Source organism: Armigeres subalbatus, chromosome 3 (genome assembly GCF_024139115.2).
Source record: "Armigeres subalbatus isolate Guangzhou_Male chromosome 3, GZ_Asu_2, whole genome shotgun sequence".
Lineage (NCBI taxonomy): Eukaryota > Metazoa > Arthropoda > Insecta > Diptera > Culicidae > Armigeres > Armigeres subalbatus.
In genome coordinates this window covers 98,113,904-98,235,434 of record NC_085141.1, presented here as the reverse complement: position 1 = coordinate 98,235,434, position 121,531 = coordinate 98,113,904, and the positions used below count along the sequence as shown (strand labels likewise).

Here is a 121,531-nt window from a genome sequence, read left to right as displayed (position 1 = left end):
GCGCATCATTGCGCAATTGGTGCACATTGTTCGCAACCAGATGCGCTATTGGCGATTAAAGGTTGCATGAAGAAGAAGAAGTCGAAGGATGATATTAGAAAAATATTGCACGGGGAAGCATACGGATTTTTTTTAAAACTCTTCTCAAAAATTTTAGAAGCGATTTAACTAAAAACGGAAAGCAGTACGGGGTTGGACTTTTCTTGTACTGTGTATCAAGTATGATATCATAAAATAAAATTTGAAATCGAAAAATTGCGTTTATTATGCAGTACATAGAAGGAAAGTCCAACCCCGTACTGCTAACCGTTTTTAATTAAATTGCTCCTAGAATTTTTGAGAAGAGTTTTAAAAAACTTCTCGTATGCTTCCCCATGCAATATTTTTCAAATATCATACTTCGACTTCTTCTTCTTCATGCAACCTTTAATCGTCAATACAGCGCACCAGATGCGGAGAAAAATTGATTGTCGTGAGTTCAAAAATTCGGTTTTGAGCTGCACATATAATACATATTTAATTATACAAGTATATATTTTATATTATATTATATTATCCAAATCCAATCCAAATCCAATCCAAATCCAATCCAAATCCAATCCAAATCCAATCCGAATCCAATCCAAATCCAATCCAAATCCAATCCAAATCCAATCCAAATCCAATCCAAATCCAATCCAAATCCAATCCAAATCCAATCCAAACCAATCCAAACCAATCCAAACCAATCCAAACCAATCCGAACCAATCCAAACCAATCCAAACCAATCGAACCAACCAAACCAATCCAAACCAATCCAAATCTAATCCGAACCAATCCAAACCAATCCAAATCCAACCAATCCAAACCAATCCAAACCAATCCAAACCAATCCAAACCAATCCAAACCAATCCAAACCAACCAAACCAATCCAAATCAACCAAACCAATCCAAACCAATCCAACCAATCCAATCCAATCCAATCCCAACCAACCAAACCAATCCAAATTAAACCAAACCAATCCAAACCAATCCAAACCAATCCGATTCCAATCCAAACCAACCCAAACCAATCCAAACCAATCCAAACCAACCAAACCAATCCAAACCAATCCAAACCAATCCAAATCCAATCCAAACCAATCCAAACCAACTAAACCAATCCAAACCAATCCAAACCAATCCAAACCAATCCAAACCAATCCAAACCAATCCAAACCAATCCAAACCAATCCAACCAATCCAAACCAATCCAAACCAATCCAAACCAATCCAACCAACCAAACCAACCAAACCAATCCAAACCAATCCAAACCAATCCAAACCAATCCAAACCAATCCAACCAATCCAAACCAACCAAACCAATCCAAACCAATCCAAACCAATCCAAACCAATCCAAACCAATCCAAACCAACCAATCCAACCAACCAAACCAATCCAAACCAATCCAAACCAACCAAACCAATCCAAACCAATCCAAACCAACCAAACCAATCCAAACCAATCCAAACCAATCCAAACCAATCCAAATCCAATCCAAACCAATCCAAACCAATCCAAACCAATCCAAACCAATCCAAACCAATCCAAACCAACCAAACCAATCCAAACCAATCCAAACCAATCCAAACCAATCCAAACCAATCCAAACCAACCAAACCAATCCAAACCAATCCAAACCAACCAAACCAATCCAAACCAATCCAAACCAACCAAACCAACCAAACCAATCCAAACCAATCCAAACCAATCCAAACCAATCCAAACCAATCCAAACCAATCCAAACCAACCAAACCAATCCAAACCAATCCAAACCAATCCAAACCAATCCAAACCAATCCAAACCAATCCAAACCAACCAAACCAATCCAAATTAAACCCAACCAATCCAAACCAATCCAAACCAATCCAAACCAATCCGATTCCAACCAAACCAACCCAAACCAACCAAACCAATCCAAACCAATCCAACCAACCAAACCAATCCAAACCAATCCAAACCAATCCAAACCAATCCAAACCAATCCAAACCAATCCAAACCAATCCAAACCAATCCAAACCAACCAAACCAATCCAAACCAATCCAAACCAATCCAAACCAATCCAAACCAATCCAAACCAATCCAACCAATCCAAACCAACCAAACCAACCAAACCAATCCAAACCAATCCAAACCAATCCAAACCAATCCAAACCAATCCAAACCAATCCAAACCAATCCAACCAATCCAAACCAATCCAAACCAATCCAACCAATCCAAACCAATCCAAACCAATCCAAACCAATCCAAACCAATCCAACCAAACCAATCCAAACCAATCCAAACCAATCCAAACCAATCCCAAACCAACCCAAACCAATCCAAACCAATCCAAACCAATCCCAAACCAACCAAACCAATCCAAACCAATCCAAACCAACCAAACCAATCCAAACCAATCCAAACCAATCCAACCAAACCAACCAAACCAATCCAAACCAACCAAACCAATCCAAACCAATCCAACCAATCCAAACCAATCCAAACCAATCCAAACCAACACAACCAATCCAAACCAATCCAAACCAATCCAAACCAATCCAAACCAATCCAAACCAATCCAAACCAATCCAACCAATCCAAACCAATCCAAACCAATCCAAACCAATCCAAACCAATCCAAACCAATCCAACCAATCCAAACCAATCCAAACCAATCCAAACCAATCCAAACCAATCCAAACCAACCAACCAACCATCCAAACCAATCCAAACCAATCCAAACCAATCCGATTCCAATCCAACCAAACCCAAACCAACCCAAATCCAATCCAAACCAATCCAAACCAATCCAAACCAATCCCAAACCAATCCAAACCAATCCAAACCAATCCAAACCAATCCAAACCAATCCAAACCAATCCAAACCAACCAAACAATCCAAACCAATCCAAACCAACCAAACCAATCCAAACCAATCCAAACCAATCCAAACCAATCCAAACCAATCCAAACCAAACCCGAACCAATCCAAACCAATCCAAACCAATCCAAACCAATCCAAACCAACCAAACCAATCCAACCAATCCAAACCAATCCAAACCAATCCAAACCAATCCAAACCAATCCAAACCAATCCAAACCAACCAAACCAATCCAAACCAATCCAAACCAATCCAAACCAATCCAAACCAATCCAAACCAATCCAAACCAATCCAAACCAATCCAACCAATCCAAACCAACCAAACCAATCCAAACCAACCAAACCAATCCAAACCAATCCAAACCAATCCAAACCAATCCAAACCAACCAAACCAATCCAAACCAATCCAAACCAACCAAACCAACCAAACCAACCAATCCAAACCAACCAAACCAATCCAAACCAATCCAAACCAATCCAACCAATCCAAACCAATCCAAACCAATCCAAACCAATCCAAACCAACCAAACCAATCCAAACCAATCCAAACCAATCCAAACCAATCCAAACCAATCCAAACCAATCCAAACCAATCCAAACCAATCCAAACCAATCCAAACCAACCAAACCAATCCAAACCAACCAAACCAATCCAAACCAATCCAAACCAATCCAAACCAATCCAAACCAATCCAAACCAACCAAACCAATCCAAACCAATCCAAACCAATCCAAACCAATCCAAACCAAACCAACCAAACCAATCCCAAACCAATCCAAACCAATCCAAACCAATCCAAACCAACCAAACCAATCCAAACCAACCAAACCAACCAAACCAACCAAACCAATCCAAACCAATCCAAACCAATCCAAACCAACCAAACCAATCCAACCAATCCAAACCAATCCAACCAATCCAAACCAACCAATCCAACCAATCCAAACCAATCCAAACCAATCCGAACCAATCCAAACCAATCCAAACCAACCAAACCAACCAAACCAATCCAAACCAATCCAAACCAATCCAAACCAATCCAAACCAATCCAAACCAATCCAAATCCAATCCAAACCAATCCAAACCAATCCAAACCAATCCAAACCAATCCAAACCAATCCAAACCAATCCAAACCAATCCAAATCCAACCAATCCAACCAATCCAAACCAATCCATCCAATCCAAACCAATCCACATCCAATCCAAACCAATCCAAACCAATCCAAACCAATCCAAACCAATCCAAACCAACCAAACCAATCCAAACCAATCCAATCCAACCAATCCAAACCAACCAAACCAATCCAAACCAATCCAAACCAACCAAACCAATCCAACCAACCAAACCAACCAAACCAATCCAAACCAATCCAAACCAATCCAAACCAATCCAAACCAATCCAAACCAATCCAAACCAATCCAAACCAACCAAACCAATCCAAACCAACCAAACCAATCCAAACCAATCCAAACCAATCCAAACCAACCAAACCAATCCAAACCAACCAAACCAATCCAAACCAACCAAACCAATCCAAACCAATCCAACCAAACCAATCCAAACCAACCAAACCAACCAAACCAACCAAATCCAATCCAAACCAATCCAAACCAATCCAAACCAACCAAACCAATCCAAACCAATCCAAACCAATCCAAACCAATCCAAACCAATCCAAACCAATCCAAACCAACCAAACCAATCCAACCAATCCAAACCAATCCAAACCAATCCAAACCAATCCAAACCAACCAAACCAACCAAACCAATCCAAACCAATCCAAACCAATCCAAACCAATCCAAACCAATCCAAACCAATCCAAACCAATCCAAACCAATCCAACCAACCAAACCAACCCAAACCAATCCAAATCCAATCCAAATCCAATCCAAATCCAATCCAAATCCAATCCAAATCCAATCCAAATCCAATCTAAATCCAATCCAAATCCAATCCAAATCCAATCTAAATCCAATGTAAAACCAATCCAAACCCAATCCAAACCCAATCCAAATCCAATCCTATTAGAGCAGCGCAGTAAAACGACTTGCTCGAATGGTGGTTGATAACAGAATGAATTGAATTTATTATTTCTCATTGTTGGCATTAATTAACGGCTTACTATGGACGAATCCAAGTAAAAATAAAAAGAAGACACACGACGGTGTTAACTTTGACAGATCCTACAGCACAGCATTAGAAGATCTTTTTAAAATGCTTATAATAAATTCTAGACAAAATGTAATTAAAATCTGATTGAAGTATGATACGGAAAAAGTTCCGAACTGTATGATTGATATATTTTTGGAAAATATTCAAAAATTGAGATAAGCTTCCGAATATGTAATTCAGAACTTTTTCCGTATAGTACATGAATCAGATTTCAATTACATTTTGTCTAGAATTTATTATAAGCATTTTAAAATGATTTTCCTATGCTGTGCTGTAGGATCTGTCAAAGTTAACACCGTCGTGTGTCTTCTGCTTATTTTTACTTGGATTCGTCTATGATTAACATGATTAACCCCGCATAGAATTATATCAAACATGAATTTTTCCAGTAATCGTTTTTCGATTATACATTTTACGATTGAGTTATATATGGTATCGTAGTAGATTATACACCAATTGTACCATGAATAATGTTGATGATAGCCTCTACAATTTTTGGTTTTTGGATGATACACTGAACGGGTCGTTAAGTATCGTTACCATTCAAAAATGGCCTGTTTTGTGAACGAAAAAAAATCTGTATCATTGAGGTTACAACAAGGGGTGGGTCGCTGAGCACAGTTCAATTTGTGTTCATTACATTCCTTGTGACTCAGTGTGCCACAATGTGCCATAAATTGTGTCTCACCTTAAATATGACACATTGTCATATTGACAGTCAGAACTATCTGGCAACACTAACGACAGTAAACATCAGCAGAGTGAAACGCATGTCATTACGCGATATCGCGCGGGACAATGGCACGCTTCCCAACATCGTTTTTGCCCAAGTTTTTGCCTCTTGCTGTGATGGGATCATTGAACGCTCACTGCGGTTCATTCGCATCGATTGCATATCCTAATGCAAACACTAATTTTACGTTTCCTATTGGGGAAGATCCACGGAGTACGTTACGCAAAAATCGGTTATTTTCAACCAATCTGCCCCATCGTCACACTGTTTGCATAGAACCTCTTAATTTTTTGTACGAATCGTCACGCTGCTCGGAATCCCTTCCCCTGAAAGCGTGACATACTTAGTGGATGGCCGCTTGTTGAGCAAATGCAATGTACTTTTCACAAACAACGACTTTCTTTCAAGAAATTCAATGATTTGCATGATCGACTACTAGTTCATGATTTTCAAACAGCCTCTCCGGGAAGCACATAAAGATCTACACTAAATCGTTTTACTTCCATTTCTTTAATTATTATGTTCCCAAAACATCATATAAAAAATTGTGAACATTGCCCCCACGTGAACTCGGTCGCGGCCGGAAACATGTAAATATTGTCCTAATATGATGTCAGGTGACGTCACGCTGCATTCGTCCATAAGTCAACACAGAATTTGGCAAGGTTGCCGGTATTTTTTGTTCTGATCACTTAAATGTCAAAAGTGTGCCGCAGAGTGTGCCACACCGTGCCACACTTCCGAATAAAATCCCCAAAATGTGTGCTTGGAACATTGTGCTCAGCGTCCAACCCCTTGGGTTACACCCAAGTAACACCAAGCATTACAATATTGCACATATATCAATCACAAATCGGCATGCTAAATGCTAATTGCATTAGATCAGTTTTAACGATGCGAAGTTGCATTTATTCATCAACTGTCAGACAACAATACTCTAAATTAACATTACAAATGCAGCGATGCATTACTGATGCTTTATTTCAACATGTCAAAGTAATGAGCCATTAATTCGATCTTATAGTTGCCCTTTTCCACTTTAAGTCAACTTTTAGGGCTGTGTTTCTTACAAGCATATATAGCTTCATGGTTACTTGGGCAATCACTGTATGATACATTCGATGATTCTCTGAATAATAATCTTTTGGTGTATGATCGAGATTTAATAATTAATGATTTGACATTTTTCGTCTGCATCATAAAATCATAAAAGAGCTATTACTTGAAAAATTATCATTCCATGAATACACTGAGATCAAATCGACTTTACATTTTATGTGCGAGAACCATATAGAATGGATTCGACTGCTTTCCACTTGATTGTATATGCGGCTCTTGAATCTTATTTGCCAACAATAATATTTAATTGCTAAGCATATACAGGCATACCTCGATAGTACGTACCCTCGATAGTGCGTACCCTCGATAGTACGTACCCTCGATTGTACGTACATTTTACCTCGATAGTACGTACAAAAAAAATTTTTTTTTTTCGTTCAATTTTCTGTACGATTTTAGTAAAAAATTGAATATGCTTTGATCATGGCACATGCGGGGTCCTTCATATGTTACGTAATAATTTTACAACTGATTTAAACACCATCGAGTGGTTGTAACGAATTTAGTAGCAAAACTTTGAGAAAAGCAGCGTGTCAAAAATGTTTGCCAGTCTTACGTAACACATATTATACTCTCATTTAGAACAATTGAAGGAACATCTGAAACAGCTAAGCGATGCGGAGCGTGTCCAAGCCCTTATAAAGCAGAATATCAGTAAGAGGAACTCTTTTGTCTTGGACGCGTTCGCACACGCACTCGCGTGAGTTTGTCACTGGCATAAGAGTGTTATCAGCAATAATTGAAATTTTATGGGCATGATTTTCTTACAAAACAGATTAGCTATCCACTTAATTGAACAAATATTATGTGTATGAATTATTTTATCTATCAAGGAAATTAGTTCCAGTTCTATAACCCTCCTCCAAGCACTAGTTCATCTGATAGATCAGAAAATATTTCCCCAAGGAGTAAGTTAGTTTCAAGATTTGTTTCTTGAGAAACAAATTAGCAGCGTTACTAAAATGAGGAAAAATTTTGGTCGACAATTTCCTCTGAGACGTCTTACTGGGATTTCCGAAGAAGTTTATCCTGGAACCAGTGGCGTAGCCAGAAAATTGGTCTGGGCGGGGAAAAAAAGTTTCTTCTAAAAATGTTGTCTCTGGGGGGGGAGGTTATGTCCAAAACCACCCCCGTGGCTACGCCACTGCCTGGAACAGTAGTTCCTCCCTTGGGTTCTTCCTGGGATACCTTGGTAGTATGGTCGAAGATTCCATACATGTTTTAACTCAATATTCTATCTAGACCTGCGCGCCGATTAAAATTTTATCGACGGTGAGGCGTGATAGATCATTTTCACTCAATGGCAGTGGCGTGGTGGTGATTAGCGGCGGCGTGAGTCAGCGTGAATAAATTTCATGTATTTCAAGTTTTCCGGAATTTATCTGGATGTTCCTCCAGGAATTCCTTCGAAAGTTTTTTTGGGAATTCCTACGGGAGTTTTTCCAGATTTTTTCTCTGAAAGTTCCTCCGGGAATTCCTCTGTAGTTCCTTCAGAAATTCCTCCGGAAGTTCCTCTAGGAATTTATCCGCGAATTTTTACGAAATTTCTCCGAACATCCATCTTAAATTATAGCCAAATATTCCATTATTTTCTCGGTAATTTTTTCAGGAATTCACTTAGGAATTCTCTTAGAAATTTCCATATCCCCTTTCTCAGAACTTCCACCAGAAAATCATTCAGAAATTCCCATGTAAACTCCTCCGCGCTTTCTCTCTGGAGTTACTCCAGGAATTCCATCAAGATCTCTACAATAATTACTTTGAGGTCTTTCCGGAAATTCTCATTGAATTTCTTCAGAAACTCATGTGGAAGCCCTTGATACTCACTTTTCGGGAATTCTTCCGGAAATTCCTGCAAGAATTCTCCCGGAAAATTGTTACCGTTTTTTTTTTCATCGGGAATTCTCTTGGAAATTCCATGCAAAATTCGTCTGCAAATTCATCTGGCTACAAAAAATAAATTTCGTCAAAACCAGTGCTGGAAATACTCGCTTCACGAGTTAGAAAAGAGTTTTATTTACCAGAAATGCCATACTCGAGCGAATCTACTGCCTGCATTCTTTCTATAGGGCTTGATTTGTTCGCGTGTACGGGCAGAGCAATAACAAAAATCACGATCCGAGTATTTGAGGTTACTTCGAATAAAATGAATAAATTTCACTTTACATTCGCGAAGTCGAAGCAAAATTCTTCACACAAACAATGACAGTTCTTTATGGGTTTTTACAAAAGATATTTTAGTTACTAGATAAAGATTGTCGCTACTGTTCCCTTTGTTCTGCTGTCCGAAACATGTGTGGTACATACCTGTCAAATCGTATGGATTTTCCTTCTTTGACATTTAGCTCCCCTATCCTCGCCAGCAAAAGATGTTCCGGACAGCGACGACAGCGACAATCTTTATCTAGTAACTAAAATATCTTTTGTTTTTACAGTAGAGCAACAGAGAAGAGGAGATGGCGGCCATGTTTCACTCAAACTCTGACAGATACCAATGGGATTTCCCATAGGAGGGAAGAGCAGAATTTGCTTCGACTTCGCGAATAAACACAAAAACAATGAACAAATCTCGCGCTTAGTTTCATAGGGGCGTAACTGTATTGATCGATTTCTCTTAATCGATTTTATATTTTGTTAATAACTCAATTGTTTCAAAAGCTACAACCGTGATTATTGATTCTAGTGCGAGATACAAGCATCCTTTATCACACCAAACCATTAAATCATCGAAAAACTAGCGCAATTCAGTACAATAATAAAAAGAAAACATCGAAGAAATGAAATCGATCTATACAGTTACGCCCCTATGAAACTAAGCGCGAGAAATGTGTTCTTGCTCGAACATCCGTGAGAATCATGTTCCGAAGTTGGTTTATGACATTATTTTGCATATTAACCCGAATGACTCGCGAAGCTCCACGAACATTTTTCGGGGTTCGCTTTTCTGTTTTCTCTGCGAGTAGTAGGTAGACAAGAAAAGGCAAAACAAGTGTTCGCGAGTATTTTGCATGGCCTACTTCTTGTTTTATGAACAAGGTTCAAAGATTTTCATCTCTGGTCAAAACTCTTTCGGAATTACCTACACACTTAATCAGCATTTCGATGTTCGGTATTTTGTTTGCCGAGTTTCAACTGCAAAATTTTGTTTTTACCGAAATATCAAGCTCTATCTGGTAAAAGGGCGAATGTCGCAAGAGAGAATTCTCTTCGTCGACTTCCCCTCATTTGAATAAAAGTGACAAGCAGAGGATTTCTTTGCAGTTTATCACCTCAGAATGCAAGTTCGCATTGTTTTCTATCGTTCTGAGGTGATAAACCACAAAGAAATCAGCTGCTTGTCACTTTTATTTAAAAGAGGGGAAGTTGACGAAGAGAATCCTCTCTTGCGACATTCGCCCTTATTCCAGATAGAGCTTGATATTAGTTTTTTAGTTGACCACAAATGATCGTCAGTAATAAATTCCCGAGTTTCGGTAAAAAATTATCTTTATTATTCTGACGTTTACTTATTTTTACTGAACAAATCATTTAATCCCTAAATTACTGAACAACACAAAAAGTCGGTACAAATCTATACCAAATTTACCGAATAGTCATTAAAAAATGCTCGATGTTGTTTTCTCGATTCTTTTCCTCCGGTTGAGCTTCCATTTTGAAAATTATTTTCGTCGTGCTGGTTGACGCGTTTTAAAAAGTGAACTTTTCAGCCACAGATCGCTGTGTACAAGTGAAATGCATCATGAGAACCGGTGCTAGGAACCAATAACCTGCCGGTGCCTCCTACCTCTGGGAACTATTTTTAAAAGAATTTGTCATGGAGAATAACCCCTTGAATTATCGTAACTAACTTGCGGACAAAGTGTTTCACGGCATGCTAAGCACCGACGGTGTGACGGTGCTAAGGTCTGTGTGCTAAGGATGATGTCGGTGTGTTGAGATTTGTCGGTGTTCTAAGGATGATAAAAGACAGATTTTCTTTTTTATAGCCTAGGATTCAATCCCTGTCTGACAATAAATAATAAATTATAACCGGCCAAAGTCTTCATTTCTTCAGATTTATAGCCTGTTCAGATTACGATAATTTACGAGGTAATTCACGTGAAAAATGACAAGAAGTTAAATGAAAATACGATGAGTAAACATTGACATCAAAACACTCTTTATAATGTCAAATACCGCGTAAATTATCGTGATATGAATAGGCTTTTATATACTCGATTAAGTTGAAAACCGGAATACGGGACTAGCGAAGTTGGATTTTTCTCGCAATCCGTACGTTAAACCTAACTTCGCTAGTGGCGCGCTAGTCCAATTAGCGCCTAATTAGACTAGCGCACTTCTAGCGAAGTTAGGTTTTACGTACGGATTGCGAGAAAAATCCAACTTCGCTAGTCCCCATTTCAGTTTTCAACTTGACTAGCGATATTTCATGCAAAGGTATTGATTAGATATACTGTCCAGTCGGTTAAATATTTTCCAAAAAATAAATCCTCATTTACTGACTAACTCAGTTATTTTCATATAAACAATCATCCTTCATTACCGACTTTAATGTTTATTTGACATTTCTCGTTTATGCTGAAAACTCGGTAATGTAAAATATTGCTGTTGAAATTACTGGGTGATCCGTAGTCCAAAAACTCAGTAAAATTTTACCGACTCCGGTAAAATAAAGTAGCTGTGTACAAAAATTCCCCTAGAAATACCTCTAGAAATTATTTAAGGGATTCTCCCGGAAGATCCTGCAGCCATTCTCAAAATTTCTACGGTACTTTGCTTAAAATTTTTATAAAAAATCAGTATTTTTCGCAAGTAATTTTTTTCAGGAATTCGCAGCAATATCTTAAAAGAATAACCCGAAAATTATTCGAGAAACTCTCTCACTTTTTATTCCAGAAATTCCTCCATGTATTCCCCAAAAAATCCACCAATAATTTCCCCGGAAATTACTTGAAGAACTTCTTGAGAAATCTTTTTTAAAGTTCCCCCGAAAAGTTCTTCAAGAATTATCCGGGAATTCGTTTCGAATCCCACAGAATTTTCTCAAATTATTCTGCAGAAATTTCCTTCAAGAACTGCTCCGGGAAGTTCCTTTTTCAGGAAGAATAGGAGTATCCGAAAGGATTTCCTGAAGAATTTCCTAAAGTAATTTTTGAAAAAAATTCACTGTGGATTTCTTGGTTTGAGTTTCGAAAAATATTGATGGATTTACCTATGGATTTCCTGGAGATATTCTTGGAAAAAAATCCTAGAAAAATATCTGATACAAATCTAGGAGAAATTTGAAACTATGAAGTTTTTTGAATGAATTTCCTGAAGAATTTTCAGAGGAAAATATTTATGAATGTCAAAACAAATTTCAAATAAAGTTTTGAAATAATTTCAAATTAAAATACGAAAAAAATTCTAGTAGAATTTCAGAGGGTGTTCTTGGAGTAATTCCTTAGTTTCCTGAAGAACAAAGCTACATTTTTAGAAAAAAGTATCTTTATGTTTGGTCAGAGATCCACGCTAGTTGCAGTTTGTGAGTAGATTAACATCCAATGATTTAGATTCAAATACTTTATCGACAGACACCAGTGGTACCTCAATTCATCAAGCTGATACCGATCAAGTATATAAAAGTCGGCCCTCCAGGCCTCCTATCAAAAAATCGTTTTTGCAGTTTATAGCCTTTTCGTTACATATTGTTGAACGAGAAAGGCATAAATGATTCTAAAGACGAGAAAATTAAAATCGCTTTGGTATGGAAGCGTCAATGGAGCCAATAGAATCGCAACGACAGTGACAGTTCAGGACAACCTTAAAGCTTTTCATTTACATAAAATCTATAGGTGGAATCCATGAAATACGTCACGTAAAAATGTTGTGATCCACCCCCAATCGGTACTTTTTGTAGTAACATGCATATAATTATGCATGATGTGTAACATATCTTTGTAACGTCACGAATATCACGTAATTCATGGATGTTCCGAAGCATTAACATGCAATATTTCATGAAAACAATAGCCTCACATTTACAAGGACGATAATTTTGCGCAATGCTACATGTAGACATCATTTCAAGAAAAATCTGAGTTATGCTGGTCCGTTGTTATAGTACACAAATATAAATTTGCTTAGAATACAGAGCCTTCTATCGAAATTTTGGCTTCCAAGCGGTTTTATAAACATTACACCGCTCCCAAATAAATAGAAAGGCAAAACAAATTTTTTTTTTGTTCGGTATTTTTTTGCTTCGATAGTACGTACGCTTCGATAGTACGTACACTAAAATTACGGAGGTGTACGTACTATCGAGGTATGCCTGTATCATGTAAAGTGAATTTGTTTATAATTTATTAGATCGCACAATAAATTTTATATGCCTCGACCGATAGTTGATAACTATCAATCCTCGCACATAAAATTCAAAGGTATACAATAGACCTAAAATTTGTTCAAAACAAAATGGTTGATGGCGATTCCTGCAACGATTCATCGGAAGACAAAATTATGTAAGAAAATTCAATTTATTATTTACCAGAGTATATTTCCATGATATTTAAATATTGTTTTCAGTCGCGCTCTGATAAAGCATGCAAGGACAAGTGGTTAAAACGCGAAAAAAACGCAGGGCCTGCTGATGATGAATTTGAGCAAGCGTCATCGGAACAGCTAATTCTAGAACAATACTCACTCGCTTCATATGCGGATCAATTTCAGGACGTTTGTGAAGTGTGAACATCAGCAACATTGTGGAATCTTTGTGCCGGATGACAAAAGCCTTCTCCAAGCCGAAAAGCCCCGAAAAAAAGGCAACACCCGATAAGATAAAGTAATGGATCATTCCGCAGCACCGCAAACACCCGCTCGCAACGCTAATCACTCGAGCGCAATGCAACCGAATTACTCGATTTACTGCCGAATTACCAACGCTGCGGACGGGAAAAGGGTGTGCCGCCCAAATGATCCCTTTCCCTGTCATCTGTTTCGCGACTTTTTTGGCCTGGAAAAATACGCGCCTCTTGATAGAATCAATTGCCGCTTGCAGGTAAAAGCATCATCAATGCGACGGTTGTGTGTTATGTCGTTGAAAATAATGGCCAGAACACCTGATGGAGTCAGTTATGTTCCGAATGGTTGCTGCCAAAAATCTCCGGAGACCGCACCACATCGGAAACAAGTGTTAGCATAGAAAATAACAACCAATAATAAAATGTTGATTGCAAATCAAATGTAAATAAATTTCTCATACTTTATGTTTTTCTCAATATTTGTTGCATGATAATAATTATCAAATGAAACGAAACAAAAATCCAATATTTACTCTCAAAAGCAAGTCATAAATAACATTTACAGTCGCATATAAACTACATTGGACTTACCAATGAATAACATTCGATGGGCATTTATTTTATATTTGCGTTGCACATAAAATTGATGGGTAACAAAATTTCCAGTTTTATGTGCACGATTAATGAAAATTATTTGCAAAGCTTGATTGCAAAAATATATGTGCGTTGCACATAAAATTTAGATGGAAATTCAGCTCAGTGTAGGAACTGATTATTATCAATTTCCCACCTTATCGGCCGCGACGATTAGAAATCGTCGCAAAGCAAATCGTCGCCAGCAAAAATGCCCATAAGATCTGTCAAATCAACTGTGAACAAAATTGTTTGATTTTAATAATCACATTATTTCCCGAAATTGAGTACTTTTTTTCATACATATTTTCAAGGTTTGGCTTTGAACTAACACAGATTCAATTTAAAGATATTGGCGACGATTTTTAAGGTGATTAAAAAGTGATCAGCGCGTTTTGTTACCAGCAAAACTGACAATAATATAACCGATTCGATGAATGGTTCATTTCTATTCGGGATCACAACAAATCCAAATCCAATCCAAATTGGTCGATCCAAAATTGGTCGATCCTACTGACGTGAACCGATTTAGTCGGTAGATTTTTTTTATGGTGCTCCAAACGTCACTCATCTCACGCATCTCACGATGTGAAAAAAACGCCAGTGGAGTGGAGTCAAAAACAAAATTAGTTTTTGTTTTTCGCTCTATTTTCATGATATTTCATGTGATAAAGATACATGCAGAGTTTGTTGTGCATTGACTTGTATAGAATGAATCTGTGTTTAAATATTTAACGTAATTTTCTTGAAGCATGGCATCCAAAAGCGAGGACAACTTTTCCGCCTCAGAGAATGAATCCATTCCAGAATTTTCCGCCAGCGAAGACGAATGGGATCCGGCGAAGCATGATGTCAAATTGGGAAGGTGAGTTGGGTTGATGTTTTTTTGGCCTCAATGGTGTGTGATATTAAATATTAAATTTTAATGTCGAACGTCGTTATTATTTTAGGAAAAGGAAACCAAAATCCAAACGACCCCCAGCAAAACCAACGAGAGTTTCAAGAAGAATCGCATCAAAGTTGGGAAAAATGCTTCCGGAGGAACCGGAATGCAGTGCAGCTGTAGACCTGCCACCAGACCCTGTCGAGGATTCGGGTACGGAATCGTCAGAATCGGATAAATGTCCAAAGAGTAAAAAACGGAAACGTTCGGCATCCAAGATGAAAGGTGGGAGAAAAACCACAAAAGAGGCCAATGATGAACCGATTAAGTTGACGACCTTTACGGTCGAAGAGCTCTATCGGAAGTATAGACCAGACTTGGCGTGCAGCTCGAAGATGGATGTAATTTCCGAGAGGCGAAAGCTGGAAATTAAGAAGGAACCTGACGATGACGATAGCAGCGGCGACGATTATCTGGTCGATCCGGAGAAGCTGGATTTGAATTCGGACTTTTTTCTACCAAAGGGTGACTTTGAAAAGAAGCAGCTAGAGAGCCCTGCTATTCAGTTCGATTGTAACGCCGGTTTGGAGATGGATGATTCGGAAGAAGAGGTAGACGACGATGAAAAATCGTTGAGCACGATAAAATTGGAAGAAGAGAGCAATGGGGATTTTAACAAAAAGCTAATTCAACAAATTAATCAGTCCAGTCTCAATTGTGTGAATATGGTGAAGCTTGCAGAGTTTTCGCAGCGGCTGGAAAAAGATCGACAAAAACTGCAACAGCTTCGACAGGAACAAATATCTCAGAAACAGTCGAACGAAGAAGACGTTTCAAATATATTATTGGCAGGAGAGAAAATTGAAGTTAGAAAAGGTGACCCCAACAAGAAAAATAGTTTTGTTGCAGTGGACGAGAAAAAAGAATGCGAAGGGGAAAAAATGGTTCAAGTAACGCTCAAATTTGAATCAGCCGAAAAAGATAAAAAAGGAAAGAAGAGGGTTGACTTGTTCACTGCCCTCAAACGATTGATGAACCGTGAAAAACGTCAAAACCAAATATATCTGCATAAAGTGTCAGTTCTTTGCTGGATAGGGTATGGAACGTTTCTCAATCGAACGGTTTCTAATCCGTCACTCGTACAATTAATCATAAAACGACTACTGCCTTCGTCTGGCTGCCGACCGAAAGGTCTCACCAACTTGAACTATTTCCAACAGGTAACGCATTATTTCCGAAAGGTAGTTAAGCTGAAAAACCAGGATATGTATTTTCGGTCAAGTAAAATGCCACCACTCAAAGCGACTCTCAAATATCAAATCATGCAGCAATCGGCGTACTGCAAACGCGATTACATCTTGTTGTTTCTGCTGATGCTGCGCTCCTTGAATATTCACTGCCGGTTGGTGATGTCGCTTGTGGTTCCACCGAAACAGGTCCCAGCCAACGAACTCTATCGAATGACGCCTAAGACGTCAGAAGAGCTTCAAGCTGATCGGCGGTTGATGTTGGATTTTAAGCGAGCTCCCCGTCATAGTGTAGTATACAAGGCCCGTGAGAAGCTCTTTGAGCTGGTCTCTAAGAACTCGCAGCAAATGCAAAGGGAAGCAGCCAGGAAGCAACGTCGTGAAGGATTCAGTGCAACCTTTCCACAGTTGGATGGAGGTCACGATGATTTGTTAAGGCCACCTCGTAAAAAGCTGAAACTTATGGATAATTCGTTCATGAATGTTGAGAGCAATTTGTCAACGGTGAAGAAGTCGTCAAATGGAACCGAAGAAGAGAAATTTTCCGAAGACCTGGACGAAAAAGTGCGGCGACGTAGGGAGAGGATTTTAGCAGCATATCAAGCATCCAGAGTTCGGAACGAGCTGGCTAGGGCACGTGCTAAAGCAGAAGCGGAATTGTTGGGAGAGGGTACTAGTTCAATGCATAATGGCACGCGAGGGAGGCCCGGTTCCAAGCAGGCTGCTAAACGAAATCGTCCTGGTTTAGATCTTTGGATCGAAGTATATTGCGAACACGAGGATAAATGGGTTACGATCGACATCATTCATGGAAAGGTTTATTGCTTAGAGGATATTGTTGTTAGTAATTCTAAAATTCGTATGAAAATTGAATTTGACGAACCGAAAAAATACAGATTTTTTTCTTGCAGAATCAAGCCACTGCCCCTATCTGCTACGTGTTAGCGTGGAACAACGACGGTACGATCAAAGATGTCTCACCGCGATACATATCCCGTTTGGGCAGCAAAAAGTCCAAACTACGCGTTGAAGACATTTGGGTCGAGAAAACGCTCCAGCCTTACAGAGTGCGTCGGCAAACACGTCGTGATCGGACCGAAGATTTAAAGTTTGATAAATTGCTCAACAAGCGGCCCTTCCCGGAGCAGATAGGGGAGTACAAGAACCATCCGCGATTCGTTATTGAGAGGCACCTGCTGCGGAATGAGGCAATCTATCCACCGGATTCCGTCGTATTGGGCTACATCAAGGACGAACCGATCTACCCGCGGGATTGCGTGCATGTACTGTTCTCGCGGGAGGGCTGGCTGCGACAAGCCAAGACAGTCAAGATGTTCGAACAGCCCTACAAAGTGGTAAAAGCTAAAGCCAGGTATGATCGCTTCACGGGGACATCGGTAACTGGTCAGAAAATGGAGTTGTTCGGGAGCTGGCAGGTCGAGGACTACGATCCACCGACGGCCCAGAACGGGTTGGTTCCGCGAAGCGCCTACGGAAATGTGGACCTTTTCAAGCCTTGTATGCTTCCGAAGGGAACGGTTCATCTGCAGTTACCGGGTTTGAATCGAATCTGCAAGCGTTTGCGTGTCGATTGCGCTCAGGCTATTGTCGGTTTCGAATACAAAAATAACGCATGCCAAGCAATTTACGATGGCTTTGTTGTTTGTGAGGAATACCGCGACGAAGTCATTGACGAGTGGTACCAGGAGCAGGTCGAACTGGAACGGAAGGAGGATGAAAAACGCAAGAAGCGGGTTTATGGTAATTGGAAGAGATTGGTAATGGGATTGTTCATTAGGAAAAGATTGAAGGATCGTTATAATTTTGATAATATGTAATTGCAGCACAGTGTCCTTAGAGATCGTTTATTTGTGTATGATTTATATCTATTCTGTTAGATAACTTTAAGTAAGTGTAATTTTCTTATTAAATATATGTAGAACATGCTGAATGTGTCTCATTAGTTTTTTTTTTCGTACAATTGGACTTATTTTACGAGAGGTGCGACGTGAGGGTGAGAATCTTAAGATGAGATTGCTCAAATGGCGTAAAAATGTAGAATTATTCTCTAATTTTAACTACTTTGTTGATTCAGAGGTACCGAGAGATAGTTGTTGATGATTTTCACCAGGTAGCTTTGTACACCAAGCCATCATGTCAAACATTGTCGAACGCCTTATCGAAATCGAGTAAGGCCATGGCAGAGGTTTCAGAGACAAACTTGTTCCGCCAGAGGCTGTTGGTAACTCGGGTCAGTTGGCCAGACTCAAGTAACCGATGGTGAATCCCTTTCCCAACAACTTGGACATTCCTGAGAGCAGGTTGATGGGAGAAGGGGAAGGATCCTTTACAGGCTTCAATATGGGGATACCTTTCGCTGGACGATGAGAATTAGCTGAGACGGATTGATTAAAGATCAGCGAGAGACGCAGAGCAGTCTGAACGGCGTCGACCCGAGAAGGCGACTTCTTAGCCCAAAAAAGCGAAAGACACCAACCAGGCGCAATTCGCCGGGCCGCAAGAGGGTGACAGCAGGCCTGTGCCATAGGCACAAGGGACCGAAAATCCCTGGCAGCTGGTCAGTAGGGTAAAGCGGAAGTCGAACGCATCTTGACCAGAAGGACAGAGACGAGGCCTTGTCGGTGAAAACTTATAACGATAAGTACGCCGAAGCCCTTAAATCGATGCGTGCGGCCGAAAAGCTCTCGGCGCTAATGGGAAAAAATTGTCCATAACGCGAATAAATTCAATATCTCGGTTCGGTGCGGGCGGATCGCACTGAAATTTTGACACGAGTCGTGGATTTTTCTGGGGAATAATGCAAATGTGGTTAAGTTCACTACACGAAACTGCAAGATCTCGTTTTACCCTAATGCCCCTTAGTGGTTATGCTTTCCGGAAGACCGTTTGGCCTTTTGGGTAATAGTTAGAAAATAAAAGAATGTGGGGTAAAATGAACAATATGTTAGCTTCTTTAGTCGTGCGGTGGGCAAAAATAACTCCACTCGATTGCATGGGAAATTCTAGATCAGACTAGTAATGTGAGGTTATTAGTAGGCAATTTGAGGAATATGAGAATGAGAGGTAAAATCACCAAGATCTCAATTCCCAACATCGTACAGTAGACAGAGCTCACATAACATGATTTTGACTAAATTTGAGGTCAAATGTGGTTATGTTTTGAAGATTACTTGTAACTTCGAACTTGATGAATTACATACACACAAATTGTTGGAAGATGTATGCTCTGCGTGGATCGTGCGTGCGCTATGCCAACTCTGCTTGAGTGGCTACCGGAAGTCCTCCGGAGGATCCGGAACATCCGTAGAAGTGGTCAATTCATGGAACTCACCATAGAAGAGCGCGGTTTTTTCAAAAGCTTTCCATTATATAACGCTGAGTAACAAATGATTGTGGTGACCTATTGCGATGGACCTGAGAAGCCACTGGAGGTTCTCCAGAGGATCCGGAACATCCGTAAAAGTGGTTGTTGGCCTACCCCATTAGGCCAGCGCGCACACCTATGACTGTGGGTCCTATATTGCTTGCAATCCTGCAAGCAAGACGCGGCCATGACGGGACGGATGACAGGGAGTTACAGGCCTTCGGCCTGTCACCGGGTGAGTGGACAAAACAGAACAAACAGAAGGGGAAAATCTTTGATATAGCTGACGAACGAAAACGCAGTATTAATTATATCCTAAAAAAGCCTTAAAAATAGTGTAAAATTATCTAAAATTAAACTTAAGTCTAGTGAACTGGAATATTAAATTAATGCCTACTATTTACATGCTGGATTGGTAACCTAAATCTCGCCACGTCTCTCTTGAACTATTACCAAAATACGGACTACCACTATTTATTGCTCTACTGATACGAACACAACACAAACGGGAACTAAACGTGAGTAGATTAAATGTTCGATTTCACTATTAAAAACTAATAGAAGCAAGTGGAAGCAATATGCGTACATGGCTTCAGGGGTTCACCAAACCCATCTCGCGGAGCATTGCAAATTATGTACATATAGTTATAAATTTGTTTTAGAATTATGAATCATTATGAATTATTATGAATTATTATTATATATTCCCGATAGGAAAATTATATTCTCCCTCAAACAACGGATCAAGTGTTTGTCATTTCCGCGTCGGAGAATCATAATTACGGAAATATTCCCCCCGTTGGATATAATCCAACATAATATAATTTTCGTTTATCACACGAAACTAAACGTTCGCGACCATGTCAAGTCGTGGTGCAAAGTCCGACGGAAAAAGTAGTAAGCCGAGTGGTAGAAGTGATCGGAAGAAGCCGAAAGATGATCAAGTAGTTAGTGAAGTGACCTGTGAAAAGGAAGGTGATGATGTGGTGGTGGTGGTGGAATCGGACAAAACCGTCGATGGATACTCCTGCAAGAGTTGTAGAGGACCGGATACGGAAGAGATGGTACAGTGTGACAAGTGCAACGGATGGTATCATTACGAGCAGAAGCCTCAACAGCAACCTACTGGCCCGACGGCTGGAAATCCGAATCCTCCGCAACCATCAACGAGTGGGGCCGATCTGGGCTGCAACACGCACCAAACGGGTTCAAGCACTGTTTTATTCCGCTACCTTCCAGTGGTCCTATCCGGACCAGAAAAGACGATCCATACCTTCGCGTTTCTAGACGAAGGATCGGGAGCAACACTGCTAGATCAAGATCTCGCCAATGAGCTTCAACTAAGTGGTACTCCTAGTCCAATATGCCTTCGCTGGACGGGCGGAACTGAGCGATGCGAGAAGAACTCGTGTATCGTTCGCCTACAAGTCGCTGGACAATGTGAAGGAGCAGATAAGTTCACTCTAGAGGAGGTGCAAACTGTCAGGGAGTTGCTGCTGCCGCGACAAACCTTAGATTTCGCTGAACTGAAGAAAAAGTACCGTTACTTGGAAGGATTGCCTATCTCCTCGTACCACGATGCACGTCCTCGCATCTTGATAGGAACGAAGCATGCGCAACTCGGTTTAACTCTCAAGAGTCGAGAGGGGAAATTCGGAGAACCAATTGCCACCAAAACACGCCTTGGCTGGACCGTTTGTGGCAATCTGAGATCCGGAAACGCGCCGAGCATGTTCCACTACAGTTTCCATGTCTGTTCGCTGAACGGACAGTCCGACGATGAACTGCATCAAGCGATGAAAGACTACTTTTCGATTGACAGCTTGGGAGTCATAAGTCCGACAAAGCCACTTTTATCAGCTGAAGATGGGCGAGCAGAGACACTGCTGAAATCTTTCACACACTTCTCAGGTGACCGCTACGAGACCGGTTTACTGTGGCGCTATGACAACGTCCGTCTGCCCTGTAGTAATATATAGTCTAAACATTTAAAATATAAATTCTCAATATACCCAAATATTGTTTTGTAATCAAAATGATAATCGTAATAGAAAAAGAAAAATCGAATCAATTTTGGGAAGCGCCCATTTCTATATGACAAAAAAAAACGTCATACGACGTGACATCAGATCCGAACGATTGATGCGTCTACCCATCACTAATGCAACATGTTCATGATGGACATACATACGGGTACACGTACCACGGCTTTCTCGGTTTTTCGGCAGATGCTGACTGAAAGCATCCGGATGGAGAATGCTCCGCTCTGACATGGGTAAGCGGGTGGCGCCGCCCCCATTAGTCGGAGCGTGGGAGCTACAGAACAACCGTTCTGTGCAGGAGGACTGCTCCGTTCCGACGCGGGTAAGCGGGTGGCACCGCCCCTGTTGGTCGGAACGTGGGAGGTACAGAACAACCGTTCTGTGCAGGAGGATTGCTCCGTTCCGACGCGGGTAAGCGGGTGGAACCGCCCCTTTTAGTCGGAACGTGGGAGCCAACAAACAATTGTTATGGCTGAACGGTCCGGTTACGACATGCCCGATAGCCGAACAATGGCCCTGCGCCGTCACCGATGCCTGGAGAAACGCATGGAGAATGATCCTCAGCTCGCGGAAGTATACTCAATCCAGTTGAAACCCGAAATTGGGTGCTAGCGAAGTTGGATTTTTCTCACAATCCGTACGTTAAACCTAACTTCGGAAGTGGTTCGCTGAATAGCGCTTCACGATATGAAAACAGCGCACCACTTCCGAAGTTAGGTTCAACGTACGGATTGTGAGAAAAATCCAACTTCGCTATCCCCCCATTCCGGTTTTCAACTGGATTGAGAATATTGCATCAGAAGATAGCCGATTACACCGAAAAAGGTTACATTCGAAAACTGTCCAAAGAAGAAATTCAGCATCAATCCACCAACCATTGGTTCCTGCCTGTCTTCCCAGTAACCAACCCGAATAAGCCCGGGAAAGTCCGAATAGTATGGGATGCAGCTGCAAAGGCCCATGGAATTTCCCTGAATTCAGTTCTCTTGAAATGGCCCGATTTGCTACGTTCGCTGCTGAATATTCTGCTACGATTCCGACTACATACATCCGGTGGCGGTGACTGGAGATATTCGCGAGATGTTCCACCAGGTGAAAATCCGCCAAGAGGACCAGCAATACCAGTGCTTCTACTGGACGGGCAAGAATAGAGAGCTTGAGGTTTATGCCATGACCGTGATGACGTTCGGGGCGTGCTGCTCTCCTAGCAGTGCACAATTCGCAAAGAATATCAACGCGGAGCGGTTCAAGAGTAAATATCCAGCGACGTGTGAAGCGATCACTGACTCGCATTATGTCGATGACATGCTGCTTAGCGTAGCCACGGAGGAAGAAGCTATTCAGGTAGCCAAAGACGTTCGCCACGTACACGCACAAGGGGGCTTCGAAATCCGCAACTAGATTAGCAATTCAAGGAATGTCGTAGAGGCGCTGCAAGAAGAGAACGTGGATGAGGAGAAGAGTCTGGACCTGACAACGGAATTGGCCACCGAGAAGGTCTTAGGCATGTGGTGGAATACGGCAGCTGATGCTTTCACCTACAAAATCGGATGGAATCGCTACGGGGCCGAACTACTCAAGGGCGATCGTCATCCCACGAAGCGGGAAGTACTGCGTGTCCTCATGACCATATTCGACCCGCTCGGGCTCATCGCTCACTTCCTTGCCGATTTGAAGTTCTTGCTACAGGACATCTGGCGATCTAGTGTCACCTGGGACGAAGAAATCGGGGACGAGGAGTACGATAAGTGGAAGATTTGGCTGTGCGCCTTGCCGCAGGTTGAAGAACTCCAAAAACCTAGATGCTTCTGGCCTGACTACTCCATCAACCAAGTCGACGACGTGCAGCTCCATTCGTTCGTAGATGCTGGCAAGAATGGAATGGCCGCCGTGTGCTATCTACGGTTCAGGAAGAACGAAGAGATCCATTGTTCAATAGTCGCAGCAAAAACTAGAGTATTTCCGCTAAAGTTGACATCGATCCCTCGACTGGAATTACAAGCGGCGATAATTGGAACACGACTCTCTAAAACCGTGTGTGATACGCTGTCGATCCGCAATGTGAAGAAGTTCTACTGGTCAGACTCCCGAGATGTCCTATGCTGGATAAACTCCGATCACCGACGCTACAGCCAGTTCGTTGGATTCCGCGTCACCGAGATTCTCGAATCCACCGAAGCTCACGAATGGCGATATGTACCTAGCAAGCTGAACGTAGCCGATGACGGGACCAAATGGAAAGAAAGCTCCGATCTGTCCGCAGGAAACAGATGGTTCCGAGGTCCTAGCTTTCTCAAAGAAAATGAGGAAGCTTGGCCGCAATCTTCTACCCGCGGCAAACCAACATAATATAATCTAATTACGGTTCATAAAAAATTGTCGCCTGAAGACGGAACAGAAGCCTATCGAAGTAGGACCTCTGAACGCAGCCGAACTCCGTACAGTCGAAGCGCATCTAATCCGTATAGCGCAGCAGGAAGGCTTCCCGGAAGAACTACGTACTCTACGAAGCTTCTTCCCAAATCCAGTCCGCTGTACAAGCTATACTTCCGTGGATCGACGAGACCTGTATCGCAGCGTGCCAATATGCCACCGACGACGCGAAGAATCCCATCATCCTTCCAAGATATCACCACATTACCACACTAATAATTCACCACTACCACAACCGATACCATCACCAAAATCACGAGACAGTGATAAACGAAATACGCCGAAAGTATCAAATCTCTCGCTTACGTTCATGCTACAGTCAAGTTCGCCGTGATTGTCAACGGTGCAAGAATGATCATTCAGTACCAAACACTCCGATTATGGCTAACCTACCACCCGGTCGCCTAGCAGCGTTTTGTCTACCGTTTACTCACGTGGGCATCGACTACTTTGGGCCCATTGAAGTTGCTGTAGGAAGAAGGCGTGAGAAGCACTGGGGAATGTTGGCAACGTGCTTGGCTGTTCGTGCAGTACATATCGAGCTTGTCAACCCCGGAAGATCTAGAGCGACCACGGCACCAACTTCGTCGGCGCCAATGCAGAGTTGAAGAAGCTATTGACAATTATCAATCATGATGCCATGATGAGGGAGTTCACGACCACAAAGACCGAGTGGGTATTTAACCCACCGTTGGCACCACACATGGGCGGTAGTTGGGAGCGGCTCATACGAACCGTCAAAAGTAATCTGATGGCTGTTTGCACCACCAAAACCCTCTCGGATGAAGTGTTACGAAATCTACTGATTGAGATCGAGAGCGTCGTCAACTCTCGGCCCTTAACACACGTTCCAGTAGATGACGATTCTGGTCCAGCGCTAACTCCAAATCATTTTCTGGTTGGCTCATCCAATGGCTCGAAACCTTTAATCAGCATCGACGACACCGGCATCGCCCTCAGGCAGAACATGTGTACTTCGCAAATTCTGGTGAACTGCTACTGGAAACGCTGGCTAACAGACTATCTTCCGGAGATTACCCGCCGGTCCAAGTGGTTCCAGTCTGTCAAACCCATCGAGACCGGAGATATTGTAGTGATTGTTGACCCGAAGTTACCGCGTAACTGTTGGCCGAAAGGTAGAGTCATCGCTACGACTACTAGCCGAGACGGGCAAACGCGATCAGCGACAGTGCAGACATCCGTCGGAGTATACGAGCGCCCCGTTGTGAAGCTGGCGGTCCTAGACGTTCAGCGCGTGGAGTAGTAAGCCAACCGGAAGTCGTCGTACCCTGGGGGACTGTTGGCCTACCCCATTAGGCCAGCGCGCACACCTATGACTGTGGGTCATATATTGCTTGCAATCCTGCAAGCAAGACGCGGCCATGACGGGACGGATGACAGGGAGTGACAGGCCTTTGGCCTGTCACTGGGTTAGTCGACAAAACAGAACAAACAGAAGGGGAAAATCTTTGATATAGCTGACGAACGAAAACGCAGTATTAATTATATCCTAAAAAAGCCTTAAAAATAGTGTAAAATTATCTAAAATTAAACTTAAGTCTAGTGAACTGGAATATTAAATTAATGCCTACTATTTACATGCTGGATTGGTAACCTAAATCTCGCCACGTCTCTCTTGAACTATTACCAAAATACGGACTACCACTATTTATTGCTCTACTGATACGAACACAATACAAACGGGAACTAAACGTGAGTAGATTAAATGTTCGATTTCACTATTAAAAACTAATAGAAGCAATATGCGTACATGGCTTCAGGGGTTCACTAAACCCATCTCGCGGAGCATTGCAAATTATGTACATATAGTTATAAATTTGTTTTAGAATTATGAATCATTATGAATTATTATGAATTATTATTATATATTCCCGATAGGAAAATTATATTCTTCCTCAAACAACGGATCAAGTGTTTGTCATTTCCGCGTCGGAGAATCATAATTACGGAAATATTCCCCCGTTGGATATAATCCAACAGTGGTCATATTCATGAATCTCGCGCGTTTTTTTTTTCCAAAGCTTCTCCTTTTCGAACGCTGAGTAATAAATGATTGTGGTGACACATTTTTATGGACCTGGCTGGCCACCGGAGGTCTTCCGGAAGATCCGGAAAGTCCGGTAAAGTGGCCAATCCATGAAACTCATTATAGAAGAGCTTTTTATTGTCGTACTCTGAGTAACAAAAGATTGTTGTGACCCATTTAAATGTACTTGAGTGGCCACCGGAGGTCCTTTCTAAGATTCGGAACATCCGTAGAAATGTTCAATTCATGAAACTCACCATAGAAAAACGCAGCTTTTGACGTAAACTACGTCTAAGGGGAAGACTCGGATACAGGGTGACAAATGAAAATTTTCAAATTCGAGACCGTCACGAAATCATGTAAGATTTCAAACGATAATAGCTCTTTTATCTTTCAATGGATTTTCGAGATTTTATTATCAATCGAATCGGAAACTCTCCAGCAATTTTTTAAGCCCATTGGATCTATTGATTATCAACGTAAAAACATTGAAAATTCTAATTTTTTACCAACCCATTGAAATTTCAGTTTCGTTACGACCGCCGGCTGCGGTTGGTTCTTGCGCTCTACTTTTGTGCGGTGATTCGCACAAAAAGTAGGCTACAATAGAACCAGAGCAATGATCACGGTCGGAGCAAAAAAGTAGTGTTTATGAAAAAGTGCTACAGATGCTGGATATCAATCAATAATCAATTTTATACAAGGTTATCTTACTATTTAGGCAGCATCCCTTAAAATAACACTTCAAAAGCATTTAATCGCCATTTCATAGGCAATTAACTATGAGATGTATTAATCACTCTAAGTCGAATAACATTCGGAGAAAGGCATCATATCCACTGCGGAATAATAAATTTGAGATTTTAAATGAAAATTCTAAATTGTCATATCCAACCATTTTCATATAGTGAGTTACGTCAATTTTGATCGAAACATAAATGGATTGGTGTGCGATCGAACATGATTTACGGAAAAACTACATATTACACGCGGCAAAACGTTTACCAAAACGAACCTCGCTACCTTCCGACCCAATATATCCAACATCCCATTGGTTGTAATTTGACTAAGCACGCACGCGCGGTTTGAAATTTGTATGAGAATTACTATGCAAACAGTATTTTTTTTGGAAAACCGTTTTGCAACGTTGCTCATTAATATCTAAAAATATATGAGAACGTTGACAACATAGAAAATTTAGCAAGTGAATGAATCGTCTTTGCGAAACAATTTGCTGCTTGCAAGAAAAATTATTAAGGAAATACTAAATCGTGGAAAATTTAATTGAACACGTAAAAGAATAACATATCAATAATGAGCATTTTTCTTCTTTTTCTTCTTCTTATTGGCATTACACCCCCACACTGGGACAGAGCCGCCTCGTTCATTAAGCACTTCCTCAGTTATTAACTGCGAGGTTTCTAAGCCAGGTTACCATTTTTGCATTCGTATATCATGAGGCTAGCACGATGATACTTTTATGCCCAAGGGAAGTCGAGACAATTTCCAATCCGAAAATTGCCTAGACCGGCACCGGGAATCGAACCCAGCCACCCTCAGCATGGCCTTGCTTTGTAGCCGCGCGTCTTACCGCACGGCTAAGGAGGGCCCTTCAGCATGAGCATTTTTATTTTCTTTATAACTTTGCTTACGAAAATCCGATCGGTTCGCAACAACAACCGTCTTACAGATTTAGAAATATTCTACGAAGTCTTCGGGTTGATTATATTTAGGGGGAGATCCTCAAGTTCCGGACACATAAGCCATTTAACAACAAAAAACTCTAACTATCCGGATTATGTGTCTTTTTATACCTTACCAGCAGAACGTACCCTGCGTTGCTCGGGTCTTTACGTTTAATGTCATTTTCTGCGTTGATTGCGACGCCGTACTCTAGATAATTTTTCGAGCGATCGCATTAGGTTTTATCCAAACTCGCCGTAATATTGTATTATGACAATTTTCCCATTTACTAACCTTTTACATATAGAAACACAGCTGATCCCAACACGAATCGATTAGTGAGGAAATCTCGCAAATCGGTCATCCTATTCGTGAGTTATATTGTCTCAAAGGAAAAATAGACAGAAGAAAGATACACAAAATATGACCATTGACCATTGATGATTCATACAAACTGTATTTGGTCATTTGAACACGTTTTGCGACGTTTTGGTGAAAAAATTCACGGCTCAGAAAAATGTCTCCTAGTACTGGACACTATTGCATCATGTTCAAATGTGACTAAGTTCCTGTTACATGAGTAAAGACATCATTCAGAATAGTAATATTTTTCACGTGCTTTAAGTTGTAAATACTAAAAATTGTTAGTGGAGCTTATTTGACTCTTCAGCTAAATTTTTTTCATCCTAATCCAAATTCCCACCTTTTTCAATGTCCTCTTCAATTTCTGTTTCTGCTAATTTCTGTGGCTTTCTCTGCAAGAAGAAACAATTGAATTGAAGTAAGTGTAACAAAACAGGTGTGAAGAATTTTTATTCAACTTCAAATTTTGTACAAAGTTTATCACATGAAGATCTGATATTTCTTGCCGTTAGAAGCCTTTTCAATAGCTTCCTTTTGTACTTAATAAGATGAAGGAGGGACCTCTGCAAGTAGTATCGTTTTAATAAGTGTCCGATATTGGGAGGTGTCCGGCGCTGGGGGATCTCCCCCTAAATAGTTAATGATCCGCCTCACGAAACGATCTTTCACAGACGCCCCGATTTCTATAGTAATTTCCATACAAACTTCAAACGGCTCTACTCAGTTAAATTATAACCATTTCAGTTGAAAATTTAGAAGGTTCATCAAAACAGCAAATGTTATCGTTCAAGCATAGATCAGCGCAAAAGTCAAAATTTCAATCCCTCTAGGCTCTAACCAAAATAATTATCTTATGATCTGTTTTACGTAGTTTACGTTGGGCGGTCGTATCTTGTATATAACCCTTCTGATTTTTTCATAGCTTTTCTTTAACGTACTCTAAGTTATAGAAAATTATCGTGACCCATTCTTATGAACCTGAGTGGCCTTTAGAGGTCCTTCATAAAAAATGTCAACTAACAAAACTCGAATCATAGGAGCACGATTTAACAAAAAATCTATTATCGCACGCACTCTGAGCAAGACATTATTGTCGTAACCAGAGCGTTAACGAATAAAGCTTCCAATGAATGATTAAATTGGTTATGATTAAATAATTTAACTCTATGATTTAAGATTATGATTAATGATTTTTTTCGTTTTTGACAATGATAGATGATTATGATTAACGATTAGAATAATTTTTTACAATGATTAACGATTATGATTTATGAATAAAACGTTTGAAGTATGATTAACGATTATCGATTGTGATTAAATGTTGACAGAATATGTGTATGATTAATGATTAACGATCGATATGATTAATGAATAATGATTATGAATAATCAAATTGAACGATTTGCATAGTGATCGATAGTCAAGTAACCTTTCTTTCAAATTGGGTTATTGAAGGGTATAAAATTATATGATTATTATTAAAGATTAATGAATAAAAGCGATGTATGCAATGATTAAAATTGATGATTAATGAATAGACTCAAGAGAATTATGAATATGATTAGTGCTTAATGATTGAATGTAAAATTATATGATTAACGATTAGTGATTAATGATTAAATCGTGTTTGTTGTATGATTATGATTATTGAATAATGGTTAAATAACCCATTATTTATTAATCATGATTATATCTATGATTAATCACTAATGCTCTGGTCGTAACCCTCACTTATGAATTTGAAAGGCCAGTGAAGGCCCTCTCGTGATCCATAGACTTGAGTGAGCACTGGATGTCCCGATGTCCTCCTAAAGCTTTTCCGGATTGGTCAATATGAAACTAGAATTTCCTGAATCATCAAATAGCAGTACCTAGGCCAGACCAGGACACAAGAGACTCTCCGGCAATCCCAGGGTCGGCAAACTACTGGGTAATCAAGGGTTTTTCGTGGTAACAAAAACTATCACCGGGAACTTTCACTTTACTTGTATAATTTTATTCTTCCTATTTTTGGCGTGTGCGTGTTGTTCTGTGTAATCAATATTCTGTGTTAATTTGTTACGTGTGACCTAGTTCTAATGGTACCGGTACATACCGCTGCTGCGGATGGTGACGGGAGCAAAATGGCCGACACAGCAACTCCTGTCCAGTTGTGCGACCAGAAATCTTGTCGGAATAGCGAGGCGAGCGGCTATGCGGACGATTGTCGTCCGACGGGACCAGCGAGCGTTGCTGGACGATGGTGGGCAGGCGTCTTCCCTCGTAGGCGCGATCGGCCGGCCGTGGCTTAGCCACCTTGGACGGCCGAGAGGGGAAATCTCCTTTGCGGTTAGAGCCTACGGCCCGAAACAAAGGTCCTCCTTTGAGGATCCACGGTCTTTTACGGTTAGGCGCGTGGTACCAAACCCTAACGTTTCTGTGGTAGTTCTGCTGGTATTACAGGTATTACACGAGGAACGTGAAGGCTCTGACAAAACAACATAACTTCATCTTCAATGGCATTACATCCCACACTGGGACATTGCCGCCTCACAGCTTTAAGTTCATTAAGCACTTTTACAGTTAATCACTGCGAGGTTTCTAAGCAAAGTTACCATTTGTGCATTCGTATATCATGAGGCTAACACGATGATACTTTTATGCCCAGGGAAATCGAGACAATTTCCAATCCGAAAATTGTCTAGACCGGCACCGGGAATCAAACCCAGCCACCCTCAGCATGGTTTTGCTCTGTAGCCGCGCATCTTACCGCACGGCTAAGGAGGCCCGCACAACATAACAACAAAACAAAAATTAACAATTTGTAACCAAACGGTTACACATATTTGATACTCATCCTACTTCTACTCGTTGATCATCCAAGAAGGTTGTTTACCTGCAGTGAGCGATCTGATAAATAATTTTGGATCAGTTTAATGATATACAGAGGAAAACTAAAATTAATCTATTTTACAATCAAACCTTCATGCCAAATACTGTCAAATGCTTTCTCTATATCAAGAAGAGCAACTCCAGTCGAATATCCTTCAGATTTGTTGAACCGAATTAAATTCGTTACTCTTAATAACTGATAGGTGGTTGAATGCCCATGGCGAAAACCAAATTGCTCATCAGCAAAAATAGAATTGTCATTAATATGAACCATCATTCTATTTAAAATAATCTTTTCAAACAGTTTGCTTATTGAAGAAAGCAAACTGATTGGGCGATAACTAACCAAGCAACCATAAGTTCAGATTTTACTTAAATTTACTCTTAACCGAACTAATTGGTTCACTATGGTTCACATCAAGTTCCAAGCATCCTTAACGGAACTTTAAAGTTCACTTAAAGTTCCGTTACATACAAAAAATTACTTAAAATGAGAGCTGATTAAGCCAAAATAGCCCTTCTTATCCGAATTTCTGGTTGCTTGGGTAGAAGCCTCAGCTGGATTTTTGTCCGGCTTCAAAATTGGAATAATCGAATTTGAAAACCAATTGAAAACATTTGTAAAAAAAATAACCAAAAAGGATAAAGAGCTCTCAGGAAATTTTTTGATAAGTATGTAGAAAATACCATCATCACCCGGGGCTTTCATATTTTTAAATTTTCTAGTAATAGATTTCACTTCATCCAAATTAGTTCCCAACAAAGGGTCAAAAACATTCTCTTGATTGAGAATGTTTTCGAAGCTCCGTGTAACCTGATCCTCAATAGGACTAGTGAGACCTAGACTAAAATTATGGGCACTCTCGAACTGCTGAGCAAGTTTTTGAGCCTTTTCGCCATTAGTTAATAAAATTTGACATCCCTCTTTAAGCGCTGGAATTGGCTGTTAAGGTTTTTTTTATAAAGAATTTTCGTTAATTTCCAAAAGGATTTCGAACTGGGATTTAATATCGAGACATTATTGGTATTTCTCAGAATAGCGAAACGTTTTTGCCTTTCTCGTACAACAAAGTTGTACCGAAAGGCTATCATTTCACTCCAAAATCGAACTTTCTATAGAAGTCTCGAAGACCCATGATGTTATATACCAATCGACTCAGCTCGTCGAGCTGAACAAATGCCTGTCTGTCCGTGTATATGTATGTGTGTGTGCACACGAAAACCGAAAAACATTAGCCACTTTTTCATATAGTAATTCTTAACCGATTTTCTCGCAACAAGTTGCATTCGACAGGGGACAAAGCCTTGTCGATCACTATTGAATGTGATAACAATAGATCATTGGGTTCAAAAGTTATTAAGAAAATAAAATCGATTTATTGCAGATCTTTTCAAAATTTTCCACTTTGCGGATTCCGCAAAGTTTTACCGCAGCTGTCAAAGTTCTACCGCAAGCCTGAAAATATTCGAAACACTGAAACAAAAACCTGATTTTTTATGCTTTCATCGTAGAATGCCATGCAAACAAGCAAAGCAAAAGTACGGAAAGAGGAAAGTTTTCTCTGGAAGAGCAATATATAAGCGCCATATAAGGTTGGTGTCTTGGCAAAATGCGAGAAAGGCAGTATCACCATTCGGTGAATTAAGTTTGGTTTTTAATTTCATTTTGCAAATCTTGCCGAATAACTTTCAACACGCGATCGCGAGTTCTTTGGTATTGCTTTCGCCTCACATTTTTAACACGAATTAGTAGCTGAAGATCGTCGTCAATAATAATGGAGTTGAATTTAATTTCACATTTAGGAATTGCAATGCCTCTGGCTTCGACAATTAAATTTGTCAAAGATACGAGAGCATTATCAATATCACATCAAATCAATCAAATCACAATAATCAACATCAAAATTCTTATCGATATACGTTTTATATAAATCCCAATCAGCTCTATGATAATTAGAAGTAGAGCTGATTGGATTGTTAATGGCTTCTTGTGAGATTTCAAACGTCACAGGAAGGTGATCAGAGTCAAAGTCAGCATGAGTTACCAATTGGCCGCACAGCTGACTTGAATCCGTTAAAACTAAATCAATTGTAGAAGGATTTCGACTGGAAGAAAAACAAGTTGGTCCATTGGGATATTGAATAGTATAACAATCTTCCCGCAGAACAATCTTCAAATAAAATTTTACCATTGGAATTGCTTTGAGCATTATTCCATGAACGGTGTTTGGCATTGAAGTCGCCAATTATGAAAAATTTGGATTTGTTGCGAGTAAGGATTTGAAGATCAGCTTTCAAGAAATTCCTTTGCTGCCCATTGCACTGGAAAGGCAAGAAGGCAGCAATAAAAGAGAATTGTCCAAAATTTGTTGCAACAGAAACTCCCAAGGTTTCAAAAACTTTGGTTTCAAACGAAGAATATAATTTATGTTTGATGCGTCTATTACTGACAATGGCGACCCCACCACGAGCGCTGTCAAGGCGATGATTTCGGTAAATAAAAAAATTTGGATCTCTTTTGATGAAAAGGACAGGTTTTAAATATGTTTCAGTTATAATGGCAATGTGCACATTATAAACTGATAGAAAGTTGAATAATTCGTCTTCCTTACCCTTTAAAGAGCGGGCATTCCAATTCAAAATTTTCAAAAAATTATTTGGATCCATTAAAACGAAGTCCAATAACCATTCTTTGAGTAAATTTGATACCAAACTGAACAGCTTCAGTTTTGGTATTTGCTTTGAACATTGCATCAATCATGTGATGTAATTGTTCATTTAGAAAATCAAAGTTAGAAGCAGACATGCTACCTGAGTCGTCAGAACCAACGTTATTTTCCGTTGAAGAATGGGTAGGGGAGACTGGGTAGGCTTGATCCCCTTTTCTGATTTCCGATGTATCACAGCCAAAAATAAATAAACATACGCGATTTCCACACAGACTCTCTAAGAAATATAGTATTTAACTTTACTGATGTATGACAGTCCTTAAATTATTGTTGTTATTGATACACAATCGATTTTCTAGAGTGCTGTCAAAAGTCTACTTTTAAAATACTCGGGGGAAATTGATCCCTCTTCAAGAACTTGCTTTGATACAATTAGAAAGGTGCCCTCCGATTTTTTAAAAATATTTTTCCTTAAAAATACGCGCAATTTTCGAATTGCTGTGCGTATACATGAACTATTTTTGTTATTGAATTCGACAGCACATGCAATTTTAAAATTTGGGGAGACTTGATCCCTTTTCTATGATATCTACCCAATAAATCATGTTTCCTGCCAACCTTACATCAAATCTGTCAAATATACAAAAAATCAGAAGCCTGAGAACAGATTTATATTTTTTTGAATTTTTTCGCCAAATTTTTGTATGGGTGACTAATGGGGGATCAAATGTCCTCATATTGAGGCAATAACTTCAAATCCAAATATCCTTAAACTTTGATGGAATGTTGACATTTCCACCAGTAGAAATCATTAAGCACATTTATGGCTTTGTGCTGTGAAAAAACGAAAGCATTTGGTCATTGTTATGAAAAGTTATTCAAATTTTGCGTGGCCAATAAAAAATCTTTAGGAAGGTCAAAACATACAAACTGCTCTGCAGAATAAATAAGGTTGTCAATCCAAAAAATAACTCACCACATAAAGGTCATTTGTCTAGAGGATCTATACTAAAAAATACGCTAGAACAAAACTACTTTAGTTCTCGATAAAACAGGGGGTGATCAAGTCTCCCCGGGGATCAAGTCTACCCACCTTCCCCTATGGAAGTCATTCATCGTCGGTAAATTTTCAGAAATGAAATTTCGCCTGCCTGCAGCGATGCGACGGGACAAGCGAGTGTGGGCAGACTCTCTTGCCGACGAAGGAGAGAGAGCCGCAGCAACCGGAGACATTCGCCTCCTCTACGATATCTCACGACGATTAAGGGTGCGGCCAGAGTAGACGCGAAGTGCGAAGCGAAGCGTCCATACGATTTGACAGCTCCTTATTATTGATTATTATTCCTTTGCGTGCAGTTTTCGCGCGACGTCGCGTAGACGCGTTCTGGACGGCACCTAAGCGGGGCGAAGATGAATGCAACGATGCCTGTGAAAGACGCGAATGATCATTTCTCGGGTACTTATTCAAAAGAACGTATGTGATTTTGTAAACAAAGATTCAAACGTCAATTTGTCCAATCTGATGGCACTCCCACGCAAACCAACGTCACCAACAGGTAGCCGAAGGCTTCCCCTACCTGGCTATGGTGATGGTTTGCGTGGGAGTGCTATCAGATTGGATAAATCGACGTTTGAATCTTTGTTTACAAAATCACATACGTCCTTTTGAATAAGTACCCGAGATTTATTGACCGACCCAAGTGACCAGCTGAAACGCTGGTTCGAGCACTTCGAACAACTTTTTCGGGTGCCAGACAGGACATCACTATCTCGGCATGATCTGCCTAGGATGCGTCAATACCGAAGCTCCATCACTGCTAGAGATTCAAACAGTCATCCAAAGCATGAAATCAAATAAAGCCCCAGGGGTCGATCGCTTATCAGCCGAGATGCTCAAAGCTGACCCCAGGACATCCGCTCAACTACTGCATCGTTTATTTCGTAATATCTGGGACACCGCAACTTTCTTGGTCGACTGGATGCAAGGTATCTTAGTGAAGGTGCCCAAAAGGGGTGACCTCACTGTATGCGATAACTGGCGAGGCATTATGTTGCTGTGTACCGTTCTCAAAGTTCTATGCAAAATTATCCTAGCCCGGATTCAGGAGAAGATCGATGCGACTCTCCGGCGGCAGCAGGTCGGATTCCGTGCGGAAGATCCTGTGTGCACCATATTGTCACGCTCCGCATCATTCTGGAGCAGGTCAACGAATTCCAAGAGTCTCTTTACTGGTATTCATTGACTACGAAAAAGCTTTCGACCGTCTCAATCACGAGAATATGTGGAGACGCAAGGGGGTTTCTGAGAAAAAAAACGACCTCATCGAGGCACAGTACGAGGCCTTTTCGTGTAGAGTGCTGCACAATCGGGTCCTGTCCGACCCTATCCAGGTCGTAGCTGGTGTGAGGCAAGGATGTATTCTATCACCGTTACTGTTCCTCATCGTAATCGACGAGATTCTGGTAGATGCGATTGACCGTGAACCAATCAGCGGGCTGTTATGGCAGCCTATAACCATGGAGCACCTAAACGACTTCGAATTGGCTGATGACGTTGCGCTCCTCACGTCGCTCTGATATGCAGAGTACGCGCAATGACCTTCCAGTTTCACAGTAGCCGGGCAACCAGTGGAGAATGTTGAATGCTTGAAAACGAAGGCACGGGTCCAAGCAAAGATAGTAACGGGATCAGTAGGTACAAATAGCGCTGAGAAGCACTGTTGAAATTGAAATAGCTTCGGGTTGTATTCAAAACTTCCCTCAGCAAAGAGAGAAAAGAACCGCACAGAACGAAAGCACGATGCGGTCTGATGAAATTGACTCTGTTTTCGCTTTCACATGACTAACACGAAAACTATTAGTACTAGTGTAGATCTCTATCTTTTATTCCGGAGATTCATGGATGCCCAAAAATCTAAACTGAAAAAACTCTATTCTGAGTAGTCTCCACACTATTCACTCCTCTCCCTTCGTCTCTACTCTCGTGTTTCCTTTCTATATTCTCCAATTTCATTCCTTGCTTCCCACATTGCACCTCTCACGTCTTGTTTCTAAATTCTCACATCCCATTTATCAATTCTCATATTCCTCTTCTTGCCTTTTCACTTCTAATTTCTCACATAAAGTATCGCGCTTATTACTTCTCCCTGACTGGCGGATTTTAAACCTAGTTCCCCTACTGATTGCATATCCAGAACAAACGATAGAAATGCAGTTTACATGGACGGAAATTAGGTGAGAGAATTCCACGGTATGTATAATGAATCTTATTCCAGAAGATAGTTCGTACAAATAATAATACCACCAAGCTCTCGTTCCTCAGATTGACCCAATAGATGGGGAGAAGAGCCCGCCATCTATTCAAGAAATAACGGCTGGCAACTAAAAAAATGGAATGACTTCAGATGACTATCAGAATAAATATGCTTTCATAGAAATATGATTTTATGTGAATGAATCCTTAGAACCAGAGTGTAAAATAATCGAAAATTATTAGTGAAGTCCGCACACACTCTTTCACTCCAACATTGCTTACAAAAAGCCGTGAAAACAGGAAATACTGCGGCGAGCTTTGTAAAATTTTCAAGCAAACAAAGATCATGGGAAAAGAACACGGTCGAACATTTTAAGCGTGAAAATGTTCCGAAACTGTCATAGCATTATTTGGTCTGCTCAGTTTCACTGTATGAAAAGGTGATTGTAAAGCCAAAGACACGAAGCAACTCATAAGCAGGATCAGAAGCAGCATTCCGAAAATCGATGTGGTAGAACCACAGAGAACAGACATGGAGGCATTGGCGTAACTACAGGGGGGCTAGGGGGGGCTATAGCCCCACCTAGGATCTGGCTAGCCCCCCCTAGAAAATTTGTTACTTTGTATAAGTATTACGCATAGCTAGTCCACTGATTATATACGGGGGTAAATGCAGAGAAAGGATTGTCTTCATTATCCAATTACTCTCTTCGAAACACTACAGCAATCTATTCGCTCCAGTTTATGAACTTCGAGCAATTGTATAAGGCTTGCTCACGACAAAATTTGGACCCCTCAAAAAACGTTATAACTTACCAAAGGAAATATCTCATCAACAAGTAAATTAAAAACCCATGTTAATCCACCTACAGTGAGATTTTGACCCTTCCTTAGTTATAAGGAAATTCTTTCCAGACTCCAGTATTTAAAACGAGATAAAACTACGCAGCTTCCCACGGCGATTTACCGTGAAAGTGACAAAATAATTGCCTACCCAAAGGCGGACGTCATGGGTTGAGAGACAACTCAACGAATGCTAACGTACTGTACTTCATGCTGCCTATCTATAAGGCGCTCGTCGGATTGAATAACTATTGTGACATGGTTAGTAACTATCATAACGCTGGTTGCATATACTGTACTCGTAATTTCCAGGGACCTCGACATTAATTAATCCAGAACTAACTAAATCAGTCATTGATCTGAGCGAAACTCAATAGCGTTCAATAATAACATATATTTTGCCTTATGGATGTCTAATTTGGTAAAACTAAACTTGTTCAATACCTTAAAAATGAGCGAGATTTTTATGGTAGTAAATTTCAGAATTTGCATACATACGCACACATACATGCATACAAGTGATCTATTAGTGTCTCAAAACATGCTCACATTTGCTATCTAGTTTCCTCTGAAGGAATTTTTGAAATCCCTTTCAATTTTTACGTTTTTGCTTTTCTGAGAAGATTTTTTGTACATGCTTCTAAATGTTCCTCAATTAAAATCATTTGTTTGTTTGAAACAAATCAGAAAAATAGGCATAATTCCATATCATATCATTTGTTATAATTATATTTTCAATGTCAAAGTGAATTTGTTTCAAATATCATACATTTTATTTAATAATTTACGAGATTTATTGATAGATTAATACGTAACACACCTGCGTAACGCATACAAAGCGAAATTATAGACACTTCCGAAGGAAGGGTCAAAAATATATTATTTATTAGTATTACAAGTACTTAATGGATAATGGACAATTCCTTGAGATTTTCAAGTTTTTCCAGGGTTTTGTGAGTAATTGTTATCTAAATGATCTTAACCTTCCTAACTAATACCAATCCTAAAAGCTGCAGCGCATTTTAATTATCACTGTAGGCTTTTTGAGAAAGGTTAGGTAAAACTCTTAGATTTCAAGTAGAGGTAACTAAAAGTTGAATAAGAAAGAACTTTGTATTCTTTCGAATTAAAATCCAACTCCAAAACTCCGCATACTATTTAATTCTCTAAACTCCTATTGTCGCTGCAGCAATGAAACCAGTGAAAATGTCTCAGTAGGCGTGAAACAGACCTACTGAGAGAAAAGATGTGTTAAATGTTCCTATGTGTTAACTTGTTAATTTGTTTTTTTTAACTAAATTAAAAATTACGACCAATAAGTTGTATTGGGATGTAAAACTAATTTTTTTAAATCATCCTAGAAGTTATTCTAACAGAAAAGAAACGTTAGTTTGTTGTGGTCAAATCGCCGTCAAATAGCTCGTAGGAATTGTCAGGCCACTGAATTGAAAGCTGGCGAAAAGAGTTTAACTAACTAATTTATTTAATATTTAATTTATAATGTATTCCAGGTTCGAAGCAAATCACAAAATCCTTTAAAAATCAGGATCGTGCTTCACATTCTATTCACGGTGAGCCCAACACCTATGGTTTTCTGAACCTATCAAGGATTTTAGGAATCCTACGAGAATTCTAGATTTCTGTAACAGTGTTGAGCGTCGATGAACATCATTTGAAATATTGAAGTCGTCCATTTCATTGATATCCGGTAGACCAACAATATACATCAGTTGAATCGAGCGAAAATGGTAAACATTCTGTGTTATTAGTGTTAAAATCTCGAGCAACATATGATTAGGGCCGAAAAACCAACAAAGCTGAACCGAGAAAAATGGGGTTCAAATTTTCTATGTCTAATTTAATTCATTTATTGAAGTAGAAACTTATTTCATTGCCAAAATCATGTCAATACTATACGTAAATGGTTATATTATAACAGCAGATCGAGATTAATTGAAAAACCATTCGAAATCTACAAATTTTTAGATAAAAAAAAATCGCGCCGTTTACTCCCATCACCGGCAACACGTCTGGTTTTTAAGCCGTTTGCTCAAAGCGACTAACACCATCGGATTTGTTTAGATTTGTTAGCCAGAGCAGTTCTGCTATGCGATATATCGAAAACCTAGTAAGAATATACATTTTAAAATAACTTGAAGCTAGTTTTTCTAAATAACCAATATAAAGTGAACGGCCTAAAAACCAAATCAAACATTCTGCATGGTAGTTAAGGGCGCCAACAAAAGACTTAAAAACCACTACGGTGCAAATGGTTCATGAGACGTTCACTCAAAATAGCAATTAATGTGTTTCTTAAGAGATATCAAGTACGGAGTTTTAACTAGCATGAAGAATAATTTACAAAGCAATCGTTCATACCAGAAAATCAAAAATCATGGTTTTGGTTTATAAGCCGTAATCATATGTTACGCGAGAAATAGAAAAAAAATTAAAAAAAAGTTAGCCCCCCCTAGAACTTTTCATTAGTTACGCCAATGCATGGAGGCTCGTACAAAATTTCTTAGAAAACATGTGAAAACAAACAACCGAACCTCAACGCCATCGACGTCGACATTGCAACTCACAATATCATTTTGACAACCCGATGGCGCTGATCTACTCTTGCATGCAAAACGACACTATCGCACAGTGGCACTTTTTGATGATGCTAGCGCTGATTCTGCACGGGATAACGGCGACATTCCAAAGTTATTTCAAAATGAACAGTAAAAGATTATCACAACATAGCGAGTGCAACTTCAACGTCTGTTCTCTGTGGTAGAACCGTCCAGCGGTCATGTTATACCAGCAAGACAAAGTTGCGCCGCACGGTGAACCACCGGCCTATATTCATTAGTCTAAGTTTGAAGACTAAGGACAATTCTCGCTTAACTTTTCAAAAGGACCTAAGTAACATTTTTTTCATGAATTAATTTGAATAGCGCAATCAACAGAACAACATGAAAGCTTTCGATTGCGCTATTCAAATTAATTGATGAAAAAAATGTTACTTAGGTCCTTTTGAAAAGTTAAGCGAGAATTCTTTGTATATCATATATCACGTCGAGCACCCGTGCGAGACAGCTGCAAAGTCCGCGTACGGTCGATTATTCTTCCGGATTTTTTCCTACAAGTCAGGTTTTTTTCCCGAAACAGTTATCATCGAACAGCTATAGTGAAAGTGTGCTTATTTATAGCAAATATTGCTAAAGTTTTCTTCGGTTTTTTGCAAAAATACGCTTTTTTGCAAAACTCATCGGCGTCCATCGTTACGCAGGCGTAACATCATCGCCCAACGCCACAGTTCCACCACCATCATCACTGATCATCACCAACACAGGCGCTGCCGTCCCGATACCCGCAGTCAGTAGCCTCGATCGCGGCACGGGAGAGTGGCCGTCCGTTCAGTGTGTGCTGCTACAAGTGATAGCCGGTGACATAGTAGTGTGAAGGCTAAGTTAAGTATATTTTTGAGCTCTCTCTCTCGTTGTAACCCCTTTCTTCCCATCTTTTTGATAATTTGAATCCCGTCTGTCCCGTTTATCACCCGTTTTCCCTGTGTGTTTGTTAATTGGTTCTGTGTTATTTTTCCCCTTTGATAATTGATTAATTGTGTGTGTCTCGCTTCTGCGAGACATTTAAAGTCTACAATGCGCGAAGGCGATGATGGCGGGGGTACATCGTATTCCTTGTCAAATAATGCCTCGTTGACTTCTGATCCTCTGCGCCAAAATAAAATGGACACTAGCCATACCAATGTTTCCCCCACGACCCCCCGCCTCAAGGCCTACCCACCCGACTCTAGTGGGCCGTATGTTGTTTTCTTCCGACCCAAAGGCAAGCGGTTGAATATAAGTCAGATCAGCAAAGATCTGGAAAAGCGATTCTCGTCTGTCACGACCATTGACCTGGTTGGGTCCAGTAAGCTTCGCGTCACGGTCAGTGATCGCAAACAGGCCAACGAGATTGCCACCTGTGAGCTTTTCACTCTCGAAAATAAGGTCTATTTACCGTCAGCAGTTTGTGAGATCGCGGGGGTGGTAACGGAGGGAAGTATGACATGCGACGATTTGAAACAAGGTTTCGGTCGTTTCAAGAACGCTTCTTTGCCTCCTGTTGCGATACTGGATTGCAAGCAAATGTATTCGGTGTCGCAGGAGGGAGAGAAGCGGATTTATTCGCCGTCTGATTCTTTCTGCGTCACCTTCTCCGGGTCCGCACTGCCTGACTACGTAGTGATTGGCAAACTTCGTATACCTGTTCGGCTGTATGTACCGAAGGTGATGAATTGTGTTAATTGCAAGCAGCTGGGCCACACCGCTCAGTACTGCTGCAATAAACCTCGCTGTGCATCGTGCGGAGAGAAGCATGTGGATGGCGCGTGCAAAACGCCACCGAAATGTGTCTATTGCAACGAAGGCCCTCCACATGCTCTTGAAGCTTGCCCGACGTACATACAGCGCCGAATCCACCAGAAGCGTTCTCGACGTAGCTACGCCGAAATGCTGAGGAAGGCCGCTTCACCAGTTGTTTCTGACACCATCTACTCGTCTCTTCCTTTGGACGATCAAGGTAGCTCTGACTCCGAAGTTGGAAATGGGGCTTTTGTTTTCAAAGGCTCAACGAGGAAACGAGTAAAACAAAGCCAGCGAAAGAGAGCCCCACTCCAACATGGCGAAATCAAACGCAGGTGGAACTCAAAAACGTTCGACTTTTGTGGTTTCACATCAGGATGAACGAGAGTTTCCACCGCTTCCGGGGACATCCCCATTTTGAGATGCCCCATTTTTTGCGATTTCTCAGCCAGAAAGAGAGCATAGAGAGCGAGCACAACAACCTCCGAACGCTCCAATGTTCACACTTTCTGGCATCGTGGAGCTCATCCTCAACTTCTTCGATGCTTCCGACCCCGTGAAGAACATGGTCAAAACTGTTCTTCCTATTCTGACTCCTCTCTTGAAGCAGCTGGCTTCAAAAATGCCCCTCCTCGAGTCATTCGTATCCTTCGATGACTAATTTCGTCGATAAGGCTCATATGATTTCGATTCTACAGTGGAACTGTCGAAGTATTCTTCCAAAATTAGATAGGTATTTTTAAATTTTTAGTTAACAAATTACAATGCGGTGTTTTTGCTTTATGTGAAACATGGCTAACATCAAATGTAAACCTTCATTTTCCCGATTTTAACATCATTCGCCGCGATCGGGCAAATCCATATGGAGGGGTGCTTTTAGGGATCAAAAAACAGCACTCCTTCTATAGGGTCGATTTTGCACCGATGTCAGGCACCGAAGCTGTCGCATGTCAGGTGACTATTCGAGGAAAAGACCTCAGTATCGCTTCGATATATCTTACTCCAAACACCGCGATATATCGTAGAGATCTCTCGCACATCTGCTCGGTTATGCCCGAGCCACGGTTGCTCTTGGGAGATTTTAACTCCCACGGAACAGGCTGGGGGGAACTGTACGACGACAACCGTTCAACGATGATATACGACCTCTGCGACGACTTCAATATGTCAATTTTGAATACAGGAGAAGTTACACGAGTGGCTCCTCCAGCAAGAGATAGCCGTCTAGATCTTTCCATTTGTTCGAGCTCATTATCGTTGGACTGTACTTGGAAGGTGGTCCAAGATCCCCATGGTAGTGATCATTTGCCGATCGAAGTTTTAATTTCCAATGGACATAATCAATCCGGTTCTATCGACCTCTCATATGACCTCACAAAGCACATCGATTGGGGGAAATATGGGGAGGCCATCATTGATGGCATACAGTCATTAGAAACACTTCCACCGCGGGAAGAGTACCAGTTTCTATCTCAGTTGGTTATTGACAGCGCTCTCCATGCACAACGCCGGCCGGTGCCAGGAGCTTCGGTTCGTAGGAAACCACATAGTCCGTGGTGGGACACCGAGTGCACACAGCTCTATCGTGAGAAATCTAACGCTTTTAAGGAATTTCGGAAGCACGGATCGATCGTTCTTCACAAACGGTACATCGCGCTCGAGATCCAGTTCAAGAAGCTGGTCAAGGTGAAGAAACGTGGATATTGGCGCACTTTTGTTGAAGGTTTATCACGCGAGACCTCAATGAAAATTCTGTGGACCGTCAGGAGAAGAATGCGCAACTCGTCGTCCGTAAACGAAGATCGCGAAAGCTCGTCACGGTGGATACTCGATTTTGCGAAGAAAGTTTGTCCGGATTCGGTGCCGGTGAAACAAGTGTGATGCTTTTCCTGATGATGATATAGATCGGCCCTTTTCGATGATTTAATTCTCGCTTGCTCTCCTTTCATGTAACAATTCTGCTCCAGGGATGGATAGAATAAGGTTCAATTTGCTCAAAAACCTCCCAGACGTCGCGAAGAGGCGCCTATTGAGCTTGTTCAACCAGTTACTGGAGTGCAACATTGTTCCGGATGATTGGAGGCAAGTGAGGGTGATAGCCATCCAAAAGCCTGGAAAACCCGCGTCGGATTGTAATTCGTATCGCCCCATCGCGATGTTGTCCTGTCTTCGGAAGTTGTTGGAGAAGATGATTCTCTTCCGGCTAGACGAATGGATTGAATCGAATGGTTTGTTGTCAGATACACAGTTTGGTTTCCGCAGGGGTAAGGGAACGAACGAATGTCTTGCGTTGCTTTCTTCAGAAATTCTGCTTACCTTTGCTAAAAAAGAGCAAATGGGCTAAGTGTTTTTGGACATTAAGGGGGCTTTTGATTCAGTTTGCGTCGATGTCTTATCCGACAAACTCCACGAGTGTGGACTTTCACCAATTTTGAACAACTATTTGTACAATTTGTTGTCAGAGAAGCGTATGAGTTTTTCTCATGGTGACTCGGCAACTTCACGAATAAGCTACATGGGTCTCCCTCAGGGCTCATGTTTAAGTCCTCTTCTTTACAATTTTTACGTCAGAGACATTGATGAATGTCTCATGCCAAATTGCTCGTTAAGACAGCTTGCAGATGATTGTGTTGTATCCGTTTCGGGGCCAACAGCGGTTGATCTGCAAGGACCATTGCAAGATACTTTGGACAATTTGTCTACTTGGGCTTTGAAGCTGGGTATCGCATTCTCTCCGGAGAAAACTGAGATGGTTGTCTTTTCAAAAAAACATAAGCCGGCAAAGTTTCCGCTCCAACTGATGGGTAAGGCAATCACTCATAGCATGTCTTCTAAATACCTCGGGGTCTGGTTCGACTCTAAATGTACCTTCGGGAGGCACATTGTGTATCTGACACAAAAATGCCAGAAAAGAATCAACTTCATGCGGACGATAACGGGAACTTGGTGGGGAGCGCATCCCGAAGATCTTATCACGTTGTACCGAACAACCATTCTGTCGGTTCTCGAATACGGTAGTTTCTGCTTCCAGTCCGCGGCTAAAACACACATGCTGAAGCTTCAACGGATTCAGTACCGCTGTCTCCGTATAGCGTTGGGTTGTATGAACTCGACTCATACGATGAGTCTGGAAGTATTTGCGGGAGTACTGCCTCTGACAGATCGTTTCGCGGAATTATCGCTCCGGTTCCTCATCCGTTGTGAGGTTCTCAATCCATTGGTAATTAACAACTTCGAGAAGCTGCTTGAACAAAACCCTCAATCTCGCTTCATGAGTATTTACCACTGGTATATGACGCTGGAGGTAAGCCCATCTTCGGTTGACACCAATCGTGCTAACTTCTCAGACTCCTACAGTTCCTCTGGTACTTTTGATCTGTCCATGAAGCAGGAGGTTCATGGAATACCAGACTTTCTTCGAGCGGAGGTTATACCTCTATTATTTGCAAGCAAATACGGGCATGCAAGCGAGGAGAGAAGCTTTTTCACTGACGGGTCAAAAATGGATGACTCCACTGGTTTCGGTGTTTTCAACGTTTTTCATTGCACCTACTTTAAGCTCAAAGAGCCTAGTTCCGTGTATACTGCTGAGCTAGTAGCTATACACTATTCACTCGAACAAATCGAATCCCTGTCTCCTGACCACTTTTTCATCTTCACCGACAGTCTAAGTTCATTGGAGGCTGTTCGGTCAATGAAACCGGTGAAGCACTCAGCGTATCTCCTAAAGGGGATAAAGAAAGCTTTGAGTTCTCTATCGAAACGGTCATTCACAATCACCATGGCTTGGGTCCCTTCTCATTGCTCGATCTCGGGAAATGAGAAAGCGGACTCTTTAGCTAAGGTGGGCGCTATGGAAGGTGATATTTACGATCGGCAAATCAGCTTCGATGAATTTTTCTCATTAGTTCGTCAGGAAACCTTGATCAGCTGGCAGCAGAAATGGACAAATGGGGAGCTGGGTAGATGGCTGTATTCTATTCGCCCGCAGGTGTCGAAGCGTCCATGGTTCAAAAAATTGAATATAGGACGAGACTTCATTCGAACCATGTGTCGTCTAATGTCCAATCACTACACTTTAAACGCACACCTTTTCAGAGTGGGACTCTCGGAAAGCAATCTCTGTGTTTGCGGCGAGGATTATCAGGACATTGATCATGTCGTGTGGGCGTGCGTGGAGAATCGTGGCCCCAGATCTGCTTTAACTGAACATCTCCGGGTCCGAGGAAAACAACCAAAGCCTATTAGAGAAGTGTTGGCGGGTCTTGATCTCGAATACATGTCCCTGGTCCACCAATTTGTGAAAGATGCTGATGTAAGATTGTGATCTTAGTCTGCACACCCCCTTCTCTGTCGTACCCCATATCGAATGTCTACCTCTTTTTGTCCATTTCAATGTCTGTAGTTAACGCCTTTCGTATGTCTTCCTCTCATTGTTGTCTCCCAAAAAAATGTTTGTCCCGTTACAGATGTGAAACATCGCCAAGAATGTCAACTATGTGAACATCAGCATCATAATTACTTAAGCACCCTAAATTTCCTTCCTTTCCTACTATATTATTGTATTCCCTAACCTCGACCAAACCGCGAGTCTTTCGGTTCCCCAAAACTAACATTAGGTATAAGATTTAAGAAATGAATTGTTGAAATTGATTTCGACTCCGTAACGCTTCACGGCAATTGAGCCTCCAAAATAAACGAAAGATTAAAAAAAAAATCATATATCAGATTGAACTGTACTTCTTTGTATTTTTTATCCCGAGCCATTCTTTTCACTCCAATTTTTTAGTTGCCACTTGTTATTACCAATAGGAAGTAGCTGTTACTGTATAGACGAACGGAGTTCAAATTGAAAAGTGTTCATATAAAAAAACATATTACCGCGCATCCATGGTAATTAATTAATTATTTATTAACATCTGGTATAGTAATGAGAGACGTAAGTCCTACTTCAGAACTTAAGGTGGTTATACAACAAATCCACAAATCGGCCATCTTGGAAGCCACGTGCTTTTTCTGGTGATTTTTCAAGAGCACGAATTGAGAGAACCACAACGCCCATGGAGATGAAACATCCGTAGATCGTTTGCTTACTTATGCTAAACAATCGACTTTAATTTCAGCATTGTACGAACATTATTACGCTAGATTTGAACTTTTCATAATAGGAGTAGAAACCGTGTGGTGAATTTGAAATTCACCATTTGGCTTGATTGTATAATCACCTTAAACAAGTTGAATGCGTCTATCTCACCAAAATTCCAACGCATGTTGTACAGAGGCTTTTGTTTTCTCTGGTTTTCCTTTCTTGACTCAGCTGTAGAAAAGTCTGCGAATCCCTCGTTCGCCAAATATCTTGTTACAACGTTACAACTTTCAGAAACACATATCATAATTCTTGTTTACCGTAAATAGATATCATAAAAAATGGTTTTCAGCTGGACGGATCAGAAAAACGACAGACCTGAAATTGCGGGATACATTATATTGAAAGAAAAAAAAAGTTCCACCCCAAAATGTCTAAAAGGTCACAGATATCTGCGAGTTGAAATAGATAATTGATTTCAGTTACCCTTAAGCCGCACAGCTCTTCATTTCGCTTTTCTTCAATCAAATGCAAATTTAGTCCTATTGGCTCATAGACGAGTGCGAGTTTCACGTGCTGCTGATCGTTCAAGTCACTGACTGACCAGGAACGATGGAGACGCTTGGTACGATAACATGAGGCTGCCCACAAATATATTATATTAACAATATGGTTCACTTCGAGCTTTTCCATACAACCAAATGGCGAACCATTTGCCGGTGATAACAACATCATCTAGCGAGCAAAGAGGAATCTAAACGTGTTTTCTTCTTGTTTATTCTAGCTAATCTTCCTGCCAATTTACAGTGACAGTCATGCTGTTGAAAAGTTTTCATACGACAGTGCAGGGATGTCCATACTTTTCTGAATAAATAGATTTTCAACAGATCGATTTTTTTTCTTTTACACTTTCGATAATACAGAAAAATAAATTGTGATCCGACTGCTCCAATAGAAGCTGTTCCGCATACAAGAAAATGCTTGCGGCGCGTTAGAAAATATTGATTCAATTTCTTTTGGGTCGAAAATAAATGCAAAGCATTAGCTAGTTTTTCGCAAGATTTTTTATCCATAGTTGTCAGCATCCAGGTGCTAACATATATGCGTGGAAAGCAATGTTTAGTTTTTAGTAAACCACCAAAAATTTTGCATCACATGCGGGTGTTCTCAACCGGTCTTACTTTTCTCGAAAAATGTATTTGATGTTAGTTAAGCAGGAAGGTATTCGCAACTTCACCTGCCAAATATTTTTTGCTAAATTTGTTTCATTTTAATGATATAATCAATATATGTTATCGTAATATTGATTCCAGAACTAATATTTCTAGTGTCTTTCATTTAAATGCTTAAATTTCCTTTTGAGTTAGAATTTCAGTTTTATATCTATGGATGGGTTTGTATCCATGCTTTCACCGAAGGCAAAATTAATAAAAATTAGTCGAGCTTTTCTCTGTATCCTCTGCAGTGATTTAACGGATTTGCAAGATTTTTCACGATTAATTTGTCACAGGCCTAGCGGCTTCCCAATCATCGATTAGCAGTGAATCCAACAAGAATGTGACTAAAAATCTTGATCTTCTCCGGTATCCAAGGATGTTATCGATCATTTAGTTATATGCGTTTGATCATTTAGTAGTTTGTCAATAACTCATTCCAGAGGCTAAATTTCAATATATGTTGTATGGTGGACTTCTAGAGCAAAGGTTTATCTACAACTAACAGTTCGTTCAATTAATTTCACTAATAAGGGAGCTATAGCTCTAGTAGCAGTAACTTATACTAAATGATTGAAATTTTGGATAATTTTTTTTTATCATTTAGTATAAGTTACTGCTACTAGCGCTATAGCTCCGTTATAAGTTAAATTCAAACATCGACTTGTTAGTTGTAGAAAAACCTTCGCACTAGAAGTCCACCATACAACACATTTTGAAATTTAACCTCTGGAGTAAGTTATTGACAAACTAATAAGTGATCGAACGGAGATTACTAAATGATCGATAACATACTTGCCGGTATTCAGTGCTTTGAACAAAAATTTTCCAAAACAAGATGAGTTTTCTTTTCGAACCCTGGCAGAACCAAAAAAATCTATTGATATTTCACAGAGTTATGGTCATTTGAATTTTGATAAAGTGTTCCCCCCCCCTTTTTGTTCAACTTTGGTATGGCATAATAAAGTGCAGATTTTTTTGCAGATAAGATGACCATATTGATAATGAGATCAGGTCCACAACAAAAGGATGTTATAGCTTTATATTCTGACGTGGTGAACAAATTAGGCCGTTACAAATATTTAATTAACATTTTGTCCTACTGGTCTCCGAAAGGTCAAGGGGGGGATAATAAAAAATAAATATTAAAATGAAAAAAATCAAAAAACTCCTCGGATTTGCAAAAGAATGTTTTAAAAACCTCAAAATTATCCGAATTTTATTTTGTTGCCTTCTGAAAATATTATTTTTTGGCAAAAAAAAATCCGAGGGGGGGGGAGAAAAAATAGTCCTTAAATATTTGTATCGGCCTTAAAAGAAATCATATGGACTCGGTGGCCAAACTTAGTTTCATTTACATATTGCATTATTTACTGCAATTAAAGAAATTCTTAACTGTTCAAACTGATCGATTTTTTTTTTGGAAAAAAATCTTTTTCAGGATTGGTCATGTTAGGCATTAAGGTGGCCAAAACCGGCTAAATTACCCTCTATCAAAATCAATTGGATCCATTAACGAATTCCCCCCAGAAGTACTTGAATTATTTTCTACGTTCGTATATGTTTAAACCGTGGGATCAGTTTGGTTGACTGCAAACTGAATAGCTAGTTTGCAGTCAACCAAATTCCGAATTTTCATATTGCGTTTTAGATCTAACCTCGTTAGTTTCATGAACCCGTCTTTACTCAAAATTTTCATTTAGGTTTTACTGTCCTACTGTCAAATTTCAGCTGGATTACTGCCACATTCTAAATAAATTTGAGTGCGATTGTGTTGGTTTTTCACGGCTGTTGTATTTTGTGTTCATGTCTTACCATGATTCAATCAGAAAAACAATCTTTGAAATGTGAGTTAAAAAGTGACAAGGGATATTTAAAATAATTTTGTGAATAAACAGATGAATAAATAGATTCAAAATGTTTCATATTTGTAAATTTATTGAGTATTTTCAGAGCGTGATATCATTTTTTCTCAGTAAAAATTAATAATAAATAATTATTTTCTTAGCTTGTCACTAAGTTAACCAAAATGTTCATCGGGAGTTGATAAACGGATGATAAGCCGTGCAGACAAAATGTCATTCGACTATCATGATAACACTACCTTTGTCAGTAGTTAGAAAATTATGTTTTCGACACGTGAAATGTCAGCAAGAAAATACAAAGACATGTCACAAGCTCGTAATCTGAACTAAATGCTCGCAATCCACGTAAATAGTAAAAATGCATGAGCTCCTGTACGATATAATATAAAAATGTCTTTTTCAAATTGATACTTCCCAAAAGTATAACCAGGGGCAGAAAAAGTCATTTTAACTACACTCAAATAGTTGACATCCAACACACAATCTAGTCGCCAGTATTTCACGAATTTGAATGTGCGAATGAATAGGACGGTATGTACACGAACAGTAGGAAGCGTCGAATCTCGGTGTCAGCGTTGTTTTGTGCGGTGTCAAAATCAATATTCAGTTTAGTACATTGATATTCAATTTGAAATCTCAAAATATGAATATCATTTCATACTGCAGTGCATGGATTTAACATTTTGAAGTCAGATTCTTAAAAGATATAAATCTGTTTAGTATATAAAGTAAAATAATAATCATTCATCGGTGCAAATCAACCGCAATTCCAAATATTCATTTCAATCCCCGTAGATATTCATTTTTTAATCGGCTGTTAAGGATTGGGTAGATAATTTGGTATGGAAGTTTGACAGCATGCTGCGAGATATTCGTGCCTGCATTGTCGAGCGTCTGATCAAAACGTCTATGCAACTGATAGTAAAACGAAGATTTTCGTCCTTGAGTATAACCTTGTTTTTTTCTCTCAGTCGATTCTTTGACTTCTTTATTGTCAAATTTCCCAAAGAACCGTATTATTTGATGCCTATAAATATGTTTAAAATTAAAACAACAAAAAATTTAAAATATATGGCAGCCAAACGAGATGAAGATTTGGGCCAATGTAAGATGAAAACCGGCAAAAAAGTATGAGAACAGAGAGCTACAGTCAAACCTCCATGAGTCGATGTTCTTTGACTCGATATCGACTCATGGAAGCAAATTATTCCATACTAAAAAATATTTTCTGGGTTACTGTGATGGTCCCTCCAAAGAGCTTTCCAAGGTTTTGCTACTCCACATCTCGATTTTTCCATGAGTCGATGGTCCCTTCAATATCGACTCATGGAGGTTTGACTGTAGTATGAAACGAGATGTGAATGCAGAATATTAAGTATTAACTTCAACAGCAACCTCCTAGCTTCCCAAATGTTTCACCGTGTATCGATATGATACACCGGCGGTTCAACGCGCAGCATCTAATTTTTTATACATATTAGTAAAAAAATGTCTACTAAATTTTGCAACAACATTTGATTTTCCTTTGGTATTCGATTAACTTTAATCGATTACGTGCACAAAAAACATAAGACATCCCTATTTTTTGTTGTGATTACATTTTGAAGTGTGTGTGTTTACCGACCCTCATATTTTGGGTAGTTTCGTTTCAGCGTGTATCGGTCCTTTTGGGCACGGATGGCGCCACATGCGGTGTCGCCAAAATTTCGTGAGAGTGAATCATATTGTTAATATACACGCTTAGTTCAGTTCACCCAAATATGGGTGAAGAGTACCTAAAATCATCAAAAAGTGCACATACCTAGATATGGGTAATGTGGGATTTACCTATATATGGGTGAATCTAGTAGGATGAATTTATAGGTAAAATTTACCCACATTTAAGTGATTTTTTTGTACCGTTTTGTTGGTGCAAAACATTTTAATTACCGTCGTGCGGGGCTTCTTTTGAAAAATCAGGGGCTACTTTGGACATTTTAAAACAAGAATTATAACGAAAATTACTATAAAATTGTCATTATCAAAAATCGGGTGTCTTGTTGATAGTCGGACGGCAGCTTTCTGTTACAAATTTGGTATTTTTTCCGTTTAGTTTTTTCAAAAAATTAAAAATCCAAAGTAGCCCCCGGAATCAAAAGAAGCCCCGCACGACGGTACGTTCTAATGAAATAAAATAAAAAGCAAATCAAATTTCTAACCAAAAGTTCAATTTAATTTATTCAAAATAATATTTAAATTAATACAATAATCTTGGTTTGATTTGGACTGATATCATTCTGGAAATATTGGAGAGCAAACCTACAAACAGAGAATACACATCACCAGGTATCCATAACCCAGCCGCACCGGGTTCATTAACAGCAAGTACCGGAAAAATATCGTTAGCAAACCTCCCCTTGTAGAGACATGATTCGAGCTTGCAGCGGCCAATCGATTATTAGTTAAGTTAACTGGAATAAAAAGGTTTCATTGAGAGCGATGCATTAGATAACAATATGAGAACTAACCTTAACGGGACCGGAACAACGCTTCACTAGTCCGGAGGTATTAGAGAGAACTAGCAGGATCCTCTGCTGTGACTATACGGTTCCGAAAGATGCGGCACCGTTCTGCAGAAGTGTTGAAAATGGTTTTCCTGTATTATATATTATATTTGTATATTTGCTGCCCAGCTGAGCTTTGAAAGGAGCAAGTTTTACGCTAGTGCCCACTAGGTGGCACCATAGAAAACTTACATGCGAGTGGTGAAAATGAAATATTCATCACACTTCTAAATATAAAAGTGCCATGGAGAAACATGGTAGGTAATTGTATATATGTTTTATTTTATTGAATAGAGCATCTTATTGAATACATCTTTCTTCAGTCACTGCTTTTCTGTTTAAATCGGTTTTAAAATTTCTCTCGAGCATTGGATATCGCTTAGCTGTTCTTTTAGGTGCTCCAGAATGGCCGTAGTTAAGCTACAGCATCCGTGCTGTTGTCGTTCACTGGCGAGGCTTTCACTGGAAAACACTTTTCTTCGGACTGACTCAATCATGCTTTCGATGAACCGTGCCAAACCAACGCACATGTGGAGATACAGCTCGTGATCGTGAATAGTGATTGGTTTCCCAGCGAAGTTGGTGAGGCTGGAGAATATCACATTAACCATTAGTTGCGTGGTGGCAGGCAGCCTCGACAGGTTGGTAATGTCTGCTTCTAACACGAGATGGGGCAGTTTATTAAAAATTTTATCCATCAACCGGTCAAAGGCATCTCGTTTTAGCTGCGCGTTAAATTTGTCCATTGTTTGTTCCCGTTTTCCCGCATCGATTGGTGGACGGCGGCCACTCGGTGGATGAGGTGTCGGTGGTCGGGTGCAGCATCGTAGGTGTTCGCACTCCGTTGCCTCTCTGTAGAAGGATATGGTTATTGAAATTTATATTTCTGCTTTTACTTATAGAATATTTTAATATGAGTTGAGCCATGAAGCTGATTTGTAGATATACTCAAAGGTTTGTTTTGGAATATTAGTCAAGTTTTGTGATAGAGAGCGCAGGTCAAAGCGAGACAGGGGTAATAGCTTAATAGTCTAAATAGGATTGCAAAATGTTAGTTAGAAAGAACTTTGAATTCAAAATGTTGTGCTGAATTCCTAAAAAGTTGCCCAAAAGCAAGGGTTACCATAATTAATTTTCCTTTGTAACTTTCTTGGTTGGGTAATTAGAATTTAAGAATGGCTGGACAATATATAATAGGATGGCTCAAAAAAAAATTTTGATGGGCCGCCCTCTTATTCGGTTCTATTTGATGCCCTTATGCTCTGGACAAAATTTCAGTCAAATCGGTCAACGTTTGGGCTGTGCTAAGCTCGTTGGAAGTTTATATGCAAAAAAAACATCCAAAAACAGTGATTTGCAGTTGGACGGCACAATTTACGATCAAGAACCATGATACTCATTCAGTTCTTGTAGAATTAAATACAGAATGTTATGCTGAAAACCGCGAGAAGATTAAAGTTTGCCCGGCTAAGTTATTAGCATTTCTCTGATGTCATCAAAAAAATTGAAAAAAGTTTTTCCAATACTAATCTGAGCCACCCTAATATATAAGTTTGAAATTCTTCCAATTCAACATATATTAACAAAATTAGACAACAATCAGAGGCTAGGAAATTTTGAAAATTGCATTTTGAGGCCTTCTTCTTTCTATTTTTATCGAATTGTCATTTTTTTATTAAAAGTATGAATCAAAAACTGTCAATATAATGGAAAAATTATAAAATTCGGGCTCGATTTGAACAATTTACCTGAGCACCTTCTGGTCGTGCAACTGTTTCTTCAATGTTTCTTTGTGTTTGTCTTTGAGCACGTTCTCAAATTGCTCGAGTGTTCCCTGCAAGAAGTGGCTTTTCGGACGTGCCAAGGCATCCCAACGGCACGAACGTATAGAAGCTGTCGAGCATCTGCTTTCGGATCGTTTAAGAATGGACGTTGTGGACGGCGGAGCCCGGACCGATGTTGTGGACGGCGGAGCCCGGACCGATGTTGTGGACGGCGGAGCCCGAACCGATGTTGTGGACGGTGGAGCTCGAACCGATTCTTGCGATGTCACCGGTTTAAAATATCGCACACCTTCAGGGAGATCAACGACGGATTCGTCTATGTAATCTACTGACTCATTTTCGACAACAGACTTTTGGATTTCGGGCTCTGTTATTTCGATATTTTGTTCACTGTTATTATTTGAAAAATTTGGATCTTGGGGTGAATTCATGATTTATTTTTAAACAATTTTAATGCTCAGTACACTAAGAATTTTGGAATGTACGTACACGTCAAGATAGGGATACAATAATTTGACAGTATGCAAGGGTGCCTACTGTGATTTAAAATGAAAAGCTCGCCCTTGTTACAATAATTTCTGGAATTTCCATTACGGAGCTGCCTCCTTCACCGAAATTGTCGGATTCGAGATCCGGAACCGTTACCATAGTTGTTGACGATAGTTTCCTTTCCGCGAGGCTGGATTGACGTGTCCTTTGATCCGTTTCACCGGGAATGACCGTACCCAGATCCGGTACACTTAAAATCCGCTTTGTTTGATGTTTCCGTGGAATGACAAAGAGTTTGGTGGGTGTTCGGCAGAGATTAGCCGACGATTTCGTTTCGCCAACGGTGACAACGTTCTGCAACATGTTTTTCTGATTAACAACACCCTCCCCGGTCGATTCCTTCTTCGTAGGACGCGCGTCCTTACGAAATACATATTTGAGTGCTCCAATGGGGTAAAATTCTCTATCCTTGAAACGGGCGGTCGCGCTTCCGAAGGCTACCTTCATGTTGCGCCCTCGCCTCTGGCGTCGCACCGGTATGTTGACGGTGTGCATCAGCAACGTTGCCGGCTGACGGTACGGATTCCATGCAAAATTGTATGAGAAGTCATACTGGTGGGTGGCGCTCGGACGAGGTTGTATGTCGGGCAGCACCGGTTTTGGCATTGGTATGCTGACTGGCAGTTGATAACGGCCGGGCGGTGGCCTTAGGAAAGGTTCCACACAGTATGAGTGATGAACGGATGCCGCTCCTGGAACGGATGGTCCGGCGATTAATTGCTTAACACGGATCCGCTGTTGGCAACGACCTATCACGATAGGAGGAGCTTTCTTCGGCGGGATGTCAAATATGCCTTTGAAGTAGTGATTTGGACCCGGTTCATGGGGGTTGCGCCAGCAAAACGTGGGTTGTGCGAGTGCCAGCCGAGAAGAAGCACGTTGCGTGTTCTTGTCGCCTGTAAAGGAATGATATCATTGATGAAAATTGCAAATCAGTGTTTGTTAACTGGCGTGCGATATATTGAACTAAGGTGGAGCGCTACTTCGGCAGAGCTTCAATCCCGGCTTCGATCACATCACAATGAACGGACTCCATGCAAAGGACGGTCAAAACTAGCAACATGTGATTTCACAGTTTATATACTTTTTATGATCTTATTATGAAGTACCCATTCCCTGCAGGGAATCAATATTCGAGCAACTGACAAACGCATCTCGCAACAAGCATTTATCTGAACCCGAAAACAATATGACAAGAATCATTTGCCTTGCATGTTCTGATATTTCCGAGAATACGATGCTATAACACCGAAATTTGCTGTAGAGATTATGCAAAATAACAAGATGAAAAATTAACAACAAAATTACATTTTTTTTTGTTGCTGACAAAATTATTCGGATCTTTGTCATTATTATTTTCGACAAAAACAAAACTTTGTCGTTGGTTCTCTTTTGTTGCTTGTTTCGCATGCGCATCCAAGAAACATTGAAGTAGGGTATATGGCTCAAACCTTAGCCTATATATTTATTGTTGTACATCAGCATATATTGAAGCTCTAACCAGTGTCATGCCATCAGACGACTTGCCTACTTTTCGTTAGGGTAATGGTGGTATTTTGGACATCTGAATATATTTTGGACTTTTGGTTTTATTTTTTTAATTTTACACTAGCAGACCCGACGAACTTCGTTTCGCCCGAAAAAATGATTTATTCTCCGATTATTTCTTGAGTTATGAAGAAATATATGTTTCATTTGTATTTTTTTTATAGAGGAATGAAGGCAAATCTGCATACAGACACCTGACATTATCACTCAGGGAGTGGGGTTGGCGCGGAAGGCAGAAAGCCAGCCCGCCAGACCCACTAAACCCACCCAAGCAACAGAAGGTTACTTGAGTTACCTTCTCTACCAATACCCTGGTTCCCCCAGGAACTGCCTCTCAGCATTACTTCTGGGGGATAGGCAGTACTTAATGTACTCGCTCATTCACGCTCACACAGGTACTCATCCCGTATGAGCAGGGTTCGTAATGCTCACTCAATCTCAGTAGCACATGACTTTCCAAAGTTTTCGAGGAGAAATCGCTTTTCGGGAAAGAAAAACAGCCTGGAGAGTGATAACAATTTTTCGCTCACTTCGATTGCCGCTAAACGTTGGTTTGCTCTTTTTCTTTCATATTCGAGTCTTTTCGTGGCATCATCAATGCAAATGGTAGTAGCTTATGTGGAACAAATAACTTAACGCTTTCATACAGATAGCGTGGTGGTGTGGCTAAAGTAAGCGCATCCCAACAGCTATTATTGTTACTATTCTGGGTTCGAATCCCGGCGCGGCCATACAATTTTGTAATTGTTCTGCGATAATTCTCGCGGAAAGTGAGTGAGAGGTAAAAGTAATGAAACGAAAAAGGATTTTCATCTAATAGGCAAGATTTTCGTTCATCTTCCAATGCTAATTCTAGAGAAAAGATTGATGGGTGAAAGATGATCCTCAACATAAACAACGAAACAAGATTTTCCCTTGGCCCGAGAAACGCTTGCTTTGGTCTCATTGAAACGAAAAGTCGAACCCTGCGTATGAGTCTTACTTGGGTGCTCTCTCTAAGACACCCTCTGACACACCCTGACACTCTTTCTGACGCACCATATGAGTCTTACTTGGACGCTCCCCACTGACATACCTTTACGCACCACGTGAGACTAACTTGGATGCAGGCTATCGTTTGACCTAGTGGGTCGTAAGCCGGTCGTCATAGCAGGAGATTTTAACGCTTGGGCAGTGGAGTGGGGCAACCGCTGCACCAATCGAAGGGGTCAAGCGTTACTAGCGAAGCTCGACGCAGTGCTATTCAATGATGGTTCCACTAGCATGTTCAGAAGGAACGGGTTTGAGTCATGGATTAACGTAACGTTTGTCAGTCCTGGTCTGGCACCAGACTTGGACTGGAGGGTGAACGAGGGTTACACCCATAGTGATCATCTAGCAATTCGCGGCGAACCCTGTCAGATCCGGGGGTGGAGAACCAATCACTTCGACAGCGAAGTTTTCACCGCGGCCCTGGGACTGGAAGCCACACTGAAGGTCTAAGCGGGGATGCGCTGGTAGCTGTCCTATCACGCGCGTGTGACGCCACCATGCCGAGAAATGGCAGACGGCCGGTATACTGGTGGAGTCCCGAGATTGTGGCCCTTCGATCAATCTGCCTTAAGGCTAGACGAAGGATGCAACGTGCCCGCACCGAAGATGAAAGAGTGGACCGCCGTGAAGTGTTTCGAGCTGCGAAACTGGCTTTTAACAAGGCCATCAAGAGCAGTAAGAGACCGTGTTTCGACAACCTATGCGAAGGAGCCAACGCGAATCCATGGGGTGACGCCTACAGGATAGTGATGGCCAAGACTAAAGGGAGCTCTTCACCCCCCGAACGGTCCCAGGATAGGTTGGCGAGGATTATCGAGGTACGATTCCCATCCTGAGCCACAAGTCCCTGGCCTCCATCGGCTTAGCCTGCCGGTGGGCCTGTACCGGATTTTGGAAAGCTATTTCCAGAACCGTGTACTATTATACGAGACCGATGCCGGTCAGAGAAGCGTACCTATTACCGCAGGAGTTCCGCAAGGTTCAATACTGGGCTCGGTACTATGGAACCTTATGTATGACGGGGTTCTGAAGCTAAAGTTCCCTCCTGGTGTTAAAATCGTCAGTTTCGCAGATGACGTAACCTTGGAGGTCTACGGGGAGTCAATTCCCGAGGTAGAACTGACCGCAGCACACGCGATCATCACGGTGGAGAATTGGATGAGCGCTAGAGGCCTGCAGCATGCTCAGCATAAGACGGAGGTGGTTATCGTCAACAACCGCAAGTCGGTTCAACATGCAGTGATTCACGTGGGTAAAGTCGCGATCACATCAAAGCGGAGTTTGAAGCTCCTTTTGGTCGTAATAGACGACAAGCTGACCTTCGCCAGTCATGTCGACTACGCGTGCAAGAGGGCTTCGACTGCTGTTACGGCATTATCGAGGATGATGTCCAACAGTTCCAAGGTGTGTGCCAGCAGACGTAGGCTACTGGCAGGCGTTGCCGTATCTATTCTTAGGTACGGCGGCCCGTCCTGGGTGAGAGCTCTCGGGGGGTAACCAGTTACCTGCGGAAGCTGGAGAGCATGTACCGCTTAATGTGTCTCAGAGTGATATCTGCCTACCGCACGAGCTTGCGTGATTGCGAGCATGATGCCAGTCGGGCTGGTCATCCGGGAAGACGAGGAGTGTTTCGAGCTACGTGGCACCAGAGGAGCCCGCGAACGCATCAGGGTGACTTCGGTTGCCAGATGGCAGCGCAAGTGGAATAACTCTTCTATAGGTAGGTGGACTCACCAGCTGATACCTAACATATCGAGCTGGGTGGAGAGACCCCATGGGGAAGTTCACTTCCGTCTGACACAATTCCTGTCAGGCCATGGCTGCTTCCGGCAGTACCTCCACAGGTTTGGGCACGCGGAGGTCCCCGTCTGCCCTGACTGCCCAGGTGATGACGAGACTGCAGAGTACATACTGTTCGTATGTCCTCGTTTCGACGTCGAAAGAAGAGCTAGACTAGACGTTTGCGGTCGGGAAACAACCCCGGATACCCTTATTCAGAGGATGTGCCAAGCGGTGGAGAAGTGGAACGCAGTTTCGACTGCAACCACTCAGATTGCCTGCAGCAGCAGTTGACAAGCAGCAGTTGTGATTGGTTAGTTAGAGCGAAAACAGGCTGAGCGCGGGGAAGTGAATGAGAGGTTTGCACATGTCGAGGTAAGAGTGTCGCAGCGGGTGGCAACCGCAGTCGCCACCACGAGGCATGGCAGAAGAGTGACCGCATAGGTGTTAGTATATATGGACTGCATATGCCGAGGTAGGAAGGTCGTAGCGTAGAACTGTTGGTACCTATCGCTATCGACACCTCGAGGCATGGCAGGGATGAGTAGAGTGAGCATCCAAGTCAGACTCGCATGGCATGTCAGATAGATTGAGAACCTAAGTAAGTCCCACATGGTGTGTCAGGAGGAGTGGCAGGGTGTGCTAGAGTGAGCACCCAAATCTGATTGAACTGTTCTAATGGCCACCTTGATGGGGCATAGCAGCTACAATAGAACACACCATTGATCTTAGCTATTGCGACACCCTCAGCAGAGGAGTGTACCACCTCTTGGACCGGGTACTCTCCCGTCGTGCAAATAGCCGCCATCCTGGACCCGTCCGCCACCCAATTGCCATTATCGACAGGGACGTTGTACTGGCCGCACAGGAGGGCGGCATCAGTCCTCGACTTCGAGACCGACTGCCACAGGGCAGTTGCACAGTGGTTAAGATTCAGCTGTGTTACTTGCACGGCTTATTCTTATTTTTTTCTCCAATGGGTCACGAAGACCCACCCATAACGTGGGTACAGGCAAATATTATATATTAACAATATAGTCCACTCTAGCTATAAACGGGCGAACACACAACGCCAGCGCTCCAACGTATGACGGTCGAACTGTTCAATCACAGCAACGCGTGAAAGCGCATCGTTGCTTCGACAACATTTTGGATATCAAATGTCATACTTATTTAGTGTATAGATTCTACAGTTTCTTGCGAATTTTCTAGAAGCGGAACAGTTTTTTATGTGTTTAGGAGTGTAACGAGTCCTTAGCCACAATCGTTTGACGACAGCAGTGGACAGATAAGGTCACCGTTGTGCTCCATATCATCCACCATCACACTATATCGCCGAATCTTTATTCCAATAGGTTCAACACTATCCATTCTGAACCGTCATCAGTGTCATTATAATCTTGACAAAGACAAACAACCATGAATGGACATTCGATAACAAGAGCGGCAAGAATACCTAGTTCATCATTACTCCACGATTACCTGGCCATCAAGAGCTACGGATAATCAACCCAAAGCTCAACGTACCTCGATGACGGCATGTTGATAATTAAGTTAAATCAATTTTAAGAAGTTATAGAGTGTATTGAACCGAAAGCATTAGTTCAAAATATAAAACTGGTGTAGTTTAACCTGAGCGCATTTGTTGTTCTATTGATTGACTAATAAGAGAAATGAGACTTATAAGCTATTCGAAAAAGGTATTAGGAACTTCCCCTTACTTTGAAAGATATCTTTGTTCTGTTGGCCACTGAATACTATATGTTGTAGTATGAAAAAAAATGGAATAGTACTTGTCCGCCTTACACAAGCAAAAACTATACAGAAAACTGTTCGGGACCTTCACAAATGCAGTCTCTGGAAGTGCCAAATATCTAGATCCTCAGCTCGATGAAATGCCTGTCGGTATAGGTATATAAATGTGTACACAAAACACATCAATGCATCAGTCAGCTATCTTCATTAGAGGCTCATGAAATAAAATGTTAGATTTGATTTTTGACGTAATATCTTTTGTGTACGATGATCACAAACGTTATTAACGCTGCAAAGCTTGACCCTTCCACCGAGAAGCATATCCTCCAATCAAATTAAATATATAGAACGCAGGCATTTACGAAGAAATATTAACGCAATTAATCTGCTTCTGCCAGTTTTGGGATCCGCATTGGTAACGTTTTATGTGGTGCGGATCTTTTGATGCTAAGAGGTTTTGACTGACTAACAGATGAGGATCGAGGGCAGGAACATTCTACCAACGACTTCTTTCAACATGTTTGTTGTTGATTCTGTTGTTTACTAAACGACAGCAAAAAATCAAAGCTACTTAGATCATTTTCAATGTAACAGTTAGACTTTTAATCACCAGTTGGCGCTTCGCTACATGAAAGGTGTTCGCCAGTGACTTGTATGGGATAATCAAGAGTGGACTATCTTGTACTTTAAAATCTTTGGTACAGGCTTGCTTTTTTGCTGACGCAGATAAGGCACTTTGGTGCCTTATAACATTCATACGCCTCGTGCCCTTCCTCACCACAACGACGACACAGGATGCTACGGTCTGGGCCCTTACAGTTGTAGGAATTGTGTTCCAACTCTAAGCACCGATAGCACCTGTCCACCGAAGGCGGCTGGAGTTTGCTCACTGGGCATACTGACCAGCCGATCTTCAACTTCCCTCGCTCCATTACCTTTTTGGCTTCCGCAACCGGTAACCTAAGGTAGGCTACCTGTGTGCCTAAGGAACGGCCTCTCAGGCGTACAGAGGTCTTGTTGACCTGGTCACTGACGGCAGAGACGACATCGTCCACGTTCGTGACCTCGTCCAGTTGCTTGCACTGGAGGGTCACTTCCGCCCCCAACGACCTCACCTCGGCGTCGTCACCCAAGACCTCTTGGGCCAGCTTCCTGTAGTCAGTCCCACTAGCCTGCGCTCCGCGTTTCAGATTATTATTTATTTATTCAGACTAAGGCCGAAGTGGCCTGTGCGGTATATAAGAGTCTTCTCCATTCGGCTCGGTCCATGGCTAAACGTCGCCAACCACGCAGTCTGCGGAGGGACCGCAAATCGTCCTCCACCTGATCGATCCACCTTGCCCGCTGTGCACCTCGCCTTCTTATTTCCGTCGGATCGTTGTCGAGAACCATCCATCCGCCATCTGCACCCATCTGGTACACAGCACTTTCCTTTCGAAAAATCCCAGTGCGCGTTGGTCCTTCACGAGCATTGTCCAGGTCTCGTGTCCGTAGAGAACTACCGGTCTAATAAGCGTTTTGTAGATAGTCAGTTTGGTACGGCGGCGAACTCTATTCGATCGGAGCGTTTTGCGGAGTCCAAAGTACGTACGTTTTCCTGCCATGATGCGTCTCCGAATTTCTCTACTGGTATCGTTATAGGCGGTCAATGGCGCCAGGAGTGGGTGGGACACGTAGGATATGTCCTACGCATGAAAATCCCTGGGAAGGACAGTCGAAGCATTGTCCTACCCATGATTATGGTAAGATCATATCATATGGATAACTAAAAGATCTAATGCTATCAATACTGTTTCGATTTCGCGATCTAAAAGATATCATTAAAACGTTTCAAAGTGAATCAGAGATTTGTAAGCTTATCAGAGGTTAAACGTGGTTAAACTGACAATCGTGGAGGTTTCCGGGAATGTAAAGGAGAAATCTATTCCAAAAGGCTTCTCAGAGTCTATGAGGAATTCTTTCCATTCCAAAAGTGCTCAATGATGTATTGAAATTTTCCCAGAAGTCTTGAAGTTTCTAATAGTTTTTGCTCTTCCATAAAATTGTTGAAAAATTTCTGGAACTGTGTAATTATTTCTGCTAGTTCAGGGAGGCTCAGAGAATATCACAAATTTTATAAGAATTGACAGGCAGGTGAATTAAACAAAATGTGAATATCTAAACAAGGATATAGCTTAGCTTAACTTAGCTAAGACGGACTGTACTTGTGAATACTTGCTTTTCCGTGATTGCACTACGATCCAAGTGAATAAAGGTTGGTACTTACTACCTACAGTCAGTTGGGAAAGGAGCGGAATGTTTGTGTGTACATAGTTATTGTTGCTACTAGAGACCGAGAAAACCTCTGCATCTCCACGATACCATGGAAAGGAAATTTCATTAACTCGGTAAGGTAGATGAAGAGAAGTATAGATCGAAGATTCACTTAGAAAAGTGATGTAGTCTATGCAACATTATGTGATGTAGTCTTTGCCAGACCTACTGTCTACAAGCTTTACTGGTAGATCGGTAGATCGTAGCGGTATCTGAAGATTTCGGAAGGTTCGAATTCCTAAAAGTTAGTGAAATTGCTTGAAACCATCCAATATTTTACTAAATTTACAGTAATACATAATCACTTCTGGAAATTCGTGAAAATGTTTGAAGATATGCTTTTTGGAAATGTTCTACAAACACTAGAGATGTAATGATTGACTTAATAGTCATAGGGAGTTATTTGAGGATGTCCGAAAAAAATCTCTTGAAATCCGAGACGATCTCCGGAAAGTCGCTGAAATTTCATAAAAGTATTCTATAGATTTGAAAATCTATTTTTAGCCCTACCCACGTCTGGAAACGTGGCCGCGTCTCTGTAGGCGGTCACCAGTGAGCCCAAGTACACGAATTCTTCAACCTCGATTTCGTCACCACCGATAGAAGCTCGTGCTGGGTGGCTTACATTGACCTCTCTTGAGCTTCTTCCTATCATGTACTTCGTCTTCGACGTGTTGATGACTAGTCCAATCCGTTTAGCTTCGCTAGCTAGTCTGATGTAGGCTTCCTGCATCCTCTCAAAGGTACGTGCCATGACATCAATGTCGTCGGCGAAACCAAATAACTGGACGGACTTCGTGAAAATCGTACCACTCGTGTCAATCCCTGCCCTTCGTATTACTTCCTGCAAAGCGATGTTGAATAGCAGACACAAAAGACCATCACCTTGCCGTAACCCTCTGCGCGTTTCAAAGGGACTCGAGAATGCCCCTGAAACTCGAGCTACGCACATCACCCGATCCATCGTCGCCTTCATCAACCTATCAGTTTATCCGGAAATCCGTTTTCGTGCATTAGCTACCATAGCTTGTCCCGATTGATTGTATCATATGCGGCTTTGAATTTTATAAATAGATGATGTGTGGGCAAGTTGTATTCGCGGCATTTCTGCAGTACTTGGCGAATGGCGAACACCTGGTCTGTCGTAGAGCGTTCACCCATAAATCCCGCTTGGTACTGCCCCACGAACTCCCTTGCAATTGGTGCTAGTCGGCGGCATAAAATTTGGAAGAGTACCTTGTAGGCGGCGTTCAGTAATGTGATTGCGCGGTAGTTGCTACAGTCCAGCTTATCGCCATTTTGTAGATGGGACACACGAGATCTTCCATCCACTCCTGCGGCAGAAACTCATCCTCCCAAACCTTGGAAATCACCCAGTGCAGCGCTCTAGCCAGTGCCTCACCACCGTGTTTAAACAGCTCTCCTGGTAGTTGGTCAACTCCAGGGGCTTTGTTGTTTTTCAGTCGACCGATCTCCTGGATTTCCTGGAGATTCAGAGCCGGAAGTCGCATGTCCTGCGCGCGTGCTCCTAGGTTCATTACCATACCGCCACCGTTGTCTGCCATATCGCCAATCAGGTGCTCTTCGTAGTACTGCTGCCACCTTTGGATCACCTCACGCTCGTTTGTAAGACGGTTCCCGTTTATGTCCTTACACATTTCGGGCTGTGGCACGTGGCCCTTACGTGAACGGTTCAACTTCTCATAGAACTTTCGTGCGTTATTAGCGCGGTACAGAAAGTTCCTCCTGAAGTTCTTCTAGAAATTCCTCCGAAAGTTCCTTCACGAATTCCTCCGGAAGTTTCTCTAGGAATTTCTTCGGAAGTTCCTCCAAGGATTCCTTCGGAAGATCCTCCAGGAATTCCTTCGGAAGTTCCTCTAAGAATTCCATCGGAAGTTCCTCTAGGAATTTCTCTGGAGAAACTTCCGGAGGGATTCCCGAAGGAACTATCGGAGGAATTTCCGAAGAAACTGCCGGAGGAATCTCGAAAAAACTTCCATAAGAAGGAGGAATTTCCGAAGGAACTTCCCTAGGAATTCCCGAAGGAACTTCCGGATCGATTCCCGAAGGAACTTTTGGAGGAATTCCTGAAGCAACTTCCAGAGGAATTCCCGAAGCAACTTCCGGAGGAATTCCCGAAGCAACTTCCGGAGGAAGTCCCTAAGCAAGTTCCGGCGGAATTCCCGAAACAATATCCGGAGGAATTCCCGAAGGAACTTCCATAAGAATTCCCGAAGGAACTTCCGGAGGAATTTCCGAAAGAACTTCCATAAGAATTCCCGAAGCAACTTCCGGAGGAATTCCCGAAGCAACTTCCGGAGGAATTCCCAAAGCAACTAAAAATGAAACCAATATGAAAACAAAATGTTACTAGGGACATTTCCTCCCTTCCTACTTGAGCGTTCATTTCACCGATTTTGACGTCCCGCAGTGGGCATCCATCGTATGTCTGCTCCAACTGTGCATAGAACGCTTCTTTCTCGTCGTCGGGTCTCCCTTCGTGTGGGCTGTGCACGTTGATAATGCTATAGTTGACGAATCGGCCTTTTATCCACAGCTTGCACATCCTTGCGTTGATTGACTTCCACCCAATCACGCGTTGGCGCATCTTTCCCAGCACTATGAAGCCAGTTCCCAGCTCGTTGGTGGTGCCACAGCTCTGATAGAAGTAGCCGCTCGATGCCCGCTTTTCCACACTTTCTGTCCTGTCAAGCAAATTTCCTGCAGCGATATGACCTCGAAGTTGCGGGGATGTAATCCATCGTAGATTTTCCTGTCGCAACCTGCGAAGCCTAGCGACTTCCAGTTCCAAGTTCCAAGCTTCCAATCGTAATCCTTTATTCGTCGCCTAGGTCGTTGCCGTTTGTATCGAGTCGTATCTTCTATGTCGTTCATAATGGTTGTTTTTTAGAGGCGGCTTATTGGGCCTGCGCAAATCTCCTGTCTCGTCGGAGGGCTGTCGTGTCAGGGCTGTTTAGCGTCCCACCTGACACCAGGACTTGGGTTCCGCTTTGGCGGAGCCTACTTGCGGATACATGCAGCTTTTTATAGAGGTTTAACAGGGCCCACTGTCAAACCCCACCACATCCTACGCAGACGCCACAACTCGCAGATGGCCTTACGAGGGATCGAGATTGAGATAGAGGCCAATGTTCTAACCTAACCTTTTTTTCTAAATCTAAAATTTAATATTAGATCACATATATCCTTGAAATTATAAAAATATTATCACATGTATTGAAAATGCTATATGCTCTGAAATTTCTTTTGAAAATTACTTTTTATTTTTTTCTATATTTTGAGTTTCAGATTAATGAAGTGAGTGCAGGTTGGATTTGAAAACAATAATCCCGCAAATGCTCTGACGGTTTCTCGAAGTGTAGCGTTTGCTTCTTCGAACAATTGGCTGTATTAAACCGTTCGGGTGTAGATGTCGGTTTGATTATGTTTAGCGCGTTGTGAATGTTTTACATATTTCTTTATACAAAAAGCGACTCATACTTTTAAAGCAAACTTGAACACAGTTATTTGTTTTTTTTTTTATCTTTACGATTGATTTATAATTGTCCCGGGAATTCTGGGATTATCGTGATTGTAAGAAATGATTAATTTCGTAAATCCCGGGATTTACTCTCTAGTCCCATGACTAGAGTCCATTTCCCGTCACTGCGTGTCACCGCTACTTCACTTGTAACACATTTTAGAGTTTACCATCTTTCTCAGGGCGCCAAGAAAGAGTGTACACCTATATATTTGCACTACAGTGACTATAATAATAGTACTCTAATTTGCACATTTACATTGACATACATTTTGGTATGATTTCTTATTCAGATGAGCACGAATCCTTGCGGTTAACGGCCCTATTCTATCTGTGCTACTGCTTTGATTTTACCTCGGGTTTTATGTTTAAAATTCCAAATGCCTATTTTCATCGATTCCCCATCAACGCCCTCGCCACATACCTGGTCGTATTTTCCCCACAAAGTATCGCATCGGATGACCGAGCCGATCCATTTCGGCTGGTAGTTTGCTTTCGAGTGCTCTATCATGGAATCCCACTTCACTGCCCTTACGGTTCTTCTTCTGCAGGGCTTCTCCCGGAAACGGTGCAAAACGCTCGCCTGGAATGGACAAAATATGATAAACAGAAAAAAACGACACCAAAACGATCCCAAGTCAGCAATCCTCTTTAGCTGGGAGACACCACCGTTGTTGTTGTTGTTGTTGTGACGATGGCTTGAATTCCATTTTCGGACGATTAAATCAATTTGCTTCGCGCGCCAGTCGGTTTAGCATTAGCGGTAAGGTAGAATGAGGGCTGATTTTTCGAGTGGGTTGTTCCGAAATGGAAGATGCGGGTTTCGGGTGCAAACGCGCGTATACAAAATTACCTGTGAAGCATTGATAAAGCCCCTTGGTGCCAGTTGATTTGTTGGCGTAATCCGAGATGTTGTTGGCCAATCGGTATCTGTTGAGTGGGGTTGGATGCAAGGACGAGAGATCAATTAGGCGTATAGATTGTTGGGTGAATTATTTTGGGATGGAGTTTCTTCCGTTCAGTGTTTCACTATTTTTCGGAAAGGGAATCGCTGAGTTAGAAAAATTGAGATATGGAAAGGTGGAAATGTTTTATTTTTGCCTTTCTCGGAAAATCCACAAAACACGACATAAAATTTCTCATCGGTGACGCAAATGCATAGGTCGCAAGGTAAGTGTTGTTCCGCCCAGTTATTGAAAAGAAAAACCTCTACGCAACTATAAATGACGACGGCATGAGGCTCGCAGCCAGAAGAATGGATGTCTGTAGCACCTACAACCAAATAGCGAGCGATACGTTTTATCAAATCGATCATGATTTGTTGGATAATCTTCATTTCTCAGATGCCATAGATGTGAGGACTCTGACCTCTGACCACTATCTGATGGTATGGGAGATTCGCACAAGGCTGTTCAGCATCACCGGTTGTTGACATGAGAGAACACAGAGGCTGAACATGCAGCGACTGTCGGGCAAGGGTGTTGCTGAGAAAATCGTTCATTACCTCGCAGAACGAATCGGAAGAAACTCAACTGGAGAAACTTGATGGCATTGTAACACCAAGTCCACGAGGCGGCCAATACAACAGCCACAAAGGTACTTGATACCGCATAAGGAAACCAAAGGAAAGGCTGATTTGATGTGGAGTTCCAAAGAGCGACAGATGGGAAATATCCAATTCAAGAGCCGCATGCTCGTAACGGCCACACACCAAAATAAAGAATGATAAACTAAGGGCACCTAAGAAAAAAAAATCAACCGGCGTAGTCTCTGATGCAGATTAAAGGTTCTCCCAAACACACGCGACGCGACAGTCGCGACGCGATTCTATCGCTTGGCGACAGCGATTCTGTCGCCGTTGGTATGGAAGCGTAAATAGAACATTGCCTGCAGCGACTCAACGATAGAATCGCGGCGACTAGTTGTCGCCGTCGCGGCGATGAAATCGCTTAGGTCTGGGGGAGCCTTAAAGATTTACCAGAAACGACGTGTAGAAGTTCTCCAAAATGATTACCAACATGCGCAAGAAAAGCGCCACTCATTAAAATATTGCAGAATTTTCGTCAAAAGCTCAAAAAATATAATCCAATGGTTTTTGATCAAGTTTGCAAACAAAGTTCAGTCATAAAAATAGTTTTTCAGTGACTTCATTAGAAATTTGAAAAGTTAAAAAAAAATTAGATAAATTATTTTCCTTGCTCCGCGAATCTGTTCGCACACTGTATTGTAGTGCTCGTTTATTATTATTAAATCGAGGAAATTTAGATGCTCTTCGTAATATACCTACACATTCCAAGTCGTTTTGTTTTAGATACTTCTCACGCCCAGAAGTCAGCGGCAGCAGCTTTCGATTCATTGAACGTAAAAATGGCCATCCTGCCTGACCTTAAAATTTAATAAAAGTGTCGTGATTCAAACAGGTGTCTGGTTACCAGCTTCGAGAAACATATTCCATAATAAAGACTCAAACTCAAATAGATATAATTCATAATAATTCGAGTGGTCGACCTTCAGACAAGATGATGAAGGCAACATTGACGCGTGATAAGTGGGGTAGAATGAATCTGCCATTCTTTCTGAATAAGTGCTGCTAGATTTAGGAATAAATTTTGCATGCCCTATCGCCATCAACGGCTCCCAAGCACGTAGTGTGTGAGTTTGCCTCCCGACCGAGCACAGTTGAAGAACTCGCAGTTTTCCACTGGCAAAGGAGAACGGCACGGATGTAGTAAAATCGTAAAATTGAAGAGGGTCCAGTCTGACATCCGGTAGACCGATGTGGAGCGTTCCGTTCAAGATGAGTTGATATATGCAGAGTAAAAAAGCGCAACATAAATTATGAACGGATGATAAAGGGCAATAAAAATAAAAGGTAAATTTTATCGAGTGAGGTTGATCTATTGGCTTGTAGCTTGCGGGTCGTCGCATTCGGCCGGATACCCTTTTTCCTGAAATCCATGACAAACCCCGTTTCGGTGTTAATACCTGTAAATGGGGTTTGTGGCGCTTATCGGTTTACACTGATTTATTTACCTGTTGGGCGCCAAGCTCCATTCCTTGTGGCCATTTCGTAGTGATTTCGGGCAGCCCCGTTTAAAAGGGTTCTCGCGAAAAGGTGCTGTCTGCTGCTCCTGTTCCCACGTACGGTGTGGATTCAGCTCCAAATTGATATTTACATGATCTAATCGGGGGAAAACTAGCATTGGTGAATCGTTCTGAGAATGTTGATAGTACTGTGAAAGGTGAAGGTCAAAAAAGTAATTCGTCTCAGTACGATTAAAATATATAAAATAATTAAAATAAAATTAGGTTTATAAGAGGATTATGATTCGAAATTTTAGTGTTCTGATTGCTTAACATATTTTTTGCAATTACTGATCATAATATTTGGTTTACAATTCGTCTTTGAGTGATAAAACGGCCTACTTTTCCATACCAACGAAATGGTTGCATAATATTCATTATAACACTTATTTGGGTGCTATAATGAAAAACCAACATCAGAACAGTAGTTACATTACTACATTTTGCTGAATTAGCTTCAAATAGTGTAATCGCTGCGTCACGTAAAATATGAAATAGTTTGATGGACATGACCACAAAAATGTCCAAAGGCAAGTACATCTATCGCTTCACGGCTTTTTTTTTCTTCCTAAGCAATGTCGATTAAAAAACGAATTAACTGTTGCGAGTAAAATACAGTTGTACAAATCAATCATCTCTCCTCACCTGGACTTTTGCGCCTCCATTTTATTTCTGGCCAATGAAACACAAATATCGAGGTTACAGCGTTTGCAAAATAAAGTTATGCGCTTGATTTTGAGATGTAATAGATTCACTTCCTCCTCCTTTTTGTTGGACGCTTTACAATGGTTATCAGTGAAGCAAAAAATTGTTTATTTAACTATGGTGTTCATTTTCAAAATAATAAATGGATTGCTGCCCAGATATTTGTGTAATCGAATTGAAAGAGGAAGTGACATTCATAGATATAATACTAGAAACGCGGATGAAATAAGAACACCTTATTTTTTGTATGGAGCTTCACAAAATTCATTGTTTTATAAAGGAATAAACGTATTCAATTCGATGCCTATACACATCAAGCGTGCAAGGACACTATCACAGTTCAAGAGACTTTATATTTCAAACGTAAAAGCTGTTTTTTAAACAGTCATATATTTAAATTTTTGGTATTGACTAATTGTGTATCTTGACGAAGTTTGTGATAACGGATATCTTTTCTTGAACAATGTAAATGGTTTTTTATTTCATTAGGGCGCTTATAGACTATTTTTGTTCGCCTCGATGATGATGATGGTATTTTATTTATTGATTTGTATTTTTACATTCTTTTGTGTAGTCTACAAATGTTTGAGAATCGCGCGCGAATACAGGTATAAATGACTTTTTACGATTTTATAATCAATACTTGAAACATTTGGAACTGTTTGAAGGATACTATGAAAAGTAGTGAGCTCTCAGATAGAATGCGATTTTATCGAGACTTTTGGTATCTACGGAGAGGTAACACAAGTTTTGAATTTTTTCGAGTAAATCAAATTGATTGGTACTAGCGAGAATAGTTTGAGTACGCGCTTCTTGACGAAACTTTTGGCATCATGCGAGAGGTATCACAAGTTTTGTAACTTAATCGGACTCGCTGTACCACTGATGATGCTTGCAAAACTCTGTGGTGGAATTCAACTGTTTCTTTTTACTAACTTATGTTTTTTACTGTATAGCGATGTTATTTGTTAATGTTATTTATATCTGTGGAAATAATCGGATCGTTTATTGTTTGCCAAATCTGATTAAAATTGATCATTATTAATTATCTTAAAGATAAATCGTCTAGCTCAAACCTTTATAGGGGTATGCGGCGGGACCATCATCATCATCATAATCATCATCAATGGAGGGGGAATCTGCTCAACAGACATCCTGGGTTGACCAGGAAGTGCGGAGTTAGGGATCACCGAGGGAGGCAGGACTACATCCCCGACCCGCTAAACCGTTTCCATTGCCGCCAAGCCCATAGTCCCTTCGGTACAACCAGAAAGTAATGCTTCAAAGGGGTGCCAGTGCACAACGCACCCTCGAGGTTAGCTGCGTGTCCTTGCAGCACCGAACATCGTGACTCGCTTTTTAGAAGAACACCATGGTATCGTGCCAGCGCATTGCCGGCTTTCCAGGTGGCCTTACCACGCCCTATGTCCTTGAAAGGTGGGAAGGGTCGACTTCGCGCCTGCTTCCCTCTGCACGACTGGTATCAAGAGTGATGATGCCGCGTGCACCCCAAATTGACCTCTCTGCGACAGGGCCTATTCGCCAACACACAGAGGGACTTGCCGACGCAGTGCCTACGCCTGCCTCAGCCTTGACGAGGACCCCTTTCCGTCCTCGGGCTCGGAACCCGCCCGGTTGACCGACGCCGCGAAAGCGACGTTACCATGTTGTTCTTCGCGCGGCCACTTGTTCGATAAAAGGATCGAGTTCGACCACAGAGCATGACCACCGGTATGACCCATGAAGCCGACTCCGATCCCTCGGACCACCTCTTATTTGCGCCTGAACTAGCCATCCTTGAGTCCACGCGCCACCTTCTGTGTAGCTTCGAGACGATTTGGGCGATAGCCGATAAAACGGCGTTCCAGCTTACTTCATCTTTACACATCCTCCGAACTAGGTTGTCCGGGGTAGTGTCCAGACCACATGTGGCAAGCATGTGGTCACGCATTGTGCGAAAACGTGGGCACACGAACAACACGTGTTCCGCCGTTTCCCCTAAACCTGCGCACACCAAACACTCGGGCGAGGCCGAGCAAGCCAGCTGCGTTACCTGCACTGTGATTTTGCAGCACGCTTAAACGCCGGGCACTTCGAACCCCCCATGGGATGCTTGCTGTTCACAGATGTGCTGGAACAAATCAAACAATTGGGAGGGTTCGTGCAGCATTGTGCCTTATGTCCCTCCAATCCGCAGCGTCGGCAGAGATTGCTTCTGTCAGGGCCATTGCAGTCTCATTGCTTGTGCCCCGGTTCCAGGCACTTAAAGCAAACTTCGGGTTGTTCGTATATGCCCACAGGGCACACCGACCATCCCTCCTTGACGCTCCCTAACTTGACTACCTTGGAGGCGTCCGCTGCAGATAGCCGAACCAATGCTACCTGCGTCCCTGCTGGACCTTTCCGTAGCCGAACGGCTGCGGTGGGCGTCTCCACTTCACACTGTCGCCGCAGTGCCGTGACGAGCTCTTCGACTTCGGTGATCTCGTCCAGGTCTTTAACTCTTAGATTCACCTGCGTCGTGAGTGCCCTCACCTTGACCGTCTCACCGTCTCGCCTAGGACTTCCTCCGCCAATTTTATGTAAGCGGCGCCCTTTTGCGAGACGCCCCGCTTCAGCTCGAGGATCATCTCGCCCATCCGGGTACGTCTCATTCGACGTACATCGGCGCCGAGTTCACCGAGCTTGACGTCACTCCTCATCGCCTTCAAGACGTCCGAGTACTCGTCCGTCGTGATAACTAGGGCATCTCCCCTGAAGTGATTGGCGACTACCCTAGACTTCTTGCTACCCTCATTCGCCTGGGCCTTCGTTTCGGCCCTTGACGTCTTCGGTTTCCTCTTGTTCTTGACCAGGGTCCAGGAGGCGTCATCCCCCTCTATTTCCCTGGTCTGGGGCGGCTGAGAGCTCTCAGCCTGCCGTAACCCCATACCATCGTCTTTCCTGGGTGGACGGACCTTTCCAGGTCCTTCCTCCCCCGGTTTTGGAGGTACCTGGCCGGGGTTCAGCTTCCCAGCCCCACTACCCTTGTTCGGGGTAGTAACCCCTTCCGCGTTTTGGGGCGGCCCCCAGAGAGCTCATCCCCTGGAGACTGTCTCCCCCGTTTTTGTGTCTGCTCCGTTGGAGCAGTCATCCCCGACGTGCCCGCGAATACTTGAGCATCAGCCTGGGTAGACTTTGGCACCACCGTCTTCGCTGGCACGCCCTCGGTCGATTCGACCTTGCCCGAGTCCGCGAATCCTTGGGCCTCCGTCTGGATAGACCTCGACTCCACGGATTTCACAGGTTTAGACTTGGCCGTCCCGACCGCCCTCTCCAGCTTGGCGTCCAACATTGACTTTCGAAGTTTCAGCAAGCTCCTCTTGAGGTTCTTACTGATATTATGCTTCGATGACGCAAAGTCGATGATGGCGTCCAGTTGTTCCGTCGCCACCTCGAAGGCCGAAAGCCCATCGCGTTTGCGGTTCATCGCCTGCACAAGCCATGGGCCATCAATAACCTGTACCGGTGTTTTTTTAGCCGAGATAAATGTTAAGTGACCCACGCTGGCGCTGCGCACTGAGCTGCCGACTATTGCCTCTGGCCTCCTAGGCGGAGACCTGAACAACCCACCTCTTGCGAAGGGCATGTCTCCTACACTACTACCACTAATTGAAGAATTGACTTGGTTTTCCATTTTGGTCCCACGAGTTGCTCGGGAAAAGAGGTCCACCACGCCATAGCCCAACATGACGCGGTAAGGGACAATTACTGTGGAGGGTGCCCAGGTACCCCACAGGATCCGTTAAAGACCTAGCTAATTATTTCACCCCCCTGGCCATGCATCCTCTCGGCACGGGTCGCTTAACGCCTTGGGATTAGGGGTGCCCAGGCTGCACTACCAGCTAAGTACGCAACCCTTAGCTGGCGGTCAATTGTCATCGGAAGACCCATGGAAGCGTGAGATTGGAACTTGTGAGGACCAGAGCTGTGTAGGTCGCTCCTTCCCAGATGTCAACTCACCATTTCGCAGCCCGTATGTATGTGTGTATGTGTACAAATTTTGTAGACACACTTTTTGGAACTTAGCATTACCCGATTTACTCGCAACAAGTTGCATTCGACGGGGAATGCGGTCCCATTGTTTGCTATTGAAAATTGGCCCGATATGACATTGCATTTCGGAATTATTGAAAAATCATTGTTTTTTCCCAAGCTTATTGTAATGTAGACTTGACAGTCTCGGAATTTCAACTTGAAATTTTTCGAAATTCTGAAAATTATTCGGTTTTCTACAAAATTTGAACCGGCATGCAGAATTATAGGTCAGATGCGTGACAGATTTTAAACAGTGGCGCGCCGATACAAGTGGCGGTGGCGGTGGCGCACACCTTTAGGAGGAATCAAATTCAACAGAAATTAAATTAATTGGCTTCGAGATTTGGTTTCAAGAGCTATGGACAGATGAGTAAATTTAATTTCTTTTTGAATTGATATTTGTTCTGTTGGATTTTGGTCAGTTTGATTTCGTTATGCTTGAAATATGAATTTGACTGATATGTAAACAATGGATTTGGAAATGGCTTTGAATAGCTGAATTCGACATTGCTGTTTCATAAGGGCGAAAGTCGCAAATGTAAACTTTGACTTTTTTTGCTGATTTCAGGAAGATTAGAGACTTCTGGCGGTATTTTCCACTTCCGTTCGGTAGAAAGCGAGGAGCTCCACCTGTTCCAAGCGGTTGTTAGCTGGAAGCGGTCCTAGTTGTTCAGGAATTTGCAGGAGAAGTCATTGTTTACGTTTGCGACTTTTGCCCTCATGAAACAACAGTGTCGAATTGCTGAAAACGTGATTAATTTCCATATTTTTCCAATAACATATGATGTTCTTTTTTTAATTTGTAAAAGTCTACGTAGACTTCAAGGGGGTGGGGAAGGGGTTTCGGAAAAGTCTACGAAAGTCTGTAAGAAGGGAAGGGGGGGTTTGAAAATGTGAAATTTTGGTCTACGTGGTTTGTGGACAGCCCCAGGACGGGTTGGTTCGGTGTGGAGTGTCAGAGAGTGACAGACGAGAAGAACGTTGCCAGAAGCCGGATGTTGGTGTCGGGTACCCGATCGAATAGAGATCGGTACAAGGAAGCAAGAGCAGCCGAAAAACGATCCCACCGCAGAAGGAAGAAAGAATATGAAAAACAAGTGATTAGCGAGGCGCAGGAAAAAATGGAGCAGAACGATATGCGGAGGTTCTATGAGTCTGTCAATGGCGTGCGGAGAAGGACAGCACCATCTCCCGTTCAAAAATTCTTCCAGAAATCCCTTCATAAATACCTCTGGATTTTTATTCGGAATTTTCCTTGGATTTTTTTAAAATTCCTCAAGGTGTTCTCCAGTAAATAACATGAATGGTGCCGGGATTTTGTTTTAGAAGAATTCAAGATGGAAATACAGTCGACTCCTCACATCTCGATATTCTATATCTCGATAACTCTCCTTATGTCGATAGTTTTCTCGGCCCCTTCAATCTTCATACATTTGGGCCTCTCCCTACCTCCCTACCTCGATATCTCTCTATGTCGATGTTCTGATCTTATTTTGTTCTGGATTCTCTCTCCATATGTCGATATGTTTAAATTTTTAGGCTACTAGATCATCTTTGGACAATAACAAACAGATCAACACCAAGAAATGACATTTGTTTTGTTGTCGTTTTTCATAGCAACGAGCTTTTTTGGATCTAGTACCCATTTCAATTTTCCTTCCATTCGTCGATCTCTCCCTATCTCGATGGTCCCTTCAATATCGAGATGTAGAGAGGCGACTGTAATTCTTAGGGGATTTATTGAAGAAATTCTCGAAAAAAATTTTGGTGTGAATCTCTAGATGATTGTTTGGATAAATTCTTGAATGAATTCACGATGTTTTAATTGTGTGGATTTCCCAATGGACTTACCAAAGGATTTCTCTAAAAAAATCCTGTGAAAGTTGTTGAAGAAATTTTATAATTTGAAATATTTTTAACGAAATTTCCGGAGGATTTCTGGAAACAATTCCTTAAATTCTTGAAGAACAGTTAACACATTTATAAACACTGAATGATAATAAATATGATAAATCTATATAATAAAAATGAAATGGTCTGTGTTCGTATCCGCATAACTCGAAAACGGCTGGATGGATTTTCTTCATCCCTTCAGCAAATATGTTCGTTATCGTTTCCGACGGGTTTATATCATATTTCCTCATGCAAGAATCTTTTCTAAAGTCGATTAAATAGTAAAATATTAAAATTAAGATTCGTATGGAATTTCGCATAAGCAGTCCACAACGCGACTTTTCGCCTACTATGCAGGACAACGTCTGCCGGGTCGACTAGTCTTCTATTTAATAAAAATGAAATGGTCTGTGTTCGTATCCGCATAACACGAAAACGGATGGAAGGATTTGTTCATTGCTTCAGCAGACATATTCCTTCTAGTTTCCGACGGGTTTATATGATACCTACTTCCTCTTGCAAAAATCGAGAGTAAGGTTGGGTAAATCGAGAAAATCTAAAATTTAGATTCCTATGGAAATTTGGCATGGGCAGTTTGCAACGCGCATTTTCGCCTACTATGCAGGACAACGTCTGCCGGGTCGACTAGTGTCATATAAACTTGACTGAAAATTTGTATTTTGGGCAAGATAGCTTTTGAAAACATGTACGAAACCCTATTGCTTCAATAGTTCTTAAATAACCATCGGCGAGAAAACCATACTCGGCGGCCTGTTAAATTTTCATACGGTGGTGCGCCGATTCATTTTTGACAGTCTTAAATAACAAACAAGCATTACGAGTAAGAAGACACTTTAGAGAGCTCAATATAAAAATTTGGAAGCCGCCTCTCGTGTAATGTACCAACAATGAACTTCACTGAATTTCCAACACTGAACCTTGCAACTAATGCCCAACAAAATAATTTACAAAAAATCGTTGCATTCTTCTATGACTTCGATAAGCTCCATGTATCCGCAGCATTCTTTATGTCAGATTTAGATCAGTTTCGAAGCATTGTAAATACACCCAGATCTTTTTTTACACGGGTGGGTTTTAGTTGATTACGACCTTTAGCGTTAATGAAACTATGAGTTAACCCCATGAAAAAATTCACAAAAAATCAAAGAAAATTCAGGTGGTATTTAAAAAGCTGTGAAAAATCAGTTTAACCGGGAAATTCAAGAATACCAACCGTGTGAAAAAAATATTGAATGTACTCTCTACAAAATCAATTCAACCAAATGGCTATATCTCAGTGATCTTTTGCTCCGGTCGAAACACGCGCGATCTTCTAACCCGAAACGAAATTCTAACCCAAGACAATCGTGGAGATGCACAGGTATACTCGGTCTCTAACAACGAGAGTCGGACTAATAACCTTTCTCTTCCTATATGACCCTAAGGACGTGGCCGGCGCTGTTATTGACTGTCGATTGTCGATGATTGTCGAAACGTCGGGTAAATAAAAAACTCGTTGTAATAAGTGCAAGACTGAGTAGCCGTTCAATAAATGAAATTGACTTTAAATGTTTGAGCTCCCGAAACGTGTACATTGAGAATGGGTAGCTAATCCCAAGCCCCATTTATTGTTTTCTCTGTACAATTTCGCATGTTCAGTCAATTACGGAGTAGCAAGCTCATGCTCAAGCCCAATGCTCATATCAAACACATCAAAAACAAGAGATGACATTTGTTTTGTTGTCGTTTTTCATAGCATCGCAACATTTTTCGGTCCAGTACCTATTTCAATTTTCCTCCCATTCCTCGATATCTGTTTGAATCCATGGTCCCTTCAATATCGATATGTAGAGGGGCAACTAATATTTAGTGAAAGAAAGAGCATCCAAAAAAATAATAAGAAAATCTGTGTTGCATTTTGTTTTCGATGGAATGTCCATTCGACCAAATGTCCTTTCGACTAAAAGTCCCTTGGTCTAGCCGTCATTCGACTAAATGTTGTTCAACGAAATTTCCCAAAACCGTATTAAGAAGTGTGATGGATATAGTCGGATAAGAAGGCTATCCATATGCGAGGATGAAAACCTGCCAAACAGCTAACTAGATGGGCTGTTATGCCCGTGGCAAGCACAATGGATACATTATGCCTACGGAGCCGAGAATGTTTCTCACCAGAAAACATCGTAGGCCGGACCGAGAATCGAACTCGCCATCTCCGGGTTGGCCCTACGCCCTTGCTCGCAAGGCTAAATGGAGATCCAGGCAGATTTTCGTGACGGCCGATCAACGACGGATCAGATATCTAGTCTGCGGAGGATTCTTGATAAATTCTGGGACCACGATTTGCATACTCACCATCTGTTCATTGATTTCAAGCGTATGATTCAATGAAAAGTAATGAGAAATGTTTGAACATGGTTTTCCGGTGAATCTGAATAGGCTGAGATGTGTAACGATTGATGGCTTTAAATCAAGTATTTTAATTGCAGACGAAGTGTCAACCTCGTTTGTGATCTTTTATGGATTGAAACAGGGTGATGTACTTTTGAACAACGACAGTGCACTCGAGAGGGCAACTAGGAGATCTGGCATGTAGAGTAACGGTCGCATATGCTTCTAGGACTTGTGGATGACATCGACCTCATTGGAATCGATCGCAGAGTAGTAGTGGATGCTTTTGTCCCACTGGAGAGGGAAACGGCGAGAGAGATAGATGAAGACCTAGTGGTGTTGGTGTTGAAGTAGTGTTTGATTTGTTGAAGAATTTGTTTACCTTGGAACGCTTGTGACATGCTACAATGGCGTTTCCAGCTAAGTAAAAAGACGTATTGCTGCTGCGGATAGGGCCGGCTTACGTAACCAGCTTACATCCGGATGCTCTGTATAAAACTCCTTTTCTACCAGTGGCCCTATACGGACATGAAGCATGGACGTTGCAAGAGGCGGACCGGAATACTCGGTGGGAAACTAGAAAATGGTGTCTACAAAAAGAAAATATTGTAGTGGGCTGCTCACTTAGTGCGAATGTCAGAAGAAAGAATAGCGAAAACATTAATCAATAGATAAAGGCAGGCAAATTAATCGTTTGGGGACATCACCTAGGACCAGGACCGACAATTATGGAGGTCTACAATACGCCAGGCATAGGTGAATCTTCGCTTTAGCCAGCCGGGTATACTGGTAGGTGCGTACAAAGATCATAAAGAAAAGGTTTTATTTCTCTTTGTACTCTGTATTGAAATGAAAATTAAAAAAAAAGAAAAAATATTCAATATTATTGCAACAATCATACGCTTATATTCCTTCAACGCTCAGAAATATACACAAATGTGCACGAAACCATCGGACCAATAAAGAAAAATGAACAACAATAACCTTTTTAAATAGGCACCATAAATATCTCACTGGCATGTCTGTAAATGATTCTGAAGACAAATTTAATAGCATCCTTCTGCAAGTGAGAGCTTCCTCTGTCGTAATATTATCCAGAAACAGAAGCTGATAAAATTTACGACAACCGTTTCGAGTTGCCGTTCAAGTTCAAGAGACGAGAATTCCACTGCTGCGGTTCGGCGAGTCGATATATTTTTTTAATCCCATTGAATACAATATTGAGCGATTTGGGGGTGCTTCCCTATTTGGAATCTTAATTTATTTTCGGATTTCAATTTGCGCTGCCAGTAAGAAAATTGACCGCCATAAAGTTTTATGCTGTAGCATGATGTGGCACTCGTGGTCATCGTTTACGGCTTCCAATGATTTACGACAGGGGGAGCTCAATTTAAAGGATGTACTGAATTTTCATTCCAGGGAGGCTGCCATGTCGCACTACAGTTTCCGTGAAGATTCATCTTACAAGATTGATGAACTAGTGATTGAAGCTGTGTGTCCCACTTTTATGAACCTTTCTCTGCATTCCAGTCTAGAGGAGATAAGGCTCTCGAAGCCACCGTCTCTGTGCCAAGTGGACAATAATACACAACATCCGGTTGATAAATCGATCATTTGCGAGCAGTGTCTTTCAAGTAAACTTTCTTCACTTAGAGGAATGTGGGTCAATATGACCAACTTTAATTTTAGTATTTATTAATAAGTATTATATTCGTTATCCTATATGACAATAATGAATTATTATTATTATCTTTATCAAAGTGGTTTTCAGCCCTATGTTAACTCGCCTGTCAACAATAATGAAGATAAACAACGGATTGTACACGACAAACGTTTGTTAAGAAAAATGTTTGTTAGAAAGATAAAAAAGATCTCTGAGACAGTTTAACAAAATTTTTCCAACTTTGAAAACTAGGCATATACAAAATTGATAGATTCTCATACAAATATTGTATGAGACCTTACAATGTTGCAAGCTTTTCTTACAAGCTTGAGCTTTCGTTTTTTGTTTAAGAATCTAACAATTTCGCATATGCCCAGTTCTTATACAAGTTTTGGTAGGTTCGTATATAGAATTGATAGAAAATCTAACAGTCGCTGGTTGGGTGATAGAGTGTGAAAAAAAAACAAAGTGAGCAAGGTCGGGCGGGTTAGTTTAGGCTCATCTTGTTTTTAATATAATTTTTAATATAATACGGAATATTCGTTTATTTTTTCTTCAAGCGAGTTTTTTTTTTGTTGAAACTATCAATTTGCTGATAGTATCAACTAGATTTTCAGTATTCAAGCATAACGAACTGTACAGTTAGGTAAAACGAATAATATTTCAATTTTTATTAGGATTTTTTGGCAAAAGGTATTATCATGTATGAATATGTCCCAAATCTGAGGGGACATTTTGCTCCACTTGCCTTCCTTCAGTACAGGAGAAAAAGAATAACCAAACGTATACGTCTTATTTGATATTGATAAAGCATCCATCTATCATCTTCCTTCACGGACGACGATGAGATTTCATAGCTTTAGCCATAGTGGACATAATGGCAACCAATGCGCCCGCTATACCCTCGTCCCAAAAGAGCAGATTGACTCCACGTGGCATGTGCGTCCCCAACTTGTTTCTGTGATCGAACAAACCGATTTATTATTTCAGTTTGCGAATACTTCTCCAAGTAGGAATGAATTTGCCGGAAATCTGCAAAAAATATTGCATTCAGTGTTGATATTCGTTGAAAAATAAAAAAAAGGTGCGAATTTACCAGTTAAAGTGGCCGAATTTCCCGGTGTGACTGCTATGCGGTCACTATACTAAATATTTTTATTCGATTTGTAGAACAAATTGTTTAACATTAGCTAGCTAAAAGAACTGATCAAGCTTATTCAAGCTGAGCATTCTGTTGAAAATGGCTCGCATTTACTGGTAGCACAAGACATAAAATTGATCTAACACCGCCCTCATCTTCTTACTCCTTGCCAGTATTTCCGTAAAGTTTGCCATCGCGCAGTATCGGGAAATTGTTCCGAGATTCAACTTTGTGCGCAACGAAACACATTTTCTGTGCTGAGGAGTAACAGACTGGGAGCAAATCTGATCAAATAATAAAAGTGTAAGAAATACCGTTCCACTTTTTTGCTGGCCTTTCCGGTGCAGCCGGTCGACATACAGCGCCGAGATAAAGATGGGTTCATCTTGCGAGTATCTCGTCTCAAGTTGATAGTTTTTATTTTCTACTGGGGCTCCTCAACCGTTTTACTTGAACCACTTGACAGACCCAGTGAGCAGAACGCGCACATCAAGGGTTTGCATTGCCAACCAAACCAGGTGAGATGGGGTCCTGCGTGCAGCGGGATATTGTTGAGATGAGATGAGATCCGATAGCAAACTCACTTGTTTTGTGTGCTGGTGTGATTCCGAGAATTTTATTGCCAATTTTATCTACTGGAACGGAATGATGTGTGATACGGAGACTCTATTTCCGTTTTTATTCTATTAGTCTATGGTTGATGGAAACATTGCGATTGTCGGATGATGCTGAACACAAATAACGTAACGCAGTAATGGGGGAAGGGGCTCCTCTTCAAAGTTACGATTCATAGAACTTTTATGATTTTTTTTAAATAAAAAGTATTACAATGGTGATGAGGAAGACTTTTACAGCCAATGTTCGCTTTTCGTAATTTGGGTAAGATGCATAACTGGGATCCTGAAGCAGTTTACGACTCATTCAGAGGATTTCATTGCACTTGTTTCATTAATCTCCTTTTGATTTCTGTGGTACATTAAATCAAACTGTTATTTATTCTGAGCCAACAATTTTTAATTAAATAATTGAAATTAATATTGATCGTATAGAGTAGGTTTTAAATTAATTAAATCCAAAAGTCATATTTAATGCACATCTCTGATTGAAGTTTCATATTGATCAAACCTGACATTATTGGATGCTTTATGGTGTTAGGGTTGTTCAGTTTTAACGTGCGTTATTTGGCGTTGCTATTGGTGTTAGCTACGCTAGAATGGACCTCGTAGCATGGGCCTGGAAAATCACGCCAACATATTCCTACCCATTCCTACCTGCCCATTTGACCTGCATTCAGGCACGGCCGGCACCGGAATTGCTTAATTTTTGATCACTTGTTTTTACACATTGTACTGCCGCTAGCCGCAAGTCGAGCACATCTGTATATGGGCCTCCGTATACAGATGTGCTCGAATAGCGGTTAGCGGCAGTGTAGGTCATATTAGTTCCAAATATCATCTGTTGGTTCTCTTTGTAACTACAGCTGGCCTAACAATAACGGAGTAGCGACTGTGGGCAGTCAATCATGCTCATGCTTATGCTCAAACAATCAAATCTAATATCTCATAATCTTCATGCATGATAGCACTACATTCCTCAATGGACCAAAGTGTTTTACATACAATGATCTGCATAATAAAAAGCCCACTTGCCGATTTTCATTTTGCTGAAAATTTGAACAGAGCTCAGATATTACTTGAATTTGACCATACCAAAGTTTCAGCCATATTGATTCATAGGGTTAAACATTATTGCGGTAATACCACCACGATTTTTCGGCAATATATATATAAATCAGAGCGTTAATGAATAACGCTTCCAATGAATGAATAAATTTATTATTATTTATTTATTCAGACTAAGGCCGAAGTGGCCTGTGCGGTATATAAGAGTCTTCTCCATTCGGCTCGGTCCATGGCTACACGTCGCCAACCACGCAGTCTACGGAGGGTCCGCAAGTCATCTTCCACCTGATCGATCCACCTTGCCCACTGTGCACCTCGCCTTCTTGTGCCCATCGGATCGTTGTCGAGAACCATTTTCACCGGGTTATTGTCCGACATTCTGGCTACGTGCCCGGCCAACCACAATCGTCCAATTTTCGCGATGTGAAAGATGGATGGTTCTCCCAACAGCTGATGCAATTCGTGGTTCATTCGCCTCCTCCACGTACCGTCCGCCATCTGCACCCCACCATAGATGGTACGCAGCACTTTCCTTTCGAAAACTCCAAGTGCGCGTTGGTCCTCCACGAGCATCGTCCAGGTCTCGTGTCCGTAGAGGACTACCGGTCTAATGAGCGTTTTGTAGATTGTCAGTTTGGTACGGCGGCGAACTCTATTCGATCGGAGCGTCTTGCGGAGTCCAAAGTACGTACGATTTCCAGCCACTATGCGTCTCCGAATTTCTCTGCTGGTGTCATTTTCGGCAGTCACCAGTGAGCCCAAGTACACAAATTTTTCTACCACCTCGATTTCGTCACCACCTATGCAAACTCGCGGTGGGTGGCTCACGTTGTCTTCTCTTGAACCTCTTCCTATCATGTACTTCGTCTTCGACGTGTTGATGACTAGTCCGATCCGCTTAGCTTCCCTCTTCAGTCTGATGTAGGCTTCCTCCATCTTCTCAAAGTTACGTGCCATAATATCTATGTCGTCGGCGAAACCAAATAGCTGGACGGACTTATTGAAAATTGTACCACTCGTGTTAATCCCTGCTCTTCGTATTACCCCTTCCAAAGCGATGTTGAATAGCAAACACGAAAGACCATCACCTTGCCGTAATCCTCTGCGGGTTTCGAAGGGACTCGAGAATGCCCCTGAAACTCGAACTACGCACATCACCCGATCCATCGTCGCTTTGATCAACCGTGTCACTTTATCCGGAAAACCGTGTTCGTGCATTAGCTGCCATAGCTGGTCCCGATCGATTGTATCATATGCGGCTTTGAAGTCGATGAATAGATGATGTGTGGGCACGTTGTATTAAATGATTAAATTTGTTATGATTAAATAATTCAACTCTATGATTAAAGAATATGATTAATGATTTAATCATTTTTGACAATGATTAATGATTATGATTAACGATTGAATTATTTTTTGACAATGATTAACGATTACGATTAATGAATAAACCGTTTGGAGTATGATTAACGATTACCGATCGTGATTAAATGCTGACACAATATGTGTATGATTAATGATTAAAGATCAGTATGATTAATGATTAATGATTATGAATGGTTTGCATATTGATCAATTATCAAGGAACATTTTTACCAAATTGGTTTATTGAAAGGTATGAAAATTAAATGATTATGATTGAAGATTAATGAATAAAAGCGATGTATGCAATGATTAAAATTGATGATTAATGAATAAACTCAAAACAATTATGAATATGATTAGTGATTAATGATTAAATGTAAAGTTCTATGATTAACGATTAGTGATTAATGATTGAATCAAATTTTTTGTATGATTATGATTAATGAATAATGATTAAATTATTCCATTATTAATTAATCATGATTAAATCTATGATTAATCACTAATGCTCTGGTATATATATATATATATTATATTATTATTATATATTAGGGTGGGAAAAAAATGTTTTGCTCCACAGCGCTCTATGGATTATTACTGATTTAGCCCAAGCCGTTTCAAGCATGCAAATTAGTATGGGGAAATTTATTTTTTCATCATACTGATAATGACGCTTCCTCATTAAGCGCAGGCTAATAGAGAACCTACATAGCTGGGAGGCAGATACAGGTTAAAAAAATACGAATGTCAGTGCAGACCTTTCTCAGACCAGTGCAGACTAGTTCCCATTAGTTTAATCTACATTTTACTTGCCAGATTCAACTGTGAGATCTGTAGGAACATAGGGGTTCTAACTGAAAGCTGTTTTTTACCTTATTTTTTTACAGTTTTATTTCAAGTATAATTAATCTGTAGGGGAATTATTTTCCATCTCACATTTTTCTATTTCGTTTTATATCAATTACGGGCAAGTTCCATGTGAAATGGTTCATCATAACGACAAGGCTATCCCATTATAAATTAAAAAGTGAATGTCGTATCAATCAATCTATTTTTTTTCAAAAATGCTAATATCTGGGAACGCCAAAATACAAATCGATATTTCGATAATCAGCTGTATGAATCGATCATTGCGTTGATATTGTACTTTTAAAGTAAGTTTTAATCCAAATGAGCTCAAATTTTCAGAGGACACTCAGAACATGATAAAAAAAGCAGATGAGCGCAGTGGAGCAAAATCATTTTTTTGAACCATATATCTGTTAATGACACTCCCCACGAAATCCACGCAGCATGCGTGAAATAATAAAAATGACAGTTGTGCGTTACTTTGGATTCCGTAAGTAGTGTGCTTAAAATAATCAAATTACCTTTGCAATTTGACATCCTGTCATAATTTTTTATCAGCATTCGCTGGTGTAGTTGTCGACGACCGCTTGCTAGGACCCCCAGACCATCACGACGTCGAACACCGGGTTTCATTAGCTCTGAAAGATTTCAAAAAATAAATAAGAATAGACAGAAAGAATAAATAAGTAATAAGAAGAATTGACAGTATAACCTAAGAATATAAAGAGCAGGGTTCATAATGCTCACTCAATCTCAGGAGCACATGATTTTCCCTCACAAAAGTTTTCGGGGAGAAATTGCTTTTCGGGAAAGTAAAACAGCCTGGAGAGTGATAACAATTTTTCGCTCACTTCGATTGCCGCTAAACGTTGGTTTGGTCTTTTTCTCTCATATCCGAGTCTTTTCGTGGCATCATAAAAGCAAATGGTAGTAGCTTATGTGGAACAAATATCTTAACGCTTTCATACAGATAGCGTGGTGGTGTGACTAAAGTAAGCGCATCCCCACAGCTATTATTGTTACTATTCTGAGTTCGAATCCCAGCGCGGCCATACAATTTTGTAATTGTTCTGCGATAATTCTCGCGAAAAGTGAGTGAGAGGTGAAAGTAATGAAACGAAAAAGGATTTTCATCTAATAGGCAAGATTTTCGTTCATCTTCCAATGCTAATTCTAGAGAAAAGATTGATGGGTGAAAGATGATCCTCAACATAAACAACGAAACAAGATTTTCCCTTGGCCCGAAAAACGCTTGCTTTGGTCTCATTGAAACAAAAAGTCGAAACCCTGGTTCAAACAGTAGATGCATAAGTATTAGATTGCTAATGTCGTTCCTGTTCGCGTGACTAACATCTAGGTCACTTTGATCTGACAGCCAATGTACCGGTACTACAAGTGTCAAGCCAATGATGATGATGGAACAAAATATGTACTACCGCGGGGGACCGAAATCCGTACAGCACCGAAATCCGTCCACTTCGTGAGATATCAATCAAATAAAGGGGGTTTAGGGGAATTAATTTATGAATGATTTATCTTATTTTGATCTTATGCTTGACAGTAAGCTTTTTGGCCATTGAAATGGATAGTAGGCTCTGAAATTAAAATAACATAATTAAAAAACATATCGGCACCCCGCAAACGCGAAGTTTCAGGTGCCATTTTGTTCGCGTGTTGGGCGCAATGGTACCGGTAAGATCAGCAGCATAAATAACAAAGGGATCGCTTCTCAAGGTGCGTATTGTGCTATTCACAGTGTTAGTTTGATCCATTGGTCTGCTTTAATTTAAATATTTTGTTAGAAAATAGCTGTACGGATTACGATCCTATAATTCGAAGCCCGTCCACGGTGGACGGATTTCAAATCAGAAGGTGTTGATTTTGTTCGTATTTTTATCATATTTTTCATTCCTTTCAATGCAATACAGTGGAGCACACAAAAAATAGAGGCCGTCGTGCAGTTAGATCAATGACGAACGTTCTATTTGCATTCGATTTGTATTTCCTAGAGATTTTTACATATACTGAAGTGCTTAAATGTACGGGTTTCGATGCACCACGGTACATGATGATGCATAATAAACGGCCAAGTTAGGCTTGTGGAAGCATATTTTGGCAAAATGCTTTTAATGACTACAGCGCCACTAGCGTTCTAGCACATGAGCGCTTGCACACGAGAATGCTACGCTTGGGTAAATGAACCGGTTGCTAGGGAAACGATTGTTGATTCTTCACGTTTCCCAGTCTTGTTATTTATATCTCGAATATGAGAATTTAACCAAACTTCAATGAAGTTATGATTGAAAAATTGAAACATGTTGTGCACATTTTTTGCACTTGCATAACGAAGCGTTTATAGAGGTGAGGTCTTGATTCAGGCCTTTCATTCACGATGTCTTAGATTCGAATCTGCTCTGAGCGGAGCTTTTTGCTCCATTTTTGAGGTTCTGAAAGCACTTCTTAGGATTTCGAGATTCTGCAACCACCAAAAAACTGATTAGTTCATATTTCTACAATTTTGGGATAAGATTTTTCTGACACGTTTATGAGGGGATAATTTATTCTATTACTTTACGGTGGTACTTGATAAACATACTGAGAATCTGAAGTGAAGTTCTGGATTGCTTAGAGATTTCTTTATTCCAGCGAGAGAGGGGTTTCGATCAACGGGCTTTTAATTCCAGTTTCATATTTTTTTTAGATTGTAATAATTGAAGATTTTATCTTTTATGAGAACCTTTTATGTTTAAGGACTTGTGGGCCCATTTCTGACCTGGGTCTCCATCGTTTGTGAATTGTATAATGTAATCGGCGTATTATTTATACATAGCAATAAAGAATACATTATGTACTAACTTTTTAAATTTCTATCAATTTGATTTTTTGGTTAACAACCAGTTCTTCATCCTCCCCCACTAAAAGTGTGTCTTCGAACTTTTTGGAATCAACATCTATATTTTATTCCCGATATGCAAATCCCATCGTATCTAACAAAAAAATGCATGAGGCTTACATATGTAACGGATATAAAATAATTAAGGTTCTACATTTTAGACAGATAAACAGAGACTTATGTATTTTACCTCGCGTAGAACATAAACGCCAATATTACAATATATTGGCCAATATTACCGGGTTGTTATGAACATTAAGAATAATATCTGAAGAGTTTATGCAAAATGTTGAATAAAAAAAAAGTTGTGATATTGAGATATCGGACCAAGCGCAATCTGTGGGTAGGCGGTTTGGTATCTTATTCAGCTATTCCATCACCACCCGACAATGGTTAAAAAGTGCTATTTATAAAACTGAAACCATTAATGTGCCATTTCTAAAAAGAAATCCAAAGAAAAGGATTCAAACACTAGTGTCCTTAGTGAACGCCAAACGAGTTACCACTAGGCTAGCACCTCTACTCAAGAAGAGAAACCATTTGACCAACACAAACAGATGAACAGCATACTGTGTGTAAACCAGGGGGAGAAGGCGGAGCACTGAATCCCTACCCCAACATGTGCGACATCTGAATTTGGTTCTAAACTGTAAACAACAGTGTTAATTCTCGACCACCTTTTTGTTATGGCGAGTAAATTTTTATGCACACTTTTGTTTTCGATATTTTATCAAAAATAAACACACAATCATGCAGCAATATAACGATGTGATATGCTAGAGATACCTGCTTGATTATAGGTACTCGAAAAAGAATTTATTTGCAGTAATTAATCGAATATCAAAATGTTCGCATTAACGATTGCGCCCTAACACCGGTTCTAAGCTTCGATGCAGAGTACACGAGCTTTGTTCGCCAGTGACAGGCATATGAGGCCCTTGGTGTAAACTGATGTTTAAACTTCCATGTTCAAACCCTTGTGTTTGAACTTGGGCGCACACTCGTGTTCAAACTGGGTGCGATTTTGGTTCGATTTATGATGAACTCGGTTTGGATCTAGTAAGCATGTTTGAGTGCGAACTTGCAAACGGGAAAACTGCACTTGTTTAAACGCGGTTCATGTTTTCGTGAAGACTGGCCGCTGGAAAATGGTTTGTGGAGTGGAAAATCACAAAGCGCGTCTGAAATATTGGTTGTTGTTTTGGAAAATCATAAAGTGCGTTTGGAAGAACGGTGGATTGTGGGTTGAAATATAATCGCTAGGCGATGGCAGCAGCGCAGAGGCTCATCGGAGGAAGACGTTGCAAAAAATCATTCACATGGATAATGTGTATCACGTTTGAACGGCAAATCGTCAGCAACTCGTTGGCGTCATTCATTCATTTATTTAGTCTACATCTAAACAGATAACACTGAATTTGACGCCACAATACACGGTACACCAAGTCGTTTTGCACCTGGTCTGCCCATCTCGCTCGCTGCGCTCCATGCCGTCTCGTACCTGCCGGATCGGAAGCGAACACTATCTTTGCAGGGTTGCTGTCCGGCATTCTTGCAACATGTCCTGCCCATCGTACCCTTCCGGCTTTAGCTACCTTCTGGATGCTGGGTTCGCCGTAGAGTTGGGCGAGCTCGTGGTTCATTCTTCGCCGCCACACACCGTCTTCTTGCACACCGCCAAAGATGGTCCTAAGCACCTATCTCTCGAATACTCCGAGTGCTTGCAAGTCCTCCTCGAGCATTGTCCATGTTTTATGTCCGTAGAGGACAACCGGTCTTATTAGCGTCTCGTACATGACTTTTGCGGGCAGCAGGGACTATGTCCAAGGGCTTAACGATCCCTCCCCATGCCATCTGCGAATTGTGGGGCTTGCCTAGGATGTGGTGGGGTTTGACAGTGGGCCCTGTTAAATTCCTATAAAGTGCCGCTCAAAGCGCATAAGCCCAAGTCCTGGTGTTAGGTGGGACGCTAAGCAGCCCTGACACGACGGCCCTCCGACGAGACAGGAGGTTTGCGCAGGTCCAATAAGCCGCCTGGAAAACCAATAATTACGAACAATATAAGAGATAATGCGACTCGATATAATCGGCATGGTTCTTTGCGACGAATAAAGGATCACGATTGGAAGCTTGGAACATGGAACTGCAAGTCGTTAGGTTTCGCAGGTTGCGACAGGATGATATACGATGAATTACATCCCCGCAACTTCGATGTCGTGGCGCTGCAGGAGATTTGCTGGACAGGACAGAAAGTGTGGAAAAGCGGGCATCGAGCGGCTACCTTCTACCAAAGCTGTGACACCACCAACGAGCTGGGAACCGGCTTCATAGTGCTGGGTAAGATGCGCCAACGCGTGATTGGGTGGCAGCCAATCAACGCAAGGATGTGCAAGCTGAGGATTAGGCCGTTTCTTCAACTATAGCATCATCAACGTGCACTGCCCACACGAAGGGAGACCCGACGACGAGAAAGAAGCGTTCTACGCACAGCTGGAGCAGACATACGATGGATGCCCACTGAGGGACGTCAAAATCGTCATCGGTGACATGAACGCACAGGAAGGGAAGGAGGAAATGTATAGACCGGTCATCGGACCGGATAGTCTGCACACCGTATCGAATGACAACGGCCAACGATACATAAACTTCGCAGCCTCCCGCGGAATGGTAGTCCGAAGCACCTTCTTTCCCCGCAAAAATATCCACAAGAGATGGAGATCACCTAGCCAAGCAACGGAAAACCAAATCGACAACGTTATAATCGACGGTAAATTCTTCTCCGACATCACGAACGTCCGCACTTACCGCAGCGCGAAAATTGAATCCGACCACTACCTCGTTGCAGTATGCCTGCGCTCAAAACTCTCGACGGTGTACAACACGCGTCGAAGTCGGACGCCGCGGCTCAACATTGGGCGGCTACAAGACGGTAGGCTAGCCCAAGAATACGCGCAGCAGCTGGAAGTGGCACTTCCAACGGAAGAGCAGCTAGGCGCAGCGTCTCTTGAAGATGGCTGGAGAGATATGCGATCCGCCATTGGTAGCACCGCAACCGCTGCACTTGGCTCGGTGCCCCCGGATCAGAGAAACGACTGGTATGACGGCGAATGTGAGCAGTTAGTAGAAGAGAAGAATGAAGCATGGGCGAAATTGCTGCAACACCGCACGAGGGCGAACGAGGCACGATATAAACAGGCGCGGAACAGACAAAACTCGATTTTCCGGAGGAAAAAGCGTCAGCAGGAAGATCGAGACCGTGAAGTGACGGAGCAACTGTACCGCGCTAATAACACACGAAAGTTCTATGAGAAGTTGAACCGTTTACGTATGAGCCACGTGCCACAGCCTGATATGTGTAAGGACATAAACGGGAACCTTCTTACGAACGAGCGTGAAGTGATCCAAAGGTGGCGGCAGAACTACGAAATGGATCGGACTAGTCATCAACACGTCGAAGACGTAGTACATGATAGGAAGAGGTTCAAGAGAAGTCAATGTGAGCCATCCACCGCGAGTTTCTATCGGTGGTGACGAAATCGAGGTGGTAGAAGAATTTGTGTACTTGGGCTCACTGGTGACTGCCGAAAATGATACCAGCAGAGAAATTCGGAGACGCATAGTGGCTGGAAATCGTACATACTTTTTACTCCGCAAGACGCTCCGATCGAATAGAGTTCGCCGCCGTACCAAACTGACAATCTACAAAACGCTCATTAGATCGGTAGTCCTCTACCGACACGAGACCTGGACGATGCTCGTGGAGGATCAACGCGCACTTGGAGTTTTCGAATGGAAAGTGTTGCGTACCATCTATGGTGGGGTGCAGATGGCGGACGGTACGTGTAGGAGGCGAATGAACCACGAGTTGCATCAGCTGTTGGGAGAACCATCCATCGTTCGCACCGTGAAAATCGGACGACTGCGGTGAGCCGGGCACGTAGCCAGAATGTCGGACAGTAACCCGGTGAACTTGCCATAAGACGAGTTTGTAAAATCTCATTGAATTCCACCACTTAATTGTATCTTAACAGATGCGTATTTCGACCTCAACAGTAAGGCCGTCTTCAGTGTCTCGTACTTGACTCGACTTACTTAGTAGAGTCAAGTACGAGACGCTGAAGACGGCCTTACTGTTGAGGTCGAAATACGTATCTGTCAAGATACAATTAAGTGGTGGAATTCATGGGATTGTACAAACTCGTCTTATGACAAGTGAAGACATTCCACTAAAAAGCTCAAAATAATTTTCTTAAACCTGGTGAAAATGGTTCTCGACAACGATCCGACGGACACAAGAAGGCGAGGTGCGCAGTGGGCAAGGTGGATCGATCAGGTAGAAGATGACTTGCGGACCCTCCGTAGACTGCGCGGTTGGCGACGTGTAGCCATTGACCGAGCCGAATGGAGATGACTCTTATATACCGCACAGGCCACTTCGGCCTTAGTCTGAATAAATGAAATGAAATGAACATGACACATTTGGTGCGGTGGCGAATCTATTTTGACCGCAGTTTCTTCTGGAGCCCGTAGTAGGCCCGACTTCCACACATGATGCGCCTTCGTATTTCACGAATAACATTGTTATCAGCCGTTAGCAAGGATCCGAGGTAGACGAATTCCTCGACCACCTCGAAGGTATCCCCGTCTATCGTAACACTGTTTCCCAGGCGGGCCCTGTCGCGCTTGGTTCCGCCCACAAGCATGTACTTTGTCTTTGACGCATCACCAGTTCAACTTTTGTTACTTCACGTTTCAGGCAGGTGTACAGTTCTGTCACCTTTGCAAATGTTCGGCCGACAATGTCCATGTCATCCGCGAAACAAATAAATTGACTGGATCTGTTGAAAATCGTACCCCGGCTGTTACACCCGGCTCTTCGCATAACACCTTCTAGCGCAATGTTGAACAACAGGCACGAAAGTCCATCACCTTGTCTTAGTCCCCGGCGCGATTCGAACGAACTGGAATGTTCGCCCAAAATCTTCACACAGTTTTGCACACCATCCACCGATGCTTTGATCAGTCTGGTAAGCTTCCCAGGGAAGCTGTTCTCGTCCATAATTTTTAATAGCTCTACGCGGTCTATACTATCGTATGCCGCTTTGAAATCAACGATCAGATGGTGCGTTGAGACCTGGTATTCACGGCATTTTTGAAGGATTTGCCGTACAGTAAAGATCTGGTCTGTTGTCGAGCGGCCGTCAACGAGGCCGGCTTGATAACTTCCCACGAACTCATTCACTAATGGTGACAGACGACGGAAGATGATCTGGGATATCACTTTGTAGACGGCATTAAGGTTGGTGATCGCTCAAAAGTTCACACACTCCATCTTGTCGCCTTACTTGTAAATGGGGCATATAACCCCTTTCTTCCACTCCTCCGGTAGCTGTTCAGTTTCCCAGATTTTGACTATCAGTTTGTGCAGGCAAGTGGCTAGCTTTCCCGTGGATTGCAACATAGTAGCCTGAATTTGTGTCTGCTATATTTCAAGCCAGGAGCAGCAATGTTGAGAATTAGTGGACGTGAAAAAAGATCCTCTTGTCAAATATTTGTTCAAGTTCTCCAATTAGTGAATATATTTAATTATAAATCTTCACAACGAACGATTCAAATCAAAGTGCATGTGTTGTGAAACTGTACGGTTCCAACGAAAAGAACTTTAAAAGCTGTCTACAGGAATATATACAAGCTACTCCGGAAGAAACAGATGGTCGAGAGGTTTATGTACCAAGATGGAAATCATTGATGTTTGAACCGTTTTATCGAACAACGAAAACATGATCAGGATTGTCGACAGCATTTTTTGGGTGGCCACGATTCTGCTGGTCATCTGTTTCAAATGGCGTTAGACAAGTATCGCGACAAGAGTTTGGATTCACAAGAATAGTAATTTCTACGCACTTACTGGTAAGGGCTTCTTCAGCCCTCAACTTTCATGACCAACGAAGTTATGGAACTGATCGTGATGGATTTGTCGAACCCGACAACTTATGGAGCTGGTCTTTATTTGGAGCAAGGCGAGAGCGTTGTTTCCATTAAACTTCTTTCCGGCTGTCGAATATAAAATAGATGGTACACTGAGAACTGGTCGCTATAGAGATTCTGCATATGGTTTGTATATGGGTTTTATCTGGACATTCGTTACAGGTTTTTCGGAAAGGTAAGTGATAAACTAGCCCATATTTACATAAATACTTTCATACAATATATTTAAAATAATTATATTTATATATATATATATATATATATATATATATATATATATATATATATATATATATATATATATATATATATATATATATATATATATATATATATTTAAAATATCCCATGAATATGACATCCCAGAAAAACCATCCATGTAAATAAAGTGACATAAATTCTCACTATTAACTTATTCTCAAAAATGATGACATGATCTATCATTCAGCAGTTGATGGATCGTGCAACGTGGTGCAACAATTTTAGATTGTGCTACGAAAGATATTTTTTTCAAACTAAATAACTTGTTACTTGTTTTGTTTTTCACGTATCAAAATAATAACAGCATTTTATGTATATGCAGAGGATTTTGATAGAAATATTATACAATAGAGGCTTGTTTGCAGCCGTTTGATCATTTATTCATCCACTTAGAATTCATTTGTTGATCAAAATCATTATCATATCAGGGGGGAAGGGGAATTTAATTTCTTTTTGCTCTTTTTTTCGTTTCAGAGAGCGAACAAAGGCGCTTAAACCTAGGCTATTAGCCAGGGCAAGGCTAATACCTTCGCCCCATCCGAGGAAAATCATCGGCAAGGATAATGGAGTGACATAAATTTCTTAGCAAAGTCACTCCCAACGTATTTCCACAAATTTTCTATCATTTGCTTATAATGATACTCCTAAACCACATACCCTACCCACCATACAATTCCTTGACATCTATGAGGGCGTCGGTGAGTCGCTGGCCTCTCGTTAAGTAGATGTCATATCATCATTTCCTTCCCTTTCCTAGTAACGGAGAAGATGGGCGTGGCTGGCAATGATAGCTTTCATGTTTTATCATTTTGGACCCCCAAATGGATTTCCATTGAATCCCAAATGGAAATCCATAAGCAATTGGGGTAAGAAAGGTAAATAATATACATGACAACTATCAGTATGCAATCTACGAAATACTCCGTTACAACGTAACGCAAGTGGCTAGCTTTTCCGTGCCCATCTTGATGAGCTCAGCTCCGATACCATCCTTACCAGCTGCTTTATTGGTCTTTAGCTGTTGGGTGGCATCCTCAACTTCCCTCAGGGTGGGGCTGGTTGTCTTCCATCGTCCGTTAAACTGACGTAGACTTCTCCTCCGCTGCCTTGAACTTCACAGCCTGTACTCTCAGCGTCATTCAAATGTTCCTCGTAGTGCTGCTTCCACCTTTCGATCACCACACGTTCGTCAAGATGCTCCCATCATTATCCTTGCACATTTCGGCTCGCGGCAGGAAGCCTTTGCGGGATGCGTTGGGCTTCTGATAGAACTTGGGTGTTTCTTGAGAACGGCACAGCTGTTCCATCTCCTCGCACTCCGCTTCTTCCAGGCGGCGTTTCTTCTCCTGAAAAGGCGGGTCTGCTGTCTCCGCTTCCGTTAATAACGTTCCACGTTCTGCCGGGTACTTTGCTGCAGCGCGACCGCCCGCGCTGCGTCCTTCTCCTCCAGAATCTGTCTGCACTCTTCGTCGAACCAATCTTTCCGTCGACTTCGTCCCATATACTCGACGTTGTTCTCCAGTGCGTCGTTAATGGCTGCTTTGACTGTATTTCAGCAGTCCTCAAGAGGGGCCCGAACGAGCTCACCCTCTTCCGGCAACGCTGCCTAGAGATACTGCGCGTATGCAGTGGCGACATCAGGTCGCTTGAGTCACTTTAGGTCGTACCGCGGCGGTCGTCGGTACCGAACATTGTTGATGACGGATAGTTTTGGGCGCAGTTTAACCATCACCAGATAGTGGTCAGAGTCGATGTTAGCGCCACGATATGTCCTGACGTCGATAATGTCGGAGAAGTGCCGTCCATCAATCAGAACGTGGTCGATTTGTGCCGGTCTATAGCCGGTCTAAACTCCTCCTCTTGGCCAACCTGAGCGTTCAAATCTCCTATGATGATTTTGACGTCGTGGCTTGGGCAGCTGTCGTACTCACGTTCCAGCTGCGCGTAGAATGCGTCCTTATCATCATCAGTGCTTCCGGAGTGTGGGCTTTGGACGTTGATTATGCTGAAGTTGAAGAACCGGCCTTTGATCCTCAACCTGCACATTCTTTCATTGATCGGCCACCACCCGATCACGCGCCTTTGCATATCGCCCATCACTATGAAAGCTGTTCCCAGCTCGTGTGTGTTGCCGCAGCTCTGGTAGATGGTATGATTACCTCTAAACGTTCGCACCATTGATCCCTTCCAACAAACCTCCTGCAGCGCTACGATGCCGAATCCACGGTCCTTGAGCACAACGGCGAGTATGCGTGTGCTCCCGATGAAGTTGAGAGATTCGCAATTCCACAAACCGAGTTTCCAATCGCTAGTCTCTTTTCGTCGCAGTGGTCTTCGCCGATGGTTCCGGTCCATACTCTCTCATTGATTGGGAAGGCGCATTATTAAAAATAAGTCGGTTCTTTTCAGAACCACCATTTTATTCAAGACAAGGTTGAGCCGAAACAAGTTTTCTTTGTTGTCGGCAGATAAATACCGCAAACAAAAGTTTCTCAAGCGCTCATCGGAGGGAGACGCTGCAGAAAATTATTTTTCGATATTTTAGTTTTGTTGCTGTCAGTGATTGTAAAGGCTCATTATTGTAAATAAATCGATTATTTCAGAGCCACTATTCCATACTATACTGCTTGTAATCGAATAACCAAATGAATAGTGCACCCATCAAAAATAGGCCAACTATGCGGTTACCGGCAGTATAGATACTGTGTCACAAAATATTTTATTCAAAGTGCAACCCCTAACTACCTGATGACTACAGGTCATTCGTAACGATGGTATCAGTAACGATCCCAATTGACAATCGTGGTTCAGAGGAGGGGAGACCGGGGCCAAGTGGCTTTTGGGCATAGCGGCAGACATCCATCCTGAATTTGGTGGGGTATTAGGCCGTCCATGTATCGACGTAATTTCAGGAGTTTCTGTGTTACCGTTTGCACAGGACTTCTTTTAGTTTTCGGCACTAGTCAGTAAACTCATGTTATGTATGTTCAAATACTGATACGAAACTGTTATCCCGTCAATATATATATTATATATATATATATATATATAAAGTGAAAATTGAAAGTGTACGGTTTTCATCTGAACCAAATAGTAAATGGAATATATTCTTGAAGTTCACCGCCGGAATTTAAACAGGAAGAAATAAAAATCAACAGAGCCATGCAAACCAGAGATAGTCTGAATGAGGAGTCAATAGTGATCTCCACTACTGCTCAAACATAGGTACGAGTCAGTCAAACTTAATGGAATCATCACAAAACAGACAATAACTGATGTCACCATAAGGCCGATGACCTGATACATCCCTACGAAATCCTCCAACATTCAACATCATTTGAACACTTCGGTAGTATAGACGGAAACGAATAATCTATTCAAGTAAGATCCATCTAATTTAATGCTAATAATATTCTGCTCAGAGGTTATTGCCATAGTTTTGGCTTTTATATCGCCTGTTACATTTTTTTTCAAAATTGAAAATAGCCCAAAAACACTAAATCGACTCATGCTACCTCGATTTTTTTTCCGATTTGGCTGAAAAATGATTCTGGGCTGTTCGGTTGAATTTTTGATACTTTTTGAAAACTTGAAGAGGTCTAATATACACTTTGTGCACTATGATTACTATGTTCAAAATGGAAGGGATCGAAGTATGCCGCGCGCGAATAAAGATGTCAATTTTCGGTGCTCGTTGTTTTTTTTCCTTTGAACATTCAGAAAAAAGTTTAATTTTTTTTTCTAGGAAAATGTACCGCGAATATATTTGGACATTAGGCTGTGTGTTTTATTGTGACATGGGTGACTATAGTGATTTGATCCAGACACTCCGGCAAATAGGGTGCGATACCAACCACCTAACTATCGCGAAGCTTTCCTTTTGATAGTTCTACAAAAAACGTGACTGCCTTTGCATTCTTCCTGGCTGGAATATTGCCGATACCGTCCAGGCGGTTTTCTCGATGTAACTGCGATCGACTAAAAAGGAATTATTGCGGCGAGCGGTGTCCTAACTTTGCTCCCGCAAGTGCCTGCAAGCTGCTGGAACTGGAATACTGTTGAACTAACCAAAGGATTGTCATTGGTGACGTTATTGTAGGAATTCAAACCTGGTGCCAGCTTATTTAGCAGAATCACGAACGACACGTACAACATCCTGCCACCTCTACCCAACGGTTACATGGAGCCAAAAGGTTTCTTCTGGAAAATTGGTGAGATCAAACCATTATGTCTTATTTGATATTGAAATAATTAATATTGAGCGTCTTACGGGTAAATGTTACAAGGTTAAAATACTTCAAACTTCCATTTGCTTCCGCTGTATTCACTTGTGTGTCATCGGATGCGTATTTCGTTTTCTACGATAACAAAACACTGAAGAAGTTTTCAAGTAGAAAACGAAATACGTATCTGATGATCCATGGGTGAGTGTAGCGGAGGTGAATGGAAGTTTGAAGTATTTTAACCTTGCTTATTTGATAATTTTTAAATGCAAATCATGACATTTAATGTGGGTCCAGCGCACGCAGAGTGGTGCAATGGGTTGACTTAAAAGATCTGCATCCTGGACGATTTCCAGTTTAATCAGGACAGATTTTGGTAGATTTTTTAGTTTAAAATATTACTGTATCTTCGTGATAAAATGCCTGTTTCGTTGCAATTCGGCATAGGTTTACAAACAATTTATCTAATCTTTTTACCTATTTGGTGCTCATTTATTATTAAAAGCATAAGATGACTTCATACGCGAAAACCAGTGCCTTATTGGTATATCAATTTTCAAGACAGTGATGTGTCATTTGTTGATCAAATTCATTATCATATCAGGGGGGAAGGGAAAATTTAATTTCTTTTTGCTCTTTTTTCGTTTCAGAGAGCGAGCAAAGGCGCTTAAACCTAGGCTATTAGCCAGGGCAAGGCTAATACCTTCGCCCCATCCGAGGAAAATCATCGGCAAGGATAATGGAGTGACATAAATTTCTTAGCAAAGTCACTCCCAACGCATTTCCACAAATTTTCTATCATTTGCTTATAATGATACTCCCAAACCACATACCCTACCCACCATCCAATTCCTTGACATCTATGAGGGCGTCGGTGAGTCGCTGGCCTCTCGTTAAGTAGATGTCATATCATCATTTCCTTCCCTTTCCTAGTAACGGAGAAGATGGGCGTGGCCGGCAATGATAGCTTTCATGTTTTATCATTTTGGACCCCCAATTGGATTTCCATTGAATCCCAAATGGAAATCCATAAGCAATTGGGGTAAGAAAGGTAAAGAATATACATGACAACTATCAGTATGCAATCTACGAAATACTCCGTTACAACGCAACGCAACGCAACGCAACGCATGATTACTATGTTCAAAATGATGGATTTTGCTTAGCTTTTAAGTGTTACGTCCACAATTTAAACAGGCAATTAAACGGCTGCCTTGGCAGATTTTAATCTACACTTAAATAATATTTAAAAACATATGACATAGAGTTAAATTTATGAATAAATATTTGGATATTTTTGTAATCATGTGTCAAATTTTCATAGTGTGCGTCCGATCTTGTTTCATCGTCCACGTGTTCATCGAAATATTTTGTTCTGTGTTGAGCGAGTGAATACATTAATAAGCAAGTTTAGTGCGCGTCCTATCATGTTTTCTCTATCACACAGAATGATCGCGCGATCATCGAAATATTTTTTGTTCTGCGTTGGGCGGGTGAGTAAATAAATTAGAAACTAAAATTTAGTGAGTGTCTGTTCGTGTTTTCTTTAGCACACAGAACGATCGAGCGATAATCGAAAATGTTGTTCTGCTTTGTGCTATCGGTAAATCAATTCACTAGTGCGTGTTCGACTGTGTTTTTGATTAACCTGTACTAACTTACACGCAACACCAGTCATACTGTTGATGTTTTTTGAAAAGTCTAACCATAATGAGTAGACATTCCGAAAGCAAAACTCGATCAACCAGCCCTGGTCTCCCCTAATTCAGTGAGAATTTCGAACTCCAAATGAGCATATTAATTCATATCTTAAAACATATTTCTCGTATTAGGAAAACTAAATGTAAACTAAAATCATAATGAATATATCCCTATTTTGCCATCTCGTAAAAACCATCTAGGTCATCTAGGTAAATGCACAAAATTTCTACGACGCATAATAGAAGAATCCTTTCAACATAATGATGCAAAGCGATACACTCCGATGACGACAGTTGTTGTCAAATGCGAATGAAACCGTAATCAGGCTGAGATTGACGAAAAGTTTCAATGATTTTTTTTTTCTGTTGGAGTTTTCTTTCCAAAGATGGGTTGGCGAAGGATCTCGGGAGCGACAGACTGAAAAATAAACTTGTCCTGCTCGGTTTAGTTGTTTCCATGCAACAAAATAGAAAGTATGGAATGGTTGTCATTTCACTCTGGAAAGTCGAGTTGATCTGGGCTCGGTATTTTAGGTTTATTGAGACTTTTTAAATCTTAAAATTGCTTTTTAATCCGAACAACGTATTTATCTGGTCTGATCAGGGTTTCGCACTTTTTCTTGCGATTTTCATATGAGAAAATCGTCTATGAACAAAACAAGCGTAATTGCTTAATCAATGAAGAAAATCTATAAATCCTTAGAGTGTGGTATTCCCAACCAAACCATTTATGAACTTGTGTGGGTTTTAACCTAGTACCTATTCAGTAAAAAGACTCAATCACTACTAGGTGGATCCATCATGGATTTTTCTGCAAAAGTTAAGGAAGGTGTTATGGTGTTGTTTATTGTTCCGATATCCTTCCGCATCGTTTCGCCCGGGGGTCAACACTTAGAATAGGGAAAATAGAGGAAACACCTGGCGCACAACCGGGCAGCAGGTGAAAGCAGTTGGAAAATTCAACGAAAAGGAAAATTGCTTGCGTTCCAATAGACTGCCGCCCCCCGGGTGAAATGAGAAATGGGGAAGATTGGGGAAGATAATTTTCTCACTAACTTTTGTATACAAACAGCGGAACATTGTATCGGAACGGGGAGAACGTTTGCCTGGCGAGAGCTTCACTATCGGTGAAGTGGACGGACCCGAGCAGGGGCGGTGGTGCAGCAGTCATGATTTCTTTGCAGTTTTGGATGATGGCCCGTGGGCAACTGGAAACTGGAAATTGAAGCTGGATCCGTTGTGATTCGGCAGAACGTGCCCTGCTTGCAGGATTCCTGTGAATTATTGGAATCGAGGATGAAGTGATCAGAGAGTGATACCGATTTTTTTGTGTGATATTGTTATTGTAGGGAACAGCTGAGTTTATTTTGCTTATTACCTATGTATCTGTCCACATAAAAGGAATACAGAATTGATCTCGATTGATGATAAATAATTACAAAAGATCAAATTTCTTCCTGGGTACGGGTTACTTTGATTCTGAATAACCTACTTCTTCTTAAACACGCAACTTGTGTAATTGCCGCCATTTTCTAATATAAGTTCCAGTTTCAGTAGCAGTTCTTAAGGTGAAGGTGGGTTGAGTACCAAAACAAAGCTTTGAAAGTATTGGTACACTAAAAACTGTCATATACTGTAGTAGTATTGGTGTAGTATTCATAAAAAAAAAAACAAAGAATATTAGTAGGGTGGTTCAATAACGACCCAGCACCACCACGCTCACTCGATTCCGTCCCATGCTCCGAGTGTCCTCCAAAAACCGATTTGAATAAAAACTGGATGAGCGCAAGCCGGTTCAGGTTTATATGAAAACTAGTATGGGAAACTAAACCTTTTATTACGCTGGCTAAAGTGCCTCCCCTCCAAACGCTGGCGAAAAGAGAACCCGCATAGCTGAAAGCAACATTCCAGAGACTTCACTGAACGAAAACCGCATCGCAGGAAAGATCCATTCACGTAAAAAAAAAATAACCTTATATGCTATGGCAAAAAAACATTCGAAAATACGAAAATACTCTTCATTATGCCACCTAATGAATGATCCCATATCAAAAAGCAAATAACATTCATAAGTTAATGAAAAGTATAAGTTTTTTAATGTATGTGACTAATGCGATGTATAAGTTTTTTCTTACACATATCATTAAGCGCCTGCTTCGGCAAAAAAGTATTAGAAATCTTAATAATATATAACATAAATTTTTTTTACGTGTTGATTTCGTAACGCAAAAATACCGTTTTGCTCACCCCCATGTCACACTTTTTGTTTGAAGCATCTGCCCCTGGTGCGATATTGTAGACTAGACTAGACTAGAAGTATCTGCCCCTGGTGCGATAGATATCACTGACAAATTCTGGGTACATATTTTGTTGAATTGCACGTTTCAAATTCTTCTCAGACATCACGAACGTACGCACTTACCGCAGTGCGAATATTGAATCCGACCACTACCTAGTTGCAGTATGTCTGCGCTCAAAACTCTCGACGGTGATCAACACGCGTCGGAGTCGTCCGCCGCGGCTAACATTGGGCGGCTACAAGACGGTAGACTAGCCCAAGACTACGCGCAGCAGCTGGAAGTGGCACTCCCAACGGAAGAGCAGCTAGGCGCAGCATCTCTTGAAGATGGCTGGAGAGATATTCGATCCGCCATTGGGAGCACCGCAACCACTGCACTAGGCACAGTGGCTCCGGATCAGAGAAACGACTGGTATGACGGCGAATGTGAGCAGTTAGTTGAGGAGAAGAATGCAGCATGGGCGAGATTGCTGCAACACCGCACGAGGGCGAACGAGGCACGGTACAAACGGGCGCGGAACAGCCAAAACTCAATTTTCCGGAGGAAAAAGCGCCAGCAGGAAGATCGAGACCGTGAAGAGACGGAGGAACTGTACCGCGCAAATAACACACGAAAGTTCTATGAGAAGTTGAACCGTTCACGTAAGGGCCACGTGTAACAGCCCGATATGTGTAAGGACATAAACGGGAACCTTCTTACAAACGAGCGTGAGGTGATCCAAAGGTGGCGGCAGCACTACGAAGAGCATCTGAATGGCGATATGGCAGACAACGGTGGCGGTATGGTAATGAACCACTCCGGCCTTAGTCTGATAATAAATAAATAAACGTTTCACTGATGCCTTATGAGAAGCCCAATTATCATACTAAAGATTCGCAACCTCGATTAAAATCGACTCCCAACTATTGGAACAACCATTCAATATGGATTGTCTATGGAGTTAAAGCTCTTGAATTTTTTTTTCCAGTCATATGGTCTCCCCCCTCACCATCGCCCAATGACGGAGTGCCAGAATCAGAATAATGTTAAATTCAACCTCGCCATATCAACTGTCATACAAACCTGAAACGACCTGTGCACGGTAAGCCTCTAATCAAACCAGTCCAAACCATCGGATAACACCCAAATTATAAATCATAATCCGCTGAGCGTGGCGGAGCAAAATTATTTTTTGAACCACCCTAGTTATTAGTTTGCTGCCGCCGGTGCCGTTGTTGACATTCGCTCCGCGATCAGTTTTTAATCGTTTTTTTTTTCGGGCAAAAATAGCAGTTTATATAAAGTTTTCGGTTTACACAAGTGACTGATTACGAAAAGTGATGTTTAATTTGCATTCCATCAACATTTCGGGCTGCTCATGTGCGGAGAAGTGAGTAAAAACTTGATTTTTTCAGTGCCCTTTGTGAAGAAGTGAAGTGCAGTGATAAACCCACCAAATCGCGAACGGCTAATAAATTGGCACGAAACTGCTGATTTAGAATATTATTCGAGCCGAAATACGTAGGTTAGTAATTTGAATATTAAACTTTTGTTCGAAGCTGTTCGATGAATTCGAATGTTGGTGGGAGAGGAGTGCGGGAGGTGTGGGGTTGACCCGTAGAAGGTCCGGTGCCATATTGACTGCCATCGTGGTACTCTTCCAACTATGTCCTTAAAGAAAACAAATTATTTCAGAAAATTTTGTGATATGCGAATGACGTGTGGAAAAACTCCTAGTCGAGGTTCCAAAGCATTTTCCGTGGGATATTTCAAAGAATTTCTTAATTTTTTTAATTTTTTTTTGTAGAAACTTCGATGAATTTTCCGTGGAAATTCCGATAAACTTTCATTGAAAGTTTTGAAGTATTTACTTGCAAACTCCGAAATATTTCCCGTGAAAACGATAAATAATTTCCCGTAGATGTACCGACGAATTTGTTGTGGGAATTCCGAAGATTTTTTTGATAATCTCCCGAGGAAATTGCTCCCGAAATCTGTCCAAAAGTAATATGCAACCTGACGCAGCTGTATGGTGCTGCAATGGTATACCTAAAGAAGGTGCGCAGACTGGAACCGCCGAAGGTTGCCAAACTGGCGACATTTATCCCTTTCGGTCACCGGATTCAAGCAACATTTTGTGAACCTTTGTGCGGGATTTGATCGACAAGCTTCTTGCCGGCGACAAACGTGCAAAAGTGTGATACACGAACCGAAAGAAAACCGTGACGCTCCGTACCTTCACCAATTTTCTTTCAAGAATCTTGTTGTTGTTCTTGTCGAAGCCTGCGAAATGAACGCCTCTGTCGACTTCAAGCCCGAAGGAAAACCAGGAAGCTCCGGCTGCGGAAAAGGACGAATTAAAGAGAAATAGAGAGGTGTCATCTTTAATCACAGCGTTATCCGGACAGAAGCTATGAAATGAATAACAAAACATGATATAGACATGATTGATAGGTATAATAAGATATAAAAACGCTGGCAACAATATCAAAAATTTGAACCGAAATATCAATATAGGAGCGTTTCAAATATGACGTCCACTACTTTTTGAGATTTCTATACTTCCCTCCCCCTTCTGAAACGCTTTTTTGTATACCTAGTACATGTACTGTCACAAAATCTTAGACCCCATATGTAATTGGGGGCAGCAAGGACTTTGTCCAAGGGCTTGACGACCCCTCCCCATGGCCACTGCGAGTTAGACCGGGACCATCGTCCCTAACCCCTAATCCCAAGGCGTCAAGCGACCCGTGCCGAGGGGATGCATGGCCAGGGGGGTGAAATAATAAGCTAGGCCTTTAACGGAGCCTGTGGGGTACCTGGGCACCTTCCACAGTAATTGTCCCTTACCGCGTCATGCTGGGCTCTGGCGTGGTGGACCTCTTTTCCCGAGCAACTCGTGGGACCAAAATGAAAAACCAAGTCAATTCTTCAATTAGTGGTAGTAGTGTAGGCGACAACCCCTTCGCAAGAGGTGGGTTGTTCAGGTCTCCGGCAATAGTCGAATCGGGCAAGGTCGAATCGACCGAAGGCGTGCCAGCGAAGACGGTGGTGCCAAAATCTACTCAGACTGAGGCTCAAGTATTTGCGGGTACGTCGAGGGTGACTGCTTCAACGGAGCAGACACAAAAACGGAGGAGACAGTCTCCAGGGGATGAGCTCCCTGGGGGCCGCTCCAAAACGCGGAGGGTTACTACCCCGAACAAGGGTAGTGGGGCTGGGAAGCTGAACCCCGGCCAGGTACCTCCAAAACCGGGGGAGGAAGGACCCGGAAAGGTCCGTCCACTCAGGAAAGACGGTGGCAAGGGGTTACGGCAGGCTGAAAGTTGTCAGCCGCACCAGACCAGGGAAATAGAGGGGGATGACGCCTCCTGGACCCTGGTCAAGAACAAGAGGAAACCGAAGATGTCAAGGGCCGAAAATAAGGCCCAGGCGAATGAGGGTAGCAAGAAGTCTAGGGTAGGCGCCAATCACTCCAGGGGCGATGCCCTAGTCATCACGGCGGACGAGGCTAAGTACTCGGACGTCTTGAAGGCGATGAGGAGTGACGTCAAGCTCGGTGAACTCGGCGCCGACGTACGTCGAATAAGACGTACCCGGATGGGCGAGATGATCCTCGAGCTAAAGCGGGGCGTCTCGCAAAAGGGCGCCGCCTACAAGAACTTGGCGGAGGAAGTCCTAGGCGAGACGGTCAAGGTGAGGGCACTCACGACGGAGGTGAATCTAAGGGTTAAAGACCTGGACGAGATCACTGAAGTCGAAGAGCTCGTCACGGCACTGCGGCGACAGTGTGAAGTGGAGACGCCCACCGCAGCCGTTCGGCTACGGAAAGGTCCGGCAGGGATGCAGGTAGCATTGATTCGGCTATCTGCAGCGGACGCCTCCAAGGTAGTCAAGTTAGGGAGCGTAAAAGTGGGATGGTCGGTATGCCCTGTGCGCATATACGAGCAACCCGAAGTTTGCTTCAAGTGCCTGGAACCGGGGCACAAGCAATGGGACTGCAAAGGCCCTGACAGAAGCAATCTCTGCCGACGCTGCGGATTAGAGGGACATAAGGCACAATGCTGCACGAACCCTCCCAATTGTTTGATTTGTTCCAGCAAAGCTGTGAACAGCAAGCACCCCATGGGGGGTTCGATGTGCCCGGCGTTTAAGCGTGCTGCAAAATCAAAATGCAGGTAACGCAGCTGGCTTGCTCGGCCTCGCCCGAGTGTTTGGTGTGCGCAGGTTTAGAGGAAACAGCGGAGCACGTGTTGTTCGTGTGCTCACGTTTTCGCGCAATGCGTGACCACATGCTTGCCACATGTGGTCTGGACACTACCCCGGACAACCTAGTTCGGAGGATGTGTAAAGACGAAGTTGGCTGGAACGCCGTTTTATCGGCTATCGCCCAAATCGTCTCGGAGCTACACAGAAGGTGGCGCGTGGACTCAAGGATGGCTAGTTCAGGCGCAAATAAGAGGTGGTCCAAGGGATCGGAGTCGGCTTCATGGGTCATACCGGTGGTCATGCTCTGTAGTCGAACTCGATCCTTTTATCGAACAAGTGGCCGCGCGAAGAACAACATGGTATCGTCGCTTTCGTCGGTCAACCGGGCGGGTTCCGAGCCCAAGGGCGGAAAGGGGTCCTCGTCAAGGCTGGGGCAGGCGTAGGCCTTGCGTCGGCAAGTCCCTCTGTGTGCTGGCGAATAGGCCCTATCGCAGAAAGATCAATTTGGGGTGCACGGTATCATCATTCTTGATACCAGTCGTGCAGAGGGAAGCAGGCGCGAAGTAGACCCTTCCCACCTTCCGAGGACATAGGGCGTGGTAAGGCCACCTGGAAAGCCGGCAACGCGCTGGCACGATACCATGGTGTTCTTCTAAAAAAGCGAGTTACGATGTTCGGTGCTGCAAGGACACGCAGCTTACCTCGAGGGTGCGTTGTGCACTGGACCCCCTTTGAAGCATTACTTTCTGGTTGTACCGAAGGGACTATGGCTTGGCGGTAATGGAAACAGTTTAGCGGGTCGGGGATGTAGTCCTGCCTTCCTCGTTTGCTATTGGAGGTGATCCCTAACCCCGCACTTCCTGGACAACCCAGGATGTCTGTTGAGCAGATTCCCCCTCCATTGCATAGGAAGAAGAAAAAACACACACACACACATACATACGCACATACAGACATCACCTCGATTCGTCGAACTGAGTCGATCGGTATATAACACTATGGGTCTCCAGGCCTTCTATAAAAATTGTTTTTTGGAGTAGTCCTATAGCCTTTCGGTACAACTTTGTTGTACGAGAAAGGCAAAACAAGCCGTTCGAATGCGGAAGAGTTTTTTTTAAGGAATTCCGGGGGAGCTTCTCTTCAAAATTCAAAGGTACTTCGTGAAAAAATTTAGAAGAAATACGGGAAAATTAAAGAGAGTATTGCGAATTAACTCAATATCTCGGAAGAAAAAGGTGGCTGGATAAATTCTAAATAATGTCCAAGGACACTCATAAAAAATTTTCAGCTAAATTTCAGAAAATGTCACAATTGTCGGAAAATCCTGAAATATTTCCCGGAGAAACAACCACAATAAGAATGTTGCCACGCCTAAAATGCTATTCACGCCGCCTCCCCCAAAAAGATATTTTGACATACGCCGCCACTGACGCTTTTTGGACCGAGGTACACCTCTTTCCCTAACTGGTATTTTTTTATGGCCCATCGCACATCACGGTATACAGACAACAAGGTAAGCTCGTAAGAAAAATGACACTTCAACAGTGACACATATTTCATTTGCGAAGATAGTACTTACGTCACATGTTTACATTCAAACTGAATATTTACACGCGTGCTGAGCCTGCCTTGTTTTTCGATCACACATTTGCTTCATTAAATTAGGTGTGAACGGTACAATAAGGCCCGTTATATACCTATCGTGACTTAGTCTCAGAAAGATAAAAACTTTAAATGTGAAATATTCAAATGGAGAAAGTTGAGATAGTTAGTCTTTTTTTTCTTACCTAATCTTCGTTTACGGGCCATACATATTTTCTTTTAACAAATTTATTCTGTAGTTCCGTTTTGTTATACGAGAAAGCTCGTTGCATCCGTTCAATTTGAAATCATCAGCCAGTACATATATTCAGGCTATACAAAAAATTCCAGCAAAAATTTCTAACTTTGATGACTTTTTTTCAGCTTCTTCCTATTATATCCCACAGGCGCTGATATCAAACCCAAACTATGCTGGATCAGTTTGTTCAAATTTGTCACTCACTTGGGCCCGAAGCTAGCAGTTACAGAAGCTTTTCCTATTTGTGCTAGAAAACTTTCCTATCATTCTCATGGGTGGTTTGGTTACATTATCCTTTGTTGTCCTCCGCCCGGTCCTGCTTCTAACGGGGACGGAAACTTTTGCTTGTCGCCGCACACGGTTCGGTTTTGTTTTTTTTTCTCGATCCTAATATTTGTAGTAGGTTTGTTCGCCTGTCTGTGAGTGAAAAACAAGAGACGCAAAACGAACCCTAAGTTGGGTCGGGAGGTTCTGGCGAGGGGAGTTGGTCTGTGAACATGCATACACATTTTGTTTTTTAAATGAACTAGAAACATGAGTAGTTTGCAAATTTCATCTCGTATTTTTCCTACCCCTCGAGCGGACGGCATCATATTCCATTCGGAAAATGTCGATTCCGTATATGGTTGGGGCGATGGAGTTGGAAAACAGAAGCAGGGTGACAGGTTACTAACATTGTATCGTGCTGTTGTAGCTCCACGCTTTTGTGCGCTTCCACTCTATCTTTGTATGACAATTTGGTGTGGAAACAACTCAAATAACAAACTTCCGCCGAAAGTTAAACATGGAGTTTTACAATCGAAACTCAAATAGAAATTCATCCACATAGATCGATGTTTGAGCAACTCACACTGGGGAACGGGGCCACGTTTCTGGCCAAAAATGTGAAAGCGAAACGGAGTTTCTAAAAATCTGCGAGATGGCCATCACAAGAGTTCTCCTGAAGAAGAATCGTGCACTATTAATCAACTTGTTAAACTTTTCGACCATTCCGGTTCCCGTTTGTTGAATAAGCCATTTTTTTCCAAACCACAGACTTTGACATAACTATCAATTCTAATTCTTCATACACTAGCGCCGCCAGGATGTTGAGTTCCGAAATAAACACAGCCGAGCGCTCGGTTTCTGACAGTCGAACATGGCAGCCCGACATGGAATATGATTAAAAGCTGCCTAATATATTCCCTGCATTCCCTAATTTTGCTCATAGTGCGACAGCTTCCGCGAGGGAGAGGTGAACTTCGGGGGAAATATCTGGCATCCACAACTGGAATAGCAACGAGAGAACAACGAGCAAAACTTTCGCCACCGTTTCCGAAGTTTGATAGATCTTTGAATACCCATCGCGACTTTGCACACATCTCAGCGTGTAGCTTGGCGTGCAGGTTCTTGTTTTATTTTCCAAAACTCCGAGATCACTTCTGATTTGAAAAGCACCCGGAAGAAGTTATTTTCGTATTTGTGCGAGAAAAAAAACGGCCTCCGGTACCAAAAACAGTTACTTTCCGATTGTTGAAACTCGCTCCAAAGTTGCCCGCTGCATTGGGTGCTGTGAGGGTGATAAGAATCCAGTTGGGGGTTGTAGCTGGTTTCTTGGGCATGTGGCTAACTGATAACATCGAAAAGATTTATTGTAAAACTCGAGAGCATATGAGCGGATAGTTTGGTTGGTATTGATTCCGAATTTAAGTTTGGTGTGAAGAAATTGATCTTCCTCGTGAATGATTTGAATGAATCGAAAGCAGTGACTGGTTTCCTAATCACCGCTGCCAGCATCATGTGCGTAAAGCAGTTAAAAGTTAACTACCGGAAATGTGTATGACGAAACACATCTACAGTGAATTTCTCTAGGACGGTTCTTTATAAGAAACTTATGTTGCTAATTTAATATCTCTAAAATCAGACAAATAAAAAATCAATTTTGTGTTCAGTTCCAGTTGCAAATAGTCTACGCAAACTTAACTATTTTAATGGCGTTTTTATCAACTTTGTCTATGTCTTTTTTTCCCAAAGCTTATGTTTTCTATCGTGATTTTTTTTCGACAAGTATTCTTCAGTAGACTATCAGTTTCCTCTGTACCAAATTAATGACATGCATTATTTATACTACGGAAAACTGATCGTTTGCTTTCTCCCTGGTTCCCCTTTTGGTAGTGCTATTCACTACAGCGCTTTCGGCGGGTAGAATAGTTGCATAGTTTTCTATATTTTTCCAGTGCCTCAGTAGCATGTGCTTTGTCAGAAATGCTGCGAGTCTCGTTGCGCTATTTATTTCTGGATTCGAATCGATTGATAGACAGTTTTATTTTATCGTCATACACTGCCGTACTTGGCATCGGATGCTGCTATTAACATCAGTTTTAGTGTCGCAGTTTAATTTATTTGTAGTACAGCTTTTTACTAGGTGAAAATTGCTTAAAAATAAAGTGGAAGTTAGCAGATTATGGCTATAAAAATTATGAAACGATAGAAAACTGAATGAAACAAAATTTTCTTGCATTCAATGTTTGTTAAATCTGCATAAATACGTTAACTCCATGGCGCCCATAACGGCATTTTTTGTAGTTGTGAGTTGAGTACCTGTGAAAGATTCTGTAAGCACTTTTGACCAGAAATACGGGTACCATTCACGCGTTATATCTTTCCAATGCATAAACTGTTTAAAGTTTGTGTAAAGAACTAAAAAAATAGAGAATTAAAAATTTGCCGGTTTTGTCACATGTTCTATTTAACCACCCCTAAATTAATCAGTGAGGTGATAGAATCGGGATATTACTGTATCATCGGCCGAAATGAATTCTTACGAATATTCCTTATAGGATTTGCTCCGGAAGTTCCTCAAAGGAATTCCGGAAATTCCTCAAAAGATTTTTTCTGGAAGTTCCTAAAAGGAAATTTCCTCAGAGAAAATCCTCCGGAAGTTCGTCATAAAAATTTCTCTGGAAGTTCCTCGAAGGAATTATTCCGGAAGTTGCTCCAGGGATTCCTCCGTGAGTTCCTCCAGGAATTCCCTTTGGAAGTTTCTCCAGGAATTCCTCCAGAAATTCCCCAGGAATTCCTCCAGAAGATCGTCCAGTAATTTATCTGAAAGTTCCTCCAGGAATTCCTTTGGAAGTTGCTCCAGGAATTCCATCGGAAGTTCCTCCAGGAATTTCTCCGAAAGTTCCTCAAAGGAATTCATCCGGAAGTTTCTCCAGGAATTGCTCTGGATGCTCCTCCAGGAATTTCTCTGGAAGTTATTCCAGGAATTTCTCATGGAGATATTCCAGGAATTCCTCCGGAAGTTTCTCCACTAATTCCATCGGAAGTTCGTCCAGGAGTTCGTCTGAAAGTTTCTCCAGAAATTTCTCTGGGAGACATTCCAGGAATTTCTACAGAAGATATTCCAGGAATTCCTTCGAAGGTTCATCAAAGGAATTCCTCCGAAAGCTTCTCCTGGATTTTTTTTTGAAGTTCCTTCGGGAATTCCTTAGGAAGTTCTTCCAGTAGTTCATCCAAGAACTCCTTCAGAAGTTCTCCTGGAAATCCTCTGGAAATTCCTCCAGGAAATCCTTCAGGAGATTCTCTGGAAGTTCCTTCAGGAATTCCTCAGTGAGTTCTTTCAGAAATTTATCCGTAAGTTCTTCCACATATTCCTCCGGAAGTTCCTCGACAAATTCTTCCGGGAGTTCCTACAGAATTTTCTACGGGTCATCTTCATGCTGCAGTTGGGAGTAGGTAGCCATCAAATGACTAGCAAATGAGAATAAATGCTGTATAATTGTTCAATTTTCATACGGCTGCACGCCGATTAGTTTTTACGGCGCAAACGGCGAAGAAAATCGTCGGCGGCGAAGCACAGGTCTAACCGGAAGTGAGCGCTTTTGAATTCTAAAATGGTGTCAAACACTTACTTCTGGCTTCCACTCATCTTGCCCATTCCGGTAATGCTCATATTGCATGGGTTTTCAGTCATTTTAGCAAACTGAAAGTCGGCCATCATGAATTTCAAAATGGCACCAACATTAATTTCCGACTTCCACTCATCGAGGCCATTCTGGCAATACCCAAAAGTATTTAATATTAGGTTACTTTCCATTAAAAACGGGGGTTTAGTGTAGAAACCCAAAACTAAGTCTTTTCCATTAAAAATGGAAATTTGAAAATTTCTACATGGATTTTCGAATCAACGAGATTTTTTTAACTGGATTTTCGAATTAACGTGGATTTTTAAACGATTTTTTAACGAGGTACGTATCCCCCTCAAAGAAAAAAACTTTGGTGTATAAAATTTCTATGAACAATTAGGAATTTTCCTCAAACCAAAAATACATAAATTGGCAATTTTAAAAACAAAAATTCCAATAATGAAAGAAGATTTTTCCATAAAAATATCAAAATGTTCCACGAAAAAAAAAATCCATCATTATTAGCAATAAACTATTACAAACAAAATTTTCCACTAAAAATTGAAAACTTTTCACGAAAAAATCAATAACGAGCATTAAAAATTATGAAAATTTCCATAAAGAAATACAAAAAAGCAATAAAACTTTCCTTCTTTAAAAGTTCGTGGAACATTTTATCATTCTTAGTGCTTTTTGTATTTTTTTAATGGAAATTTTCTTATCTTTTGATGTTTATTTTTATTATTTTGGGGAAAATTAATTTATTCTTGAAAATTTTGAATTTTTTTTTCGTGGAACGTTTTGATTTCTTTGTGGAAAAATCTTCATTTATTATTGCAATTTTTGCTTTAAAAGGGCTAATTTATTTTTGTTTTGTGGAAAGTTCACAATTGTTTATGAAAATTTTGCATCATTTGAGGAATTTTTATATTTATGTATTGTTCATACCCTGATTTTTTTACTGGCAATTTCACAATTTTGTATGGAAAATTTCTAATTCTTCATGGATATTTTATTTTGCTGCCATGAATCAAGCTTTCAATGAATGATTAAGATCATTATGATTAAATCATTTTGTTCTGTGATTAAAGATTATGATCAATGATTAACAATAATGGTAAACGATTATGATTAATGAATAAATCAGTTTGAATGTGATTAACGATTAACGATTCTTATTAAATGTTGACACAAATGTGTGGTCAACGATCGGCATGATTAATAATTAAGAATAATCAAATTGCATGATTTAGAAAAGTAATTTTGAAGTTTATTGACTTTAAATTTCAAAAGTATTTTAAGCTTATTCCATTTGTTGAGCTAGGGCAATAAGTTGTGATAATTAAGGATTCATCGTATTTAGTCCTCGCTACCAACAGCAGTCTCAGAAATATAACATAATTAATATTACCCTGTTCATGTGACGACTGTTTTTTTTTTTGTATTTTAGGAATAAACGTCTACTAAGTTTTAATTTAGTGAAACAAATATGTAAAATTTACTCGACGTTTCGACATGGGTTATGTTTTTCTCAGGGGGAAAATACTGTCACGGATTGATATTTTGTTTGTTGGTACAATTCTTCGGAACCACTGTCACCTGAGAGCAACTATTGGATACCCTTGTGGGCCGAGGTAAACAACCCTTCCGGGATATAAGACGTGTTTTGGGAGATCGTGATGTGATATATATGCAGGCCATCTATGCCTTCCTTTGCTTGGCTGACATCAAAGCTTAATGCCTATATTCTTCTCTTTCTCAGTTTTCTTACTTGTTCGATTCTGTTTCTCTGTAGCATGTACCACGAAGCTCTGGCCATCCGGAAGATGCTCCCTGACGAACCAAAATCGAGCACGACGCCACGCAAAACCACAAAATTTTAACCTTGAGTCGCCACGAGTATTATGGTCTACCCAACTAACTGTTAATATAAGATGATATACCTTGTAAAAATATCATACTTAAGAATTGTGGCTCCGCAAAGTGTCACACACGACTGAGCCTACCAAATAAATGAACTGGTTAAAAAAACACTGTCACTTAAAAATCGCCGGCGAATTCACTTCTCACTTCTTCTTCTTCTTCTATGGCTCTACATTCCAACTGGAACTTGGCCTGCGTTTCAACTTTCAACAAGAATCGAACTCGCCATCTCCGGATTGGCAATCCTACGCCTTTGCTCGCAACCCCACTTCTCACTACTCACTTATTATTTCTCACTTCTCAATGAGAAAAGTGAGAAGGGAGACGTCTTACTTTTCACTGCTCAATCATCATTTCTCACTTCTCGTGAAAAGTGTGAAGTTAGAAATGTTCAGTGAGAAAAGATCGTCTCCCTTTTTACTTCGCTCTTCCATCTTTCCACAGTGACAAATAATAAGTGAGAAATAAAGAATAATAAGTGAGAAGTGAGACGTCTAACGTTTCAGAGACGCATCTCTTCTCACTCAATATTTCTAACTTCTCACTTTTCACAGTGACAAGTGAGCAGGCCTTGGAAAATTCGTTCATAAACGAACGAATGCCTCTTTGAGGTTTTAATTTCGATGCACCGATTGATGTTCGCTCGATGACGTGCTGCTTGCTACACGAACAAGGGAAGAGGCAAATACAAAGCAATCGTTTTATACATTGAAAGTTTACATTGGGAGTTTTGGACGTGGCATCTTCACAAGCCGGGTAGTGCCGAGAAGGCATCGTTCAGTAGGGCAGCGTGAAATGAGCATGCTTCCTTCGTTCATCGGCAGAGTTTCAGATACGAGTGAGTGTTGTGTAAATACAAAACCATATTAGCGAGAAAGAAAAACCGTGCTCTTTCTCTCTTTTACACATTCATTTCAACAGAAATGCGCAACTCAGTATAAGTGAGGCAATAGTGTTTAATATTCTCTGCACTAGTGAGTGCTTGATTTCATTCTACAACTGTTTCGTACGGCAGTGCCACATGGAGCGAGGAAGCATTCTTCACTAAGCACTTTGAAATTGCTCTCTCATGAAGCTACCTTCATCGGGAGTATATCTGGTGCCGAAGCATTAGTCCTCATCTTCATTGCTTAATTTATCCAAGCCTTGCAAGTGAGAAATGATCATTGAGAAGTTAAAAGTGAGCCAAATGACCTACTTGGCCAAAAGACAAATTTGGCCAAACGATCTATTCGTCCGAATAACATCATCCGAATAACTTGTTCGGCCAAATGACCTATTCGGCCAAATGTCCTATTTTGCCGAATCACCTGTTCGGGCAAATGACCTGGGGTGACATTGCGCATCTCGAATCGAATCACTCGATTCGTACGTTTTTGCATTCGATTCGAAAAAATTGCGGCATTATGTATTTCGTTCGACTTCATTCAGTCGCAGTACAAGATTTCGAATGGTGCTGTACTAGCTCAATCGAGTATGTTCTGTCAAACGAAATGTAAACAGAGAGAATGAGAGATAGCTGTCTCCGTGTTTAGTATGCCGCCCGCTGGAGAGACAATCTTCAGCACATGGCGAATGTGAGTAAACAGAGAGAATAAGAGTAATTTCATCTGCGTGTAGCATGTTGCCTGTTGGAAAGGCATTTTTCAGGGCAAAGGCAATAGAGATGAGTGACGTTTAGCGCTCGCACACTAATGTGCAATTCGTCATGTGTAAAAACATGTTTGTTTCCCTTCTGCTCATAACCTCAAAAATGATCGGGACATCACAATGATTTCAAAAGAGTCAACAAATATATGGAAATATACTCATTTTTACCCAATCTTTGCTGAGTTGCACCATCTAGGAGTGTATGTTTTCCTTTTATCGCCACTCACACATTCGGACGTGAGAATCTCAATATGTATTATTTATTGAGCAGTTGCAACCGATTAAATATTAAGCCGATACGACATGTGTTGTAAATTGAGATATTGTTACAACACAAATTATAATGTTTTATGTTTATTCGAGTGCCACAGATCCAAATTTGAGCTAAATAATTTAAAGCTAAAGAAAGATTCGATAATAAATCACTTTGATGTTTCCATGTATTTTAGTTAAATGCACTTGAGTCATCTCATGCGCGTTTTTTTTATTTAACTCATCTATTTTTATGTAGATTTTGGAATATACACGTTTTTACGCAGATTTTCCTCATAGATTTTTCACGCGATTTATCGAAATGGTCAAAAAATACGTGAAAACTTCAAAAAACCGATTTTAGTTGAAGTCGTTTTTACGCGGATTTCGGGATAACTAGAGATTGCATATTGCATATAAAAGTAGGTATACTAATGACATTCTTTTCCTCAAGAGACAATAATAAAACATTTATTCTCTTCCCGTAGAGAAATAATAGCAAATATAATTAAAAACTTTCAGCAAGAAATAACTCTCGAACAACATTCGAAAGCTATAAAGGTGACGAGTGTTTTTCATTCGACTTGAGTCGTTTTTCAGTGTGCTAACGAGTGTCCATAATGCCAAAACATCTCGTTATTCTTGTACCTCCTCGAGCATACTCGAACGATGAGTCGTTTTCGAGATCGAATTGAAACCCGTAATGCCAAACATGTTCGACTCGATATAATTAGGCTCGAATCGAGATGCCCAATGCCACCCCTGTTTGGCTAAAAGACCTATTCAGCCAAATGATCTTCTCGCCCAAAGGATCCGTTCTGCCAAATGTAAACGTTCAGCGTATATCTTCAAGGTTTTTATAATTCGGTGGCTTAAGCATCACTCTCATAGAGAGATCACCGGTCGGGTTTATTTGCCCGACTTTAGAGACTATTCATCAGCTAAGGCTTCTTAGGGACCGCAAAACCAAGCTACTTCTACGGAATAACAGAACGCAGTGTATACCGAAATTAGTGGATGGTTTAATTAGACTGTTGTTAAACGCAACGAAACGAAACTAAATTTGATTCCAATTTTATTTCTAGCGTAATGTTCATTCATGCTGGACGGAAACGGAAAACAAGAGCAAACTTGGCCATGTATTTTAGCTCTAGGGCGCAGGTTTTTTGATGATCAGAAGATTGATGGGGCCCGTTGGAACTCCGACGAATCTGATGCGGCTCACTCGAAGAGAAACGATGCTAGCTTCACGGAGATGGCGGTGGGATTGTATAACATTTCACCGAAAACTATTTCGCGGAATTCTATTTCGCGGTTGAACATTTCGCGGAATAACATTTGACGGTTTGTAACTTTTCGCCGAATAACTTTTGGCGGAATGTACCATTTCGCGGAATATTAATAATAATAGCCTTTGTCCACTCAGCATTTCCAGAATTATTACCTGCAAGGTTTCTAAGCCATGTTACCATTTTTTTACATTCGTTCAACACGAGATACCTAAAAAATCGAAAAAAAATATTTTGATAAATTTTCTAGACCGGCTCAGAAGTTGAACCCAGCCTTCTTCAGCCTAGTCTTGCTTGGCAGCCTCGCATCTTCCCGCTGAAGAAGACCTCCCAGAATATGTTGAAGAAGTTTTCAAAATTTCCCTTGTACCGGGCAGATACATCCATTTAAAGAAGGAATTATCAAGTCTATTCGACTTATACCGGGCAGATGCGTCCATTTATAGAAGACGTTACTCCTGCCTTCGCCTTATACCGGACAGACGCGTTTTTTAAAGAGGACATTATCAACTCCTTTCGCCTTATACCGGGCAGATGCATTCATTTAAAAAAGGCATTACCCCTCCCTTCGCCTTATACCGGACAGACGCGTTCTTTTAAAGAAGGCATTATCAACTCCTTTCGCCTTATACCGAGCAGATGCATCCATTTAAAGAATGCGTTACCCCTCCCTTCGCCTTATACCGGGCAGACGCGTTCTTTTAAAGAAGGCATTATCAACTCCTTTCGCCTTATATCAGGCAGATGCATCCATTTAAAGAAAGACGAATTTCGCGTCAACTCGACCAGCGGTTGGCAGCACCATTTCAGAATCGAATGAAACTTTGTGGGCATAAAGATATGGTATTTCTAAGCCACTCTGCATACTTATTTTTTCAAAAATTGTCAAGAGTAACATTTGATGAGGGCCTAATTTTTTTTCATGGATTTTTTATAAATCGATGTAACTTTAAAATGACAAGACCTACAAAAAAGTGTTGTATGGCGGACTGTCGTGAAATTCTCAGAAGTTTTTTGGAAAAATATCCAAAAAATAAAATACCGAAGAAATGAATAGTTTTAAAAATTAAAATCGATATTACAAAAAAACCTCATCTCAGAAATCGATGAAATTTTTTCTGCAGATAGGTATTTTAATTATCTAACTTTTCTGGGAATAATGTACCTGTACATATTTAAGGAAAAAAAAATTTTCTAACAAAAACTTTTTTCATGTCCATATTGAGTGAAAATTTATCAGCGTGTTTTATGCCTACAGCGCAAATTATAAGTTCAGCAGCCTATCATCAACCAACGACACATTTTGGACGTATAAAAATTTGTTTAGGAAGCAATTTAGCATAATCTAACATTAATGTGGACCAACATTTGAAAAGGGCGTATATTTTCTTGGATTTCTTATATCAATGTTACACACAAATGACCAGATTTACAAAATTGTGATGTTTGATGGACTATTGTAAATTTGTCTGAACTATGAAATCTAAAACATAAAAGAGCGTTTCGTTCACCGAGAAAATAAATTAATGAATGTAAAGATTAAAATTGGTTTAGCAAAAACAAATTGGAGGTCGATTTTTTTTATCAGATAAACATTTTGATTCCAAACGATGAAGCTCGGTAGGTAATTTCATTAGGGGGATCTCCGGTAAACGCACATTTAAAGAATAATAAATTTTCGGCATTTTTTTAATTTTTTCTTCAATTTTATTTGTTACTACATTTAATTCTCATTTCTACTTGAATACTCATTAATTTGTAAACTTAGTCGAACAATTTAAAGACTTTTGGGTCTTCATCTGAGTTGGAATATTTTTAGCCAGGATTTTATTATGAGCGATTGGTATAAAAGAATGTAGCTTTTGTGTGCCAACTATAGTTTTTGCTTTTTTGAAAAGTTCATCAAACTCTTGTTGAGCACCGTCGTCGGGGGTGACAATGGGTCACTGTTTCAACTAATTAGAATGCTTGTAGAATGGATGTATCTGAGGACAAGAAGACAAAAATACAAGAGACCTTTTTGAACGATTTTGCTCTACGCCCTCCATGCTCGCGGTGAGAACGATGAGCCATTCTCACCCCCAGACCCATTGCCACCCCCGATGGCGGTATTGCTCATTCGTGATAAAACAGAAATGTAATATAGTGATATTTTTGTTTGATTGAAAACGTGCCCATTCGCCCATTCGTACAACTCCCGAGAAGTCTTGATAGTATTTCCTTAATCTTTGGCAAGAGTTGCTCGTTTTGCCATTCGTTTGAGAGTGCCACCAATAGCTTCGCAAGGGCCTTTTCCGTGCGATGTTGTAAAACAGTGCCATTCTGCTTCTAAGTCATGTTTTGAATTTAAATTACACAGACTTGCAAAGTTCCTTTTATTTTTATAATGTGTTGCAGCTCACACCAATTTTTATACGTCCAAAATGTGTCGTTGGTTGATGATAGGCTGCTGAACCTATAATTGGCGCTGTAGGCATAAAACACGCTGATAAATTTTCACTCAATATGGACATGAAAAAAGTTTTTGTTAGAAAAACTTTTTTTCCTTAAATATGTCACAGGTACATTATTCCCAGAAAAGTTAGATAATTAAAATACCTATCTGCAGAAAAAATTTCATCGATTTCTGAGATGAGGTTTTTTTGCAATATCGATTTTAATTTTTAAAACTATTTTTTTTCAGTTTGGAAATCGGTATTTTATTTTTTGGATATTTTTCCAAAAAACTTCTGGGAATTTCACGACAGTCCGCCATACAACACTTTTTTGTAGGTCTTGTCATTTTAGAGTTACATCGATTTATAAAAAATCCATGAACAAAAATTAGGCCCTCATCAAATGTTAGTCTTGACAATTTTTGAAAAAC

At 41.4% G+C, this 121,531-nt stretch overlaps 3 protein-coding genes across 3 annotated transcripts; 1 reads left to right on the top strand and 2 right to left on the bottom strand.

Annotated features, from left to right (window-relative positions):
- Positions 1–14,916: 14,916 nt before the first annotated feature.
- On the top strand, positions 14,917–18,419 carry LOC134226897 (DNA repair protein complementing XP-C cells homolog). Its single transcript, XM_062707997.1, has 3 exons — positions 14,917–15,203; positions 15,289–17,308; positions 17,380–18,419. Exons 1-3 carry the CDS (start codon positions 15,091–15,093, stop codon positions 18,304–18,306), a joined length of 3,060 nt encoding a protein of 1,019 aa, XP_062563981.1. The 5' UTR covers positions 14,917–15,090; the 3' UTR covers positions 18,307–18,419.
- A 34,953-nt stretch (positions 18,420–53,372) lies between these two features.
- On the bottom strand, positions 53,373–55,473 carry LOC134227473 (uncharacterized). Its single transcript, XM_062708990.1, has 2 exons — positions 54,869–55,473; positions 53,373–53,972 (listed from the first exon to the last, which is right to left on the bottom strand). Exons 1-2 carry the CDS (start codon positions 55,333–55,335, stop codon positions 53,459–53,461), a joined length of 981 nt encoding a protein of 326 aa, XP_062564974.1. The 5' UTR covers positions 55,336–55,473; the 3' UTR covers positions 53,373–53,458.
- LOC134227472 (uncharacterized) lies at positions 55,448–102,812 on the bottom strand. Its single transcript, XM_062708988.1, has 7 exons — positions 102,715–102,812; positions 102,393–102,610; positions 86,793–86,909; positions 70,455–70,602; positions 68,275–68,351; positions 67,846–68,004; positions 55,448–56,349 (listed from the first exon to the last, which is right to left on the bottom strand). Exons 2-7 carry the CDS (start codon positions 102,505–102,507, stop codon positions 55,448–55,450), a joined length of 1,518 nt encoding a protein of 505 aa, XP_062564972.1. The 5' UTR covers positions 102,508–102,610; positions 102,715–102,812.
- Positions 102,813–121,531: the final 18,719 nt, after the last annotated feature.

What these genes read in the sequence shown, in the direction of transcription:
- LOC134227472 (XM_062708988.1), bottom strand. Translation starts at nt 102,507, where the DNA reads ATGACTGCTGCACCACCGCCCCTGCTCGGGTCCGTCCACTTCACCGAT. An exon ending in TCCGCTGTTTGTATACAAAA is followed by an intron (nt 86,910 to 102,392) that starts GTTAGTGAGAAA and finishes GAAATCTTTCAG; the next exon opens with AGCTAATGAAACCCGGTGTT. An exon ending in CAGGATGTCAAATTGCAAAG is followed by an intron (nt 70,603 to 86,792) that starts GTAATTTGATTA and finishes TCCCCCGATTAG; the next exon opens with ATCATGTAAATATCAATTTG.
- LOC134227473 (XM_062708990.1), bottom strand. Translation starts at nt 55,335, where the DNA reads ATGAATTCACCCCAAGATCCAAATTTTTCAAATAATAACAGTGAACAA. An exon ending in CACGACCAGAAGGTGCTCAG is followed by an intron (nt 53,973 to 54,868) that starts GTAAATTGTTCA and finishes ATCCTTCTACAG; the next exon opens with AGAGGCAACGGAGTGCGAAC.
- LOC134226897 (XM_062707997.1), top strand. Translation starts at nt 15,091, where the DNA reads ATGGCATCCAAAAGCGAGGACAACTTTTCCGCCTCAGAGAATGAATCC. An exon ending in CATGATGTCAAATTGGGAAG is followed by an intron (nt 15,204 to 15,288) that starts GTGAGTTGGGTT and finishes TTATTATTTTAG; the next exon opens with GAAAAGGAAACCAAAATCCA. An exon ending in ATTGCTTAGAGGATATTGTT is followed by an intron (nt 17,309 to 17,379) that starts GTTAGTAATTCT and finishes TTTTTCTTGCAG; the next exon opens with AATCAAGCCACTGCCCCTAT.